The 110,142-nt window shown below is 46.7% G+C and overlaps 2 protein-coding genes across 3 annotated transcripts; one reads left to right on the top strand and one right to left on the bottom strand.

Moving 5' to 3' along the window:
* Window positions 1-21,176: 21,176 nt before the first annotated feature.
* On the top strand, window positions 21,177-70,852 carry LOC142587792 (uncharacterized). 2 transcript variants are annotated; one of them, XM_075699059.1, is made up of 5 exons: window positions 21,177-21,388; window positions 53,357-53,495; window positions 58,334-58,479; window positions 65,542-65,674; window positions 70,134-70,852. In XM_075699059.1, the coding sequence occupies exons 1-5, from the start codon at window positions 21,340-21,342 to the stop codon at window positions 70,408-70,410; spliced, it is 744 nt and encodes a 247-aa protein (XP_075555174.1). In that variant the 5' UTR covers window positions 21,177-21,339; the 3' UTR covers window positions 70,411-70,852. The 2 variants fall into 2 exon arrangements, with proteins under 2 accessions (XP_075555174.1, XP_075555175.1); XM_075699060.1 differs by lacking the exon at window positions 21,177-21,388 and adding an exon at window positions 41,109-41,256.
* Window positions 70,853-73,799: 2,947 nt separating this feature from the next.
* Window positions 73,800-106,167, bottom strand: LOC142587041 (chymotrypsinogen B-like). The gene is made up of 8 exons (XM_075697924.1): window positions 105,803-106,167; window positions 101,692-101,728; window positions 98,774-98,853; window positions 91,302-91,385; window positions 90,091-90,209; window positions 77,870-78,114; window positions 77,031-77,173; window positions 73,800-74,046 (listed from the first exon to the last, which is right to left on the bottom strand). Exons 1-8 carry the CDS (start codon window positions 105,866-105,868, stop codon window positions 73,876-73,878), a joined length of 945 nt encoding a protein of 314 aa, XP_075554039.1. The 5' UTR covers window positions 105,869-106,167; the 3' UTR covers window positions 73,800-73,875.
* Window positions 106,168-110,142: the final 3,975 nt, after the last annotated feature.

Genomic DNA, 110,142 nt, shown 5'->3' with positions numbered 1-110,142 from the left:
CGAGTTGTTCACATGACCCGCGATGAAGAGATGACAGGAGACATTGTAAGGCCGCCTTTGAATCGCAGGATATTGCCCACCGATTAGTCGGTTGGTTATTAATATAATCAACGGCACCTCGGAGGGCAACAAGCTCCGAACCGGTCGATGTTGTCAAGTGAGAAATCTTGTATTGGATGCTTAGTGATCGTGATGGTATAACCACTGCGCTGGTGGAGCTGGTCTGAGTGGAAGAACCATCCGTATATATGTGGACTCGATCAAAGTAGAAAGTGTGTAAACAATCCAGAGCTGCTTGCTTCAAGGCCAAGGTAGGCAGGACGGTCTTCTTTCTTATCCCTGGAACCGTAAGACACACTTGAGGTTGTTTTAAACACCACAAAGCTGAGGTTGAACGTGCTGAGGGTGTGAAGCCCGATGGTAAGGAGGCACGATGGATGCTGACCTTGTCGGATAAGGACGCCTGTGGTCGTCGTTCTGGCATGAATTAAGAAAGTGCAATAATATGCTATGTGCCTGATCATATGCATTGTGCTATTAATTTCTTCTGAGTTTTAATAATGACTGGCTACTGTATGCAGTGTTGTGCAATAAAATAATATGCCACAGCAATTATTGCGTGCCTCGCAGAACAAATTGAATATATCTTTCTCAGTCAAAACATCATAGCAGGCTGAAAACAATAAACTGCAATTTTTCTTTTTGTGGTGACGAAGTGTATAAATTGTGAAAATAACCTGTTTATATATTTCTTATACTATGCAAATGAGCTGCTCCCATGCATTCGAATAAGTGCTTCAATAGTACGACTTGGCAAAGGGCAACGAAAGACTCCTATTAAAACCCTCTAATTCTCAAGCTTGTATTATCTGACGGTATGTCATTTCATTAATGTAAAGAAAGGCAAACTTGATATGCGGAAACCAGTTACAATAGAACATGGCCCTTACACTGTGAAAATGTTTTGTAGCAATACACTCAATGTGGAGGCCTCCGGATGCGGTGTTGATGCATCAAAACAATCTAGAATAATAGAGGTGCTCCATGGGCTAGATTTGGCAGAATCAAGAATTGGGGAGAGAGAAGATGCGAATTACATACATTTTAGCTATTCTTTTTTTTTTTTTTGTGAGTGCTACAGGTGTTTCAATTCTGTTTTGCTGATTTTCTCAGAGCCCACTTTTTCACGTTTCTCTCATGCACCAACAAGCATAATTATATTGACACGGATGCTTTATCTGTATCCGGTTACCGTATTTCACCGGCTAAAAAAATGTTAAACGTTATCGCCCGGTGCAGGATGCGCCTGAACGTATCGGAAGTTTCGCGAATGTTATCGATGGTTCTGTCTGTTGTCGACGAACCTTGCTAATCTGATTGCATACGCGACACGAATTGTGTTGTAGTTTCTGGAAGGCGCGCGGGCACCAGCGAATAGGCTGTAACTTTCGACGACTGCCGTATGCAAACCGACGCGCTTGACCCGCAGATGAGATTTTCTACGATTGCCGACATTGCTCGACGCTATCGTGGTGATTGAGCCGGCACTATTTATTTACCGTCACTACTACGTGGCAATATTTCCAACACAGATTTTTTTCAGTTATACATTGCACGCCTAATTCTTACATAGTTGGCTGTGCAATAAGCTACCAAAAAATGAAATGGTGCAACAGTTTTTGATATATGGCATCGTCGTGCGGGTGTTCGCAAAGCGATCTTGCAGACAGACGACGCGCGAGCGCTGATGTCGATATTTTGTACACTATTGTTACTTCAAAAATAAAAAAAATGTTGCGACAGGTGTATATTCATTATTCAAACGTGTTTTTTTATATCTAAAAGCACATACAGATCACTAACTTATTGTTTCAAGCTTAGTTTACAGCAGGCTGTTTTAGGCCGGACTTTGACGGATGAAGACGGAATAGCCCAGCAACAGTGCGCCGCAGCCGAGGAGCGAGCTTCGGCGCGCGTCGGAGCTTGTCTCCAGTGGTTGCGCGCCCTTTCTCTCCAGCCGAAGCGAAGCGACGCGTTCGCTTGCCAGCGCGCGCCGAAGCTTTCGGCGCGTGCCAGTGGTTGGGGCATTACTCGCGCCCTCGCGCCTGCGCACAAACGCGGCAGGCCGTTCCTGCTTCATAGAGAGTTTTAGAATAGGGGCCTTTGCGGGTGTTAGCGTTGGGGTACAGCCACTGTAGTTGGGGCACGTAGGAGTGAAGAGTTTTAGAATAGTTTTAGGGTGGCTAGAAGAGGAGGTGTGAATACCGGTGGCGCTTTCCTTCGGGCGCGCGTGACCCCCTTGCGCACCGATGCCACCAGGGGGAATGTGGCGCTGCCGCTCGCGGCGGGGGACTCGTAGCCGTGCTGGCCTGCGCCTCCGCTGTCAGTTGGTCTCGGCGCCCCTTTTGGAATGTTCCTCGCGACAATCCGTAATTCGAGGGCGAGATGCAGTCGGCAGCGAAAAAGAAGACGGAGCTTTGTGCCCGGATGTGATACTGGGTGCAAGAAAACCACAGGAAAGGTATCTCTTCCGTGCCCCTGCCTGCAAACGCAAGCGTGTTACACTGAATGAACGAGTGAGTTTCTTTTCAGGGGCATTTACCAGCTTATAGGACGCCGAGGTTCCCTGCAGAAGTCATGAGGTTATTTTAACATAGTTTTTCTCTCAAAACGGTGCATGATTGTTCTCTTTGGTATTTCAGACGGGGCAGCAAGAAAGAGGCCACCCTTGATGAAACTCTTCCGTTTCTTGATGAATGGGAGGCTCACTCCAATGGGCTCGGCTTTCTTAGTAACAGTACTTCTAAGGGGCTGACGATGACCATCCATTCAGCAAAACACCTTCTAAAGTACCTTACCGACAATGCTGACATCATGTACATGATGACTTCGAAACTGAGCCAAGACCGCCTGGAGCAATGTTTTGGCGTTGTGAGACAAGCGAGTGGGGCAAACAATCATCCTACCCCACCTCAATTCATTCTAGTCATAAGGTATGTATACGTGCAAGCTTGGTAAATAGTACCAATGTTTTGCTGAAGTTCGGCATGCTTAAGTAACTAATGTTGCTTGTGCACATCCAGGTGTCTTAGCTTCTAGAGCCTCACAAGGAGCCCCAAGGACGGCGATGTGTCTTCGGATGTCCTGGAGTTATCTGTTGAAGAGGTGCTGGCTGAACAAGAAAGCCACAGTGAAGACAGCGTGAAGGCTGTGCCAACAGATGCCGTGCAAGTGGCTGTGGACCACCAAAGTTATGTAGAGCACCGCAGCGACGCACGGCTTAAAGTTTATTACATTGCAGGTTATGTGGCGAGAAGGCGTGTTTTGCCCACACATTGTGAAGAATGCAAAGCAGCATGTCTTAGTGATAAAGGCAATATCCCCAGAGAACTTCCATCAGAAGTATCCAAAGAGCGGGACCTTGGGGGCATTTTATATCCCCCAGAATCGTCCTATAAGCTGGTTAATGCCCCTGAAAAGAAACTCACTCGTTCATTCAGTGTAACACGCTTGCATAGACAAAGCTGTGGCCGAAATATTGCAGTCAATTCGTGATATGCCAAAAATTGGTTGCCTGGACCATTGTGCTACCCTGACAGCCTCAGTTACACGTTTTTATTGCCTCACAAGGATTCACTTTTTGCTTAAAGGTGTCAATCAGCAGGGCAGTGAAAAGAAATGGAAAACACTGAAACCTTGTGTGTTGTAAAGTTTTCACTATTTTTTTCCTCACTTGTAAATAAACGATTTCATGACCAGATCTGTTGCTTCACTGTCTGCAGTCATGGGAAATTGCTTATATGAGCGTCAAAATAACATGCTACAGGTGTGCAAGTGCAGACAGAAAGTGGCTTGTAAATACATCGAGACGAATTATCAGGTGATGTCTCTTAATCTGGAGACATTGCCTGATACGCATAGGGTGATTGACTACTGTGCGTGACTACGTCATAGGGTGATTGCATAGGGTGAATGAGTACTATGCGTGCGTCACGCGTAAGGTGATTGACTGCGCTGATCTAGAGGACGACGGTCGCATTTTCAGGGAGGCGAAATGAAGGCGCCCGTGTGCCGTATGATGCGAGTGCGCGTTAAAGAACCCGAAGTGGTCGAAATTATTTCGAAACCCCCCACTAGCCCTTAACACCATGAGCCGCTTCACGAAATGTGCACAGACAAAACGCGTTTGAATCTCGATACAGTGCGATGGGCCCTGTTACGTTTCACCTACGACGCGCGGTAAAACCGGCGCGGATGCAACGGACGCCGGGGCTTCGTTCAAAGCGGCAGACATTTTGGCCCGTTCGGCGCCGCCGCTACGCCTCCCCGCCAAGCGCGTCCAGGCATGTTCCAATGCCACGTGTCTTCATGTGCGTGTGTGAGTGTATGTGCATATTGGTGCCCACGCTTGTCGAAGCGCGGCAGCCGGGGAGAGGAGCTCCCAACAACTGTGAAGCGAGGGGGTCTGACAGGCGCCGACACGACGGCTGCTCCACCTTCTCCTCCCCATTGTGCCCGACAGGCGCCGACACGACGTGTGAGCCACCTTCTCCCCATTGTGCCCGAACGGCGCCGGCACGACGGCTGCGCCACCTTATCCCATTGTGCCCGAGCGGCACCGTCACGTGCTCGTCTATAGAGGGGTTCCTTCTTGCCCTCAACTGCGAGAGTATAAAAGCAGCTGCCCCCGGACGCCAAAGGAGGGCTCCGATTTCTTCTGTTGAGTAAAGTGCACTCCCGTCTCTCTACTTCGGTCAACCTGACCGCCAACTCTTTGCGATGTTAGAATAAACAAGTTGTTTTGTTGTTACCAGTCGACTCATGCTTTGCCGGGACCTTCGGATGCTTCCAGTTGTACCCCAGGCCGCCAGGCCAACGCTACCCTTGGGGCTTGCGACCCAGGTGCAACAACGGGCGTCAGCGCCGAGTTCCCAACAACTCGTACCAGCGGTGCGATTACAACAGCCCGTAAAATTTCACAGGAGTAATGATGTGGTCTGACGTAAGATCGTTTTCATGATAAATATTTATTCTTTGACGCTCGCAGAAAGCCCGGGATATCTGAAACGGGCTCACTTTCACTTCGGTTCTAGAGATGCAGCCGACGCGAGGCTGGCGAGGCGCTCATTTCGTCTGGCTGCTTCACCCGCCTCGGTCAACAGCGCCGCCCCGCGGCAACGGTGCGCTGTGGGGTCACGTTTTCGCCGCCGGTATTTACACCTCCCCTTCTAGCCACCCTAATAGTATTTTACGTTTGCGGATAGCTGGATGGATGGATGCATAGGATGGATATTATGACCGTCCCCTTTGGAGCGGGGCGGTGGGTAGCGCCACCAAGCTCTTGCTACTTGCGCTGACAGCGCCACTACGGCGTCAAAGAAAAGCTATTAGAAATAATTAAATACAATATACCATTTTATGATAGAAATAATAATTCTGACTTTCGTGTATTCGCATTTAATTACAATTTAGAGGTTATTCTGTAAGCAGCAAACAATTAGTTGCGCTTAGTTTTGAGCAAACCAACTTTACTAGCCTTCACCAGCCAAGCTTAGCCGTGTTAGGCCTACGAGCCATAAATTCCACAATCGAATTCAAAATCAGCGGCGTCTAATGAGTCAATCTTCATAACACACGCTAGTTGAGAGAAAGCGATAGCCGCAGTCACTTCTCCTAGCCATCGAACTTCACGCGTTACCGCGAATCGAACCCAGTTTGGTGCCTAGGTTAGAGCCGTCGCTTCGATGGGTGCCGCCATATTTGTCGACGCAAAACTTTCGGGGCCGGTATTTGTGCTCATCGGTGAAATAGCGTTCCCAACGCAAAACCCAAAGGCAGTTTGCGTCTTGCGCATGCACAGTGGCTTCGACGCTATTTCTTTGGGGCCCCAAAACGTTTGGGGACCCTATTCTTAAACTCTCTAATTATTGTCCTTATGACAGTGCGCCAAATAAGTGAAAGCGCAGCCGTTCATAATACAGAAGCTGCTTAGTTGAGCTCACATATACAGTTGGGAACGCATTTCATTTACGTATGAAATATAAGATAAGCGTATTATGTATTTTCTCAGAAATCAGACTCGAGAAAAATTTATTTCGTTTACACCCCTAGAAAAAAAGCCGAAGGCCGCACCTACCTTCTTTTTATTTTTGTTCTTTTAATGAAACAAATTCTGGCGTTTTACGTCTGGTGATATTAAGCACCCTTTTCACTTCTCACCACCTGCTGTTCTTTAACGTGCACCTAAACAGAAGTAGGCGAATGTTTTTCCATTTCGTTCCCATCGAATTCCGCGACCTGCAGTTTGAACCCGTGAGCTCGAGTTAGCAGCCCAATGCCATATCCACTATGTAGCCACTCATTAGGTTACCTCGCCGGGTTTCTTTTTTCTTTCTTTTTTTTTGTTAAGCATGGACTGGAAAGAGAAAGAGAGATAATTTAATTGAAAGAATGCAGGGAGGTTGGCCTGAGCTAAGGCGCTCTAGCATGCTACTGTGCACAGGGGGAGGAGGAACGGGGACATAAAGGTGTGAGGAGGGATGATGATGACATAGAAAGAGGGATGCGCAAAGGTGAAAGCAAGTTCAACACTCTGATGATAAACATTAACAAATGTCATCCTAGAAGCCACTATCAGGTTTCGTATCAAGTCTGTAGTCACCAATTCTAGTGTACTTAAATATAAAGGCACTAGGACGAAGCTGGTGTGTGGGCCTCCCCTACGTGAACAGCACAAGCGCCAAACAAAAGCTTTATAGCATATAAAGAGCTGCGATAAGCGGCTCCAGCACGGCGAGCACTTGTAGGGAATTTTTAGTGGCCGGATTCTCGAGACCACCGAGAATCACGCGCATGGACTCTACCAGGTGCTTCAGCATTTTTGTACACTCTCCTTCTCATTGTGTTCATCTCCTTGCTTTCCCGTAGCGTCACCGGTTTCATTGGCCCTATAATTCTTGGCTTCATGGCGCAGAGGACCACTAGGGCCAACTGGCATGGCCGTGGACCTAGAGGGCAGCAAAGGCCATTCCGTGTCTGTATCAGCCGGTGGAGGTGAATATTTGCCGCGTGCTCTCGTCGACCTTGAATTATCAGTAGACGCCGTTACCGTCCTCGATGCACGCACAGGCAGAGGTGGTCGTGATACCTTTGTTACTCTACGTAGTTCTCCTGAAGTGGTTTTGTGATGCTTCTGTCGCTAGCGTTGGTCACTTTGCCAAACAGATTGAGCAGCCTCTTTACGTGAAGATTGGTCTCTTGCCATTTTTAGAAGAATACGAACCTCTTGTTTCATCTTCGGGCATTCCTTCGAAGTCGCTTCGTGAGAGCCAGTACAGTTGGGACACTTAAATGAGGACGCCTCACAGCCGGTGGTATCATGCTCTCCGCCGCAACGCGAGCAGGTGGCTTTGCTTCTACAAACAGCGCTCACGTGTCCTATCTTGTGACATTTCCGGCACTGAATAGGCCTCGGAATGAATGGTCGTACTCGGTGTATCACGTAGCCCACTTTGACAGACGCTGGTAATGTCGAAGAAGCAAATATTAACTTGATACATAAGGAGTGCCCCAAGCGGTGAATCTCAAGAATGCGCACCGATGACTTCAAAAGACTCTTGAGGCCCGCATGCTTGATTTCAAGCTCCACGTCGGAAATCACTCCACTTGTCTCCTTCCCGTAAGTAATAAAGGAGCGGATGGGGATTGCGCTTTACTGTGGAATGGTCTTTAGCTTCTCAAGTATTGCGGAATTTTTCACATCTATTGTCAGGATGTTTTTGCTAGCGTTGATCCTGATCTCGTTGATTTGCCCAGGGGCCACACTTTCAAAATATTCGGTTATAAACTGCCCGCTGAGGGAGTTCACGCTGTGTGACGTCGAGAGCGGCACGTACGAAACCATGAAGGCTTCTTGCTCACTCTGACGCGATGAAGTCGCCTCAGTCGACATACGGCGCATCTTCTTCATACGGCGGCCCATGACTACGGTGTACTCGCTGTCAGAGTCCATGCCTTCTGGCGTCGAGCTCCCCCAGGGATCGAGCTGGTCCAAGCTTCCAAAGGCACGTCGTCCAAAAATGAGCGATGAAGTAGACGACTGACCTTGTTCAGGTGGTCGTGGGAACATCTTCTTGCTCATCCTTGATGAAATGACTCTCACGAAAATGGCAAGAACGTAAAAAAATGCATAACAGCGAGAGGCCCAGAGCACCAGTGAGCTCTGGGCACTTCTTTCTCTTCCTCCTTCGACTATATCATGGACTGGAAAAAAATTCACTCGGCTTACGGGCCAAAGATTAGCATATGTAATGGCTACCTAAAACTGTTTTCGGCGCCCGAGGTCCGACCGCAATTAAACAACCCATACCAATTACTCCGCATACTGTTACACAAGGAAGACGGAAACATGAATGGAATGTTGCACTGCAGTTCTTTTTTCTATAAGAATACGTACCCTAAATCTGAGTATAGGGCGCCGGATGGAGCACATATTAGTAGTAACTTAGCGCGAAAAAAAACACGGAAACGAGAAAGGTGGACAAGGACAAGCATGTTTTATTTGTTTGAAGCGGGAAGCAGAAAGCTCACTTATGTTCTTCCGTCTGCGTTTCGCAAGACCTGCTAATGGAAAACTATATGCGCAATAACACACGAGAGGTACATGCTGCTTGAAGAACAAGAAAACATATTTGTTCTCCAAAGTGAACCGTACAATAACATGGTAGATTGAAAGCGGACGCTGCGGCTGCAATGCACGCGCAACCACCGAGCGGCATTAAAAGAAATGAAATAAAGAAGAGAAACAAAGGCATATATTCCTAAGGCATAAATACGTGTCATATGCAATTATGTAAACACCGTTTGAGCGGTCTGAACGTACAGGCCAGCGCGCGTAGTTGTAATAATTACCCTTCCGAGAAGAATCGCCAGCAGTTCCCAAGGGCGCGACCTTGATGCGGCCCAACCCACTTCGATCGCAGCGCCGCCACAGTATTTTTCATCGTCGCGCGCCTCAGTGCAAAGCATGTGCCACCGGTCGCTCACCGTAGTCTAGTACAGTCTACTTGAAAGCCATCTGCGCCGGGGAGAGAGGCCACCGCACCCTGTGTTTTCACGACTTTGCATTGACGCGAGACGCAGCACGAATGTCAATTCGCTCGCTGCTGCTGCCGCGCTTCCTCCAGTGTTCTGACAGCGAGTTTCCGCGGTCATCATGTGAGATGTGTTCATGTTTGCTCGTGTGCGCGTGGCACCATGCTTGTTAATTTAGTTAATATGCCTATGTTTGCAAGTTAATACGGCCAATGAACCTACTATCCTAATTTCGTATATCTGTCCACTAATTTGCTATCGCAATCGGTGCTTCACTTTTTGGACGAAACTGCGACTTTTTTTTAACATCTTGTGAGTCTGCAGGTTTGGAGCACGGTATGTGTTGAACATTCCACAACACTGTTCCTTACAAAATCTAACTGAATCGGCGTTGGAACTTTACTTAGTGTGGATTGTTCCTCGTGTCATCTACTGGTACACTTGCGTGGACGGCGTAGGTTTCTTGTCAATAGACCCTTTTTGTGGAGCAGTTTGCTTTAGATGCTCGAGATGGCGCACCACACGTTGCCTCAGTAAACGCGCACGAATACGAAACCACTACCGGTTATGCGCCGCTACTGTGCGATTAGCTGTCAGAAACGCAACAGGGTGTTCGCGAACGTACTCTCCCCCATTCATGCTGAAATATGTGAGACGGTAAAGTTAAGACGTGCGCAGTAGTTGGCGGCCAAAATAGTGGCATATTAAGGAATGGAATAGATATTTGCGGCCAAGTTTACGGACCGCCGCTATACACAATATCTTCCTGTGTTACCAGACCCTCGCGATGCACGGCTTTCTGAAAGGATAAAAAAAAACACACTATTCTGCCTACTTTGTATCGCTAACCTCCAAACAAAGGACTTCAACCCCTGGACGTCGGCAAGATTGAGAACCGCTAGTTACAACAGAGTGCACAAAGAGGGTATAGCGGCGCTTCCGGACATATATAGTAAGTTTCTCGCACTTTATCTACACACATACACATATGATCTCTCTTGCCACATGCTTGTACCATGCGCTATGGAGCACCGACAAATCTATAACCCACCACCTGTAGCTACCAAAAGCATGGCATGCGTGCGAAGCAAACAGCCGGTTGGTCGACCACTCAACGAGTGTGATTTGCACTGTATATACGGTGTGCTGTTATGGCAACCAAAACAATTTATTCCTGGGCGGAAACCTCGCCGAACAAACGAGGTAGTCGCGCAATGTATCTACGGATAACAATTTGAACTCTTGTGGAAGTAAACAGCCCAACTTGTTGCGCGACAGAATGGTACCTACGCCGTTAGAATCGTCTGTTTCGTATAACTACTGACTGCTGCTAAACAACAGTTTATAATTGCGCTGAGAATGCCGCGATAAGGTCACATTCATGGAACGTTTTTCAGCAATTCACAAGTGACCTCCGAGCCTGATTGTAGGCTCAAACAGGCGCTCACACATCGCGCTGGGTGCTTCGTCCAACTTAACGCGAGCAGAAACTCTGGACATTCCCACGTAAGTAATTTCGGTACGTCTCACAGAATGTCAGGTATAAGACGCTACTTCATACTAAAGGGGCCGCGCGAGCGCGAAGACAAGCGCCCGAAACCAGCACCGAGCGTATATCTGACATGCAAAACGGAGCGCTCGCCCAAGCCAGCATGACGACTGCCCATAGATGGCGCCACTGCCTACGCAATATGGCGGCGCTCATAAAAAAAAAAGAAAGGTTAGTAGTACTGAATGGAAATTCAATATACCAGGCTGCGCGCCGAAACCGCGGACAAGTACAACTTTTCCACAGGTTAGGCGGTATTTAAACATTTGCAGTCCGGCAGAAAGATGGGTGAGTTGGAACGCACGTATACTTATTAATAAGCGCGAAAAAAAAAACGGAAGGAACATTTGATACCGGCATTTTAAACCGACAGTTCTTGCTATAGATAAAACAAATTGGGACGGTAATAGAAACGCACCTCACGCAGTAGCTAGACAGGCTTACTTTCTCAGTACAATAAGGTGCGGGATAATTTTTTGTTTGGATAATTGGGGAAAGATAGTTAGGACTATAGATGCGGAAATCGACGCACGCATATGCACAGAGAAGGTGAGCCACGACGAGCACCATTATGGATTGTTTTGTTAGGCCATCAAAAGTCGCCTGCATGTGTCTTTGAGATATTGTGTCCAACATAAAGGCGACTTTTCAGGGCCTAATAAAACAATAAGTAATCGCTCTCGTCTCGTGTGACCCTCTCCGTGTATGTATGTGTGTGAACTTGCGCCTCTACTGAAAACCCGCTATGACCCGATAGATATTTAAAGGAAGTCATACACCGTTAACGGACACCAGAGCAGCGGCGACGCACACATCAGCAGCATTGATTTTGGAAAGTAGCGACTCACTTCCCCTTGCGCGTGGTTTCCTCCTTGAATCTACTGGGATTTCACTCTCCCGTGGGCGGGCACGCTGCGCACGGCACTCTTTTCCTGCCTGGGGCCGCCGGGTGTCGCGGAAGAGTCAATATGCACGCTTGTTGTTACGGTGGTTTAAAGGGTTATTGTCAGGGGCTCCGGAACCGGGAGGGCAGTGGAGGCAGTCGCGCCCACAGGTTCTAAACCAGTGATGGCATGGCCCCACGCTCAAAGCTGTTCCAAACCCCCTCTCTCTCTGTCACACACACACACACACACACACACACACACACACACACACACACACACACACACACACACACACACACACACACACACACACACACACACACACACACACACACACACACACACACACACACACACACTTGAATTCTTCCCTCCCATGACCTGGTCACCTGGGTACTCTCCTTTTAAGAGAAACAAAATTTTCTGGAAGCTTGTGACTGCTCAGACTCTCTTTGTCGGTGCTTTTTCTGCGTTGAAAGCGCTGCTTGTTTTCGTCTGGTTCAACGTATCTTCCATCCTGACGTGACTCTCGAGGAGAGGAAGGCTGACGCTGTGTACTGCACTTCGTCGGTGGCTGTCGAAAAAGATTAGCAGCGGGTGTGCGCGACAAGTTTTAGTTCCTTAATGCGCTCTCCTAAAGGAGTAGGCATGTATTTGGGGAACCCAACAGACCCTGCAAACGTCGTACCTGCATGCTCAGTTATGGCCTCCTCAAAATCCGAATGAGGTGCAGTTTGTTATTATTTGAAGAACGTGTGAAATTCCTTAGATATATCGCACGTAAATTAACCCACAATCCATTTTTTGGGGGTCACCGTCATGAGATGACGCCACCAGTGCTCCTGAGCGCGTCCGTACCATCTTTCGATATTCCGGAAACTGCAATGCGTTTACAAACAGCCTAAGATTGAGTTGTGTCGCATAAGCGTTCTCGCCAAAGGAAAGGCAGGGCCACTTTGGCTGAGACGAGAACCTACGTACGTGCAAGTACTCGAGTAAGGGGTATGGAGGCTGTAGCCTATCTCCCCTCTTATGCGCCGCAGCGCGCCATCCGGATCGATGCCTCGCCCGACTCTGCGGCTGCCCATCTTTCCGTATGGGACAGCTGTTCACACTGATGGGACGTCAACCAGCAAACTTCCACAAAGCAAGCGAGGAGAAAAACACCCATGTAAAGGCTGGAAGCCACAAACGTGTTCTAGGGCTCCGCTATGCATGCGCTGCGACAATTGACAGCCCGCCCGTTCTTATGCCCAAGAGCGGTTGCGAGTCAGCCACATGGAGACCGCAACACTTACCGGAGAGGGAACTCCAAAAGAGAATCTCTACTCTTCCGGCGGCGCATTGGTTTAAGGATTGCCGCCCGCAGGCCGGTAAAGCCGGGGGCGTGTGCTTCCGCGCCAGCCTGCAGTTTCTGTGGGGAGCACGAGCTTGCTTGGCTATCCCAGTTTGTATAGGTGTTCTGTGGCTATCCCCTTCTCGCCTGTCCTGCGCGTGCGCTAGCAACGGATCCCCCTCTTTCAGCAGGACTGCCAATTCAAGCTACCCAGCAGATGGTGAAGCCAATCACTAGCGCTTCTTGCGCAGTTCCACAGCTAACCACCGTAGTGGATTCAGTGAATATGGCGTTGTGCTGCTGAGCACAAGGTCACGGGTTCGCTGTTTTCGCAGGTTGCCCCCATCGAAATGCCGCCGTCGTGGCTGCGATTCGATCCCGCGACCTCGTGCTTAGCAGCCCAACACCATAGCCACTAAGCAACCGTGGCGGGTTTTCTCGGCATTTCTTGACCGTGTTGGCTGGTTGCACAGATTTTCATCGCTGTTTTTGCAGTGGACCGACGCACGTGTCAGAAATATCAATCACTCAAAGTTATTTACGTTTAGAAGTTGTTGCCGGCTGTCCTTAAAGCCTGAAAAGGAAAAAACAAAGCTATACAGGTAAATGAAACTGTGAAGCAAGGGGAAGGGGGGTCAACATAAAAGAAAAATTCAAACGCGGTTTACAAGCACAAAGAAGCTCGTGGACGGTCGTTTATTACTCTTCTTGGGAGACCCTATGCATGCTTGACAGTTTATGATACACAACTTATCGAATGACGTCATCGTTGTTTTCTTCGACGCACACTGCCATGCCATAGGTTATCGCTATAGTTTACAGCATTATATTCAGGGTTCAGCGTTTTCGGGTTAAACAAACAAACAAACAAACAAACAAAGTAAATATAACGAAAAGGATATGCTGATTTCCCCTGGAATTCGGTTTTAACCGAAAAAGAGAAAGGAACTTTGAGCAAGTTTACCAGGGTGCTAAGCCTCCGAAGCTCTCGCAACTCATGTAGAACGTGAGGGCTTTCAGAGTCACGAATCCGGTTCAGATACCATGGAGAACACGGATTTGGATGCTAGAACTTGTAAACGTCGTGCTTCCTCATACCCACCGAGAGCTACTACCCTCCACAAACTAAAAGCTAAAAAGAGTGAAAATAAGAGCTTATCAAAGGATGATTTCCTAAGGGATAACATTCTACAGACGGCAGTTAATACTGCCGGAATATCGTCAACATAGGAAGCTTGAAAGTGCTGCAGTGGAACTGTCGTTCCATTTTTGCTGCAGCCGCTGATCTCTTATATCTCTGTGAAGATCTTCCTCCTGATTTGATTATTCTGCAAGAAACTTGGTTATTCACAGAAAAGAGTTATCATTTAAAGAATTATCGCAGTCTTCGTCTAGATCGTCCTTCTCGTAGAGGGGGATTAGCATTTTTCATCTCAACAAAAATTTGTCATAGAGCTAAAATTAGTCACCAGTCATTCTCCACTGAAAGTGAGATTCTAGCATTGGATGTAACGCTTCCTGGATGCGCCCCATTTTCGATAATCAATGCTTATTTCCCTACAGGAGTGCGCAATACAGGCTCTCTTGATGCCGCGGTTGCAGCATGCGGAAAGGATATAATCATAGCTGGTGATTTTAATTCTCACCACGTATCATGGGGTTATCGGTCCGACTCTTGTGGTAAACGATTGTTAGACTGGGTTTCGTCAAATAACCTTAATTGTGTAAATTCGAGAACCCCAACTTATGTATCCGGCAAATCGCGTTCGGTGCTAGACCTAACTTTTTCCAGTGCGGGCTGTGTAATTTCCTCCTGGTCTGCTATTACCTCGGCCACAAATAGCGACCGTCTACCAATAACTTTTGAAATAAGGCGCCCAATTAATTTGGTTGAAAAGCATGTCCGTACCTATGTTAATTATAGTAAATTTCAAGTTTCTCTGCGATCAGCTTTAGAAAAACAGGTTGGCCTAAATGATGAAGTTAAGGCAGTTAATTTGTGTCAAGTGCTAAGTGACAGTTATAAAAAATGCAAGTTCAGTATGCAGTCAACTAAAGGTGGTACTTATTCGCCATGGTGGAATCCGGACTGTGCACGCGAATATAGAAGAAGAAAGGCAGCCTGGAGAAAGTTGCTGTATAATCAATGTCCACGTAATTGGAATGACTATAAGTTTGCTGCAGCTGCATTCAGGCAAACAGTTGACAAAGCGAAAGAAAATTATAACACCAAACATTACAGTCACCTATCGCAGTCTAGTAATAAAAAAGCCGCATTTCGATTTCTACGGTCTAAAAAGATTGTTTCAGCCCCAATTAATGTAGAGTCAGTTAGCTTAACTTCCACTGAATTAGTGCAGTCACTGGAGGATATTGCAAAAGGCTTAGAGCGTCGATTCACATCACTTCGCCCCTATCTTATACCGGCACCTGAACCAGCTAATGAGTACATAACGGTCACATTAGAAGAATTAATGAGAGAGGTAAAGATGCTGCCAGCTTCAGCCCCAGGTCCTGATGGCATAACTACAGCAATGATAAAATTATTATTCGAATTGTCTCCCCACGATTTGCTTGATTTTATAAATTGCTCGATTAAGAATGCATGGATTCATCCAGATTGGAAGGTTGCCAAAATAATTTCACTACTCAAAAAGCCAGGCGATGGATATTCAGTAGACAACATTAGACCTATTTCTCTGACCTCAAATCTTGGCAGGTTAATCGAGAGAGTTCTTTATGGTCACATCGATAGGTGGATAGGCGAGAACAAATATTAAGTGATTCTCAAATAGGATTCAGGCCCGGCTGCTCAATTTGGTGTGTTCATGTTGGCTTGGAGAATTCAACTCGCTCGCCGCAACAACCAGTACGCGGCCCTAGTGACATTAGACATTGCGAAGGCGTATGACAGTGTCGACCACAGTACTTTAACCAACACACTCAATAGTGTGAATCTTCCACAGTATATAAGTGCATGGATTCAAAATTTTCTAAGCGGATGAACATGTTATTGCTATCAAAACGGTGTTTCTTCTAAAAGTTACAAACAGACAAGGGGCGTTCCTCAAGGTGCAGTACTTTCCCCAGTATTATTCAATATTTTACTAAATCGCATCCCGACACATCATGACGTACAGGTACACGTATACGCTGATGATATCGCGTTTTTCACGCTATCGAATGATATACATAGCCTATATAAAACTTTGCAGTCGTATCTGAATCAGACTGAAATTTGGCTAAAAGGAACACAAATGTCGCTAAATGTCAACAAAAGTGCGATCATTGTCTTTCCCTTAACTTTTCCTATCCGAATAACACTGTCATATGACCAGGAGATTATTCCGCAGGTACATTCTTTAAAATATCTGGGAATGATTTACACCGGAAAGCCTAATTGGCAGACACACATAGAATACATCGCGTCTAAGGGAGCACGCGATGTTGGTTTATTACGAAGAGTCTGCAACAGTCGTTTTGGAATGCGCAGGGAGACCTTGCTGATGATTTATTGTATGTATGTCCGCCCCGTTCTAGAGTTTGTATGCGTGTTATTTTCAGGAGGTCCTACGTATAAGTTACGTCCCCTGGTTGTTTAGAACGCGAATCACTACGTCTGTGTCTCGGCCTTCCAAAATTTGTAGCCAATAATATTTTATATCATGAAACTCGCCTGCCTTCTCTTCAAACTCGATTTCGTATACTGACAGTCCAAATATTTCTAAACATCTATGCTTCTCCCCAGAGACGCTCCTACTATATTTTTACTCGAGAACCAACTGCATTCTTTGAGAATCAATGGTCCAGACTGCATTGTCCCCAGGTAGTTTTTGTGCAGTAGCTATTAGAGCCATTACAAATATCAATCCGTGATGTGGCTTTTCAAAATTTACCTACTTCGACAGTAAGTGTTGAATTTGGAGATATATTTGGCGATTTAGCGATATATACGCTAAGCCCCTACCTATTCGATACCTAAAAGGTTTATTAGATGACCACCTTGAAAACCTCCAAATAAATGCAGTAATAGCCACAGATGCTTCTGTTAGTGAGGAGAAGGCCGGAGTGGGGCATTTTTTCGACATCGTCAAATTTGTCTTTCTCTGTTCGGCTACCCGACTTTACGCCAATATTTCAAGCAGAGTTATTGGCCATCATCCTAGCTTTACGGAAACTTCCCACATCTATTTCTTCAGCTGTAACCTTAACCGACTCCTTGTCTGTTTGCTCCGCTTTATCTGTGCCCAATTCAAATATCATTCTCCGAGAATTTTATTCACTGGTGACCCAAAATTTACGCCTCATCCACCAGGTATGGGTGCCAGGGCACGTGGGGCTCACTTTAGACGAGTCAGCAGACGCACTAGCAGCGGCATCTCTTAAAGGCCCGGTACTGAGGATCCTAAAACCTCCGGCATACGTCACTTCTGCAAGATTTAAAAAATTTTCCATACAAGAAGAACATGCCAAATCATGCGTATTAGACAGCGCCGATTTTCAGCACGTTAGATTTCCTTGGCACAGCGGATGGTGTGCAACAAGAAAATTTGAAGTTTCATTTACGCGTCTGTATTGCCGAATATCATGGCTTAATTTCTATTCCCATAGGTCTGGTTTGGCACCTTCTCCTAAATGTTTTTACGGCAATGAACCCGAAACTATGGATCATTTCTTTATAGAGTGTCGTAGGTTCAACGTACATAGAAAACTACTTCTAGAAGGTCCCTTCCGCCAACTTGGATTAGCCATTACGCTACCTATCATTCTGTCTCTGGGGGCGTCGGCACTAGGACACTGTAATAGGAACGTATGTGATGCCATATATAATTTTATAATGGAAACAAGGAGACTTCCATGCTAATTGTACTGTCTTATTTTCCAAAACAAGAAACCAAAAATATTAACTTCTAATTTTAAGAAACTATAGCATGAAAATTATTATTAACGATTAGAATTCATTTAATATCGCATTTTCAGTAAAAAAAATCCTATTTAGGTATTTATTCTTTTTCAACCCACTGCCGCCCGATTCATGGCCAATCCCCCGTAGTGGGTTGTGCTATAACTACAGGCACCAAACCAAACCAAACTAAGACAGGCATCTGCGGGCAGCTGTGAACCTACATGCACTCCCATGCAAGGAGGCTGGCGAGGTCAGTTTGAGGTCAGGCGTCACTTTCTCGGCGAACCAATTTTAATTTTTTCCCTTCTTTTCTGGGCCGTTTCGCCTGCCGCTGCGGCGAAAACCATGTGACAGTATTCACAAAAACACTCTTAAACTAGAAATGTTCGTTAGAACTGGCCATATAGGGATGCTGGGCATCTTATTAACAAATGTATCCTGCCAATGGCAAAGAGCACTTATGAGCGGAAAGCTTTGTGAATTAGACCCGCAGTAGGAAGGATGGGGAAGGAGCTACGCAGGTGGGACGCGGAGGACCTCCTGCCCGAGGAGACCAAACAGTATTCGCGCTGCGGCATCTGCTATCAATTAAACGGTCAAGTTGACTGACGCTCACACGAAGTCCTATCTAACTAGCGATTTATTTTTTCTCAAGGATTTGGTGGAGCTCCAAATCCGCATTATGTTACGAATAACGCCTCTTTCTATTTGCGTTGGAATAGCGATTTAATCACTCAAAGGCACTAAGCGTTCTGCCAGTCTGCTTTGAGAAAACTTCGTGATTCGTTTAGACTGGAACCTCGCTGTATAGCGAAGTTGAAGAGGGAGCCGGAATTGCTTCGTTATAACGGTTGCCTCGTTATATCGAATAATAGCCATTCACCGCAACATATGCCCCATGGGGTGCACAACTGTAAGCATGGAAATAAGAAGACGGATTTGAGGCCCGCGGAACCGCTACACGGCCACGCATGCGATGAAATTTGAATAAAACCGCAAAAAGAATCTTAGGCGTGTGTGACAGGTGACTTGGCACCTGGCGCGACAGCGTCTAGGTAGCTGCCTTCTGTTCTGTTGTGGTGGTCTTTCTTTTCCGCTTTACACTTGCCTCGTCGCGGTCGAGAAGAACGTGTCACACAACACAGCGCTCCTCTGTGTGATCGAGGAAACAAGCGAACTTCGCCGCGCCGGCTTGGCTCAGCCGGCTTGTGGCCTCCGAGATCGCACAGGTGCCGGTGCAATCTCGGAGGCTACGCCCAGCTGCCAGCCCGCGCGGCGCGCCGGGGAGATTGCGCCGGGGAGATCTCGGAGGTGAAGCCTGCCCCGTAGAAGGGAATGCACTGATCTTTTGCACACCGCTGTGCGGTGACGCTGCTCGCGCAGCCACACACGCAGGTCAGCGCAGAAGTGCGATATTGAGCCGCTGCTTGTGCCGCCTGAGCGTGGCTACGCGCGGTGCTGAGCAAGACCAGTGTTGCTCGACGGCGCATTCGATGCGGTGACGCGGCGAGTTTTGAAGTGACGCGGTTAACGAGTGCCGAACCACGCGGAAAGCCATGTACTCGGCGCGCACGGTCGGGTATCTTTGTTTTGTTTCAGCGACAAATCTAATTCGTTATATACATTTGTAGCACACTTTCGCTTCGTTAAAACGAGGTTTTAAATACCTGAATCTGTATGGGGATTTCAAGAAGAATTGCATTTACTTCCGCATATCCATTATTTGTTTTTGCCCCATAAAAGAATATATAAATTAAGGGGTTTTACGTGCCAAAACTACGATCTGATTATGAGGCACGCCGTAGTGAGGGACTTCGGAAATTCTGACCACCTGGAGTTCTTTAAGGTGCACCTAAATCGAAGCACACGGTTTCGCTATAACGATGTTTCAACTATAACTACAGTGCTGAAGCGCAGGATCTGCACTGATACAGCGTGTTTTACAGCGCAAAAAAAAAAAAATTGTGAGCAAGGGGTTCAATTCACAAAGATTTTCGTTCGTAAGTCTGCTTGCCATTGGCTTATACTATGTGCAATCTCATCATTGGCTGCCACCTGCTTTTACGCATAATTTTAGCCTAAGAATAATTTTTCGGAAATACGAGCGGAGACATTCACGAATAAAAAACAAAGGGAAAGCCCACGCGATAAATGATCCGCTAAAAGAAGTTAGTGACAGTTCATCTGGGAAAAAAGATATGTTCACCGAAACAGAATCCGAACTTCCTGGTGGAAATAAAAGGAAAAAAAAAAAGAATGTAGAGAAAGCTAGAATAATTTGGGGGAAATAAGCACCTCAAAAGCCGAAGGCTAGCAATAAAGCGCGCGATTGACGAAGTCATATCCTAATCACACATCGCAACGAGTGGCTGATATACCAATAAAAACAAGTGCGTGGTGTCATGCCAGCCACTGATACCAGCTAATGACAGCCATTCGTTGCGTAATACAATTCCCGTGGCCGTAATCATCATCATCGTCATTATATCTATCACCATGCAGTGGCCATAATTATGCAACGATTACTTTCCGTTTTCATTACCATTGCCCGTCGTCATTCCATGGCAGGCGCCCGCACCTTCGTTATCGCCAGTCTCGGCAACTCACTGCGACAGGGTATCAGAATTGAATGTATAATTTAAGGAAAATAATACTTACGTAATGAGACCCACGAATTGCACAACGTGCGACGGAGGCATTTACAAAAACAAGATTTTCGCAATGAACCGCCGTAATGCAGGCCTACTAATATGCTCTTAGCATGAGCGAACAAGTTCTCGGGCAATTACCGTATCATTCACGTGCTCGTCCGTATAAAATTACGGGCAGCGCGCGGTCAGTGTCATAGCGTGGCTCTTTCGCAAGCGCGTACACTCTCCCCCCCCCTCCCCCTTTCTTTTTATTCTTCTCACCTTTCCTTTTGATCATCGTTAGGTTCGTTACGAACTATGCACTGCGGCAATTTGCGACAACTAACCTTCAGCGCACCGTTTACAAATACAAAATTACCTTTGGGTTGCGTTCGAAAGCGTTGCTACGCAGGGGTTTGTACAACTCACCTGCGGAACGCCAGCGCCAAGGACCAGCGAGTCAGGAAGAGGAAAGTGAAAGACGTCAAGAAAATGTAATAAAAGCACATACACTCACATACACGCACACACACACGCACACATACACACCCACAAAGAACAAAAATATCGCAAGCTCACAACAGTTCCTTCAGACAGATCTGTTCTCGAAAGAAAAAAAAAAAGCAAACAAATGCTTTTCTTTTTTTTTTTCCAGCAGAGGACCTTCACGCTTGTTCCCAGACACTTGATTGTCGCTAAATCCTTTCCTCTCTTCTTCTTTTTTCCTCTTCTTTCGTTCTACGTCGCTCCCGCCGAAGACGCGTCTGGCATTCACGTCAGCGCGTCCTTAGAGAGTAAAAGCGACCTTTCTTTTCTTTTCGCAACTTTCGGTGTCGCGGCTCGCGACCACCGGACGCTCCCGTGGGCTCCCGACGCAGAGAACGCTCGAAGATTAGGCGCGTGTTGGACCCCCGTCTCCGTTGGAAGACGCTGCCGTCATGAGTCGCTTACTTCTCCTCGGTGTCCTGCTGGGCGCTGCGATTTTCGGTGAGTGGCGCAGTAATGCGCGGAACTGTATTCCTCCCCCCTCCCCACTCTTTTTCCTCCCCCCCCACTTTTTTTTTTCTTGCTTCAAACATGTCGCTTACATGGGTGAACGCACATGGTCGCTGTGTCGGTTATACGCGGTACAGAGGGGGCCAAGTTTTGAACATTGCGTTGAATGCGAATGTTGGACTCGGGGGACAAGTACGTCTATTGGTCTCGAACGAAGGCGGAATCCCACACTGTAGAAAAAAAAATCTGAAAAAAATTTTAGAAGTCAAAAATAACATTGAGAATCTGATTGAAGACAGAGTTTTTCTCGACGTTAACAGAATTGGTCACTATAGGATAAAGAAATATCTCGTCATGAACAAACACTATGCCTAAAATAAACTTTATTCGTTTTATTATTATTAGTTTTTTTTCATCATCAGTGAACACAGTTGTGCCTAGCTTCCCGATCAGCGCAAGTGTCGGTAAACAAATCTAAATCTCATCTGAAGGGGCCTATTAGTTTTAATTTCGCAAAAAAAAAAAAAGATACAGCTGCTGAGCGGGCATATCGTGCACGGTACTCAGGACATTACTATCTATCTATATGTTTATACCAAGATGTATCGCATTGTATTGAGTGTCGCTTGTCGCTTCTTATACGTTAGTTTCAGAGTTATCTGTACGTGTGCGATATTTCGCAACCACATCTCAGCGCTTGACACTTTCGCACGGCATAAAAGGGGCAGTCATGAGAGTAATATATATTATGAGAGTAGTGTATATGAGAGTAGTGTATATTACACTACTTCCATAAGGAAGAGAACATTGTAACAATATTTTCTGTAAATTGACGAGAAAAGTCAAAAGAACACGACAGTGACACTACAAGAAGGAAGTTAATCTGTAAACGGACGAAAACAAGAAGAAGGAGCAGTGAAAAAGAAAACGAAGAAGAAGAAGAAGAAGAAGAAGAGGAGGAGGAGGAGGAGGAGGAGAACATCAACAGCGAAAACTTATGTCACAGGAATTGCCCAATTTTTCTGCATTATTAATTACCAAAACGTTTTTACAGTGTGATGAACATTTGTAGAAATGGCATTCAACTGCATCTCAACCGATATTATATTGAAGGTAGAAACACAGGAGAATCTATATAATAATTTTTGATAAGAGAAAAATAGGGAACTTCTATGGCTCTTGTCAATACACCCCCCCCCCCCAAAAGAAATAAAGCAATAGCGTAGGGCTATTTATTTACCAAAGAAAACGAGTACGTTTTAGCACGTCCTGTCCGCAAAGATTTCCCTAACTTTTGTTAGCAGAGAAAATAGAAAAGGCAACAAAAACTCAGTCACGAGATAAATCTTCTAAGCAGAAACGTTGAATTAGCGGATATTGCGTTATACCGATAACCGGAAAGTTGAGTAAGCATCAAAGCAAATTATGAACAATGCTACTTCGACAGTGCAAAGTACTACTAAATGTCACCATTGCCAGCTAAACTTGATGGCAAGTTTAAAAGTAGCTTAGTTTTTAGCAAATACTTACAAACCATACACTGCTGCAAAAAAAATAAAAATTGACCGTAGCTGGTGTTTTTAAACATACGAATCATGGGCACACAGTCAGACACGTGTAAACGCGAATCACACCATAATTTTCCCGGGTGTGATTAACGCTCCTTTTTGGCAATGACTTACTACTCCCACTATTCCTCACCACTCTGACTGCAGTAATAGTTCGGATGACAGCAGCAAAAAAGCTTACATATATAAGCAAACATCGCACGACTGATTTTTCGAAATATGCGATACACATGCTAGGCGATACGCCATGCAGGTTGACATCTGCAGGTTATCAGGAAAATTGTTATTTTTCTCTGACTATTCGAAGAGAATAATTCCCCGAAATTTAGAACAAAGTGAAATTAGGCGTTCTCTTTTTTAGGGACGGTATTAGACCGCGCACCTTCTTCAGATGTTACAAGGAGGGCATTATGTGGTGCGCGGATCCTTTTCTGTGTTTTTATTTGTTTCGCGTTATGTACTCTCGGTATATTGATAGTGTTCATGCGTTTGAACCTTACTTTATCCTATTTCTTTTTCAACCTCGCGCTTAGTGATGACGGTAGATCATCAACCATTTCTTCATTTTATATTTTTTTCGTGTTAGTCAGCGTGTCTTGCGAGTAATTTTCGTTTCTAGTAGCACCTCAGCTCACGTAGAAGTGTGATGAAGTATGCGGGAAGCACCTCTTCACTTGCTCGCCTAGCTAAATATATCTTCGGAAAGAAACAGTGTTCAAGCCCAATGGAACGGGTTTTGAAAACTTAAACCACAAAAATGTTAAAAACAGTTGCGACAACAGGAGGTACTTCAATTTTTACGGGTGTCGGCATACGATTCTAATTCTGGGCTTGTTATCTCCTGATGCTTCATCCAACTGTCAAGCCAATCAAGGAAAGTTAATATATCATGTGAATTTAGTGACTGAAAAACTGAACCGTAAAGGAAGTTTCCGCTCTCTGAGGCTTTATTTGCGAAATGGGCAGATCATTTTGGTCCTTCTTTTTGTCACATGTCCACAAAGACAACCCATCACTTATCGTACATTATCTTAAGTACAAACTTGAACTGAGTTGTCCGACCTGCGAAATACAACCTATGAAATATTCGCACTGAAATTCTGTCGCGAAATGCACTCATGCTATACTTAATTTTGTGCCGATATTCGCAAGAACGATTTTTCGAGACAGTGTTAAGTTGAACGCAAACAAATTTTTTTGTTACTTTAGGCGGTGTACTTCAAAATCGCTGTGCCGGCCTCAGGATTCCTACTATCTGGACATACCTCGACCACTCACCAGCTTCAATTTCGCACTTGCGACATACGTACCCTAAAGTAATTATTCAAACCTGGATTTTTCTTATTTCGGAACACACACGTAAATAGTTTAGTGTCCGTGATGCGCTATCCTAGGTGACATAATCGAATGGGTGCAAAATAGGCTGCTCCTTTGCGACTCGCGAGCACTGCTGCACTCTGCACTTTTTGTGCAAGAAGAATGAACTGTGCGACCATCTTTGAGTGCGCGGTGAACGTTGTTGTGTGGGCGGGCGCGCTTAACGTGTTCTTCCTTTTAAACCGATTAGTATTCTTTGCCTACTTCAGGCTGTTAATCTATCTATCCACTCCGGAAATTTGGACCACTTGGGGTTCTTTAACGTGCACTTAAATCTATCTATCTATCTATCTATCTATCTATCTATCTATCTATCTATCTATCTATCTATCTATCTATCTATCTATCTATCTATCTATCTATCTATCTATACTATCTATCTATCTATCTATCTATCTATCTATCTATCTATCTATCTATCTATCTATCTATCTATCTATCTATCTATCTATCTGTCTGTCTGTCTGTCTGTCTGTCTGTCTGTCTGTCTGTCTGTCTGTCTGTCTGTCTGTCTATCTATCTATCTATCTATCTATCTATCTGTCTGTCTGTCTGTCTGTCTGTCTGTCTGTCTGTCTGTCTGTCTGTCTGTCTGTTCTCCAACGCCGGCTTAGTGACCCAAGTTGTCTAACAGCTTCGACGGTTAGCTACGTGCTCGTTGTCGTGAATCCGTCGTGGTCGTTCCGTCGTCGTAATTCCAGCTTCATCCTCTCATTCTCGTCATGACGTCGCCTTTCTACGCCGATTCAGTGGCTCATGTTGCCTAATAGTTCGGGTCACTAGGGACGAGTGAAAGAATTGTATTGGAGGTCCGGCGAGGACGCGAACTCGCCGCGCACCCGGCTAGTCCCACGTCGGGAGCGGCAGGTCTAGCCCACTGGCCCGGTCGCGGGCACGCCTGACAGCCAGGATTTGCACGTCTAGAGTGGGGCTACGCAGAAGCGAGTCCCATCACTCCTCCTCGCTGAAATTGGGGTATCTCGACCCACACTCCCAGAGCATGTGTGTTAGAGTGGAAGTAAGCCCGCAGGACGGACAGGCGTCGTCGCGATTTACATCGACGTGATAACTGCAACAACTTCATGCAATAACTTGATGTAGGACGGCCAGACACGGATATGTGCCGGTCTGTAACAGTCTAAGAGAAACGGATTGCGCCCTATTCAGCTTGGGGTGAGGGGGTGGAAAGGCCCTACATGTAGAAGAATTTCATAACCTTGTTGTGAGTAGCTTGCGGCCATGATTCCGTCGTGTTCGTTGCGTCATTGTCATTCCAGCTCTGTCTCCTGACTCTCGTCATGCCCTTGTCTTCAAGCAATCGTCGTCATACGGTCGTCAAGCATTGACTTTCATACCTTCATCGTGATGCCGTCGCAGCACTTCCATCGTCGTCACTACAGCTTCACCATCCGATTCTCATCATGCCATCGTCATCACACCATCGTCGTCACACAGTCTTCCTTATACAGTCGTCGTCCCACCATCGTCCTCATACATTTGACGTCATCCCCCTGTCTTTATACTGTTCTCCTGCAACCATCGCCATCACGTCATCGTCATATAGTCGCCCCCATGCATCTGTCGTGTTACCGTTGCTGTCATGCTGCCGTGGCCCTGCATATGCATCGTCGTCGTTCCGGCTTCGTCGTCCGGTTGTCATCATACCGTCGACGTCACGCCATGGTCCGTCCTCCCGTTGTCCTGATGCCGTCTTAGTCATGCAGTCATCGTTACACCATCGCGATCATTTCGGAATCGCCATCTCATCGCTACGTTGTCGTTGTCATACCGCCTGTGCCTTTCCATCGTCATCGTTCTTTTTTTCCTGATTCCTTCGACGTTACTACCTTGTGCTAATGCCGTCATGCTCGTGAGTGCCATAGCAAAGTGGCGCATATCGCACATAGCTGACGCAACGTTAGTATCAGAATTACCACTACAGATTTTAAATAAACGTCACTTAAGCCGTACGGCGTGTCGCTAATTCGTTGAACGCTAATCGAATTTCTGTCTACAGTCATCGTAAGATTTGTTTTGCCGTAATTTTCCTTCTTGCTTTTCATTTTCATGCGATTAGCATTCTTAGCCGACGTCACACACTTTTGGCGAGCTGCTATCTGCTATTTTCCCCCGGTTGTGCCATACTACGAGCACCACGTGGCAACCACGACGCGACGGGAGCTGCCATACTGCATGCACCACGTGGCTACTACGAGGCGACGGCAGTTCCCACTTCTCCGCGATGAATCAAGAATTCGACACGGGGGGCGACTTCAAGAAGCGCCCAGCCATCTCCGCGGCGTCCAGCCATCTCCGCGACGAATCAAGAATTCGACGCGGATGACGTCATCGCCCTGCCCCGCCTGGTTCCTGCCGACGAGAACTCGCCCAAACTGGTTCCTGCCGACGAGGGGTCGCCGAAGGGATTTTAGGGCGAACCGGTCCATTCTGAGCGGGGAGAGTCGCTTCCAGCCGCCCAGTCGGTCTGATGCGCTCTTACTGCTTGTTACGCTATCATCAACTATCTGTAAATATTGTATAAAGTTTTTCGTTTCTTCTTCGTCTGCGGAAAGAGTCCGTCTTTCTTCCTCCACCCCGAAGTCACAACACCCCTCAAATGTCGCTCTGGGTGGCTAAACCAAAAAGGAAATGACATGTCCGTCAGATGAAATAGAGAACGCGCGCCCTTGTAGCTGACAGATTCTTGAAAGTTTAATGCCTAAAAAAGACGCGTATGCAGTAGCGCCGCATTTTTTATTTTTTTAAGTCAAATACAAAGTCGATAAAATGGGTCCGGAAGTTTTGGGGGAAAAGCTGTCCAGGACCAAATGTCACCGATATCAGCAAGAGTAGTTATGGTAGCAGTGATTGAATCGCGACTAGCTGAAGAGGGAACGGACGCACAGAAATTTTTTTTATTGAGATAAGCAACTGCGAGGTTGCCAGCCCGGGCTCAGGCCACCCGGGCATTATGTGCGGTGAAGCATAGCCTTTCCACCGCCGCCCGGGCTCGCTGGATTTCCCATAGTTGGTCATGTAGTCAGAGATCTTAGCCATCGCTCCTCGAGAAGGTCCGGTTTTATGTTGTCCTCTACATATATTGCTCTGATCTCTGTGCATTTCCACGCGTGCCATGTCAGTGTGTTCGTGCTTGCAGAGGTTGCAGCTCGCTCCTGGGTATTGTGTGGAATTTACTCCGTTTAAGTGTGCTGGCTTTCGGAAGGTTCTGGTTTGCAACCTTCTCCAATCTGTTTCCTTAGACCTTTTGAGTTGTTTGTGCGGTTGTGGGTATGCTTCTCTTTGTTTCGTATAGTGTGCCAGTATGCCTTGGTACGTGACCAGTCTGTCCCTGTTGTGTTGTATTGCTACTTCGTTGTCGCCGCCTCCTCCGTGTTCTCCATCGCCTCCGCCGCCGTCCTCCCCACTTCCCCGGGGGTTGCGGGGTGTTGGGCCGTCACTGTCCGAGCCGCGATGGGTTAGTTCTCGCGCGGCTCGGTGGGCCATCTCGTTGAGGTTGGGAGGGGTGCTCGGGCATTCTGTGCTTACTTCTCCCATATGTGCCGGGATCTATTTGAGGTATTTGGGTGTGATTTTGCCATTCTTGAAGGAGAACAAACATTGAGAAAGAAAAACCGTTTTTTTTTCTCACTTAGAACGAGACTGTTTGATTTAATTCAGCTAAAACGAAATTCCTATAATCAATATTATGTAAGTGTATATGGCGAGGAAAGAAAAGACAACTCTCTTTTACTTAATCATTTAAGACAAATACCTCTTTTTCAGCGCCTGTTATAAAAAGGGGCGTTTACACCGCTGTCAATTGTAGTACGATTAGGCTGTTGACGCGGGCAGATAGGCGCGCTCTTAAAGTTCACCTTCTAGTATACAGCCCCTTTACACGCTGTGCTGTTTGGCTTGTCAAAAATAACCCTCTGCATGGGTGCGATTTCGACACCCGTAACAGCTGACCTTTTTCTGCATCGGTTTCCGTGCTAAAAGCTCAAAACGCCCATCGACTCGAACTGCGGGGCATTTGATAATGCAACTCTAAGGCAGGCAAAAAAAAAGATAATAGAAAAAAATTCACGCCTTTGCCAACAAAAATGACGTCACTTTTTTTTTTTTAATGGATATGGCGCCACATTATCTTTTTCTTCTGCTGGAAGTGGAAGATGAGATGAATACATATATATAGAAAAGCATCAGTCATAGCTCTCGAAGTATAATATAATATAATATAGAATATCTCTCGAAGATAGCTATTCCGGCGGCTAGCTTCCCACGCTATGCGTGCCGTCCTCGCACCTGTTAAAGCTTTTCCTAGACGCTAGAGCTACACTATTCCTGCGCAACCTTGAGCGATCGGAAAGCGCGTTTTCCACGCCTGGCCGGCGGAGAGGGGAGGCTTCGTTCCGGCCGCGAAGCTCTCCACATCCCCGTAAGGAGCCTGGTGGTGGTCTCGTGCTGACGATGCCCTCTCGGTGAGCGCATATTTCCCCCCTAATCTTTTAAGAGATTCAATACATACAAGCATTTGTCTCGCAAACCAGATTTATTTCAAGGGAATTTTCCACGTCTCAATTATTTCTCTCGTCGTATTCGAGTGCTCATTGCCGTGTTATAGTTTGTTAACGAAGCTTCCCCTCAAGTCTAAATATTGTAAGGCAGTTTGTCGTGTGCGTATCATGGCCACGCATGCTTATATCGCCTTTCCGTTTCTCTACCACGGTTGCGCCTTAAAACCACGGCGCTGCAAGTTTGCTTTCTTTTCCTTCCCTCTTCTCCGCCCTTAAACTGGCTCTCTTAACTACTACACGCAGAGGCAAGAAACAGCGCGCGCTTTAGATCCTATAGATGAGATGAATATTTACAATTATTATTAGGGTTATAATTATATTCGAGTGCTGATTGCCGTGTTATAGTTTGTTAACGAAGCTTCTCCTCAAGTCTAAATATTTTAAGGCAGTTTTCCTAGTCTCTAAAGCCGCTCGAGTTCACGCTGCTCCTCTGGCGGCCATTTTTCCAAGAAATTATGCCTTCCAACCACTCAGAAGCAAAAATCGACTGTCGCGGACAACACCAGCCCCTTTCCACATAAGTATGAGGCTCGGAGCAGGAGCTATGGCGCTTGAAAGTAACCGCTGGCTTGACGAACCAACCGACTGAGCTACCTTTCCGGGCAACATTGAAGGATCAAGAGTTCAAATCACAAGTTATGTTCCTTTTTTTTCCCCCTTTTTTTTCTTTTTTTTAATGTCTTTTCCTTCATTTTATCACTGTACGGAAACCCTCCTAAAAGAAAATTATATATCCTCAATTATGTGTGGCCACACATGTGCAGGTCATAAATACCAGGTTCTCTAGCCGAGTGCCATCCATGCGGTATAACCGAGCTCAGATTGGCCCACCTTGACTGATCAAATAGGGCACCACTGTAGGTTAAATGAGGCGTACAACTCCTGCGGGACCCGCCGTGGTTGCTCAGTGGTCATGGTGTTAGACTGCTGAGCACGAGGTCGCAGGATCGGACCCCGGCCACGGCGGCCGCATTTCGATGGGGGCGAAATGCGATAACACCCGTGTACTTAGAATTTGGTGCACGTTAAAGAACCCCAGGTGGTCGAAACTTTCGGAGTCCTCCACTAAGGCGTGCATAATCAGAAAGTGGTTTTGTCACGCAAAACCCCATTCTCCAATTTTTAATTTAACTCCTGCGGGGACGGTAGAGTATCCGTCTCCAGTGCAAAAGGACCGTGATTCAAATCCCGGTGCAGCGCAATTCTCCACCGGAAAATACAAAAAAAAACGTGTGTTGAGAAAATTGCACAAACAGGCCTGGAGTGCGGCCTGATCCCGGTGACCAGAACCGGTAACGCACTCTCTCACCAGAGCAGGATTGGCCACCCTGGTGCAGTACTGGGCCACAACCTCCTATATGAATACAACAATCAAACCCCGGCCCTCAGTCCCCAGCAGCCGCGAAGCAACTGACCACGGCGGCGGTCAGATCTGTGACGCTGCAGAGGGTGCTAAGAATACCTGGCTCCGGACAGGCCGCCATTGGAATCTGAACCTGGCAACGTTTAACGTTAGGACGCTATCTAGCGAGGCGAGTCTAGCAGTGTTATTGGAGGAATTAGAGGGTAGTAAATGGGATATAATAGGGCTCAGTGAGGTTAGGAGGACAAAAGAAGCATATACAGTGCAAAAAAGCGGGCATGTACTGTGTTACCGGGGCTTAGCAGAGAGACGAGAACTAGGAGTCGGATTCCTGATTAATAAGGAAATAGCTGGTAACATACAGGAATTCTATAGCATTAACGAGAGGGTGGCAGGTCTTGTTGTGAAGCTTAATAAGAGGTACAAATTGAAGGTGGTACAAGTCTATGCCCCTACATGCAGTCATGATGACCAGGAAGTCGAAAGCTTTTATGAAGACGTGGAATCGGCGATGGGTAAAGTCAAAACAAAATACACTATACTGATGGGCGACTTCAATGCCAGGGTAGGCAAGAAGCAGGCTGGAGACAAGTCAGTGGGGGAATATGGCATAGGCTCTAGGAATAGCAGAGGAGAATTATTAGTAGAGTTTGCAGAACAGAATAATATGCGGATAATGAACACCTTTTTCCGCAAGCGGGTTAGTCGAAAGTGGACGTGGAGGAGCCCGAATGGTGAGACTAGAAATGAAATCGACTTCATACTCTGCGCGAACCCTGGCATCATACAAGATGTAGACGTGCTCGGCAAGGTACGCTGCAGTGACCATAGAATGGTAAGAACTCGAATTAGCCTAGACTTGAGGAGGGAACGGAAGAAACTGGTACACATGAAGCCAATCAATGAGTTAGCGGTAAGAGGGAAACTAGAGGAATTCCGGATCAAGCTACAGAATAGGTATTCGGCTTTAACTCAGGAAGAGGACCTTAGTGTTGCAGCAATGCACGACAATCTCATGGGCATCATTAAGGAGTGCGCAATAGAAGTCGGTGGTAACGCCGTTACACAGGAAACCAGTAAGCTATCGCAGGAGACGAAAGATCTGATCAAGAAACGCCAATGTATGAAAGCCTCTAACCCTACAGCTAGAATAGAACTGGCAGAACTTTCTAAGTTAATCAACAAGCGTAAGACAGCGGACATCAGAAACTATAATATGGATAGAATTGAACAGGCTCTCAGGAACGGAGGAAGCCTAAAAACAGTGAAGAAGAAACTAGGAATAGGCAAGAATCAGACGTGTGTGTTAAGAGACAAAGCTGGCAATATCGTTACCAATATGGATGAGATAGTTCAAGTGGCTGAGGAGTTCTATAGAGATTTATACAGTACCAGTGGTACCCACGACGATAGTGGAAGAGAGAATAGCCTAGAGGAATTCGAAATCCCACAGGTAACGCCAGACGAAGTAAAGAAAGCCTTAGGAGCTATGCAAAGGGGGAAGGTGGCTGGGAAGGATCAGGTAACAGCAGATTTGTTGAAGGATGGTGGTCAGATTGTTCTAGAGAAACTGGCCACCTTGTATACGCAATGCCTCATAACCTCGAGCGTACCGGAATCTTGGAAGAACGCTAACATAATCCTAATCCATAAGAAAGGGGACGCCAAAGACTTGAAAAATTATAGACCGATCAGCTTACTGTCCGTTGCCTACAAAGTATTTACTAAGGTAATCGCAAATAGAATCAGGAACACCTTAGACTTCTGTCAACCAAAGGACCAGGCAGGATTCCGTAAAGGCTACTCAACAATAGACCATATTCACACTGTCAATCAAGTGATAGAGAAATGTGCAGAATATAACCAACCCTTATATATAGCTTTCATTGATTACGAGAAAGCGTTTGATTCAGTCGAAACCTCAGCAGTCATGGAGGCATTACGGAATCAGGGTGTAGATGAGCCATATGTAAACATACTGGAAGATATCTATAGCGGCTCCACAGCCACCGTAGTCCTCCACAAAGAAAGTAACAAAATCCCTATAAAGAAAGGCGTCAGACAGGGAGATACGATATCTCCAATGCTATTCACAGCATGTTTACAGGAGGTATTCAGAGGCCTGGAGTGGGAAGAATTGGGGATAAAAGTTGATGGAGAATACCTTAGCAACTTGCGATTCGCTGATGATATTGCCTTGCTTAGTAACTCAGGAGACCAATTGCAATGCATGCTCACTGACCTGGAGAGGCAAAGCAGAAGGGTGGGTCTGAAAATTAATTTGCAGAAAACTAAAGTATTGTTTAACAGTCTCGGAAGAGAACAGCAGTTTACGATAGGTAGCGAAGCACTGGAAGTGGTAAGGGAATGCATCTACTTAGGGCAGGTAGTGACCACGGATCCGGATCATGAGACTGAAATAACCAGAAGAATAAGAATGGGCTGGGGTGCGTTTGGCAGGCATTCTCAAATCATGAACAGCAGGTTGCCACTATCCCTCAAAAGGAAAGTATATAACAGCTGTGTGTTACCAGTACTCACATATGGGGCAGAAACCTGGAGGCTTACGAAAAGGGTTCTGCTGAAATTGAGGACGACGCAACGAGCTATGGAAAGAAGAATGATGGGTGTAACGTTAAGGGATAAGAAAAGAGCAGATTGGGTGAGGCAACAAACGCGGGTAAGCGACATCTTAGTTGAAATCAAGAAAAAGAAATGGGCATGGGCAGGACATGTAATGAGGAGGGAAGATAACCGATGGTCATTAAGGGTTACGGACTGGATTCCAAGGGAAGGGAAGCGTAGCAGGGGGCGGCAGAAAGTTAGGTGGGCGGATGAAATTAAGATGTTTGCAGGGACAACATGGCCACAATTAGTACATGACCGGGGTAGTTGGAGAAGTATGGGAGAGGCCTTTGCCCTGCAGTGGGCGTAACTAGGATGATGATGATGATGATGATGATGATGATGATGATGATGATGATGATGATGGAAGTGGTCACACGTCACGCAGATGGCGCTAAGACCCATGAACTGCCGATGAACCGCCACGTTTTGAACGTATGAGCTTCTATAGAAGCTTCGCCACCGGGTGCATTTACCTTGTAGGATATGCCAAATGCCAACTCTGCAGTCCAAGCGGGACAAGACCGGCTGACTTTTCGTGGAGGCTTCCTTGTGGCCCCCAAACGTAGTGACTCTATGGTACGTTGTGGCGCTGCAGGCGCTGGGTGTGTCATTGCGATTAAAATTCGTAGCACCTTTCCAACCCCCTTTACCCCTTCCTTCCCCGCTGCAGATCGTAAAAAGTATCTTCAGCAATACGGTGTGTCGTCACATTGCTTGAATGCTAATCGGATTAACGTGTGACATTCATCGTGGAACAGCTTCTGCCGCAGCTCGCTCATGTGAAGTCATACCAAGTGAACACTGACGCAAGTAAGTTTCCACAGCACTCGCGCCGTCACGTCAAATGCCGTACACACACACACACACACACACACACACACACACACACACACACACACACACACACACACACACACACACACACACACACACACACACACACACACACGCACACGCACATGCACACGCACACGCACACACACACACATACACACACACACACACACACACACAGTGGAAGTGGAAGTATGCCTCATTCGAGTACACCATATGCATAGTGTAAGCGTGAGCCTATGTTTTTTTTTTAAAGAGGACATGCTGTCCATGTCTTCTTCCCACCATTTACATCTTGCGCCACAAAACATTGACAAATATGCACTAACTAGCCTAACATCTTCCTCCGCTCTAGTTTATTCCAGCGGAATTCGGTAGGAATTGAAATAGGAGTTTATATTAGCTATAGTAAAATTTTTTATCAGTTTCTTGTTAGGCCACAGGGAATTGCATTGGGCATACATCTTTAAGTATTTTAAGTATTGAAGTATTTATTCGGTTCACCGTCAATTAGGACTGTTTGCCCATAAAGCTTTCTGGCCTTGTAAGTAGCAGCAAGTTCATGCATATAAGTTTTTTGTTGAACTTTGTTTAGGATTGGTACCTAAAAGCTATTTGAACCAGAACTGAGCTCGTGTATAGCATGCTCAGTCACGGTGTCTCCACACGACGACGACGATGATGATGAGAATGATGATGATCCACATTTATGGCACGTGCCCACAGAGGGGGAATAGGCCAAAAATCGGATGGCAAGTACATGTAGAGACACAACACACTATGGAACGCTACTATACGATTAGTGACAAGAAGATAAATCTTGAATAAGACGCTCAATGCAAACGTAACCCTCTGCTATAGCCATAAACAATGTCACAAGTCACATTAGTACTGAGAATAATGCAAATATGTTAATTTAAGAGGTGCACTACCAGTTTTTACGGGATGCATGACAAGTTGCTCCGTATCTGTGTTGTTAATTCGTGTTCGTTCCTGCTCTGTAAGAACGCTGCCGACACAATAATAACCAATGCGTATATTTGTAAGAAATATTTCAGTTCTCCTAATCATGCAGCTCATCACCTATAAGAGCTTAATTTCCTAACCAGTTAACTTTTTGCAGTCATTTAGACTGACTTGAAATGGCCTAAATATTCATGCAACAGGTTCCAATAATTTTTCTGCAATGCTTGCGCCCTATTTCCAGAAAGAAGTATATAAATTGAGAGAATTTAAGAACAGTAAGTCTTAATTCGTGACTGTAGGGGATAAACTACAAAGTTGCACAGAGACTTGCGTGCGCGTTCCATTAAAGTAATTCAGCAGTCCACCCTCCATGTTCCGTCCGCCATGGATAAATTGTTTAATGTTTTTGTTGGAATGTCAAGCGATCATATACTACTGTGCATAGCTCTGCAAACGCTTTATAACTGAAAGGGTGCTAACGGAATACTGACACGGCAGTTAAACGATAGTTTATGTACGCGCTCTAAACCACACGAAAAAATATTGGCAAGTAGCTTGCTAAATAATTTACTATAAAACTTGTTCCTGCGAACCAGGGGCCGAACTCGCAATGCTTTTCCTTCGTAAGTGCTCAGTACTATTACTTGTGCGCTCTCGCCAATGGTATGTCCGGAATCAGGATTAGATAGAATGTTCTCTTAAGAACGATAGCAGCGTGATAGCTTTTCTTTCTCTCTCTGTGTGTGTGTGAATATGCGCCGAGTTTCGGTTTCGTAGCGCAGCGGTGCATGCATGCGTCATGGCGTCATGATAAGTGAGGGTAAAACCCCTCCATACACGTTTCCGCGGACCAGGTTAAGTACCGCCCGTGAGTACCGCCAACTTGCCCTCCTCCTCCACACTCCTCTCCCATTCACCCCCTTAGCTTCCGGCGCCAAGCGGAACTTACGTAGCTGCAGCTTCCTGTTCCGAGTGGAAGTGACGTATTGTTTTTTAGCGTTGTTTACTTTCGCGTCGCTGGAGAGGCTTTAATTGCACCAGCTGCGGTTGAAACTGTGAATGCGATTCCATCGAAGAACCACCGCCTATTGTAACCAGCGATCTGCTCGTGTTCGCTGCTTCGCGTCAACCTGCGACCGGTTGTGGCACGAGCGACAACGTACAGTGGAATGTAGTGCCCGGGCGCTTGGAGACCACTGCCGTTTTTCGTGCATTCGGAAAACAGTGACCGCGAACTACTACTTCAACGGAATACAACAAGCTGGTCCTCTTTGCATTCTTCTTATGGTGACTGCCACAGCTTGAGGGCATCCAGAAAAGGCGGGCCGCTGCGTTCCTGCGTATATTTATTTTGACAACGTCATTACACGCTTAGCCTAAAGCCTGTTTCACATGATGCGATTTTCGTCGCACCGGAAGTGCGATTTCCGTCGTTTGCGATGAAAATCGCAGTCGCAGTGCCGACCCCCCGATTTTCGGCTGCGACCAACCGGTTGGTCGCACAGTCGCACCGTCGCACCGATCGCTGCGATTTTCCGTCGAAATTGCGCGGAGAGCTGTCAACGGAGCTATTCCGCCGGTTTGTTTTGGAAAATGGCGTCTCGCACGACAAGTGCAATGCGCGGAGAGGTGGATCGTCGAATTCGGTACGTACGCGAAGGGAGAATAAAAAACTTGTACCGCAGATTGCATTCTCCGATTGCTATGCGTTTGTTGACACGCTACACAGCAAATGAAGTGCATTTTCACGTTTGCTTCGTACGCCTTTGGGAGTTCTCAGTGCTAGGAGGTGTTCGAACCCCAGCAGACGACGAGGTCGTCACAATTTTCTTTTGCTGAGTAGCATGCAGAAATCGCGCTTACAAAGCAGCTTGAATTACTTCAAACTTGGCAAGGGCAAATGACAAGACAGCAAAGTACCCGAAGTTTCAACGTTGCGCTGAACGCGGTACCGTTCAGTTGCATTTTCTTGTCGGTTTTCAAGCACGAATTTCCCGATGCATCTTGAAAGCTTATCTTGCCTCTTATTAAATTTGACAGAGCGAAAGTGTAGGCTATCGTAATGAATTTGCTACGATAGCATTAAATCCGTGGCTTTAATAAAACATTACATGCACGTCAAGTTGCACCTCTTCTCTGGATATTTTTTTTTTCTTGCACAGAAACCAATAAACATTGACTATGTTGCGGACTTTGTATCCTTACTGCATCTGTATGAACACATGCTCTGCAAGGTACTTAACTGTACAGCTAGTAGATTAAGTAAATTGCTTGCTATAATGGCACAGTGACAACGTACCCTCCTGCACAATTATGTAGAACTCGTGCAACAATGCGAAAAGCAGGCAAATGGCCTGTTCTAGTGGGGATAAAACAGTATAAAACGACACGCTGAAGAAAAGTAAATCAAAACTGTGCAGTGAAGTCAGCCAGTACAAGCAGTTCTTGCACGTTCACGGCTGATCAAGTGTGCAGAAACATTCATGCCTTACATGTTTCTAGTAAGTTTCTAATAAGTTTGTGATCACATATATTAGTGTGTAAAACCATATAACGATATCCGCTGCGATTACTATCTTTATAAATAATGAAATACCATGCTACTTGCAAGAACATATATCACCCGAGGATTTTAGAACAAATTTCTGCATTTCAACTATACACAATATGTGGTTTATTCAATAAAATAACACAAACTGGGCTTTTTTGCAATGACAAACTTATTCCAAACTTTACTTACATACAGGCAAGAAAAAAAATTATAGACAGAAATATTGTTCTTCAATTTGCTCACCTGCCACTGTGGCTATAGCATTCTGCTGCTAACACAAGGCGAGGGGTTGTTTTGCCAGCCATGAAAGTCGCATTTCAATGGGAGTCATAGGTGAAAAAAAAAGCTCTTGCACTTAGATTTAGTTCATCACCTTTTATTGAACCCTTACACTTCAATATACTATTGCATAGGGGGGCATGCTTATGCAAAATCTAACACCAATAGAAAGCAAAGGGCAGAATTGTAAAACAACCATGTTTCGTGATAATTCGAGTGTGTAAATATTCATTGCATCAATATGTATTGTTCAACAGCACTGCACAAATAAGCATGATCAGGTATAGCAAGTACTCTGTCAGGAAGCTGGTTCTACAGATGTATAATATCAAGGCATGAATGCTCATACTACATATACGTTGCACACATAGCACAAAGAAAACCTTTTTCAAGAGTTGTCCCTTCTGGCAGATATGAGTGGGCCATAAGCAGCAGGAACTTTATTGCAGGACATTGTGTAATACCGCTTATGAAAGAATGAAGAGAGTTAAGAGGCTTTTAACAGGAGTACCTCATGCTGCTCTAATAAGAGGAACGATGAACAAAAACATTTTTGGTAGAGCACTTAAACAGTAACTTTCTGAAAGGCAGAAAATTCCAGGTGAGAGTTGGAGGTACATTTGGCCCACACATACCAACAACACGGGCATACTACAAGAAACACTACAGCCTATGGTGTATTACAGTCTATGGGAAAGCTATCTTATGCAGAAATCAAGAATGATGCAACAAGCCCTCGACAACACTTCAGACTTTCTTGGCCGGTCTGGCCTCTCGCTTTCTGATAAGTCAGCTCATATCAACGTCGAAAAAAAAAGAAAGACTAGAATCAAGAACTGCCCCAGATTGCACATTGTGATCCACATAGCTGGACAAGTATGCCCACAAGACAACATCCACAAATCCTCAGCCAGTGTAAGCCCATGACGGCAGAGCCAGCACGTGGGTGAAACAATTATGCAATGCCTGGACGCAACTTCCACACCTGGTGAAAAGAATAATCTCGAAATAATGGGGGTGGACAAGTGGATACTATAGAAAATCGCAGATGCTGTGCTTGTGTCCAAGGTATGGTACGGTATGAATTACCAGCAGCACACAAAAAAGACAACTCGTCGAATACAGGCATCAGGTAGTAATAACAGGTCTTTCCAACTTTACCATGCTTGAAGACCTCTATGAGAAAGAGCTAACGAACAAGCACCTAGACAGTAGAGTTGCAGCCTGCAGCACAAATTCTTTGTCTCAAGAGCTCAGAACCTCGTCCCAAGATACTATGCCAGCTAGCATATGAGATGCAAAGACGACTACCCCTCCCTTCAGAAACACAACCTCGGGAGTGCCAGAACTTGAAACACAACAGGCCCATACCGTGGAATATGGGGGCAAACAATTAAGCCAGGAGACTATATGCAACTGCCAAACACACAGAGGAGGTTGCTAATCATGAAGATGCAAGCAAACATAAGGCACATATGGCATGGCAATAGCAGTGTAACAGTAGTATGACACTACATAAAGCTAAACCCTATATAAGTGAGTACCATTCCAGGTCATCCTACACCTAGAAAAGCTGAACTGAAAGCAATCAAAGCAGCACTTGTAGTGCAGATTACACCCTGCACAACACCCTGCATGGATTCACTAGAAACTATTTGGGCCTGCACATCACACAAGATTGTCAGGAAAATCAGGAGATTGACACGCGACTTGCAAGCACATGGCCAGAAATTAAATTACAGGATACATAACCGTGCAGATATTCCAGGACACAAGCAGGCTTATAAGCCCGACATAATAACTGAAAACTAGATGACTTTGTGTGTAATCATTATTAACTAAAGTGCAACAGATTGACAACAGACAAGAACGAAGTGCTCTGTGTGTTCACTTCGTTCCTGTCCATCGTATTTCTGTTGCACTATAGTTAATTACTATAGATTGTAACACCATAACTTGATACAAACATGCACACTATAGGATGCAGACAAATGCTCAGGACAAACTCCAGAATGTTTGCATCCTGATACTTATGAAAGTGAACGGTTTCATTCCATGGCTGTCAATGAGACGGAGAGAAAACTTGATTGTGTTCGTGGAACAAAAATGCATTGATAAGCTTAGACATATAGTCATTGCTTAACACTTTCGAAATGAATAATTATAGCTTGCTATCGACATTGAAGCAGCCTTTGGACAGCAAGAAAAGGAATCAGTTTTTCCAGCTCTGAACATCGAATTGCAGGAAATGCAAGCAGACACAAAATTCTGCCAATATAATCTGTTTAGGAATACCAAATTGGAATAAACATGGAGGCTTGCACTTGTACTTTCTCTGGCTGAGCAATCTAGTTTGAAATGACTCCCATAAGCATGTCGTAACAATGTTGATCTAATACAGGTTAAATGCATGACTATCTTAAGAAATCTGGAAGATTGCTATAAATTACAGTGAAGAAACTATAATATCTAATAACATTGATAATAATATTTATTTCCACAGAACAGGCTAACCGTGAGAGGCGTGCGAGGCTGAGCAGAAAGCTGAAAAATTCTACGGCAAGTGCGCCTGCCGTGGGCCCACGATCCTGCATTATGGATAGCGCGTATTGATATGGTCTTCTTGTTAGAAGTTCCGAGTATAGTACCAGCGCGAGACACGGGACAACAAAGTGGACGAGAAGTGTGTCTTTTAGAATGCTATGTTACAACGTACAGGTTTCTACAAAAGTGACGGTAACTGCTCGAAACATTTGATTCGTCGGCTTTTGCGCCTTTAGAAATATTTATAGAGGGCTCTCATATATATATTCGCAGCGCAAGCACGGCGATGGACGAACCAGGCTAGCGCTAAGGTTGAATTTCACAACACAATTTTCATTCCACGTCGTAATCACACAGATCGTTTGAGGCTTCGTTCAGGGGCACACGCGGGCGTTCGGGTTGGTGCTTCTTGATGCGTTTGGCGTAAGAATATGGCTAGGAGCAGGCACCACATATGCGCAATGACGGGCATTGTACACGCATCATTTCTCCAAAAGCTGACGCCGAGCACGGGTAGCGCGAGGATCTTGTTGGGCCGACATGACAACTTCGTGCAGCCGAACTCCGAATACTGCATATACGGTGAGGGCAGCTATATGAACTTGTCGGTAGGCCATCTTGTAGATTGTTGTAGCGCAGGCAAAACGAAACGGTCATAGAAGGTAGATAAGACAACACACAGCGCTGAACCATAGAATAAAGAATTGCTGAACCACCTGCGAACAGCTGTTTACGTGCGCGATGTTGCACTGATCTACAGAAACCGCCGTCGCGCACTCCAAGACAAATCTTAACTAACGGTTTTAAATTAGTAAACGTACATATTATTTGCTTCTAATCAAGATAAGTCAATAATATTATAGTGTAAACGTTTTATTCACTACAATAAAGTAATTATGCAGCGTGTGCCGCGAAACCTGGCTGTAAGCAACCCTGGGCGTCGCACCAGTCGCATTGTTGAAATCGCAATCATGTGAAATGAGCCCTCTAAAAATCGCATTGCGACGCGTGCGACAGCACCGATTTTCGTCGTTGCAGTCGCAGCATGTGAAACAGCCTTTATTGTTAAACGACGTTGGCAAACTTTCTCTGCGTCATGGCGCCGCGACAATGGCGATGAGACAAGTTCCCCTGTTTCACGGCCAACTTTAGTATCGTAACTACTGTGTCTCGTAAGTGTTTCCCGGCCTTCACTCTCGCTAAATGACCTCACCTCTTTACGGGGAAAACATGGAGAGAGCGCGAGATGGAACGTCCGGACTAAAGCCCCTCCATACACGCGGTGACGGCGGTGGCGCGGGGATGCAGGGGCTTTGGTCCGGACGAGGAGCAAAACGAGGGAAAAGCTAGAGCCAGCGTTTCGACAAGTGGATTTGTCTTTTTCAAGACGACATAGGTTTTCCTCTGCACAGTATATATATATATATATATATATATATATATATATATATATATATATATATATATATATATATATATATATATATATATATATATATATAGGATTCTTTGAAACGCGAGAGGGGGAAGGCGGGTGGGTGCGGTAACGACCGAAGGTGTGTTAACGGTGAGGGTGTAGAATTGAGAATAAAGGGGCGTTGTGCACAGGGCCGGGGACACGGCCATGTGTCAGCCGGCGTGTCAAGCACCCCTATATTACCTGCTTCGCTGGATGTCGTGGGATATCGTGTCTCTGAAGGAGATAATAAAAGGAGCGGCAAAAAAACGGTGCTCCTGAAGAAAAAAATTACTTAGATGGAATAAATATATAAATAAAGGAAGAAAAAGGAAAGACAGCGAGGAAAAAGAAATCACTAAGTGTGTTGCCTATAGCTTGAAATATGGTAAAGCCAATAGATTCTAAAGCTCCCTTTGAAACGTTTATGCCTATTGGTTGCAAAGTCTTGAACTTATGAATAAGGTATGTTTCTCTGTATTTTCTTTCTCGTTCAGAAATGAAATTTGACTGTAAGATGCAGAGTTTAAGTTCATCAAACTTACGACCTGGTGGTTTGAAATGCTCGGCGACGGCTTTGGGAAGCTTTTTAGCTGTGTCCGATATATTTTTTAGTTTTCACCGATATATTTCTTGCAGAAAGAAACTTCTAGCATATAAATCACATCCGCACTTGTACAAATAAAGGTAGTTTTCACTTCGTGTGCATAACAATTTGCGGGGCTTTTAATTTTAATGTCATTTTGAAGGTGCCTGCAGGTTTTGCACCTGTGGCGACAACATGCTTTTATTGCGTGGTAATGATGGTGGCTGACTTTTGTGTGAACAAACATGTCTTCAAAGTTTCTGTTGCGGCGATACGTAACCCATGGTACATCCGGGAATGCTTTTTTCAGACGCTCGTTACTTGATAATATTGGGTGGTATTTTCTTAGGATGTTGTTTATGTTTGGGAGGGCTTTATAATATTTTGTTTTAAGGGCTGGCGATCTGTCACACTCTGGTGTAGGCTGTTTCTTAGGTAATTTCGGCTGTCTCTCCAATCTTGACGCGACATCATATGCTCTGTCGAGAGCAACTTGTGGATAGTTTCTCTCTGCTAGCGTTGTTTTAAGGTTGTTTAGGTGGTAGATATAATCGTTGTCTTCGCTGAAGATACTTCTTATTCGTTTCGCTTCTCCGACGAAAATTCCTTGCTTGCTGTGACGCGGGTGGTGACTGTTGTAGTCTAAATATTGCTGGCTATCTGTGGGCTTCCGGTAAAATGCTGTTCTCAGTTTTCCGTTTTCTATGCAGACTGTCGTGTCGACGAAGTTGATTCGACTAGGAGAGTGGTGAGCAGTAAACTTAATGCTCGGCTGAAAGCGATTGAAATGGCTAATTAAGTTGGCTAACGCACTTGTCTTTCCTTTTTTTTTCTCGTTTTATTTATGTATTTATTCCATTTCAGTAATTTCTTTATGATCACAGTTTTCTGCCGCTCCTTTTATTGCCTCTTTCAGAGACATGACAGCCCATGACCTCTATCGAAGCAGATAATAGAGGGATGCTTCACACACGGCCGTTGACATGTCGGCTGACAAATGGCCGTGTCAGCGGCCTTGTGCACAGCGCCCCTTTATTCTCAATTGTACGCCATCGCCGCTAACCCACCTTCAGTCGTTGTCTCACCCATCCGCCTTACCCCTTCTCCCCTTTAGAATAACCTTGCTTATATATACTGTGCCGAGGAAAGCATATGTCGCCTTGAAAATTACAAGGCCACTTGTCGAAACGTAGGCTCTTGCTTTTACTTTGTTCTCGTTTTGCTCATCGTCTCATCTCTTTGTGAGTGACTTGCATGTCTTTGGTTTATGAAACATCGGAAATACGTGTCAATAGTCTTTTATTAGGCGTTGCGAGACAGCCAATGAATATATGACGACTCATTAGTCGCAAGCAGGCAAGTAATATATGTTTGAGGAAAGTCGACATGTATCATTTCGTCTTTTCGAGCGTCATTATTCGGAGAATCCCACCCAGGACTCTGTATCGTTATGATGCAACTGGCGGTCGAAGCAGCACTTGAAGCCCTCTTACGAGAATATTGCCTCGAGCATAGCCTTCTTTTTTTTTTAAATGTTTGTTCCACCAATAAGGGTTAGTGAACGAGCGTGTTTCCATGCGTACACAGACGTGGAGCGACGCGTTGTCCTCGCATTGACTCGTTGGCATCGGAGTCGCGCGCACAACGCAAGGCCAGCCTTGTACGTCCAGTCACGTCGTCATTTTCTCGTGTGAGCGCCGACACAAATATTTCATTTTTTTCCGCCGCCAGTTTCATTCTCTCTGCATGGGAATGTTCGCAGGGGAAGCGCTCTGTACCGTCGCTCTTCTTTAAGATGTTATAGGTCCAGCATGTTAATTTTCTTGTCTCGGCTTAGGTGGTTTATGCCGTCTCCCTCTCTCTCTCTCTCTCTCACGCACACACACACGCACACGCACGCACACAGCGTACGTGGTTTCGTTCGCCTACCGCCCTATGGATGGCCAGGAGGGATGGCCGGGAGGGGGGGGGGTAGCTTACTTGGTACCTGAATGGTTACAATGAACAATAATTACTGTACATCAAACACAAGGATGTATACTTCGGCAACGACAACAGTACATATGCATTCAATATAGTGGTACACTGTTATAAAGGGACGCAAAAGATAATATATGTATATATTTGAACTGCATTAGCAAATTACCCAACCAATGTCCCCCCCCCCCCCCCGCAACAAAAGAAGCTCAGCGCGTGTGAAGCAAGAACGCCGGTTGTCTCTTTGCCGTTCCCATGCGTGTCTAAGTAGTAATGCAGTTGCTCTGGGTGCCTATTAAGTGATCGCTCCTTGATACCCTTGGCACGGCTTGCGCATTTTAAATGACAGCCAAAGATAACAGCGCATGAAGTGCCAGGGCAGGACACACCCTATCATCTGTTTCTCACCAAAGCGGACGAGAGAATGAAATGATGCGGCAACGACCGGTGTTATGTCCCTGCCTTTTTTCCTGTATTGTAATTTATGTACGAATACGGCGAGCCATAACATCGGCCAGAACAGGTTGCTTCATATATCCGTAGTACATGCAGCAAATATTGAACCAGAAGAAAGGGGTAAACCGAAGGGCCGAATTTTTATTAGTCATATCATAAGAAGTCAACAAACACTGACACCAAGGACAACTTAGGGGAAATTACTTGTGCTTAATAAATGAAATAAAAAAAATGATAAATTAATGGAAATGAAAGTGGAGGAAGAAACAACTTGCCGCAGCTGGGGAACGATCCTGCGTGGGGAACACGCCTGTGCAACGTCATTACAGGCCCTACGCGGCGTGTCAAAGCTTTTAAGAGTGCCAGGAACTCTGGCGCACCCGCGTTTAGTTAGAACACTGTCCGAGAAGTTCGAGCGGAACCTTTTTACCACAGTGAGTGCTTCTACCAACACTCTCAAGCTTGGATTGGATGTCAGAACTCCCTTACTGCTCCCTTACCCTCACTAAAATATGGGAAACGTGTGTTCTCGTTAGCAGAGCACCCCTTGATTAATTTCACTGTGCTAAAAGCGTGTTTCGTGCGAAACCTACACCTTACAGAATATCACGGTGCTCAAGGAAACAAAAGGCCATGCGGGTTTATTTCCCAGCGATTTGCGCCAAGTCATTTTACAAGCACGTCATGCGATCACAGCAGGCTATGGAGGTCCTACTTCTACCTCGTGTATATGGCGTCCGCATTGGTGAAGTGGAGAAACCGAGAATGTTTCTTTTGTTACATATTCCTGGCCTTTCGCTTTGAATGCGTAGCGTTATGTATAGGGGGAGCAAGCAAGAAAATTATGTCCGTCCATCCGTGCACGAAATGTGGGCCGATCCCGGAAGTAGTGCACTGCCGGGCCGATGGCGGCCCGGTACTGAACCCTTTCCCTATACATGGGGACAATGCGCAATTTAAGCCCATTGTGTGCGCACTTGACAGCAGCCGGAAGGTGTGGTGTGATAACGGCTCATTGTCCGCGCAAACATTATGCGCCTCGGTGCAAGACAGCCTACGCGTCTGTCTAACACCCTCTGCGGACGACTACGTGCCTACCACAAAACAAGGAAGACTCGCTGATGGTGTACACGTACGTAGTATCGACAACGCGAAAGCGCTAAAGTACATGTCATACTTCAGCACCCATAGGCGCGTGCTCAGTGTACTGTGACCAAACACGCACGTGAGAAAACACGAGGAGGTAGTTCAAGACGCACACAAGACGAAAAGAGAAGACTGCACGTGTATGGAATGTGGAATGCAATACTACGTGAGTGTGTATATATATATATTGTACTGTAAAATAGGGAGCAGTGGGGCTGTGGCTAGGAGAGAGACAACGACGACGAGAAAGAACAACCTTGTTTCGGTGCTCGGTCGGCTACACTACCTCTCGCTGCTCCAACGTTCTAGTCGCGAACGCTTACTGTTCAAAGTGCTTCGCGACATTTGGTGGAGGTGCTGGACTTCTTGCCATCCTGGAACTCCGAAGCCGCACGATCCCTGTCACATCTCCGATGCCTGAGGAGACTAGCCCTACCGCGCCACCCATGGCACCGCCTCCAGTCGTCTGTCCTGGTGCGCCACGCCAACGGGATCCTCCCATATTCAATGGAACTGACGATCATGACGTAGAGGACTGGCTGTCGTCATACAACCGAGTGAGTGCCCACAACAAATGGTCTGAAGCTGATAAGCTTGGCTACGTCCCATTCTACCTTTCCGGGGTCGCCCATCTTTGGTTCCGCAACCATGAGGCTGACTTTTCCACCTGGTCAGCATTCCGAACGGCACTTCAAGAAGTATTCGGTCGCCCTGCTGTGCGCAAACTTCGGGCTGAACAACAGCTTCGCTGTCGTGCCCAACACAAGGGCGAAACCTTTACGAGCTACATTGAAGATGTAGTTGACATCTGCCGGCGCTACCCCGTATTGACGACGCGCTAGACTGCCTCCAAGGCGCTGACTTCTACTCATCCTTAGACTTACGATCCGGGTACTGGCAAGTGCCAGTGGCTGAGTCAGACCGTCCGAAAACGGCCTTCATCACACCTGACGGTTTATTCGAATTCGCCGTGATGCCATTTGGCCTGTGTAATGCGCCTGCCACATTTGAAAGAATGATGGACAACTTCTTGCGGGGCCTCAAATGGCAGATATGCCTGTGTTATCTGGACGACATCGTTATCTTTTCACCGGACTTCCCTTCCCACTTACTTCGACTTGAACGCGTCCTAATGTGCATCGCCGATGCTGGCCTCCAGCTTAACTTGAAGAAGTGTCACTTCGCTGCCCGGCAGCTGGTCATCCTCGGCCATGTCGTGTCGACAGAAGGTGTACTTCCTGATCCGGCGAAACTACAAGCTGTTGCCCAGTTTCCCCGACCAACGACTTTGAAAGAACTGCGCAGCTTCATTGGATTAGCGTCATACTTTCGCCGTTTCATCCGCAATTTCGCCAGTATAATAGCACCTTTAACGCAGCTTCTTCATGGTGGCCACAACCTTTCAACCTGGTCACCGGATTGCGATGCCGCCTTCACAAAGCTGCGTCGTCTCTTGAAGTCACCACCAATCCTGCGCCATTTCGACCCCAGTGCTCCAACTGAAATACACACGGATGCCAGTGGCGTTGGCCTTGGGGCCGTTCTCGCTCAGAGAAAGGCTGGCTTCGATGAGTACGTCGTTGCCTTCGCCAGTCGTGCACTCACTAAACCTGAATTGAACTATTCTGTCACAGAAAAGGAGTGCCTGGCTATAATTTGGGCCATAACCGAATTCCGTCCGTACCTTTATGGCCGCCCGTTTGATGTCATAACTGATCACCATTCGCTGTGCTGGCTGTCATCCTTAAAAGAACCGTCCGGTCGTCTTGCTCGATGGGCCCTTCGACTGCAGGAGTATGACATTCGCGTACTGTATCGTTCTGGCCGAAAACATTCGGATGCGGATGCCTTGTCTCGTTCGCCACTAACAGACGAGGCTAGCTTCCCGAACGCCTCATTGTCCGAGTCTTCCCTTGCTGCCACGGACATTCTTCTGGAGCAGAAGAAAGACCCATGGATTGTGTCCATGCTGCGTTTTTTGTCCAGCCCATCGACACCCACTACCAATCGCGCATTACGTCGCCAAGCGCATCACTTCTCCATTCGCGACGGGCTCCTGTACCGTCGCAACTACCTCCCGGACGGCCGCAAATGGTTGCTTGTCATCCCGCGACACCTGCGTTAGGATATTTGCGCAGCGTTCCACGACGATCCCCAATGCGCGCATGCAGGAGTGCTGAGGACATACGCGCGTCTACGCCTTCGTTACTACTGGCGGGGGATGTATCGATTCATCCATCATTATGTCCGCTCCTGTTTGGTTTGCCAACGCCGTAAAGATCCCCCTCGTCGTTCAACCACCCCATTGCAGCCTTTGCCTGGCCCAGCACGTGCTTTTGATCGAGTCGGCATCGACATTTATGGACCTCTGCCAACCACATCCGATGGCAATCGCTGGGTAATCGTGGCCATCGACCATCTTACGCGCTATGCGGAAACTTCCCCGTTGTCCAGCGCTTCTGCACGTGACGTCGCCTGGTTTCTCCTGCGCCACATCATCCTTCGCCACGGAGCTCCCAGGGAATTACTCAGTGACAGAGGCCGCGTCTTCCTGTCCGACGTCATCGAGGCTCTCCTCAAAGAATGCCGCATCATTCATCGCACCACTACTGCGTATCATCCGCAGACTAATGGCCTGACCGAGCGCTTTAATCGCACTCTTGGTGACATGCTGGCCATGTACGTTGCATCCGACCAAACCAAATGGGACCATGTTCTACCTTTTCTGACCTACGCTTACAACACCGCCACGCAGACTACCACGGGATTTTCGCCCTTCTTTCTCCTGTACGGACGCGAGCCTTTTTCCACAATGGATACTATCCTTCCGTACCGCCCTGACTCCACGGAAACAACTACTCTATCCGAAGCTGCTGCACACGCAGAAGAGTGTCGCAAGCTTTCCCGTATATTTACGTCAGAAGACCAGCAACGCCAGAAGCACCATCGAGAAAGTTCCAATGCTCCTGTATCCTATGCTCCTGGCTCGCTAGTGTGGCTTTGGGTTCCAGCCTCTACCACTGGACTGTCACCGAAACTCGCGTCGAAGTACCAAGGCCCATACCGCGTGATCAAACAAACGTCTCCAGTCAACTATATTGTGGAACCCCTCGAGCTACCTTTGGATCATCGCCGTCGTGGCCGCGAAATTGTGCATGCCCAGCGTCTCAAGCCCTACTATGATCCGCCTGTGCTGTCCTACCCGTAGGTCACCGGGACGGCTTCCTTTTCCGCGGGGGAGATAACTGTACTGTAAAATAGGGAGCAGTGGGGCTGTGGCTAGGAGAGAGACAACGACGACGAGAAGGAACAACCTTGTTTCGGTGCTCGGTCGGCTACACTACCTCTCGCTGCTCCAACGTTCTAGTCGCGAACGCTTACTGTTCAAAGTGCTTCGCGACAATATATATATATATATATATATATATATATATATATATATATATATATATATATATTTTCTTCATCTACATACACATACGCAAATATTACTCGTCCAACAGCACGTGTACCAAACCACCGTAACAGCGGCAGGAGCAGGTGGAAGCCAAACATAACGCAACGTATATCGTCGATAATTTCAGTTCAGGGAAGTTCCACTATTTATTTACCACAGGCTTCGTTTACATTGTTTAAGCTCGGTGCTGTTCTATATATCACCTGCTAATCGTCAATTAATCATTGCACCTCTGCCAATAGTAGTTAATTCTTCAGTCGCACGTTTCTTCTGGTGAAGCATCGGCGCCGGCGAAATATTATAGGGCACAATAACACTTGCATGGTTTCGCGCAGCATAAGTCGGAATAAACATTCCGAAGTACTTGCGGAGCAATCTGTACTGCCAATACGAACACAGCCTTTATTGCGGAGATGGCGCATCCCGGTCGCCCAAGTTGTGAAGACAATTTTTTTTTGCAACTACATATGGACACTCCAGGCGCATTTCCGCCGTCGCCGCCGCCGTGATGTCCCGTATAAAGCCCAAGTGCGATAACGTCGTGGCCGCGCACCGTATGCTGTGGTTGCGAGGGGAAATGCGGCAGGGTGATATCCGAGGATGGTGGCTTCATCTCGCGCGCGCAAGCGAGGAAGGCGCGGAGGGAGCGCCGTCCCGCGGCGACTATGTATGACTCCGCTCAGCGCATCCGAGCGGGCCCTATCTTGAAAGCGATCTGGCATAGGTTCAGAGTCTAGGCGTGCCAAAGGCTGATAGCTTTGCGTGTGCGCTGTGTTCTTGCAGCTTAGTTCGCGTTGAAGCGAGAGGCGGCACGAAGGTCAATTCGCTTGATGCTGATGCCGCGCTTCCTCACTCGTGTTTTGACAGCGAGTTTCCGTGGTCATCGAGTGAGAGGTGTTCACGTCTTCTTGTGGGCGCGTGACACCACGCCTGCTAATTTAGTTGATAGGCGAACGTTTACAAGTGTATACGGCCGATAAACCTACTATCCTTGCTTCGTATCATCATCACCATCATCATAATCTTCTTCTTCTTCTTCTTCTTCCGCTGCAGGACGAAGGCCTCTCCCTGTGATCTCCAACAATTACCTCTGTACTGCGCCAACCAATTCCAACTTGCGCCTGCGAATTTGTTAATTTCGTCACCCCACGTAGTCTTCTGTCGTCCTCGACTGCGCTTCTCTTGGCACCCATTTTGTAACCATAATTGTCCACGGGTTATCTAACCTACGCGTTACACGGCCTGCCCAGCTTCATTTTTTCCTCTTAATGTCAATTAGAATATAGGCTATCCCTGTTTTCTCTCTGATACACACCGCGCTCTTCTTCTCTCAACGTTACGCCTAACACTCGTCGTTACGTCGATCTTTGCGCAGTCCTTAACTTGTTCTCGAGCTTCTTTGTCAATCTGCAAGTTTCTACCCCATATGTTAGCATTGGTAGAATGCACTGGTTGTACACCTTTCTTTTCAATGATATTGGTAAGCTTCCAGTCAGAATCTGACAGTGTCTGCTGTATACGCTCCAACCCATCTTTATCACCCAGCTTTGTGTTCTTACACATACGCAGTGTCATACCACAGTACCTTAGTGTCTGTCGGTGAAACTTTTGTCACGTTTTCTTTTTTACTTTCTGTAGAAGAAGCGTGCACAATAAACCTTCCATTCTAGAGTCGTATGGGGCGTGCCTAAGGTGTAGCGGCACTTAACCGTTCCGTCAAAGTTTTTTACAAGTGCTGCAAAGGGAAAGATATATATATATATATATATATATATATATATATATATAGTTATATATATATATATATATATAAGAGAGGAAACGCAGGAAGGTTACTAATACGCACGTCCAGTTTGCTACCCTGCAGATGGGTATATAGGGATGAAGAGAGAAAGAGGAGATAGAAATAGCACGGTTTCACGCACATTTGAAGGTTCGCGTGGAGTCTACAGGGTTGCCAAGACCTATCGATTTGAGGTACTTCAACAATGGTTTCGTGGCTTTCTGTGCCATCGACGCGTACGACCATGGTCCAAGGATCTTCATTTCCGAAAATGGTCCAGCTGGTTCAATGCTCACCGGATAGCTTCACACTCGATGTCGTACTGGGGACAGAGACATAGGATGTGTTCAATTGTTTCTATAGTTTCACAATAGTCGCACATTGGCGTATCCCCCATTCCAATGCGAAAAGATTAGGCCTTCGTAAATGCCACCCCGAGCCAGAGGCGGTACAATACTGCCGCGTCAGAGCGGGAAGCATTTAATTTAAGGATGGATCAAGCCTATGAAGATGAGACTTCGGGAGGTTAGGAGAAGACCAATGTTTGTGTGTCATAGCTTTAGTCACACGACATGAAGCTTTCTTTTAGCGTCGGTTCTGGATAAGGGAATCGGAACTGGTCGGGCTTCCAGATGGGCAACCGGGCGGCTTCGTCGGCGAGGTCATTACCAGCAATGGCGGTCTGCCGAGGTATCCACTGGAATACAATTTCATGCCCTTCAGCGATAGCTTGATTGTCGTCTCCTATTAGTTAATATGTCAGCTGCTCATGAGTCCTATGACATAGGGCCATACGCCGACTTTGAAGAGCTGTCTTAAAGTCGCAAAAGACGACCCATTTCTGAGGTGTCTCTTGCAGAAGGTATCTGACAGCAGCACGCAGGACAGCAAGCTCTGCCTCCGTTCATGTTGTCATGTGTGGCAGTTTGAATTTATTGGGGTTTTCGTAGCCGGAATGACAACGGCATCTGCATAGCTGGGAGGTGAGACCGAACCATCGGTATAAATGCGTATTCGGTCCTCATATGTCTACAAGAGGGAACTGTATCCCTATTGTCATTTTATTTCTTTATTCTACAGGTCTCATCAATTTATCTATTTTTTCGCCATGTGTATCATATTCATGGGCACGGTCTTACAAGCCAACTGAGTCTTAGATCGGCCTGCTTGTGTTGTTGTGCATTTTTTGTGGCAATAAACAGTATTATTATTATTATTATTATTATTATTATTATTATTATTATTATTATTATTATTATTATTATTACTATTATTATTATTATTATTGGAGGCAAGCTGGCCTAGATAAGTGGGAACTTGAGCTCAGGCCAGCTGTCGTTGTCCTTGCAGACTCTGTTGTAGCAATCATCACTACAACTACAATGAACATATTGAATCCACCATGACACGCAATTCAAAATGTCTTTGTAGCTACGTGCGCTCTTACTCTTATAAAATGCCGAAGATGTATGCCTTGTTGATAAAAATAGCGATGTTGTGTCGAACAATACCGATGCCCTAAAGGAACATTTCTGTTCAGTATATGGTGTAAAAGATGCCTCAAGTAACGTTCCTTCTTAGACTGATATGGTGTGTACGCTATCAGTCAATGAAGACCTCGTTTTCAAGTGCATGAAGTGCCTCAAACTTTCCCTTGTGGCACTGATGGTAACCCCCCTGCACTGTTCAATACGTATGGAAGCATAGTCGTCCCTCTTCTCACAAGCATCTCCAATATTTCCCTAAAGTCTAGTACGTTCCATAACGCTTGGAAGGCAGCACGGACGGCGCCTGCACACAAATTGGGAGGTAGAAGTTGCAGTTACTAACTACCTACCCATATTTATCCTATGTGCTGCGTGAAAAGTGTTTAAATCTGTATTGGATTCACTGCTTTTTGTTAGTTCTAGGAAGATTTAAAAATATAAACAGCTTGACATTGTATCAGGGCGCTCCAGAATACATTGTATCTGCTATGTATTGTTTTATCTATCTGTGCTATGCATTGTTTAATAATAATAATAATAATAATAATAATAATAATAATAATAATAATAATAATAATAATAATAATAATAATAATAATAATAATAATAATAATAATAATAATAAAAGACAGCGGCTCATAGGTGTGAGGGCCCCCTGTCGCTGGCTATTCCGAAGAAGCAATCATTTTTATTGAAAAATAAACCGCTTATCAACTTATATCGATTGCCTTTTTTGTTAGTTTAATGGCCGACGACAATGTTTCGCGCATCGCACTGTAGTAGTTGTTCTTGAGAAGATGCAAGTGTGCGGTGTGACAACTCGTTGCAGTTGCAGAGAATGTGTTCAAAGCTGAAGGGAATTGCTGAAGTCTGCCGACTTCTTTCTTTATTTCTTACTGGCGCCTCCCTGTGCCATTCCTGCAGGCACTGCTCTCGGCAGCCCACTGAAAGAGACCGCGGAATGCGCCGTCTCCATTCTGGATGGATGCGGCAGGGCTTTCATACCGTTCGCCAACACCACGAGAATGGCCGAAACGCAGCAGGAGCTGAAGGAACAGTGCGCGTGAGTATACGCCCATTTATTAGCTGAGATAATGTTTTTTTTTTATTTACAAAGTCTCTGCTGGCCTTAGAGTAAGGCCGTAAGCAGGAGTGGACAGTGAGACACTGTCTCTGTGATTGAACAAAATGCATTATAGCACACTGTAATATTTAAAAAAACACTCTGAACACACAAGTGGGAACATTCCTAGAGAAATTCAATATACAAATAGAGTCGCGCAATGCAGAACATATATTGAAAGACGTGCTCACGTCAGAACAACAACAAAGAAAGGATAACAACAGATACGGCGGCAAAAGTATTGTTACAAATTTTTCAGCTGCGCTAAAAATGAAGCTACTGTTGCTGCATCCACAACATTGCTCGGGAAACCTGCAGTCCACTTGCGTACAGTTCGCGGGAAAAAAAGTAATCCCTGTAGGTGTCAGCCATTCGAGGAAATTCTCTTAATTTTTTTGAATCATACGCCCCGCGTATGTCATCACATAACTTTTTCGACGTATGCACTCGAGTCAGTGCCGAACTTATCATGACAGAGCAAGCGCATGTATTTTAACCTATCGTGATACCGCCGTAGTTGCAAGTACTCCGAGTACACTCTATGAAGTAGAGCACTAACTGAAGTATGACGATTCTACGAACGAAAGAGAAAACGAACGGATTTTCTCTGCGCTTTCTCAAGTTCATCAATATGTTTCTTAGTGCACGGATCACAAACCACGGAGGCGTATCCCAAAACTGGACGAATGTAGGTTTTATGAGCCAATAACTTCATTTCTTGATTTGTCTGGCCTAGGAATCTTCTTAGGTATCCAAGTTTTTACACGGCTTGCTTTTCTGTAAAAGTTATGTGGTCATTCCACCGGAGATCTGAAGTGATTATTACGCCTATGATTTACAGCACTAAGACGACGACAGTTGATTTAATGCGGAAAGGACAGTGGTGCTTTTTTTTAATATTGTCATAGAAACGGTTTTCTCTGTATTGACGCTCATTTGCCATTTCTCCCACCAAATATGTAGTTTCTCCACAGCCCTACTTGATAATCTCTGGTCATCAGGATTATTTACCTCCTGCTAAAGCATGCAATCAACTGCAAACATTTTGATTTGTACAAGCATTTCCTTTACGATGTGGTTGAATAATAATAAAAAGAATAATGGCCCAAGGACCGACCCTTGCGGAACGCCCGATTTCCCTGGTACCGGGCATGAACACGAGCTTGCGATCAATACACACTGGCTCCTAGATGACAAGTATGCCTCTGTCCGTGACAACAGTGAATTATCTTTAGTATGGGTTTTGATGCGCAGTTATGTCCTTGGCTGGTGACGTCGATGTAACCGATATCTATACATCGGTATGTGAGCCATTGGTAAGAAATCTCATGTAAACAAATTCGACAAAATGGTGGTTTTGCCGGAACGGCGAAGCACTGACTGCGCCAGTAAGGTTTATCGTTGCTCTTGAACTTTTAGGACGGTGTTCTATATATATATATATATATATATATATATATATATATATATACGTTACACGCGGGCCCGACTAGCGTGGACGGACGCGACGTACGAGGCTACGCCGAAATTTCTGGCACCCTTGAGAGCTTTAGCACGCCATGTAGGGCCTGCAATGCTATTGCACAGACTACTTCAAATTTAGGTTTGAACACTGATAGCGTTTTGCGCTTTTACTACTTAGTAGGCTGAGAAGGTTTAAATGGAAGCCGAAACACTTTCCGAAAAAAAAATGAGTTCCCTGCGGCATTCTACAGTTTTGAGTCCATTGAACACGAATATCTAGTTTAAAAAGGGCGGAAACAAACGCAAGCGGATGTTTTTTTTTTCAAGAAAACGCGCACCAGCGCCTCAGAGCATCGCGCGAACGCCGCTGTTGCGCGTGATTGATCGGGACCTCTGTGACGTCATTCACGGGAATCACCGGTCGGCGCCACCGTTTCAGAGCGTAGCACGCTGTTCTGGTCTGGCTTAACAAATGAGTCGTAAGCATTACGGAACGTTGTCGCTGCCTCGCGAACAGCTTGTATTTGCGCCTTACATGTTCGAACCGACAGCCAATACAGAAAACGATGGCGGCAACAACGATGTTGATGTGCCAAGAGCGAGAACGATGTGTGCAGCTTCTCGCGCACTGGAAATATTAGCTGGTACGTATGTTTTTTTCATGTAGCTGCACGTTGCAATGACAGAAGAAGAAACACGCTAAAGTGCCACTGGGAACTTGTTGCTGGAAGAATGCCGAACCACTAATTTCTCATTAGATTGTGAACACGGGTGCAATTCCGCGATGTCAAGCACCTTGCTGCTGCTTGTCTAAAGTTCGGCGGTTTTTTGCGTCTTGATACACGATCGCGAACATAAGTACCGCGTTTCAAAGCGCGCACATGCAGTGCTGAGAGGTACAGTCATGGAACTTGCTTATCATACACATCCAGAAAGAGATGGCCAGGGGGATATATGGCAATATTCAGACTATGGTTCGACGACTTCGCGATTGTGGCTCGATCAAGAATCTGGATGCGTGCTGCATGCTAGTATTGACATACAGATATTAGGCAGTCTTATCACCGCCGTGTGGTAAACACGGTAACTTACGGTAACTGCAACCGTATGTCGAATGTCGCTAGGCAAGCCTAGCAACGCTAGCAACAACGCGTTTCCCCATTGGTCGTAAGGCTATCCGGCTACGCTAAAACTGTGCTACCGGACGTTCATGGCTGCAAATGTTCGCATTTCTCGAGTGCATCAATGTGGACACTGGAACACCGGAATTGGAATACCGATTGCCCGCATCGTTGTCAAGCTCCGATGATAATTACTGTCGCGGAAATGGTCCGAGCACAGTACAGTTTATTTTGTCGGCACGAAATTCTCTCTCCTCCACGCACGAACCCACTGGGCTGCAAGCTTCTTGTCCTTCGGGAACATGTGAAACACCACATCGTCTCGTCCTCCTGTGTTCGCACAGCCGAATTCTGCACAGAACGAGGGCATGTTGGGCGCCCTTGGCTGTAGGCATTCGCGCAGCACAGGAAGGAAGCACAGTTCACGAAAATCGCAAAAGAAAGCAAACGTCAGCGGCGGCAGATCTCTCGTAGCGTCGTTTAGTAAAGCGCAGGACAAAAAGAAACACGCCAGCACATGCCTGCACGCCGGTCCGCCGGCACGCTCCCCGGGAATGACGTCACTCTCGCCGGTTCTCCGGCTGCCTCCTCACCCGGCACTTCGTGAAGCGACGGGGGCGTGTGCGCGGAGGGGGGGGGGATTTAGTAAGCAATTTCCGCCCCTTATATTAACAAAACGAAGAAAAAAATTTCAGAACCGTAAATTAATAGGTCTGTTCTTCCCAGGCCCAGCAATTCATAGAATTTGAAAACGGTATGCGCATTTACGGTATGCGCAACGGCGCTGCGAACTCGAGCGCGATTTCCCTAGGTGCACGCCTTGATTTGGGCGTGTTGGTAATATATGAAAAGGTGGCAGCGCCAGAAAAGACACGGACGGCGACGAAGACGACCGCTCGTCCTAGTCGTCTTGTCTGCGTCCGTGCCTTTTTTTTTACGCTGCCACCTTTTCGTACATTACCAACATGCCCACTTCGCAAACGTTGGGAAAATTTGTGCTATGACGCGGTGGAAAGAAAAACTCAGAAACTTGAGAAACCACTGCTGCTACGCCGCAATGACCGATACCTGGAAATGCTGACGTGACGGCGTGTTTTGATTTCAGTCAGTCCAAGTTACTTTTGCATCAGCATGCGAAGCATTACTTGTCGTATACATCGTCGCGGTGAACGCCTCACATCAAGCAAACGACAAGGAGTGGATGTCCCTTTTTAAATAGCATATGCATCCGTAACCGGCAAAACGAACGCATGGTGCAATACCAAACAAAGCAGCACCTGCAACTCTCGGCATAACCGGACACATATCTAGCGCTGAGCATGGCTAGGCGGTAGGGGTGCTGTGTAGTCGACTACGCACTCGGATTTACCGCCCAAAGGCACAGCGAAAGACTCGCATCGTAAAATCCCAGTGGTCACATGTTTAGGTGAACTAAATTGCTATAGAGGAAAGATAAGCATTGACACGTATCTGCGCGCTTGGCTGAAAATGACTTGCAGGCATGCAAACTTGGTGCTGCTAGTCGGTACACTACAGCATGTGAGAAAATGTTATTGCATGCATTATGTTTGTGTGAAACTGTTTTGACATTCCAACATATGTAATCCGGTGTAGCCCTGCATGCGTCAGCTTCCTTACGATTCGAATAAGGTTCCGTGATAATCTGGGCATTTTTGCTGTTCAAGTTTGCTTTGCCTGTGGAGCGAGTATAAACGCGCTGACGTCTTGTTCTGTGAATGTAGCCTCAAGCGGGAGGCTGCGTTCCCAGCATGGCTTGTAACTGGAGACTGGCTGCTGGCATCGCAACATAATTTCAGCTTGAGCGCAGCGAGTTCATTATTTCTTCAAACTTATATAACGAGCTTGTAAATAAATTGAAGCTATAAATTTTCTGTCTATTTGCATAACCAAAAGTATATATCTTTGCAAAAAACATATTGACAGACCGAACAAATGTGTCTTAAAATAAATCTAGGGAAAATCTAGGGAATTTCTGTATCCAATTCAGGGGAAACCTTGCTTCGGAGGTTGGCAGCACTGATGGATATGCATATGGCAGACCTAAATATATGCGTGGATCCCCACGGCGACGCCGACGCCGATGGTGAAAATGGACTTGGAATGTCCATATATAATTAAATGCTATCGCAATAAATGGGTTTCGCGTTCGGTTTTCTTACTTCTCCACCGCAGGTTACACTTCAAGCAGCTGCGGTGTGCCCGGAACTTCACGACAAACTGCGCCACGGGTTTGCCTCGAGTGGCCGCCGTGCTAGCGTTGGACGCTGCAGACGAAAACATCGAGGCCGTCTGCACGCCACGCACTGAGCTGCACACGAGTGAGTGCGACAGTTACACGATATCGTTGGCAGTTCGTGATCGCTACTACTATAGTAAGTTAAGAGTCAAGAAGGTAAACGTAGCGTTTTCAGTCCGTTTCGGTCAGACCTGTGCACCATATGAAGCTGCGCACAGCCTTTGGGAGCGAACGCCAGTGCGCATGCGCGCGCTATACGCTCGTGCCGGAAGCGGAAGGTATAGAACGGCGCTGCCGTCGCTCTACAGCCAAAATTACTTATTGGAACTTGGCTTGGATTTTGGCATATAGCACCCGTTGACAGCGTGTCACCGATTATGTGTCTCTGCTACGAGCGCTTATAAAAAAAGAAAGTCAGGCAGAAACCGTAGATAATGATTGTGCAAGGAAAACAGCGGCGATTCATTCTTTTGCTAAGGTTTCGCGTAACTTAAGGAATGTGGCCCAACATTCTGACGCACGGTTTCTGCTTTCCGCACCCGACAAAATAAAGTTATGCAGAATGACAAGCGCAATGGGCAGGGGTGGAAAAATCGTGCAGCATAAAAAAAAAAACACCCTGCTGCGTTTGTTAAATGTGTTTAAGGCAACGTTTACCGCATGCCCTTGACGTGCAGCCGGTCTTGCGTAGGTAAGTCAGGGAGATGCATAAATTATAGGCTGCACGAGCCCGCCAACGACGTAAGAAAAGTGCAGGAGGATGGCTAGCCACACATTGCAAGAAGTGTCGATGCAATGCTCAATTCCAGAAGTGCACAGTAGTCACAAGAAACGCAGAAATGAATCGACAATACCGATCATAGAAGCTCACAAAATTTATAACTTAGAGGACAGATCCGTCGGTGTGGAATCTATCGCCATGTTAGCTCAAGAATCGGCTTTCCCAGAGTCAACACAGTACAGCAGTCTATCATTAGAAATGGGCGGTATTTGCCTTCTGATGTATAAAAAGGGTCAGGAATTTGGTAATAAAATGTTTTTTATACTCTGATATAGGTGTACGAGCCAGATGTCGCATGAACTGGAGACGATGGAAACAAAAGTTTTAGTTAGCCCTAAACTGACGCGTTTCATTCCGTGGTTATAAAGTACTTCAAGTTGCCTTTTGTTCCTTGTCCGCTTATGATAATGCGGAGTAGTTACTCGGCTTATCACTGATTTCTGACGTCACATTGACGCTCATGCCTCAGACTCATGAATGCGCTCTTTGTGTTAGAGCTGTAATCTTCCTGCGCAATTTTTTTCTACCGTTACGGGCAATTGTGTCACAGACACTGTATGTATATAAAGACAAACTGGCAGGACAGGACCAGGAAGATGTCTTTGTGTGCAGCTTTGTATGGCGGCTGTCACGATTGAATATATGGCTCTGGGCCAACGTAGGAGGGGGAACTTGTAGACGAAACACGACTATTCAGAAGGCGCCTCTCACATGCTGCAAGGTCGGTCGGACATTTGTGGAACATATAACTGACACGCTGGTTTGTCTACGTGTCCCGTAAACAAAGAAAAACAATTATCCGCGCATTTGCCTAATGCGTAATTTAGATCCCATAGAGAATAATAAGAGAGTGCGGTTAAACACTGTGCCCTAAGTCCGTAGTGAACGCGTGTCTTAGAAACGCTCTTCCTTCAGCAAGAACATGAACAAAAGAAGTGTAATGAATGTGAGTCTGAATGAGTGCGATAGCAAGGATGCGAGCGTGCCTGGCGAAGTCACCGAATAGCACATGGCTCGCTCAGTTAACCTGCTGCATTTACTTGTCGCATTGTACGAATGGAACTATGCACATAGTAATTATTTCTTGCCTAATTTGAATAATAACTCACCCACTTTCTTGCACGTACACCACGTACCCGTCCATATGCGGCTTTCCGCTCCATCAGCGTTTGATTCGCGTTGGTGTCACCACGTCGCGTGTTTACCTTAAAACTTTTAAAGCTTCCAGCGGTGACGTAGTGATGACGTCAACGAAACAAAATAAAAAAGAAATAGAAACTATCTATGCGCACTGAACTTCACTACAAAGCTTGCACCTCCGGAATCATCCATGTTCTTGATCAAAAGCATACTCTTAAGAAGGTTTGCACCCTGTGGGGATGATCTTGTCCCTGAACAGTAATCGTCATCTGTCTTTCCAGCATTTCTTGAACGCTGCCAGTCCGGCACTTCCGAGTCACGAACGGCTTGCGCGTTATCAGCGGGACATGGCGTTCTCTACAGGAGAGTAGCGAGCGCTGAGGTTTCAAGAAGGGAAACGCAAGCAAGACAGATGACGATTATTGTTGTGAGGCAAGATAAGCCACAAAAGGTGCAATTTTTTTAAGAGTGTAAGAGTGAGAGATCGCCTGGCGGCTTTCACTCTTAAAAAATAAAAATTACATCTTTCGGGCTTATCTTGTCCCACAACGATCATCGTCATCTATCTTGCCCGCATTTCCGTTCTTTAACGCTGCGAGCCCGGTATTTTCTATCACGAATGGCTTGCCCGTTATCAGCGTGGCACGGCATTCTCGACAGGAAAGTAGCGAGCGCCTAGTTTTCAGGAAATTTATGCGTGGCTCTGCTGTCGCAAACACCAGAGACCAGTGGAGCTGGGGGAAGCGCAGTGTGTTAGGCGGCACAGACAAGCCTCTCCTGTGCAATCACCATCACCAGAAGTGCGGATATCTTGCACGCGAGAAAACAGATCTTTGTTTGTAATAGCATCTTCGGCTGGTCGTTTCGGAGAGCTCTAGACTTCTCTTGCGAGCGACGTTGTCTTCGGCTGGTTGAAAGAGGGTGCGCGCCTCGCGTTCGGCTGGTTCTTTTCGGTCGCTCCACTCCATCTTCGAGCGCTCTGAGGTGCTTCGAGTCCTGTCGTTGGAGTAGTCATCGAACTCGAAGCGCTTTCCGCAACGTCATCACAGTACGGCGTCGCCGCTGTTGGCGTAACCTAGGCAACCTAGGCCACAGCATGCTGGCGTCTCGACGAACGCTCGTCACGCCTGCGCGTCCGCTGGTTTTCCCGGCAGCGCCGGGAGCTTTGCATAGGCGAAACATTGGACGCTGGCAGAAGTCACGTGGGCATCCATCTGCCATTTCCTCTTCCGAGAGCGAGTCACACGTAAGGCTTGCGCGCTTGACCTCTACCATCTATGACCTCTACCTCTGAGTTCGTGGAACGCCGGATCTGACCGACTCTGCGTCGGGGGATGGAGGCCACCAGTCGAAGATACCATAAGTAGTCAAGTCCTTCACCGGGTTTGAGAGGAAGTGCAGAGCAGTAGCCCTTCTGGGGGATAATGGGTTCAGGCGGTTACCCGGTGTTACGACTGCCGGGGGGGGGGGAGGTGGAGGGTTCATTCCGTCCGGCTAGCTGAGTTGTAGCGTGGCCATTTGCGAAGATCGTGGCCTCCGATTAACGACCAGGAGCCAAAGGCAAACTTAAGTGGTTTAATTCAGGATGAGAGAAGAACGATGAAACGATACAGCAAGGGTTACCGAGAACAAAAAAAGAAAAGCTCTCACAGAGAGCAACGCCCGTGGCCCACACATCGCTCGATGACGAGTTTCATGACGACGCAATGAGCCAGGCTACGGTGATTGGAGCACGACTCACCGGAAGATAAGTCAATGGCGAGGAAGAGTATCGTAACGCTTTGGCGCTTGGGATATTCGGTAAACATTGGGTCAGGTCTCAACACAACTTTCTCTAAACGCAGCAGCTCGCCACAAAACATTTTCTTATCGGATGCCCCGCCGCTTCGGCATGTGCCGATGTTTGCGAATCGTTTGCGCCTAGGACCGATACGCTCAAAACAGCGATTAGCAACGGACATTTTTTTGTGCTGCTACTTTATGAGCACTGGTTCGCGTAATAAACGCTGAAACCTAACAGCTGGCAGAGAAGCTCAACTGGGCTTGCAGACAGCATGGAGGTTGAGAATAGGGCCTCTCGAACAGGCAAGCTGACGAAGGACGTGGACAGCCGAGCAGAGGATGGGGGGTGGGGGGGGGGTTGCTGACACTGGTTTTGAGAGGGGAACCGCCCCATACCACTCCCGTCTTCCTTAGATCCGCAAGCCAGGTACATCTTTGGGTAGAATATACAGACTATTTGCAGTTGTCAAAATACTGTTATCCCTGTGCGGGAAGGAAGACGGCTATTTAAGACGATTGTGCAGCAATACACGCGGGTTTTGTCTGTTCCCATAGTGTCTGCCATGTTGCCATTTCGTCTTTGTAATAGAACTTCAATGTCGACTACCAGATATCGACAGTCAAAAAGGTTGTCCTCATACTCAAAGGCAATTCGCTCATATAAGGCCATTTCATCGCTTTCTCATCGCTCGAAAATCGCTCTTCTAAACTCAGCCGTCGAAAAATGGCACCATGGAGTGTATTGTATCTTATGTTAAAGAGTTCACATCCCAAATTTCAATCCTAACTCACGGTGTAACGACTGACGACTAGGCGTCTCTCCTAAATGGCCAATCGCCTGGCAAGCGTCGATCGCCTAACTGATTGGGCCTCTGTTCAACGCCTGCCGACATTCTCACCTTTTTTTGGCACCATCGAGCTTCAGCTAAACTCCTTTTACAGCCAAGTGGTAAGGAAATACATCTACTTAGGGCAGGTAGTGACCACGGATCCGGATCATGAGACAAATAATCAGAAGAATAAGAATGGGCTGGGGTGCGTTTGGCAGGCATTCTCAAATCATGAACAGCAGGTTGCCGCTATCCCTCAAGAGAAAAGTGTATAACAGCTGTGTCTTACCAGTGCTCACGTATGGGGCAGAAACCTGGAGGCTTACGAAAAGGGTTCTACTTAAATTGAGGACGACGCAACGAGCTATGGAAGGAAGAATGGTAGATGTAACGTTAAGCGATAAGAAAAGAGCAGATTGGGTGAGGGAACAAACGCGAGTTAATGACATCTTAGTTGAAATCAAGAAAAAGAAATGGGCATGGGCAGGACATGTAATGAGGAGGGAAGATAACCGATGGTCATTAAGGGTTACGGACTGAATTCCAAGGGAAGGTAAGCGTAGCAGAGAGCGGAAGAAAGTTAGGTGGGCGGATGACATTAAGAAGTTTGCAGGGACAACATGGCCACAATTAGTACATGACCGGGGTAGTTGGAGTAGTATGAGAGAGGCATTTGCCCTGCAGTGGGCATAACCTGGCTGATTATGATGACAATGATATTTGTCCAGAAATTTGACCACCCTATGAACGCTATGGCTTTTTGTCTTTAACCCGACAAAGTTAATTGTACAGGAATTTCCAGCGGTTTCACCATTCCCGTAATAGCCGCATTATTGTCGGACTCTGATCCTGTTGCTGGGGATTTTCGTAAAACGCTGTAGCCCTAGCAAGGCATTTTTTCAATGCTGCTCGAAAATTCATTTTATTTTACTGAGGCCTTCCCCAAGCTTCTGCGTTCTTGTAGTTCGTCTGCCTCCTGAATTCACTATTGATTCTATCCCATTTTAACGGGTGTGCTCTCACGCAAGTTTAAAACGTTGTAGTGGTCATGGTATGGAAGCCATTTAAAATCAACTTTACCACGGACACGACGGGCGCTTTCTCCCACTTCGATCGAAACTATTCCATTAATGAGCGCCATTCTTAAGCATATAAATTAGGAGTCTGTCTGTAAAAATTGTCTGTATTTCTTGGCGAACAGTTGCGTGGCATAATGACATCATCGCATCTTTGCGGCATTTTAGCACTGCGAGACTCGACTTGCCTACTGGGCCAGTCGGTTTTGTGCCTTCAGGAGTAACGTTACCCTGTTGTCAAAACAGCTATGCATGGTCAATCCAGTTTACTACAGACCTACAAGACTGTGCGTCTTGTTCTTCATCCTATTCCTTCTTTGCGTACACCACAACTATACTGTGAAGGGGCTTCTTACTACACTGTCCTAATGATTGAACTTGTTTTCGGATTCTATTAATTTGCTAATGTCGCATCCTTGATATCATTTTCTTATGCAATGTACGCAGATTACTCGGGCACCATCAAGTGCGATGATTTGACTTTTTGCTTGAGCACGCCCCCCACCGTGATGCAGATGGACATGAACACATTTTCTCAGAGCTAAACGCTGAGTAAAACGTTGACGTCATCCTGAACAAGATTTATAGGGACCATAGTACTCAATCTTCTCATACCTCTATTCGCAAGCACCCCCCATTTTTTTTCAAGGGGTGATCTTGTACCGTTGAAACGTTCCTGGTGTCTTTGACCTGCTAGTCGTTAAGCCCAGACCCCACACGTAGGCTTGAGGAGGCGCGCAAGCTCGCATCCGCGCGCCCACGCATGCGCAGGTGGTGCGGCACGACTCAAACTTTCACAAGACTCGTGAAAAACCCCCCTCTTCATGTATAGACGCGTGTAAGGCCGCACTTTCATGATTTGCCGAGGTGCGGCCCTTACACGGTGCCGAACGTTTTGCTCAAGACGGTGACTTGTGCACGCGCCGTATCCCCGGATGTACCACTGAACAAGAGGTCAACGCGCAGCTCTCAACATCTAGTAGCGACACGCGTAAGTACGCAGCGCGCGAAAATTCGCCGATATGTGTGTCCAGCAATGGGGCACCGAACGTGTTGCTTCTCCGTCGGAAATATTTTTTTCCAAATTTTGGGCTGCCAAGTTGGGGTTGCGGCCCTTACACGAGTCTATGTATGTATGTATGCATGTATGCATGCATGCATGCATGCTTGCGTGCATGTATGTATGTATGTATGTATGTATGTATGTATGTATGTATGTATGTATGTATGTATGTATGTATGTATGTATGTATGTATGTATGTATGTATGTATGTATGTATGTATGTATGTATGTATGTATGTATGTATGTATGTATGTATGTATGTATGTATGTACGTACGTTTCCCTCTCTCTATGTCTCTATTTGCTACGGAGACATCGTTGAAGAACTAACACGAGGCGTGAGGCCTGAAAAGTTCTACATATTGAAAGTCCCCGGACTTCATTGAGACGCCTGACAAGCTGTAAAAATGTTTTCATCGAGCACTAACAGTGTTCACTTATTACGTTCCTTGCTGCATATTTTACTCGCAGTGTACAACAGCGCCATCCGGTGCCTGAACAAAGTGGGCGTCCAGATGAACGCTTGCATCCGCGATTTGGTCATCAACCTGAACACGGCCGTCGCAAGAGCACCAATTGAAAGCCAGGTGGCCTATGGTTGCTGGTAGGACCGACGCTTTCTTTGCCTCTTTTCGCGACTTTCCGGGCACTGCCGCTACTGTACTCTGGCTCGCGCGCGCAGCTGGGTTTCTTGCCACACCTCCAGATGGCGCTCGCCTCCGGGCATCTCTAAAGCCCCTTACACTTCTTAAAGTAGTGCCACGCTTTGAAGAATGTCGCCTCCTCCTCGCGCGCTCTGGCCGAGGCCGACGCCGCGTTGCTATTGGCCTAATAGCATCACGTGGGCCCTCGCGCCGTGCATAAGCGCCATTTTTGCTCGAGAAGCGTCTACGGTGTGGAGAGGAGCGCATGTTGGCCCCATTGTTACGCTCGAGCAGTGTAGGCAGCGCCACGGTCGAGGAGGAAGCGTGAAAGAGAGGAGAAACGAGGAGGAGGGAAGGCGGAGGAGGAGAGTGTCACTACTTTACAAAGTTTAAGGGGTTTTACGCATCTTGGCTGGCGCCACCGCACGAGCGTTCCACAGTTTGTGCATATGACACGTGCTGTGCTTGCTTTCCTATGCGACAACAATGCGAGTGCTGGGCTGTGGCAGTGTAAACATTCCAATCGTCCATAGCCTGAAGAGAGCGCTTTTAGCTGGCGTCTCAACAGCGTACTGGTCACGTGTTCAGAAGGCGCACGTAAGCACGCGCCAGCGAAATGGCTCCAAAGCGTGCACTCAGCATCCAGGACACCCAGGCCCGAAAGAAGCGTCGCGTTGAACAGGAGCGTCTTCGCCTACGCAGCGAAACGTGGTTCAGGCCGCTGCTGCCATGATGCGATGGGCCATGTGAGGCAAAGATAATGCTCAGCCGTCTCAGAGTATAAGAACAATGACGCACAACAACGCCTCAAGCAAACAGGTCTCCCTCTCTGCTCTGCGGACCACGCAGACAAACAGCAGTGATGCACGCAAGGTAACGTTTAACGTCAACTCATCACTCTGATATTGGATTTAACGGTGAAGAAATTACACATTCCGCGACATCATTACCGCTAGTTATCGTCAGTGAAATCAAACATCATGCAAATCTTCACTTACATCGATCCCCAAAGTGCATGGGATGCGTAGATTTCCCTTTTTTTTTTACTGTTTCGATTCGAAAAGATTCATGCGTCTCATACGTGCGTCGACTTTCTACGATTTGCGCAAAACACTGATTCCCTTTCTCGTGAGAGTTTACTAGGCTAGTTTGCACTAGCTTGCAAGGTGTTGTGCTGGACTAGACTGGAAAACTTGGGCAGTTGGCTGTTAACCTTCATGACCGAACGACAGCGCTCAGGCATGGATGCTTCGTCCATGGAAGGAAAAGAAAACTGCTTTTGGTGGGCCTGAACTGACATAATAAAGGGTATGCTTGTGCTCCAATTGACTAACTGATTCGTAAGATCCGAGAGCGACACAAGGTCTCAATAAGCGGCTGATAATAGGCTTTAAAGTACAAGTGCAACTAAATTCCACTTCGACTAAACTGCTAGACTAAACTGCGTGCCCTTCGAGACGTATCCACTCGTATTTAAAACTCAAATTTTTAAACGGAGGCTGTTCTATGTATACACTTTCTGAATCTATAGGCTGTCTATGCGGCCCAAATATTTTTGCGCTTGGCCTCTAACGACTTGAGGATTTAGAGTTTAAAGGAGTGCTGGCATGAAATGTCCGAGTCGCGATAACTTGTGAAGTCGATTTCTGTGGACTACACACGCAGCACTTACAAAATATTAATGGCGTATGTCGCTTAAAACAGAACTAAAATCAACTTACCTCGTATAGTGATACTCAAAACATCTTCGCCTCTTCAACATGAAAACCAGAATTGTTTTTTGAGAACTCTCGGCATAGAAAATGTCTGTTTTGACCAAGCTGTAGTAAGCTTCCATAATTAGGGGCCTTTTCCGCGTTTACGGACATTACTAAATCCATATGGTTCAAAGGCGCTCATATCGTATTCTTTAGCAAGCAAAAATGGACCGATTCTTTGTCTGGAACCGTGCTTCAAAACTCCGCTTCTGCATTGCAAATACAAAAAAAAAATATCGAGGCTCACATTTTTGAGCCCTTTGAAAATTAACAAGCGAGCATGCATTGAGCCGTTACTGCCCCGCTCATCAAAAAACCACCACTCACATAAACTGCTTCCATATGCCATGCGCACAAATACGTTTAATTCCATTTTTTTCCGCGTACAATCAGTGAATGGAATGCACTGATGAGGACTGTTTTTTTTTTCGGCCGAGACTGTAAAATCTATTCGAACGCGCATTGCAATCTATACTGTAACCTAGGCAACGCGTGGTATTTCTATTGCTTTTCTTTTGATGCATGTTATGCTTCTTATACTGATAGACATTTCTGTTGCTACTTTTGCTGTTGATGTACCACAACGTTGTAGAATTGTACTTATACTTGTTCTGTTGAAGGACTGGGGGGGAGGGGGCATGACATGGTGGTCCGACTGCGGTATTTTCAGTTGATCATTGTGACTGAGAGTAGAGGGCCGAAGAAGAGTACGCCATAATAATAATAATAATAATAATAATAATAATAATAATAATAATAATAATAATAATAATAATAATAATAATAATAATAATAATAATAATAATAATAAAGATTGGCTCACATCACATTTTAACTCGAAATTTCTGTTTGGAATCGCTGCCTTTAAGCCACTGCCATTAACAGCGACCGCCATTTTGGCATGGGCTGTGTGACGTCTGGAAATGCGGGGCCACCGCATTGTTGCCTGCTTTAATTTCCCTTGTTGCCGTTTCGAATCGTCTTGTAAGCCCACCCGCTTGCCCTCTGAAGAGACCGCAGTGTAGACTAAAAGCTAAATTTCAAGAAACTAATAAAGCATCTTTGTACGGATGCTGATCTTTTCATACAAGCAATAAGTAGATCGAGTACTCACACAAGGATGGAAAAAATATCACTTTCAAAGCTGCTCAGTTCCGGATATGGCGATTTCTCGAGACCGCCGCTAAAGCCCAGTCCGCATCCGCGTACCATCAGAAGCACGTATAGACCGTACACTTGCTGCGCACTGAAGCACCGAAGTAACACCGCAAGTATCGTTGCATCCATTATGTTTGTGCTAATTATGTTATTGTGCAAAGCAACGTGTACATTCTACGTGTATATGTGAATGTGCTTGACAACGTATTCAATTTTATGTTAACTGTTAATGCTATGTAATTGGGCTATGACAGTGACCTACACTCTCGTTATTGTTTTCGTGATTTTTTTTTTGCTCCGTTGTTTTGCTTTCGTTCTTCCTTGAGTTGTGCACGAACTGTTTATATGTTAATGCTTAATGCTCTGTCGCGTAGGCCGCTAGACTTTTGACTGCCACTGATAACAAAATGATATTTAATCCTATATTGCCCCGAATACGTGCCAACCTGCCCCAACTTTTCGCGTTTGATCTATGGTGACGATGTTCTAATTAGCCCAACTTTCTACAAAAAGCTTGCGTTCGTACTAACAAGTGGTACACAAGTTAGGAAAACACAGGGTTAAAGAAAGACGCTATAGGCAGACTGGACTGGTGCACCGGTTAGGGAAACAAATAGATTTACTCGCCTCGATCGCTCTTCTCAGTGGCTGTGGTGTTGCGCTGTGAAGCACGAGACCGCGTGTTCAGTAGTTCCCCGCATCGGCTGTCGTATTCTAATGAGAGCCGAATACGAAAACTATCGCGTACCGTTCTGTATATAGGTGCACGGTAATGAAACCGAGGCGGCCTAAGTTAATCCGGCTCTATCCATCAGCAATCTCCATCACAACCCAGCCGGCAGTTTATCGGCACGGTATAAATCGCGTATACCTTAACTTTAGAGCAAGCAAACAAAAGAAATACAATAAATAAGCGGTACGATAGCGCGTGCCTTCTTTTTCGTGTCTTATACACAAAATATGTGGTAGCACCGCTCGTGCCTTATATTTCGTGTCCTTGCGTTTTCTTTTTTTACTAAGGGCTAGCTGTGTAACAGGTAACTGTAGCCCGCCTTTCTGCCTTTAGATTTCAGCATTAAACTACACGGCCCATATCCGCTGAGGCGACACAGTGGCTCTAGCGCTCCGTTGCTGATCACCGGGCCGCGGGGTCCGCATTTCGATGGACGCGCCAGGCAGAAACACTGGTGCCCGTTGAAAAATTCCAGGTGATTAAAACTAATGTGGAGGCCCTCTACAACGGCGTCTCTAGTAGCCCGAGTGTTGTTTTGTGACGTTAAAATCAATCAGAAAAATCAATCAATCAATCAATCAATCAATCAATCAATCAATCAATCAATCAATCAATCAATCAATCAATCAATCAATGTTGTTTTGTGACGTAAAATCAATCACTCAATCATTCAATCAAGCAGTCAATAAATCAGTGAATTAATCAATCAATCCGTCAATGAAACGATCAATCACGCCCACCCACATTCCTTCCGCCCTTCTGCGCACGCAGTTACTACTACGACCTGCTGGGGTGCTACAACGACGCGCTGACCGGGTGCAGCGGTACGGAGGCGCACCGGCTTGTCGCCACCCTGGCCGAGAACGTGTTCGGCCAGACGCTGGGCCTCGTCTGCGGCGTCTACACGAAGGGGTCGCCGGCGTGTCGGGCGCTCGAGCCGCTGAAGAAGCTCGACTTGTCCGAACTGGACACGGAAAACTTCATCGTGCCGCTGGTCACCATCGCCGGCACGCTGAGGCACTCCAAGGTGGTGCGCAGGCACCTGTGACTCGGCGGCAGCGATAAGGAACTCGAGGCTCGGCGTGTACACCTTGCAAGCGGCAACGTTTCGGGAACTCGGCGAAGAGATGCGAGCCGATGAATAAAGGGCACCGACGGTCACTGAAAAGTGCGCGCGGAAACTGTAGCTCACGCCGGCCACGTTGAAGCAAGACCGAAAATTAGCCGTCAGCGAACGAAAGGTTTTCAAAAAAAAAGAAAAATACATGCATGCTCAGATTTTACCCGTGTTCCAGCTCTTCCCTAACTTTTCGAGGCTAAAAAGGCCACGCTGTTGTGAAAGTATCAGGACGTCCGTGTGTATGGAAGGGGTGTCAAGCAGCAGGCATGTGTTTATATTGACCGTATGGTACAACTCTTTGGTATTGTGCATCCCTTGCGAGCAAGATAGAACACAATAAAGAAAAAAAAGCGCATGCGGTTCACGTGAAGTGTGTGGATTTGGCTCACACCGCTCGACCAGTTTGAGAGGTGTTCACAAGTCTGGATTGTGACTCTTACCCAGAAATTTGTTTTTGAGGGAAGTATCGTATACACGAAACTACGGATCCTTCACGATAAGAAGAACGAAAAGGAAATGCGAATTTGTGAAACTGACGTCCTACGCTTGAACGTAGCTCGTATAGTAGAAAACAAATATCACTTGTCGTGGTCCATTAGCAAACCTCTTCATCTTCATTGATAAATTATCACTCCCAAGTCCCACGAAAAGCGCTGTCTGCAAAAGCCTTTGGTCAGTGATCGGTCCATTAGCTAGGTGTACTCCCCCCCCCCCCACTCCGTTATCACGAGTGACCGATGTCCTTCCACGTAAGCCGCTTTTTAACACAACAATCAGGGGACACTTGACTAAGTTGTGAACGTTCATATTTGGCAAGAACAGTGCTAAGAAAGACGAGGACTCTGAAAGGTAGGTTCAGCGCTGTTATGTGAACCGATGTGTTTCTTAGTCCTCGTCTTTGTTTAGCGCTTTCTTCGTCATCTATGAACAACTTCTTAATTTACAGCGATTGAAAGACGCCTCTGTAAGCGAAATTGTTCTCAAGGAAATTCAATGCAACACTGACACCAAAAGAGCATCGTATGAAGCAGTGGTCATGGCCATGGCTCGATACTTACGACTTCCCGCTTTGACCCTCCGGCTCATGCCTTGCTTTCTAAACTGACGGCTGAAATGTTTTCATGACCGACGTTATGTGCTTCATGTTTTCTCCGATGCCGTGCATATAGCCGGTTTGTGTTAAAATAAATTGTTTTATCACAAATGCGCCGCCTGTGATTGAGCGATGCCGTCGCTGTGGCCAGGTTTGCCATCGATGCTAATCGACTTCTTCAGCCTCGCTCTCTGAGTCATATGTACACCATTGCCGGTGTTGCTAGTAGTAGTCAAAACATGGATAATTTTTTTTGAAAAATTATTTGAGCAGAACTCTATAGATGGCTATACGAATGCTAAATATTTAAGTTTTGTACGTCACTTCATACTTGAGCAGTATAATATAAAATCAGTCGGAGAGATTGAGAAAAAATTGTTAATAGCACACCAGGTCCGGCGCTGATGCTGAAGTACATTGAACAGATTGAAGTACATTCAAGCCGCAGTATAAACACAACTGCATGGTTGAAATTACTAGTAAGTCAATCATGGTCATGTAATTCATGCCTGAGGTTGCATTCAGCAGACAACAATTGTCACTGTGAGAAATGGTTATTGGGGCTGCAGTTAATGGCTCGTGGCACGGAAGAAGGGTATTCTGTGCTATTTATTTGAACCGATTGGACTTGCTAACGACCATCAAGTGTCGGAGGCAATCGCCTGCTTGCCAGGGGTGACCTGCAGAAAGGTGCGCACCTGTTTTATTCTCACACGGATATACACGTGTTGAAAACAACGTTTCTTTTGCGGAGTGCAGATGGTTCTAACAAAACTCCTGTAAAAAAAAAAACATTGCTGGCCGCCATAGTGCGCTGGTCACTATAAACACTTATTAAACGATATTACGAACATTTCTTTTTTGCTAGAAAAATATATCAGAAGCTCAGGCTGAAGTGTGGGTGGAGGAAACGCCGCGTCATTTCAAAGCAATTCGTGTTTGGAAGTGAGAAATGCAGCTAATCTTCACGAGGCACACAAAAAGTGGGAGATTCTGAGAATTTTTTATTTGATATGTGCGTCTCTCTCTCTCTCTCTCGCACCCACACACACACACACAAACACACACACACACACACACACACACACACACACACACACACACACACACACACACACACACACACACACACACACACAAATCCTCCTCCATTCCACACTGTGAAAGTGAGTGCACAGCGAAGCTGTTGTCGACGTTAGACAAGCACCACTACCACAAGCGACGTACGACACGCGCGCACGCACTTGCGCAGAAGTGCAGCGCACATGTTCATTCCTCTAGGCCCTCCGCCAAGCGCGAGTGCCTTATTGAAGTAGTTCAATTTTCCAATGTAAACTGCTCCAGCTAATTCGAAAAGTACGCTTTACACACAAGTTGCAGACATGATAGTTTCGTATTGTAATTAGAATATACGAGAATACATGTTTCTGTTACGCGGGAACTCAAAGACAAAGTCGTTTTTTTTTTCAGCTGCCATTTGAGGTCTGCCCGAGTGGCCGCGGCCGCTAGGTGGAGGTACAGTTGATTATGCAATAATAACGGCATGGTTACGTGACGATATCGCCTGATGACGCAATCTGATGGCGTCATCACGTGAAACGTGACGTCACGCGACGTCAGCTGATGCCGTCATATTGTGTCTCTTGGATAAGCAGCACACAGTGCGTTTCCCGCTTATTTGCACTGTCTCTGGATCGGCCCAGATATTTGTTTGAGCACCACGCACGTGGATACAAAAAATCCCGACGAACTATAGAGGGCGAGGCTTTCACTGTAAAAAAACTCGTGTATAAAAAATAGTGTGTACCGTCCTAGTGCGCTGGTTGTTACATACAGCATATTACGACTTTAGGGGTCATTTTTTTTTCTTGTCAGGTAATAGAAAGAACGTCGAAAGCTCAGGCTGAAGTGTGAATGGAGGAAACTCGGCGTCATTTCACAGCTACTCGTCTTTGGAAGTGAGAAATGTAGCGAATTTCCCCAAGGTACACAGAAAGTGGGAGATTCCGAGAACATTTTTGTCTTGGATACGTGGGGGTCTCACACCGAAAATGAAAGATATGTCAACAACATCTGCGCAAATCATTACACGTGACAAGACCGTCGTGGGAGCGACAAGAAGCACCGAGCGCGCGCTCTTAGCAGGGAGTCAACCGGCAGCAAATAAATGAACCAGAAAGCACACACACAAAAAACAACAAGAAAAGGTAAAAATAAACTGAAACAACGCCGGTGACTCCCTTTATTAGGCCAGCCATGGCCCGCCCCGCACGCGATGTGTCCAGTTCCTCCTGCTGCGGCTACCAGACGGGCATGGCGACGATGTCGTGTATCCACGTGAGCAGCGCCGAGACGTCCGAGAAGACGAAGGGCGAGGACCGGAACCGGGTCTCGTTGCCCCACGAGACGACGCCCACCAGGGTCCACTCGCCGGACGAGCCCTTGGTCATCAGCGGGCCACCCGAGTCCCCCTTCGGGCGAGCGAGAAGCGCAAAAGAGACGCTGTAGTAAGTAGCGCCTCCCACAGCTGTGCGAATGAGGGCGGCGAAGTGGACGAGGACTTGTCATATAGCAAGTTCATTCATGAGTGTCACAAGCGTCGCTGGAAGCATTACAGATAACATCATTTACACGCGAAGCAAAACGTGCAGTTCTGAAGAGCAGCGGCGAAAAGGCCAATCAAAAGCCTAACAAAGCACCAGTTACCATACACCCACTCCCCCCATCATCACGTACGCTACAGTGTTGCTTTTTCTGTCTTGAACAGTTTGTCGGCTCGCATAACGGTGACGATAAAATCACGTTGCTTAGATTACCACGGCACTAACAGCTCAATAATGACAGGAGCATTTCGTTCTTATAAGGTCGTCTACATTATATATATACACACGCCTCCTTCATCAAGGCTTACCCTTCTCGCCTTCCGAGCCGAGAAAGTCACAGAATCGCCCGGAGGGATCGTGTTTCAATGGAATCGTGCGGTCACTAGATAACTGGATCTCGCGTCAGCATGAGGTGAATTCACAACTCCGCTCGTATGTTGGGACTGTGCGCGATTGGGTAATAACCAACCCGTTTAAATGGCGTAGCAACAGTCACTGACGAAACGCTTAGGGTGAGACCAGCTACGGTTTTCACGAAGAACAGCTCTTTATTTTACACGTTCAAATTATACCACTTTTAATTGCGGCATGGTTTCCTTCTGTGCCTAATCAGGATGGGAGCAATCGACTGAGTGGTGAAGTGACAACGCGACAGCATTGGAGAGCGCCCAGAGATATCATGCGTCGGGTGTTAAGTGAGGTCTCAACCGCTATGCGTATGAACGGGCATTAACGGTGCATCGAAAGTTGGGCGAGTTGGTACGGTAACATAATTTGTTGCGGCGCGAAAAGAGGAAGCCGTAGCCGTAGACGGTGCTCGTCTTGTGTATCTCGTCTACGTCTTCGTCCTCTCGCTTCGGAACGAAATCACGTTACGACGGGAGATGTCGCCGGAATATTGGAGAATGATTTATGGCTACACTGATCTCGGCGAGCGTTCTCTCCATCCCGCCTACTCTACCACACTCCCAGTGAGCAGTCAAGTCGCGCGCGCACCGTCACCAAGCAAAGGTAAAAGTTGGCGCGAAGTACCTACTCCTAAATGTGGGTGTCTACCTTTTCCCAAGCTGCCAAAATCTTTTCTACTTCGAAAAAAAAATTGGAGGACGCTTAAGCTTCGCCTTCAAGAGTGGAACGCGACAGCGTTCCCGTCGACCCGCCAAGGGGTGTAAGACAATGGGCTACGGCGCAGCGACTACGCGCCCCGCATCGGACGCGGTGAGCGTCGAGCAACGCAGCGTTCGGCGCGACAAGGAAATGTGCGCCTGATCAAGCGACGCACGCCTGAGCCTTAGAAACAGCTCGTTTCTAAGGCAACACCGCGTTCACTAGAGGCGCTTTTGTACCGCTTTGAAGCATCGAACTCGTGGCTCAGTGGTAACGTCTCCGGAGACCCTGGTTCGATTCCCACCCAGCCCATCTTGCAAGTTGTTTTTATGCGAAGCATACCAGCCACACAACCACGCTCTTCCTTGCTGCGCCGCGCGCGGCCGCGTAGCTACCATATGACGTCATAACAGCTGCAAAGCGGACGCTTAAGCTTCGCCTTCAAGAGTGGAACGCGACAGCGTTCCCGTCGACCCGCCAAGGGGTGTAAGACAATGGGCTACGGCGCAGCGACTACGCGCCCCGCATCGGACGCGGTGAGCCTCGAGCAACGCAGCGTTTGGCGCGACAACAAAATGTGCGCCTGAGCAAGCGACGCACGCCTGAGCCGACGCCGACGACACCGGCTTTTCTGCGACACGAGGTCCTTAACGCTGTCGAGTTAAAATAAAGGCTAGTATGCTTCGCATCCTGGGCTTAACCTTAGCTAAGCCACAGCCATTTTTTATTCATGAAGTGCCTGCTGGGATTTATCGCTCACGGCCAACACCGCCGACGCCGACACCGACGCCGACGACACCGGCTTTTTTGCGACACGAGCTCCTTAACGCTGTCGCGTTAAAAAGAAAAGAAACGTCCCTCTTCTTCAATCTGGGGTGTTCTACGTCGTCATTTCGATGGATGATGAAAGCGTGACGCTGTCACCGCGTAGTACGTGCCTTTTGCATCGGAAAAGAGGCTTACGCTTCCTCGCCTACACCCTCGCCGACACCCTTGGCGTACATCGCTATGCGAGTCTCGTGACGCTGCTTTTTAGAGGAACGCTCACGTGGTTCCGTAATTGTAAACAAACAAGCGCCATGCGTAATCAGGCGCCGAAGATCATGCCTGCAAGCAATTAAGGTATTGCGCCCGATGTAACGGCCCCGTAAACCGCTGCAAGTTCAGTGAAAAGCCCGAGCGACATTGCTTCTCGACGCAGCCACTCTGCTCGCCTGCTAGATGACATCACGCGTGCGACGCTTCCGCGTCGTGCGCATGGCGCCATGCTCCGCACAGATGACCAGAAACAAGCGCGAACCAACTTGTGAATTACCGTAAAATGCAGAGCATGGAAAACCACGTCTGGAAATGCGTAGTCGAGCAAGAAAAAGAATGTAGACTAAAAATCAATTGAAATAAAGTGTGGGTCACGGTGGCGTGTGTGGTGACGTAAAAGGAGGTGGCCACTGTCGGCTGAAATTTGGGAGAAGGCAGGAGAGGAGTGTTACTTGTGGGTGCCTCGTCGAGGTTAGGGGAGAAGGCCCAGCTAGGAAGAGGGTAGCGGGTCGTCATGCGCCATATGGTCTTGCATGCGACATTTCGTTTCCTTACATCTAGGCGGTTGTTAAGCACCTCCCTCTCCCTCTACCTTTTTGTTAAATTGTGTTGCGGTAGAATGTTCCTTATACGGCGCTTTACGATTTCTAGTTAGTTAACCAAAATTTATGTTAGAGCGTGGTCAGAGACCCTTTCTAAGCACTCACCACTCCCGGAAAGCCAGATGCCGGCTGGGCGCATATCTGGTGCGTCAGGTTTGCGTACGAGTGTTCCTCCTGGCACCGGTCCTTGGAGACCACCTCCATCTGCGCCTCCTTGAGCAGCTCAGGCAGCTGCAGTGAGTCGATGCCTGCAAACGTTGTCGCGCATGCGCATCATGCGTATCAGCAAATAACGAAGGTTATCGCCCGCCGATGCGCAAGCACTGACGCACATATGTATACACGAAGGACATCATTTTTTCTTTGTTAAGAATATGAAGCTTGTCGCGAATTTAACCACCATTCAAGATAATTCTATATTTTCGTTGGAAACATAGGTAACCCACCTATGCTCTCATTGGCTTTATTGTTTGAAATGTATGTTGGCTTCGTGTGGTAGATAGTAAAAATCGAGCACCTTGGTTTCCCTCATTTGTCTTGCCCTCTTCTGAGTATGACGCAGGTAGAGCACCCTGTCAGCGTGCGCACATGGTCTGTTAATAATGACCCCCCCTCGTAAGTCCTGTAAGGGACTGGAGCTCAAGGACTTAAAACGTGACAGTAGCACGGGCTCACGACACAAAATTACAGATAGCAGACGGAAGATTAGATAACTTTATCTCAACCGCCCCTAGTTTACTCTAAACCACCCCCGATAGTGTGACACATACACGCCCGTTCTTGTACTGTACACAACCAACGGCATCATCATTAGATACGCGTTCGGAAGTAAAGCTCTTGGCTTGGCTTGTCCCACGTGAGTTCCTGTGCTTTCTTTGCTGTTCGTAGCCTTATAGGCCTCTATTCTGAACTCCAAGTTCTGGCCCTGTATACGACACACTCACTCGGTATCGTGTTGCCCCAGCCGGCGACGGTGACGTGTGAGGGCAGAGGCGCACCGGCTCGGGGCAGGCACACCGGCGACACAGGCAGTGCAGTCCGCAGTACGAGTATGGCAACGTCGTCGACGGCGCGGTCCTGGTTCACGAGGTGGCAGTTCGGGTGCTTGAACACCTTGCTCACGAACGCCGTCGCCTGGCGGGAGGTGCGGGACGAGCCGTACCGGACCACGTAGCGAGGATTGAACTCCCTGCGGAGGGATCGGTGTAAACGAGGCTTAAGAAACCTACAAGGAACCAGATCGGTACCTGAGCGGCTGCAGTGCTATAGCACTACGGCGTCTGATCAACTGATGATTATGAATCTAAGTCGCTTTCACAGAACAACTTCCGTGGACAGCAGCGTAGTGGAGAGCAGTGGGCCATCCGGCGCGCTTGCCGCACACCCATGCAACAACCACTGCCGCTCTTTCTTCAACGTGCCTGTTCACATCGCACCATTGAGGATGCTTCCCCATCTCGCCTCCGTCGCGCTCAACCCGACACACACACACACACACACACACACACACACACACACACACACACACACACACACACACACACACACACACACACAAACACACATTATATATATATATATATATATATATATATATATATATATATATATATATATATATATATATATATATACAGTGTAGGTGACGGTGCTCTGCTTTGGACCATAGCCAGTTGCACTTCGCTCATCGAAGAGGCAGGACGCGTGTCGACTGAGCTCCCGAACATAACATTCAAATGTGATGATTGCGGTTTAAAAAATGTATCCGGTAGGAAGGAAGGAAATCAACTTTATTCAGGTCCTGCAGGCCACGAGAGCTTCGGGCTCTCATGGAGTGGGCGTCTCCCACGACGGAACCGGGAGGTTGAGTTTCCTGGCGGCGTCGTGGACCTGCTGGACGGCCCAGAGTTGGGGAGCGAGTTCTTCGCTCCGGATTGCCTCTTCAAACTTGCGCTTGTCCTGTTCGTAGTTTACGTGAGCTTGCGAGCACGGCCAGAGTAAATGATAAACGTTAAGGGATGTATTGCAATTGGTGCAATAAGACTTGTCGTAGAGCTCAGGCATGTAATGGTGTAATCTGTTTTGAGTGGGGTATGTGTCTGTTTGTAGCATTCTGAGTGTAACTGCTTGAGCTCGAGTGAGCGTGCGGTGTGGCGTGCTATATTGTCTGCGTTGTAGGTAGTAGTGTTTAGTGACTTCGTTGTATGTAGTGGGCGCGTCCTTATTCTCCGAGTGGTCGGGTGAAGCCGCGCTGTCTGTAAGCGCGCGCGCAGCCTCGTGTGCCGCCTCGTTAAGGTTGGGGACGTCGCCGAGCTTTGGTCCTAAGTGTGCCGGGAACCAGTATATGAAGTGTTTCTTAATCTCTTTCTTTGAAACAATTTTGAGAGCCTGTGCGCAGACCGTGCCCTTCTGGAAAGCTCTGATAGCGGCTATGGAGTCGCTGTAGATATGGGAAAGATTGTCGTCGGTGAGCGCAACAGCGATCGCAACCTGTTCGGCCTGTTCAGGCTTCCTTGCAATTACCGTGGCTGCATATCTTGTGGATCCGCGGCCGTCCACAACCGCCACTGCGAAAGCTTTGTTTCCCGTGTATGCCGCCGCGTCCACAAAAGCTGAGCGTTCACGGTTTGCCAAGGCTTGGTTAAGAAGGAATTGTCCTCTCGCTTGTCGTCTGATCCGGTACCTCAAGGTGGTGTGACGTAATGCTAACGCATTCCTCTCGCATTTACCGCTAAATCGACAACTTTTTTGGACTGCCTGCCAGGCAAGCCATATATACTGTATAAGATATACCCACGCAGAATACGCCTTCCTAAATCATGCGCAACTGCAAAACCGTGGGCCCTATATGGCTGACAAATTCCAAATAATATTCAAACGTTAACGGAGCAATAATCTCTCTCTATGTAACCAGCACGGCGCAGATGCCTCCATTTTGTGCACTTCCAGGAAGCGATGACAAGGATTCACCAACGTACTTCCGCAGTGGCAACATGTCAACATCTGCATGTCTTACCGCCATTGCACATAGAAAGATACTGCGCAATAATATCAGCAACACTGCAGCGTCGAATGGCGCGCTTTCTCCGTCTTCCACTCAGAGGTAATGAATACTGTGAGTGCTAACAGGAATGTCTTTCTTCAAAGTGCGCTCTTCATAGGTATTTCAGAAAGTTACTCCTTTCAAACGTTCGAGATATAAACATGCCCTATATTTCTCGGTTTTCTGTACAAGCACGATGTGCCCCACATGAATGAAACCGACCACTCTTTTCCGAGCACGTTTTAATCGGCAGTGTCCAAGCATGCAATTCAAAGAACATTTATGAAGAAATAACCCCGGTTGCTATTCCAGAATGCGTTAAGCATGCTTCGGATGCGGTTACCTGTGGCACTACGTTGCACTGCATTTTATGGGTAGTGCACCCCCTTCGCCCGTGCCTTGTACTCGCACGCAGTAGCCAGCTGGCGTTTCGAGCGCCACTTTATCAAGAACCAGTTCGGACCCGTATGCAGCGTATGCTACCGCCGGTATCACCGGTGCCACTGGTCCCGGTGATACCACCGGTGACACTGCACCACCAATACTAAGGTACCACCGCACAGTGGTGGTACTTATAGCTAGACAGAGGCATACAATACTACCATGCAGTGGTCACCGCTGTGTTAGAGTACACTATCTATGGGATCGGTCTACGAAAACATTTAGGCGCCTCACAAGAAATCGAGGCTGGTTCCCAGAAAAATCTACCGCTTTAAGAAAAGGTTTTCGCACCTACTGGCACAGTAATTTGTTTTGCACACTTTAACACGTTTCATCGGGGTCCTTTCTTTCATCCTGAACTTGCATAGCACAACGATCAATGCAGGAGGGGTCGGTGATAACGTGTAAACCAGATTTCGGAACATATCTTAAGACGACATGCTGCTTAAACACTCTTATCGAAACCGATCAGCGGATCGGACTGTTGTCCCGGAAGACAGAAATTTGATTCAACTGTCGGTTACGCAATTATTTTTATATAGAAGTACGAAACGAGGCAGAGGAGGAACCTACGTAACTACCGCGAAATGCATGGAATGAGATAAAAATGCTTCGCATTTATAACAATGCCACCAGTGTTAGCGCAGTTTGCGACATGACCTTGCCGAGCACCTTTTAACAACGAATCCCGGCCATGACGAATGACGACACCAAATTTGTATAAGCACTAAAGATTGTGGAATCACGTGCATTTTATGCCAAACGTAAACGTTGCATTAGCATACAACGACTAACAAAACAAATAAAGAATAAACGAATGTTACGTTATCATCCGATTATAATCTTATCATCGTTATATAAATTATGCCCACCCATCGTATTCCGGAGAAACATACAGTCCTGAAGGAAAGGGCTGCTTTCTTTTCGCTTATTTTTCTTTTCTGGGTTCATTGTTGACACAGAAAAAGATAACAATGACAACGTAGAAGTCGGTAGGAATTATTATGTGCCGGCACATGCTAGTTAGTGATGTCATCGCTTTCACCGCTTATAGCTAGACATTGTTCTCGACCACGAGATAACATACGCGAGACACAAGAAACGTGCTGCTATACGTAACTGCTTTTAATTGAGCTGTTAGGAAGCTTCGTGTCCTTGCGTTGTTATAGTCAACAAGTCATTAGTGGTTTTTCCAGAAGTACGAGAGTAATGGGGAGATGAAAAAGCAACGCAGACGTCACCATGGAACGAAAGTGAAGCGTCTGTTTTGCCGAACCCGGCCAAGTATGAATTCTTTAACGCTTCGCTGTATGAGAAGTGCATTTGTTTCGTGTGTCGTATTTTTGTTGTTACTTCATTAAGATTGGGCCATCGAGTCAAAAGTTGATAACAGCGGTCATGAGCAGAATAATGAGGAGATCTGTTTTTGTGCACAGTAGTATCGACAACATGCAGCTTGTGGAACCTTACCTACACGACCTTGCAGTGAATGGAAGTTCATGCGGGTAACTTCGAGACTAAGCTGAAACAACATACACATCTGCCATCCTACGTGCGGTAAACCTGGCGATTTAACCCGTGAAACATGCATGGATAGAACAAGTAATGCAATACGAAAGCTTGCTTGCCAATAGTCCGCGTAAAAATTTAGGGGCCGTTAGGACTGCCTTTGACGGAAGCTGCAGTGTCACAAAACCTGCCCAAGCACTGCCCCAAGTTACGTGACTTGAATTAAATCTAATGCTAGGGTTTCACGTGCCAAAACCACGCTTTATGAGGCAGGCAGTTGTGAGGGGCTCCGGATTAATTGTGACCGCCAAGGGATCCTTCACGTGCCCCCAATACACGGAGCACGGGTGCTTGCGCATTTCGGCCCCGCCGAAAAGTGGGCTACTGATATATTTATTTATTTATTTATTTATTGTACCCTCAAGGCATACAAGCATTATAGAGGGGAGGGGGTCAATCATTCAATATAAATAAAGTTATTTGCACATACACAATTAAAAAATTTCAAAACATGGGAACGAATGTAATTTCTAATAACGAAAATTCACACTGTCATGCAAGGCTTGTACAATGATTACGGCAAGAACATACCATTGCAACCAATTGAGACACTAAAAGATGAAGTTTCCAACCAACATAGAGAAGAAAAAAAAATGTTGGAATGCGTTAATTTCCGCTGGAAAGAGCTTCACGAAAATGGTCACAGTTGGTAATGTTAACTAATGAGGCGGGAAGATTGTTCCAGTCGAAGCAGGTTTTGGGCAGGAAAGAGTGCGAGTATGTTGCAGTGTTTTGGTGAGGGACATGGACTTTATGGTTGTGATCAAGTCGAGATGAAACAAAATTAGGCGGTTTAATCAGACGGGTCCTAAGAACATGATTATGATGATAGATCTTATGAAACAATGCAAGTCGAGATAGTTTCCGTCTATTTGCAAGCGGGGGCAGATTAAGTATCGATTTCATGTTAGTTACGCTGGAAGTTCGATGATAGTTACTTAGGATAAAACGTGCTGAGCGATTCTGCATTCCCTCCAAGTTATTGGTAAGAGTTGCAAGGCCAGGGTCCCAGATTAACGATGCATATTCGAGATTAGATCGGACATAAGTGATATATAACTGTCGCTTGAGTGATGAAGGTGCGAGAGAGAAGTTTCTTTTCAGGTAACCAAGCATGCGATTGGCCTTTGATGTTACGTGCTCGATGTGGTACTACCATGAAAGGCCATTAGTAATATGTACACCGAGGTATTTATAGGTAGTTACGGTTTCTAACGCCGTGCTATGAAGAAGGTAGTTTGGGCAAGGCATGTTATTACGCGATACTCTCATTGATTTACATTTAAGAATGTTAAGCTTCATTTTCCACGTTTGACACCAAGCAGAAATATTATTTAGGTCACTTTGAAGGATTATTGTGTCAGTGTAATTAGAAATGTTGCGGTAGATAACACAATCATCAGCAAAAAGACAGACAGAAGAAGCGATGCTAGCAGGTAAATCATTAATATAAATCAAAAATAGTAATGGGCCTAAAACTGAACCCTGTGGCACTCCGGAGGAAACAGGTGCCTCCATGGAATCGGTTCCATTCACCGTGACGAATTGAGTCCGGTTAGAAAGAAAGTCGCGTATCCAGTGCAGTACTAAAGGGTCAATGTTTAGGCTGGTTAGTTTTAGTATAAGGAGCTCATGGTTTACACTATCAAAGGCTTTCGCAAAATCCAAGTATATGCAATCAGTGATGAGGCCGCCGTCAAGGAACGCGTGAAGGTCATTAGTAAATGTTAGTAGCTGTGTTTCACAAGAAAAATGTTTACGAAAACCATGCTGGGATGGATGAAAAAGTTATTCGACTCCAAGAAGTTAACTAAGTGAGTAAATATGACATGTTCTAATATTTTGCAGGGAACAGATGTTAGTGATATCGCACGATAATTGCTTGGGTTGTGGGCGTCACCAGACTTGTAGAAGGGCACGACCTTGGCTACTTTCCAATCCTTCGGCAAGCATCCATCGTTGAGCGATTTGGTGAAAATGTAGTTCAGAATGATAGAGCTGTACTCATTAGTGTTTTGCAAGAATTTAGCGTTGATGCCATCCCGACCACATGAAGATGATCGTTTTAGTCTGTTAATAATAGCACGAATGCCGGCTGGGTCAAGCATGATGGGATCCATTGCTGTAAGATGTGCTCTCGGATACGAAGGAAGAGTGAATATTGGGTCCCAGAACAAGTTTGTAAAGGTGTCATTAAAGATTGAGGCGCAAAGATGCTTCGGAACTGGTTCACGATTGTTATTGAGAGATACGTCGTTGTTATTGCTGCTTTTCATAGTATTCCAAGAGCGTTTAGGGTTAGTTTTGAGTAAGGACGGAAGTGTTGAATGGAAAAAGGTAAATTTCGCCGTTTTCAGTGCCTCTGAATATGCCGTAGAAGCGGCTTTGTATACAGCCCATCTCGCTGGGTTAGGCGATTTTTTCGCACTACGAAACAGCCTGCTTTTTTTGTTCGATAACCGCTTGAGATATCTGTTATACCAGGGAGCGTTAGTGTTGTCGTAAACAGCTCGTAAAGGAATAAATTTGTTAGTTAGATCAACTACTTTTGTTCTAAAAGAATTCCAAAGTTCTTCGACGGACTGCTCATTGTAGGTTGAAATCAAGTTGTCAAGGAAGGAGGAAAGTTCAATGTTAATAGCATCGTAATTGCCACAGTTGTAGTCCCGTATTTGTTTCAGTCGTTTTTGTGCACGTGTAGAAGGAATAGACAATGTAAAATGAAGAACATCATGGTCACTTAATCCAGGCACATGAGTAACGAGTGACGTCATATCAGGAGCAGATGTAAGGACGAGATCGAGTAAGGACGAAGTAGTGGGTGTTACACGTGTCGGTAACTGAACAATCTGTGATAGGTGAAAATCAGTACATGTGTTAAGAAATGTGACCGCGTCCACGCATGTTGGTTCTGAAAAGGGACACAACTGGGACCATCTGATCGTGGGAAAGTTAAAGTCACCTAGAATAAAAAGTGGTACACCCTGCAGGGAAGCGCACAACAATCTGGTTTAAACAATCATGAAAATCTGCACAAAAAGTGTGACCCGAGGTAGGGGGACGGTAGCAAGCACCGAAGATCAGTTTTTTAAAATTAAGAGTAATGCAACACCACACTATTTCTAGATTGCTACTAATATGGATAGGATAAGATTCAACGTTTTCATTAATGGCAATGAGAACGCCTCCACCCATTCTATCAGTGCGATCACGACGATAAACATTAAATTTTTTGTTACACTGAAATAACTCCGAATCAGGTATACGGCTAGAAAGGCAGGTTTCCGTTAGTACGACAAGATCAGCATTACAGTCATTAATTAACGCATTTAAGTTATCTTTTTTGGGGTAGAAACTACGTATATTAGTAAATAGTACAGACGCACCAACTGTCGGGTCACCTCCCCTCATCCTGTCCTAGCCATTGCCAGAGTACACCTTACCCGACCGAGTTGATATTAAGGACGGCTTTTCAGCCCTGGCTGCATTAGGACTAGAACTCTGTTCATGCACCTTGTCTTCGACGGAGTTATAGATGTAACATTTATTATCAATGAGAAGTTTGTTGTGGCGCATGGGTCACCTCCCCTCATCGCCGTTATGTGCTGTGCTTCAATGAAACTCTTTGATGCCAACTTGGGTCGCTGAGTGTGTGCCTTTGGGCATGTGCTGCTCTTCAATGACAAAACAATGCTGAAAAATGGCTCCGGTGTGGGGCGTAATCGAACATGCGACATACATGTGGAGACAACCTTGTCCGAATGTATTTACACAGGCTGCACACGCGAACTTCTCGGCAGCGCCAGCAGATGGCGCAGCGTGTCCAGTGAAAAACGCAAGATATTGACCCTTTTCGCAGCGTGGGCGCTGCCATGTTTGATCACGTGGTGAAGCGTCCATTGCCTGCCTCAACTGCCTCCGTTGCCTCCGCGCTTACAATGGGCGTCTATGACGCCGGTGCGGGTTAGCAAGCCACTGTTTCTGGAGATATCGCAGACGGTGACTAGGTGGACGACACGAAGCTCTGGCCACAGCTTCAGAGAACAAGAAAAAGTGCTTTGGAAGCTCATTAAGCTATCTTCTAACGGCGCGAGCAGCGAGTATGGTTCTTGTTTTAAAAACGAGGATAAATATGCATTCCAAGCTATCCAAACTTCCCGCTCATGAATTCAATCAGCTTTAGTGCGTTTCCCTCTTCGTTCTTCATTTGGAAAATATTGTGAAGCAGCGGCTTGCCATATTTATGACTCAGTAAGCTTCCTTGGTGCGGTCACTATCTGATCATTTCTGCCTAATCGCTGGCGGGTGTGCTCAGTTCCGATATATTCGTTCTTGTTGCGCGGAAGGCTTGAAACGTTGCCGTTCTGTACATTGCAATACCTTGTAGCAATGGTGTATTACCGCTAGTATATCGCTTCCGTCGCGAAACATTCAGCTTCGACCATTCATACGCTATCGGTGTAGTCCGTCATTTAATGTGCGTATATGGTGCGCTTATAATCAGATGTGCGCCCATTCACTTATTGACACGTTGGCGAAGAATTGGCGTAAGATTACGTGCCAGTTGGGATAGATGTGCGTAGATACTCTGCACGAAACAGGCTATGACAGCAAGCGGCGCTACTCCTTTGTCATTGTTTAACGAGTGGCACTCACTCTTGCCGACTTCCCGGGGCTGAATCACTTTCTTTGAAGGTTACCGATACAACGATGGCAGATGAGCAAACTTATGTATCCTCGAAGAAAGCCGTACATCTCGAACTGCCGGTAACACCTACGGGCAGTTGCAGCAACGGTCGGTGAACTTGGTAACACAGATTCATTCCAATCCTTAATATGCCAGTCGCTATTTTTGCAGCCAACTACTGCACACGCCTTCAGTCTGCACGATTCAATCCGGCGTGATTGGAGCACAGTGTGTTAGCGGAAACTGAATTGCATTTCCGACAGCTGGTTGCGCAGAAGCAAGGTGGACTCGACAATGGGTTTCGTATTCGTGGGCTGTCGCTCAGGCGACGTTTGGCGCGCCGACAAAAGCGCCATCTCGTTTCGCTAGAACAAACTGCTCCGCGAAAAAGGTCAATAAACGCGGCTGCAAACACGCATCATATGGGACGCGTTTCGGAGGTGGCAGCTACACTGCTGCAATGCCAATCGCACTAACGTTGACATTCATCGAAAGATGACGCCTCCGCAACTTTCTTTGATAGGACTGAATACCTTCGCGAGAGAAAAAAAAAACAAATCATTTTCATACGTATCGAGAAGTACTCAATGTTATGTTACAAGTGTATGAGTTATGTAAATGACCTTTTGAGAAAAAGGATTTGTAGTGAGAAACCGAGGTTCATTTGTCAGGTGTTTAAGATGTGTAGCGAGAGAGTGTATACTGTCATTTCCGCGTCCTTAGCGTGAATAAGAATTTTGAGGAAAGGTGTGCAGAACAAAGCGGAGTTTGTGAAATGCTTAAGTTGTTGAGTGTTGAGTATTGTAGTTTCCTTTTTCAGGCTGTCAGGTTAGATATATAGGCATTTGATGAAGAGTTTGATGAGCAAAACTTATGCAAATTCATCAGGCGCCTAATGCGTCAGGCGCTGAAAGTTAGCTTTAATGCGCGCTTTTCGTAGTAAAGTAAGTTAGTATTTTGATTAGGGGCTTCATTTCCTAGCAAAAGCAGAAGTTACATTAGTTTAAGGGTCGAAGTGAGTTGCTTTATTTTTTTCTTTAGAAACGTTCTTGTGTGAGTGCTATCTTTGCTATAAGTTGATTTTGTTTTAACGCTAATGCTGCAGAGAAGAAAAAAACGATATCTGTTCTTCCGCTTGCATTGTGTTGGCGATCAAAAGGCCACAATGCTAACGCGTAAGGTCGTAGCTCCTATTGTAAATTGAACACTGTTCTTTATTTAAGTTCTAAATATGTACCAGAAAAACGGTACATTGCGCCGCTAGAGCCTGGGCTTGTAGGAGCATAGCTTTCGTGTCAGGTACAGGAAAGGACGCGATAATGCCAATGATGATGGCCTTAGCTGTAGCTTCCCTGCGTCAGGTAAAATGCTGTATTGTGCCAATTTTATGTACTATTCAAATGCGGTTACGTTTGTTATTTTTTGTTTCTATTTTTTGTTTTTTTATAACCAACATTATTTTTCATTTCAATGTGCTCCAATTTTTTCTTTTTTTCTTTTTTTGCTGGTCGTGGCCTGCTTTAGGAAGGGGAACAGCACTTCCGACTTCTGGTTCCTTCATTTATTTTTCTTGGTAATCTGTAACGAGAGCTGCAAATACCATTTCCGCGAAGGTGCTATTTGAAGAAAGTCCGGATCTGGCCGTTCTGTTTGATGGGGGCCTCTCTGTTGTGCCTTAGGCTTGGAGTGTCTCCCGGCAATCCTAGGGAAATGCTCCGGAATGAATCATACGTACAGGCTCCACTGGTCTTTTCAAGGTTCTTGGATGCTGCAACCCCTCCGAGACTTTTCCTGTGGCAATGGATGGGTTGTTACGTTGGGCCTAAGATTCAATAAGGCAAGCGGGCAATGCTCGCTTTAAAAGCTAATTGTGATCAACAGTGAGAAAGCCTCTTCGCCCCGACTCCCAGACCGGACATGCCACATACCAAAAATGTTTGCAGTGCAGCTACCTCCAGGAGCAAGGATAGCTTTGTAATGGAGAAACTTCGGTAGTGTCATTGGCCATACTGAGCGGTGGATTGAGTGTTTCTGTTCCCATGGCAATCGCGAGTGCGCGTGTCGGGTTGATTGTGAAACCAACGAAAAAACGCTCAAGGTGGCGTATTTCGACCGTACATAGGCACAGCCACTCCACTGAGATGGCTTGAGCAACAAGGAGCAGCCCGTCATCGACGTCGCGGACCAATAAAGGACAGCGCCCTCTCATTGATGACTCTCCTATGAGAATTCCTCGCTGATTGTCCCTGCTATGCATGGGACCTTATTTAAGATCGGGACGGTTCAACTGTTAGACCACAATGATCCGAGACGCTTGCCATGTGAATACCATGAAAATACGTATGCCTTGTTTTTCCCTCGTCATGATGCCTACCTTCGTCGTCGTCGTCTCCTGAATAATGCGGTAAAAGCAACTTCATCTTGTCTTGGTTGTATGACTTAATACCTCTCCATAAGTAAATTTAGACGCCACTGGGGCCCCTATACAGACACTTGCCCATACATATTTAATATTACTGTTTTCTCCATAATTTCTGGTTAAATCGAGAGTTTTTTACACCTTCGGCCTGGTTTAGTATACTTTTAGAAAATATAAAATTTTCAGGCGGTCATCGGAATAGTGGATTTTTCAAATCGGATACGAATATTTGAAGGACACTGATGAGAACACTGAATCGATTGTTTAATATTATCATCCTTCTAAAGAAAAAAGAAGAAATATGTTGAGGAAAATAGGCAACACGGAACAGTTACTTCACTGCACTGATTGCTTTCGAAGTCACTCAATAAATAGGCAGACGATAATTAAGCAAGAAGGTTAAAGTTTGCTACGTTGCTTCGGTTGGCTAATGCGGGCGGTTAAAGTGGCTGAATACTCTGTGCGATGACTTACTTTCTGTGATAAATCAGCCGTAATTAGTGTAGTAAACCCGCAAAGTTATCCATAATAGAATATTCTCCGCAGTTAGACCGACCAACGCCCATTTCACAGAAATCGACGCACGTTACAAAGCAGCTACCAACAACAGGCGCCGCCCAATACACGCTATCAGTGACGGCGGCCAAACTAATGACCAAGTTGTTACCGAACAAAAAGCTTTGTGAATTTTGAATTTCACGTCGAGACGAACTATATTGTCTACGAAATATACTGACTATTTAGAACTGAGCTTGAACAGTGCGAATAAAACAAGGACACGAGGAAACAAATACCGCATACAAGCGCTTATTGCCTGTGGTATTTGTTTCCTCGTGTCCTTGTTTTATTCACGCTGTTCAACCTCAGTTCTGAATGTGAACCAACCAGCCCTCATCGAGATCTTACTGCGCTGAATAATTCGTAATGCCGTATTTGCACTCAGACAATCGCAGCCCGTTTTCTTTCTCCCTAAAATTGGCAGCACATTGAGAAGCGGTCATCTCACTCGGGCAGCAGGCAGTGTCCAGCGGTGAGCACGTGCCTCCGGGTGATCATCGTCCCGCCACACAGGGACACGATGGTCTGCATGTTCTTGCTGACCAGCCGGGCGCTGCTCATCTTGCTCTGAAAAAGTTGAGCGAGGCATGGCGCGCCTTCCATTAGCCCAATGTCCCAATCGTATTAACTTTAGATAGGCTAATATTTGTACGAAACGGGGGCACACTTTGCATTTTGAAAGTGGCAGGCGTTATTCGCGTTAACTAATGGTAATAATATACATACTGGTTTCGGGTGTTTGTAATCCTTTTGATTCAGGCCAAAGCTTTGCATCAAACTGGAGTGAAAACACACATAACCTGTGGCGCCAATCGTAGTGTTGCAGTATGTGTGCCGTAGTGTACGTAGCACGCTATAGTCGTGAGTGGCGCAGGCTAACACTCTCAGGGCTACGTAAGGTAGGCATGCAGAAGTATCTACGAAAGTGCACTCGTGGACAAAAAACGGTCGGTGTCATTACGGCCTAGGTGTCACAGCATTCACAACCTTCTTATCATTGCAGTTGGTAACGGTGGAGTTAGTAACGTTACTGACTAAACAAGGTTACTAGTGGGTCTGAGCTACCAATTCCGGACGTTGTTCGCACCGCCATATGTAACGTTTCTACTGGATAACGTACTGGTAGTAAGTGCGACCTTTTTTAAGGCGAAAGCATTAAGTGACTCATACCCACAATGGCCTTGAAAAAAAATGCGTCGTCCGGTTGAATGGTGCAAAAACTAGCGTCATCAGCAATGGCTCATAATCCCCTAAGCAAGAAAAAAAAATGAAATGATTCATCCATCTCGTAATGCACAGGATACAAGCACTGAAGTCACTGATACCACACAAAGAACAGCGCACGCTTCAATCCCTAGCTGAGAGGAGGGAACGTAAAGTCTAAGAGAAACGTCGTCGGCGCGAGTCTGACCCCGCTATATACGAGCGTGCGAAGCCGCCAGCTAAGCGTCTCAAAACGAACCGACGAAGCCGAACGGCGAAAGCAGCGATGCGACAATGCGCGACGGCGCATTATCAAGCGTGCAGCAGGTTTTCGCATTCACGTGTTACAGGAGTGTAACTTGCAGCCGAACTTTTTTTAAGAGTGTGGACGGAAGGACGGCCGCCGCGGCAATTCAATTCTATACGGCATCGGACACGGCGGATGCATCAACTCACCATCTCAGTCTTGAGGATGGAGCACGAGTCGGTGCCGTTCTGGTCGAACCCCTCGATGGGCGTGTAGTAGGTGGAGATGCGCACCTGAACAAGAACATCATGAGAAGCAATCAGAGATGTCGAAAACGGGCGAAAATGACCTATTGGGAGTGTTACGATAAGTATATCGGGCATAGTATAAGTATAAGCAAAAGCATAAGAATATTGGGCGTATGAGTTCAATGCAGGTACCGCACCGGTTATACAAATCGAAGGTTCTTATAGCTAGCTTTCGCTTTATGCCTCATAATCTCAATATGCAATTATCTCAATGGAGCCAGTGGGGCGTTATATAGCGAAGTTACGCAGAAAAGGTCAATGCAAACGAATAGCCGAACGCTTCTAGAAGGCTATTCACTTTATTGAAGGTATGATGCGCTTTAAAGCGTAGATTTGCTGCAGTGAGATCTTCTAGGCAGCGTTTGCTGTTTCATTGCGTGATTCCGCAGAGGACGGACACGTTAACAAGTACGTCAGTAGCAGTACCGTAGCCCTCTCCTGCAGACGCTACAGGGGGAGAGGGTGACGGGAGAAGAGGAGGGCAATCCTTTCCGAGGACTTCACTAGCTCCATCAGGGTATCTAAACTTTCGACGCCCCCAAAGATCCCCCGTGACAGCACGTGCCAAAATGCCCGGTTTTTTATTGCGAAAGCAATACTGCTCGCACTTTCGGCCCATCGGTGGTCGTGGCGCCGCCTTACACAGCTTCGCGTCACGTGACCATGTGACGTCACGCCAGACCGAGAGACGGGGCCCCAGCTCGCGGCCCCCACCGTGCTCGCGGCATCGATGGTGGAGGCGAGGCCTTGCGCGCCGCTGCTGCGGCGCTACCGAGAGAGGGCGCTCGCTGGTGCGACGTCACGCTAGGAGGATAAATGGGGCTAGAGCTCGGCTCCTCATCACAGTAATACCATGTTGTGTCCAGTGTGAATCCATGTATAGCCATGCATAACATAGATAAGTCATAAGTGTACCAAGGATATCAATAGCAGAAACCAAGCAAAACAATGTATAGCCATAATTTTAACAAAGGGCAGCCATGTCCACACCATCAGCCGAATCAAGGCGCAGCCAACGGTATTGCTTTCGCAATCTTCCAGGCTTAACCAAGCTAAGCCTTCAGCCAATTTTTTCGCTTACGCACAAACAATGATGTTACTATAAGGCACGTCTGCAACGGCGCCAAGCACCACCTTCACAATGTAGCCCATTGTCCATCTTCTGAAACACAGGAATTGCCCTGAGTGAAAATTGACAGTCACTTGAGGGGGGATGTGCCTTTGAAGATCAACTTCCTTATTTCTGCATGGATTTTCATGAAGTTGGCACAAATGTTTAAAATGTCTTCCTGATGTTCCATAAAAGTTTCAAGCATAAAAGTTTTTTATTGAGCAGATTTTTTCTCCCTCGAACTTTCTGGAGGGCCTGGCGAGTTCGAAAACGCGATGGAAGGGTCGTCGAGTATTGACTGCGTGTAAATGCGTGCTAAAGGTCGTGATCTTCTTGCTTCTTAGCTTTTTTCTTTTTAGAAAACTAAAATTTTTGATCATTTTTATGTTATATTTGCATCAAGCACATTTTCAGGGTGAACGAACAGCCAGATCATAAATTCATAAAAAGTCAAGATGAAAAATCGAGACTGTCACGACCTGCACTGTAGCCCAAGGAACGTGGAAAAAGAAAAAAAAAGAAAGAAAAATCATGAGCCATTCTACTCTGTGAAAGTTGACCCGCGAAGCTGTTTAGCACACGACACGGAGGTTACACATAATTCTGAATGAAGTATGAGCCATTGCTCATAGGGGAATGAGCCATTGATGATAACAGTTTCCGACATGCTGTTCTGTATGTTGTATGCGCGATTAGAAAGAACTTAGGCACTGTTCGCTTCACTTTTCTGCGTGCTTGTAGCCTCTGCCTTTTGAGGGAGGCTATGAGCTATTGCATTTTTTGCTTGCTTACGGGAGCATGAGCCATTGATGATGATAGTCTATGTTCACGGAGAACAAAAATGCACGGAACCCAAGCCATATACAACTTCGCTGTAAAAACAGAGTCAAAATAAGCTATACGATAACACAAAAATCAGCTCCACAAACTGACCAGAAAGGCACACAAGAAAACAAAAACAGTTTTGAGGAAACGGCTAAGTTTCACCTTCTCTTCAGTTCTATAAGACGAACCAAATTTGTAGTCTTAGGTGTGCTTTCTGATTTGGAGCTTCTTGGACATGTGGCCTCTAGTTTAGTGTGCCTTCGCTCCCCCTTCCCCCCGCCCCCTCCTACCGTTTTTTGTATGGAATTTTTGGCTGCTGCTCTACAAAGAGCATGGTGCCTGGTTCTCAAACCAAGTGAGGTGCAGAACTCTGTGTGGGCATCAATATAGGTCCTGTCTTGTATATGCAGACTGCCCACTGATAGCAGTCGCCAGGGCAATCAGTGCGGCATTTTACTGCGATAGCAACGATAGGAACACGCCAAGCGCATTTCCTCCGTCGGCGTCGGCGTCGCCGTGAGGTTCCGCATAAATTCCAAGTGTGGTAACATCGTCGCCCCGCGCCCTACGCTGTATATGCGAGTGAAGGCTTGCGAGGCGAACCGACAACCGCGGCTGAATCTCGCCCGCGCGAAAGAGACGAAAGCGGGGAGGAAGCCCGCAGTGTTTCGTCGTACGCGATGAACCCAACGTTGCCAGGCACCGGGGGGGAGGGGAGAGATGAGGGCTGCGATCTACTACGGCTGGGCGGCTGCGCGCGGTCACGTGGCCGTATCTCGAAAGCGATCTCCGTTGGGGGCAGAGCCTAGCTGCGTCGGCGGCGCGTAGCTTTGGGTGTGCTGTGTGTTCTCGGCGCTCACTTTGCGTTGAAGCGATATATAGCACGAATATCACCTCGCTCGCTGCTGCTACCGCGATTCGTCACGGCAACATTTTGACAGCGAGTTTCCGCGGTCATTGAGTCAGCTGCGTTCATTTTGGCTTGAGCGCGCATGGCACCATGCTTGTTAATTTGGTTACTGCGCCTAAGTTGACAACTTTGTACGGCCGATAAAACCACTATTCTTACTTCGTATAGCTGCCCACTAATTCGCTATTGCAATTGAAGCTTCGTCTTCCGGGGCTAAACTGCGACTTTTTTTTCTTTTGTTAGATTCGACAATCTTAATGAATGAAGGTTCTGAGCAGCCTTCAGAGTCATCTTCCCTTGACAATGGCTGTGGAACTTAGGATCAGAGGGCCACTGATAGTTATGCAGCTCCTAGGTGATTTTCAGCTCGTACGCCTCACTTCTGCAGCCAGGTGTCTCTGCCAGCCCAAGGGGCCTAGTGAACAGAGCTTGTGATTAGGTTATCTTTATGAAGAGGTGTTATGATAGATATTCTGATAGATATTCGTGACAATATTATAATACAGTCGGCGCGCGATGTGCTTGATTGCTGGTCCGAGGTACCGATGTGCCGATGTGCGAAATGCCTAGCCACGGGTACGAGGAGTCGACGCACGGTGTGTTTAGTCGCACAGTCGGAGGAGCCGATGCACGAAAAGCTCAGGCGAGGGCCCGAGGAGTGTGTGCGCGATGTGTGCGATGTTTCGAAACACCGAGTGCTGAAAGGTTTTGCCGCGTGTTGGAGGATTTCCCGCGCGAAGCTTGGTCGCGAAGTCCGCGTCGCCGAGGCTCGGAATGCTTAGCCGCGGGTCCGAGGCGTCCACAAACGGAGGGATCGGCCACGCTACTGCAATGTCCGCGTATAACCCGTTCTGACACTCGTAGAGATTACGGAGAGTGGAGACTCAGACTGTCCAGAATTCACGAGGTGCAAAGGGCGGAGTAGACGGCGCGAGCGCCGGACCAATGGCAAACTGTGCTGGACTCACGTGGCGGGCGCGGCCAATGGCAGACTCCGGTACGACCTTCATTTATTTTCTTTTTGTGTACTTGTCCCTGCATGGAGGAGATAGCTGAAGCGGTATATTTGAAGATGAAGAAATGCGCTTTCCGACAAGACCAAGATGGTGGCGCTCGGTCGCGCCGTTCCGGAGATACTGTTGCATGAAAAACACCCTTCTTTCGTGACTTTCGAGGAATTTTTCGCCAGCTTGGCTGATACAATAATTTTTTTGGTGCACTTATACGTGGATATTTCGGAATCAGATAGAAAAATAATAATTGAAACTGAAAATATGATCTTCAAAAAATCGAGTTCTTGGCCATTTCTCGCGACGCGAAAGCCGCGTTCCCCCTTAACTATCCTTAAGTGACTTGAATGCGCAAGCATTATGACTTGCTTACATTATTGCCATTTTTAAAAAATACTGCAACGTGTTTGCGTTTCCTTCTTCGCTTTCCTTTCTTTGCGTTCATTAATCAAGTCAGAACTCATCACCAGGTAGCTGGTTGTTCATATCGTGATTGATTCACCATACCACCATGACACACGCGGGTAATATCAGCAAACTTCAGTTTTATTTTTATTTTTCTACATTCCAAGATGTCATCCATCTTAAGCACTCAGTTCCTCGAAGGCCAACGGTAGGTCGGATGTAATGAGGTCTTCTTCCATGACACCTATCGTCTTCCGAGGGATACAGGTACAGGCGGGACAGCACCGCAACGTTCATCAGTCCACGCGTGATTTGACCCCTAAAGTGCTTTTTACCACTTACGGCAGAAAGACAGAGATAACGGCAGCGCCATCAATCACACAAGGCGGTGCTACAACCCGACTCAACAACGGCGACGACTGGGGGGAATGACCCACGTTTGTGGTGAATTATGCGGAGTTCGCTTCTCCCCGGGCATTGCTCTGACGAGGACTACATCGGCGGGGAACAATGTTAAGTGCTTCTGTCAACCTGGTGTTTAGCTGTGCGCAGTGCGCAGTCTTACAGTTGCCAGGCGTTTCAAGAAAACAATAATAGATCCCACCTGCATCTTCCGGGTATTGTATGCAACTCTAGAATTGTGATTATATTCGAGGCATTGTTGCCACTCATCGCTTTCGGAGGCACTGGCCCGGGCCGTCCACCTTGCAGCTATTATTTCCCTCTCTATAAGATCTAGCGACGTTTCGAGGGCCTCGAAGGTGTAAAAGAAGCCCTACGCCCGTCTTCCTTTCTTACACAGTCTCGTTTATGACCTTTATGTGGTAAATAAATTGTGATGTTTTGCAAAGCAGCTCAGGTCTCTGCCCGGCCTTTCGACATGAGACGTCCATTGCCATGCAGTCTCCTTCGGTCAGCTCATACGTCGTAACACTGGATGGCTGCGCAGACATAGACCTTCAGACGTGGTAACCTATCCCGCAGTACAGTGGACCAAGATGCGCGATAAAGGAACCGACGCCGCTAGCGCTAGCGCTATCGCAGACATAAGGCAGGTACTGCACACACCACCATTATGGTCTGTCGCACAACGTTTACATGTGGGTCCGTAAGACGACGTCAACATTGACGATTATCGGTACCCTACCAGCTAATTTGTATATCAGTACAATAAAGTCTCTTCCTGAGAACGCTTGCTGCTATACTTTTCGAAGCAGCCTTCTATATCAACGCATCATATCGGCCATTATTTTCCGCAGAGGGTATTCTAGAGTAACGCAAGTCATGTCGGGAGGTAGAGATTTGCTGTGGGAGTGATCGACTAAATGAAGCAACGGATCAGTCTACCAAGCCATCTGCTGTGGAAGCTAAGTCGTGGGTGTGAATTCGAAACCCTTTACGACGGAGATGACAAGAAAGAAATAGAGAGAGAAAGGAAGAAAAAGAAAATGAAGAAACCAACCTTGCACAGAATATGTGTGTTGTGAATTACGCCAGATTACTGAAATTAGTACGGGGCCCTCCAGTATGGTAGCTGATCATTCAGTATGGTATTCTGGTTTTGAACACACCAATGCTAGTTCGAATCCCGGCCGCAGTGGTAACTCTTCCACGTGGGAGAGGCGCAAAAATACTCGTGCAGCGGGGTGTACATCAAATAACGGCCAGGTAATTGAAACTAATTTGTAGCACTATCCTACGGTGACCCTCTTAGCTGATCATCCTGTGTATTTACGCCACCTTTGTCAATACAAAATGCAAAGGAACCATCAGTCCACGGCGCGGTACCACTCTCCCAGTCACCTCATTGACATAGAGCATGGACAACTTTCACCATGCTCTGTCGCCACTTCTTTTCACTGAGGAAGGAAAAAAAGCCACAGTTTCGCCCGAAAGCCGACGCATCGATTGCGATAGCGAATTAGCTTCAGCCATACCAAGTAAGGATAGTACTCTTATCGGCCGTATCAGCGTGTAAACATTCGCTTGCTAACTGAATCAACAAGCATGGTGTCAGCGCGCAAAGCAAACAAGAAAACATCACACTCGATGACCACGGACACTCGCTGTCAAAACGCTGGCGGGAGGAATCGCGGCAGCAGCAGCGAGCGAAGTGACCCCCGTGCTGTCTATCGCTCTAACGCAAACTGAGCGCTGAGAACACAGAGAACGCACAAAGCTACGAGCCGTCGACGCACCTAGACTCTGCTCCCAGAGCAGATAGCTCTCAAGATATGGCCGCGCAACCGCGCGCCACATAGGCAGTTGCAGCCTGAGTAGAACGCCGTCCTTCCCCGCTACGCCTGTCCCTCGTAACGTCGGGTTCCTCACGCGCTACGGAAGATGACGCGCTTCCTCCCCGCTTTCGTCGCTTTCGCGCGGGCTAGATTGCGTCGTGATCGTCGGCTCCCCTCACGCGCTTTCACTCGCACATACAGTGTAGGGTGCGGGGCGATGGTGTTGTACTCTAGGAGTTTATATTGAACATCACGGCTACGCCGACGGCAGAAACGCGCCTGGAGTGCCCACATAATTGCTATCACAATAAAAAGACCAGGAGGAAGCATGACGACAGGCAGTTAGCCTCAATAAGGCAACCTCCTCTGACACCCCCTCCTAATCTTCTTTCTCTCCCTCCTTTTGGGGTCCCATCTGCGCGTTGACCATTGGTGAAACCCGGTTTTGGCGTCACTTGACAGGTACTGAAGAAATACAAGGAAGCTATGCTCGCGGACGTAAGCGTAAAAATGGTGGTTATAATGATACTGCCATCGGTAGTAAACGACCTCAGTTTTTTATTTCCAACGGACTTGCAAAAGCAAGTGGCAACCGCAAATGTCTTGTAGAAAGCTGGCAGCAGAATGAAATGTCACTGTCATACACAGCCTCCTAAAATGTTATATTATTGTGAGAAGCGGGCGTGCAAGGCGATTTCCAGTTCGAGTGTCATCTGCCGCCCTGTTCACTACAGGAGTGCCCCTTGCTGCTGCAAGGCCGCTGACACACCGTGAGGTGGACGCTCGCGTGATATAATTAAATTTGGGTAGGTTGCACATATATCATAATGCATTGGAAATGACGCATGAATAGAAATAAGCAAATAAGCACCCACCACCCACGGGTACTTGTTGGTGGGCAGCGTGGAGCCATCGACCACCTTGGTGTCTGCATTCAGGCCGCACCTGCTGTGTCCTGCGAACAGAAGAGGGGACAGAAGAAAAGTTACTCTACGTGCGTGTTACTGATAAGGCAGCACTCACCGCCTAACTGCAATGAAATCGGTTAGGAGTGCGCAGTAGGTGTGTACTGGCGTCTATCGTAAATGTAACGCAGAACACTTCCCTGACGCCTGCCCATGTAAGCGAGGATTCCTCAGTTTTGAAGAGCCGTGCATTGAAACACAGCACATGGTATGCGCTACGATGTGCAGGTCTCTTTATTTACAGATTACTACGCGGCCATGGCGGTTTCTTCTTGTTCCACAGATGTCTGAATCTTTCGAAGGGGTGCCATTCACAAGTGAGAGAGAGGTTCTTCTGTAGTCCCTTTTATGTACGTCTGTTGACGTCAATAGCGTCCTTCAAACTGGCTAGTTGTTCCAATAGTAGTGTACCCCAGTTATATGCGAAATGCACTTGCGCTACTACTGATGAAAGACCCCGTGGTGACGATTTTCGCGCGTTTGAATCGCTCGCTACAATGCGCATGTGTCATAAATCGTTTGAGTGAACTAAGAACACATATAGCGTAAGACATTTAGTCAAGCGCCACAGTTGACCGGGGCTCATCAGATATTCCTGAGAGTTAAGGGTGAGAAATCGGTACAGCTTGTGTTGTCCAAATTATGCACTATGTAAGTTGATACAAGACATGACGACAATGTCCACATGCGTAGTCGATAAAGGCTAGAAAAAGAAACGGATATAAAAGTCCGGAAGGGACGCTAAAGAATCGTCGCAAAAAAAAAAAAAAGAGGTAACGCAGGAACTTCACAGGGAGCTGTCTAAAGAACAGGCTTGTGGACTAGTTGGTACTGCATAGCTTGAGGTGAAGCGCAAAAGAGCACGCAGGACAACTGTCTACGTATGCATTAGCATTGTGCTGCTTGCTGATCTCCACGCATCCGGTGTCATCATTAATGTTATAAAACTTGATCCTACCGTATAAACCCTTATCGGTCGTTATAAACCTTATTGTAATAGAGCCTACCCTTATCAACCCCTAGCGGTCGTTATAAACCTTACTGGACTCGATTCGAGCCTTATCAACCCTTATAAGGCGGTACCAACCTTATCGCAATCGATCCGATCCTTATCTGTCCGTATCAACCTAAGCGGACATAACCCGGGGCTGATCAACTCTTATCGGTCTTTAATAGCCTTACCGGACTCGATCCGACCCTTATCAACCCTTATCGGTGCTTAGTAACCTTATCAGAATTGCTCCTACCACTATAAGCCCTTATCACGCTTTAGCACATTATCCATCTGCGTCGAACCATTATCAACCGTATGGGCCCCATATAACCCCTCATCACTCCTTATCATCCTTATCAACTCATTGACTGTTTGTCTGCCAGTACTTGTTGTTTTATGCATTCATTTCTTTATAGCGATTCGTCTTGGCTGGCAGACCGACGGACCGACGGGTTTCCTCGTTGGGTAGGCATACAAACGCGTATTCATTTATAAATCCTTCATAGACGTATACCAACAGTACAACTCACATCAACGATAGCGGCGCTGTGCAACCGATTTTTCACACCCCTCGGAAGTACTAATGGTCTGTCTGCTGGCTCACGAACTCGCTATAACGTTTCAGCAGTTACTACTGCAATTGTTACTGCCCCAAAACAATTTGCAAAGGGTTTTTAAAAAAATATCAACTTCGCTGTAAAATCGGCAGTTTCTTCCGAAGGCGAAGCATTGGAAGATATAGCGAGGTTGATGGTGTTGCGCTTAAGGGCATCCAATAATGTTGGCGGGATGAGAGTAGCATCGCCAGTGGCGTTGCAGACGTCGGACCTCAATGGTGCTCGAGACGACACAGACAGAAAACCATGGTGGTTTGTAAGTGCCCTGAGCAAGGATTTGACAAGCTTAGCTGTGCGTCTGCTGTACGTTCGGGCGTGGTATGCACACAACCGATCAGCAGCCACGCCAGCCTAATGAAACTTTCGCATGGCCTGAAGCGTTACGCATTAGACATACCTGTGGCACAAATTAGAGCAGGAGCACATTAGACACGCTAACATGAAAAGGCACGACGAACATGCGCTCAGTATCGCTCGTGCTTGCGCACGCAATATTGCACGCAATTGTGCAGGTCTCGTGGAGAGCAGTGCGACGGTGCGTTCCTTTGGCTATTTCGTTTGCGCAACCAGACGCACTGCGCATCGTTGACGCTTCTTGAATATTTTTCTAACCCTTCTAGCGCGGGCCGCTCACAAGCCGGTGATACCGCGACACCACGGCGGCTAAGATGGCGAAAACGTGCTTAAAACATTCGCACAGTTACTATCGAAATAATACTCGAAGCGAGCCCAGTCATCTGTTTATATTGTTACTAGACTCACTGCAGAGCGTAGTAATGCATAATTATAGACAAGATAAGAACACTCTTGCCGACGTGATCCAGCTGCTCACTCAACGAGCCGCCCCCTACTTATTTCTCTCACTTACTCACATACTCTATACTAGCCCGCTCACTTTCAAGTCATCCGCTTATCCACCCCTATTTCATCACCAACTCATCCATTACTTAATCGCTGACCAGCCTACTCACTCACTCACTCACTCACTCACTCACTCACTCACTCACTCACTCACTCACTCACTCACTCACTCACTCACTCACTCACTCACTCACTCACTCACTCACTCACTCACTCACTCACTCACTCACTCACTCACTGATTGCTGCGCTCTGACGTGCGGAAACTGAAGGCTTCAAGATCAGTTACATGACTGAAGACACATATATAACTACAGTAGACAAATGAAAACAGGGGCTAAATGAAACATGCCTCACCTCTGACTGAATCCAGGCTTGATGCTCTCTGTGTCTCCTGCGCATGACAAAGTGCAACGACACTTATATTATGCAGTCAAATGAAAAGACTACGTGAAATACGGTGTGAACGACAGTGTACAATCACATAATGTGGTGCATGTAACTGGGAAAGGAAACACGGTAAATATGTAGAAAATAAACGTGTCAATTCTTGGGTAGCATTATTCCCGGTAACTAATTGTGCGCTTACATTGAAAAATTCTGTAAAGTTTGTTTCCACCAAAATGGAGACCGATGGACAGCTATCCTGTCCAGCTTTTCTTTAAAAATTTGGTAACGTAAATTTGTCCATATCTGAATACAGCAACAAAGCAGTAACGTACGCGACAAGTATTCTAGAACCACACAAGTCACTGTGAAAATGACACTGTCCAGAAGGATAACGTTAATATCATGGTATGTTAACTGCTGACGAGCGATTTATGTCGCCGTAAACAATTATGTGTTTTAATGTTACCATATGTGTATCATTACAGGAAAATTTTTCTTAGGCTTTCAAGCCAGGAAAGCACACACATTATCGCAGCCACTCTGGAATGACGGCAAAGTTGCCCATCTCACGGATTCTCGATATACAGCCCGTCTATAGTTTCCTTACAAGGTGGCCGGCTTAGGCAAGCCAGAGTTCCAACATGTACATCAATCTTCACATGAAGACGCCGCATACATCAGTTGGCAGTCCCTTAGGGTGAACGGCCTTCCAATGTTACCGAAGAAAAATTTGCCCGCCTTCTCAGAGCAGCCAGTCAGTAAGTCAATGTATCCCATGAACGCTACTATGGGTGTGTTGCAATTCTGGCCAGCATCGGAGACAGTTTACGCAGACGTCCAAGGAGACAGCCGAGACAGCTTTGAGCCCAAGTAATGGAACGCGTGTCGAGCTGTCTGGAAGACACATGCAAGATGCCTCTGCGATGTGGAGTCATCTCTCGGTGACAAGGAAAAGCGGAGAAAAGCATACATTGTCTCTGAATTTTACCCCTTTGCCTTGGCGAACCTATAAACACCTGGTTGATCCCTCTTTCATAGGAATCGCGGTAGAACACGAAAGTGAAACGTGTCCTCCCAGAAGTTGTTGTATGTTTATTGTACGAGCATAATTAAGTTGCAAGTAGCCACCAGCGGCTCCTCACCACTGCACAGGGATCCTCGACAATTGCCCCACAAGCGAAAGCTTTCGAACGACTCGCGACAGGGAAACATCAGCCGGACACACTGCAATGGGTGACTTGCGCCGGAGCACAGCGCAAGTCTGCCATAAACCGCAAGCGTTCGCAAACCGTACAAGCGAAACCGAACGGGCTCTTAGGGAAATCGCTTCGTGAACTCACGGTCCGCTACAGCGAAAAGTGCACGATATGCGGGCCGGCGACCGTGCTGCAGGTAGGTTTGTTTGCTCAGCACGCGGTGTCCTGTTTGCGAGCGGCTTCCTGCTGCCGAGTCGCTTCGGCGAAAGTATACGGCCACTTTGGCCCGGCTCCGTAGTGTCCTGGGCAGCCAGTCGAGTCGCGACGCGCTCAGCTTCAGGAATGCAAGGGACAGAGTTCGTAGCGTGCGCCGCGGACGCGCGAAAGCGTTCCTCACGCTGGTCTCGCCGGACCAAAGCGAGATTTGCCCGTCGACGTCGTTGCCTCTGCGCGCCGCTTAGCGCAGCAGTTTTCCTAGACGGTGGCAATCGCGAGCGAAACAGTAAGGCGGTGTGCACGCACTGCTGATTCGTGTTGCAGCTGCACTCTGAAGGCGACGAGGCGTCACGGGCTGATCCGACGCGGAACAGAAACCACGTGCGGAAACTGCGTCGTCACTTCATCAGAAGACCTACACCACCTACACCAGGCTACACCTCGTTGGAGCCTCCGCTGCGCTGAGACTACTCGAAGCGCTCGCCGTCGGCACTTGCTAGTGTCATGGCGCAGTACTTCGCTTCAGCGCTCCTAGATGGCGGCTCCATCCTCGTCAAGGGAGCATATTGTCACGTAGTAGTGATGGTGAATAATACAGCTGAAAATCTGTGACCGACGAAACTGACGTTTATTGGGCGAACTTGTGCCCACAAAAGCAAGTTACACTCAAAGCACACCGACAGCTGCGAACGCAGTCGGTCATCATCGAAATCTGATTTGCCGGTCAAGCACGTCGGCTGTTATACATGAGTCATCGAAGTTTCCGTAGTAATCGCTGGTTCCCGCGTGCCTTCCAGAAAGTTCTACGCAATTCGTGTCGCACATGCAATCAGATTACACGAGCTTCGGTGACAACAGAACCATCGATAACATTCGAGAAACTTCCCTTCCTATACATGCGGGCGCGTCCCACGCTGAGCGATAACATTTGTTATGCGGTGAAACGCGCTCAAGCGTAAAAGATAAATAAGTACACGTGTCAATATTTTACGTGGTCGCACAGACATCACATCCATTACAGGAATCTGATCGTGGACCCCCGTAGCACTTTCGCGTTAAGAAACACAACATAAGTTACATTAGGCCCATAGGAAAACGTAACTACGTTTTCTTGAGTGGGGATGACGTTCCCGTCGAGTTTTTAAGCGTCCTGCTCAGTCGCCATCTTTCTTGGACGAGGAAGTAGCCTACATCGTTTTTTTTTATTTCGATGCGGTGTTCTTTGACGTCTTCGTCAGAACTGGAACGAGATTTAACATGGCCGCTGCCCGCTAAGCCATCTATGTTGCCGTCTACGGCGAGTACTAGAACACAACCTATGTTTCTAGAAACGCATTCCCAGTGATTCTTGACACTTGCTCATACGCAAGACCACCGCTCTGCAATAGGACAACAGGACAGTGGTCCTATAGGCAACTTGTACCACACAGAGGGCGCTACGAAGATCTACGAAGCTTTCATTTATAACACCAGCGTCGCCGACACCGACCGCTAGGGATGTGAAGAAAACGATGCTTCATCGTTCATCCGGGTGTTAGCTTTACCGAGCTTTAACTCAGAAATATTCGCCCTTCTAATCTCGGTTGCCAACGTTCCGAGCAATACGGAACATGCCCACTTGAACGCTTGCAGATCTCGATCGGACACACTTGCGTCGTAATAAGGAATCGGAGATTCCACGGCGACTTCTTTTATCGCGTCCCTCCAGTTTTGCTTCCCCCGCTTGCTATAGGCCGTGTGTCCTGACGCTACTGTCAACGAGGAAAACTTCAGCACGAAGTGACTATACTGTTTCTGCTAACTGCAAGGAAGTGACAGTCATTGCACCGAAAACATTTTTGTGGACCCTGCGTGTACGTTTACCGAGTATATATTAAAAAAAATTCTATAGTGTCGGAAGATTCAACCGAAAGGGAGGGAACACGAACACCATGCCACCCAGTCCCCGCCCGCGCTTCTGGTGCCGCTGGGCTTTGCCTTACGAATCTGAACGCCATAGACCAAAAGTGGTTGCATTCACCCAAAAATATGCTTCAGGGTGAGAGAGAAAACCATAGAGTAACCGCTTGGTGCAAGTTCTGACTGCTTGTATATGGTGCGGCAGTGTGAGGTAACACTTATACACCTCTATCCGTGTGTGTGTATATTACAAATGCGGCGTTTTACCTTAATAAAGCGGGATGAAGTAACACATTTAGTCACTTTTGCATATTGCCGATTCCCTAAGAAATTTTACTATAGAGCGCGCGCAGAAGTGTGTTGCGATTTTTCTGACTGCCATGGAGTGGGGATCTTCACAAATGCTGACTAGAGATAACAACCAGCCAGTATGTGCATGCAATCATTACTGCTGGAGTTACAATGTTTACAATGTGTAGCTCTGCTGCGGAAGAATGTGCCCCCTTCCGTACCTTCTTGATTACGTTGCAAATACAAGGAAAGTCGACGGTCTCGAACGTGAAACACGTGTTCCCTTCTATGTGTCTTTTCTTTCACAGCGCGTATATTTGGAAAGTGACACGTCCGTGCTCGATGCCAAGGCCTTGTAGTGTGCGGTGCCGATACTCATGGGAGGGGGCGGGGAGACATTGCACACTCGTCGTGCAAACGGCGAGCAACAGCAAACACGACCGCGCTACGAAAGACGAACGGAATGCAGTTCTCACCGCCAGTGACCACGGCTGTCCAGTCAGGAGCCCGGCAAGGCAGAGCGCAAGACGGGCGAGCGCCATGTCGGAGGCCTGGAAGATTCTTCTTCTACATCGCCCAAGTGGCTCGCGCCTCGATGGCCCACGCGGTCTGACGCCGCAGTGCTCGCTTTGAGATGTGCCGAGTTCGAACTTTCTCTTCTGTTACGCTCTCTGGCTTTGCGGCACTGCTTCGCGGACGGGTCAGAAAGCAAGAACGAACCGCATACGGCGGTAGGGTGACGTCGCGATGTCGCGAACAAATTTACGGCGCGCCGAGGCCAAAGTCCTTGTGCAGTGGAGAAATGCCGAAGAAGACGAAAAACACGGGGAACAACAACAACAACAAAAATAAAATATACGGCGAGGTTGCGGGAGGGCGAAGAGAAGGTGCTTTTCAAGGGGCACGTGAATGTTATTGCGTACGGAAACGTTTCAACGAATGGCATCGCCTTTTCTCGCACGCTTTGCCCGATGTGTGCTCTTTTCGTTTCTTGTTTTTTCGTGTCTTTTTTTTTTGTGGAGGGAAGCGTCCTTGCGAACGCCAAGTGAGTGATTCGACGTGTGTGACAGGAAAGTCAAGTCTGGGATGTCGGGCGGGTGCCTGGTTGTCAGAGCGAGTTTTCCTTTCGTTCCGTTGGCTTTTACACTTCTCGCTGAGGGGCGATGAACGCGATTACACTCTTGCGAAGCTACTCAGCTCTTCATTAAATAGACTCGCTCTTGAAGCAGCGAAACAGTCCTTCAGTTGTAACTGGCTGCATTTCGTCTCTCAGCATATCGGCCGACAGCTATATTTATCTCACCTTATGTGTCGCTTCCGTCAGACGCTATGTATTTTACAAATGCGGCGTTTTGCCTAGATAAAGCGGGATGAAGTAATTACATTTAGTCACTTTTGCATACTGCCGATTCCCCAAGAAATCGTACTTGAGTATTGCGGGCAATATTCCATATAGAGAGAAACATTGGGAAAGTAAAGCTGAGAAGTCGGCCTGAAATACTGTGTTCTATTCAGCGTTGAGGTAGGGGTCAAGGGGAGCATAAGGAGAGGGAAAAAAGGGGAGATGATGATGATATATAGATAAAAGGCGTTAATAAAAATGAAAATAAACCTAACTGCAAGCATTGATCGAGTTAAACATATTGAAAAGCAACCAATGACCTTGATAGGCTGGCCCGCGGAGTATTTTGAGCCATTAAATCCAAAAGAAGACGTTCACAAAAGTGGCAGGTTACCGACTAGTATTCCCCAGAGAATAGCGCTGTACTACCTGTGCAGAGTATCTGGAAGAGGCGAATAAAACCACAGAGTTGTCGCATCGGACTGCGAGTTAAAAGCACGCGATAGCGAACTTGAGGTCCCTCTTGTACGCATCCATGCTGTTCAGGTGCACGTTGGCGAATTAGGCGCAGATATTACGCATGTTGGTGAAGCCACTACGTTTGCCGTGGCGCGGTCTTGTGCGTCCCCGTAGCCTACGCTCAAGATTGACGCCCCCTTGACTACAAAATTTCGGTGCATACCTCGCAATATTTTAAAGCAGACATGATGCAAGACAGGATCGTTTCTACGTCGGTTCTCGTTATTGGCTGGTGTATTAGAGTCGTGAATTTTTTTTTTACATGTATACTCTTGAATGTCACTAGCTGCGTCTTCACCTGCATGGACAATGTAACCGTCTCCTCATGTTTATTTGGTAAAAAGTTTGTTCTGTTTTTCTTTATCTTTGCTTATGGATAGAAATGAAGATGCTGTATTGTGCAGTGCTCTGAGACGTTGGTGTTGCGTCTCGGACTTTCAGGTTACATTAAGCAAGAAAAGGTGAGGCGTGCAGACAGGGCACAAGAGAAGAGAAGTGGACAACATGCACGCCGTTTTTTTTAATGTTCCATTAGCCTCTGATTGATACACCGCCCCGTTTGCCTTATGTCCACTTCCCTTCTCTTGTGTCCTGTCTGCACGCCTCAAATTTTCTTGCATGATGAATCCTTACCAACTAGCTCAGCTTTCTGTCGTTCTAAGTTTCAGGTTACATTGTGCTATTCTAAGCGGCACTTCATGGCTGCTTTTCCTCGTCTGTGGCGATACAAAGGCGTATATCAAATTAGCGTCAATTTTTTTTCAAAAGCTAACGGCAAGGATACGAATAAACCACATTCATACAGTTTCGCATGCGTATTACATCAAATGCGGGGTTAATATTATACGGAAGCGCTCCATAGTTATATAGTAAAAGGATAGAAATCAATGTGCAAATAACGTACGATGGGACTCAGGGGTTATAAAGCAGCCACTTGTCACAATCGTCGCCTGCGTTATTCATTTGGTTTCCGGCAATCCAGTTTTCGCAGAACGGCGAGTTCATTGGAAAGCATGGTGTTACACGGAGCTAAAGGAAACACCATAAAAGTGGACGACGTCAAGGTACACACAACTAAATATCGTTTTTTCGCATGAACACGATTTACATATTTAGGCACGCGAGAAAACGTAGAAGCCAAAAGATATGACGAATTACAGACCGGTGCCGAACAGCCGTGCTACTGTAAATTGTTTGTTTATACTATAATCGCGTGCTACTCCTCGCCCATTAGAGAAAGTGATAAACGTGGTGGGAAAGGCAGGGATGTTAACCGGAGAGGATTCTGATTTCCTAGCCGGCACTGGGGAAAGGGCAAGGGGAAATGAAAGCCGGAAAGAAGAGAGGTGAAGCATCATCATCATCAGCAGCAGCAGCCTGGTTACGCCCACTGCAGGGCAAAGGCCTCTCCCATACTTCTCCAACTACCCCGGTCATGTACTAATTGTGGCCATGTCGTCCCTGTACACTTCTTAATCTCATCCACCCAGCTAACTTTCTGCCGCCCCCTGCTACGCTTTCCTTCCCTTGGAATCCAGTCCGTAACTCTTAATGACGATCGGTTATCGTCCCTCCTCATTACATGTCCCGCCCATGCCCCCATGCCCCCCCCCCCCCCCATTTCTTTTTCTTGATTTCAACTAAGATGTCATGAACTCGCGTTTGTTCCCTCACCCAATCTGCTCTTTTCTTATCCATAACGTTACACCGATCATTCTTCTTTCCATAGCTCATTGCGTCGTCCTCAATTTTAGTAGAACCCTTTTCGTAAGCCTCCAGGTTTCTGCCCCGTAGGTGAGTACTGGTAAGACACAGCTATTATACACTTTTCTCTTGAGGGATAATGGAAACCTGCTGTTCATGATCTGAGAATGCCTGCTAAACGCACCCCAGCCCATTCTTATTCTTCTGATTATTTCCGTCTCATGATCCGGATCCGCCGTCACTACCTGCCCAAAGTAGATGTATTCCCTTACCACTTCCAGTGCCTCGCTACCTATTGTAAATTGCTGTTCTCTTCCGAGACTGTTAAACATTACTTTAGTTTTCTGCAGATTAATTTTTAGACCCGCTCTTCTGCTTTGCCTCTCCAGGTCAGTGAGCATGCATTGCAATTCGTCCCCTGAATTACTAAGCAAGGCAGTATCATCAGCGAATCGCAAGTTACTAAGGTATTCTCCATTAACCTTTATCCCCAATTTTTCCCAATCCAGGTCTCTGAATACCTCCTGTAAACATGCTGTGAATAGCATTGGAGAGAGCGTATCTCCCTGCCTGACGCCTTTCTTTATTGGGATTTTGTTGCTTTCTTTATGCAGGACTACGGTGGCTGCGGAGCCGCTATAGATATCTTCCAGTATTTTTACATACGGCTTGTCTACACCCTGATTCCGTAATGCCTCCATAACTGAAGAAGAAAATGAGAATAAATAGAGGAGGTTGGTAACGTCCGTGAGAACTAGAGTCTCTCTAGTAGGCCACTCGAACGCAAGTTATAAATTATCATTCACGTTGCCTTCATTTCTTCTCGCCCTTTTCACAATTGTAAAGCTAACCTTCCTGCGAGGCAGTTTGCCTAAATATGGCAGCGTAATCATTATTTGCAAACAGCGTGTACAAGCACAGTTTGCTTACATTGACACGTGTATTTACTTATCCTTTTTCTCGGGACTGTATTTCACCCGATAACTTCAAGTTATCCTTCAGCGCAAGACGCGTTGGCATGATTATGAACTTACTCGAAGGTTATCGTTGATTCTATCTGTTGAGTATGTCCTTGCCGAACTTTATGTAATCAGATTGTATGCGCGACACGTAATCAGAAGTAGTTTCTGGAAGGCACGCGAGCACCAGCGATTACTCTGGAACGTTCTATGGCTCGTGTATAAAAGCCGACGCGCTTGACCAGCAGATCAGATTCGCACGATCGCCGACTGGGCTCGCAGCTATCGTTGA

Source organism: Dermacentor variabilis, chromosome 7 (assembly GCF_050947875.1).
Source record: "Dermacentor variabilis isolate Ectoservices chromosome 7, ASM5094787v1, whole genome shotgun sequence".
Taxonomy (NCBI): domain Eukaryota; kingdom Metazoa; phylum Arthropoda; class Arachnida; order Ixodida; family Ixodidae; genus Dermacentor; species Dermacentor variabilis.
The sequence above is the reverse complement of the archived record's forward strand: the minus strand, read 5'-3'. Positions and strand labels throughout refer to the sequence as shown.

What these genes read in the sequence shown, in the direction of transcription:
- LOC142587792 (XM_075699059.1), top strand. Translation starts at nt 21,340, where the DNA reads ATGAGTCGCTTACTTCTCCTCGGTGTCCTGCTGGGCGCTGCGATTTTC. An exon ending in GCTGGGCGCTGCGATTTTCG is followed by an intron (nt 21,389 to 53,356) that starts GTGAGTGGCGCA and finishes CCATTCCTGCAG; the next exon opens with GCACTGCTCTCGGCAGCCCA. An exon ending in ACGCACTGAGCTGCACACGA is followed by an intron (nt 58,480 to 65,541) that starts GTGAGTGCGACA and finishes TTTTACTCGCAG; the next exon opens with TGTACAACAGCGCCATCCGG.
- LOC142587041 (XM_075697924.1), bottom strand. Translation starts at nt 105,868, where the DNA reads ATGGCGCTCGCCCGTCTTGCGCTCTGCCTTGCCGGGCTCCTGACTGGA. An exon ending in CCATCCTCAAGACTGAGATG is followed by an intron (nt 90,210 to 91,301) that starts GTGAGTTGATGC and finishes CAACTTTTTCAG; the next exon opens with AGCAAGATGAGCAGCGCCCG. An exon ending in CATCTGGCTTTCCGGGAGTG is followed by an intron (nt 74,047 to 77,030) that starts GTGAGTGCTTAG and finishes GCTCGCCCGAAG; the next exon opens with GGGGACTCGGGTGGCCCGCT.